This window comes from Phacochoerus africanus, chromosome 2 (genome assembly GCF_016906955.1).
Source record: "Phacochoerus africanus isolate WHEZ1 chromosome 2, ROS_Pafr_v1, whole genome shotgun sequence".
Classification (NCBI taxonomy): domain Eukaryota; kingdom Metazoa; phylum Chordata; class Mammalia; order Artiodactyla; family Suidae; genus Phacochoerus; species Phacochoerus africanus.
The window spans coordinates 108,775,634-108,919,812 of NC_062545.1; the positions used below are offsets into that span (position 1 = coordinate 108,775,634).

The 144,179-nt window shown below is 43.4% G+C and overlaps 1 protein-coding gene across 1 annotated transcript; it reads left to right on the forward strand.

Moving 5' to 3' along the window:
• Nucleotides 1-42,902: 42,902 nt before the first annotated feature.
• Nucleotides 42,903-93,572, forward strand: ONECUT2 (one cut homeobox 2). Its single transcript, XM_047769434.1, has 2 exons — nt 42,903-44,127; nt 92,524-93,572. The coding sequence occupies exons 1-2, from the start codon at nt 42,903-42,905 to the stop codon at nt 92,808-92,810; spliced, it is 1,512 nt and encodes a 503-aa protein (XP_047625390.1). The 3' UTR covers nt 92,811-93,572.
• Nucleotides 93,573-144,179: the final 50,607 nt, after the last annotated feature.

Sequence of the window (144,179 nt, forward strand, 5' to 3'; positions counted from 1 at the left end):
CACTTCCTTGTCCTGACATGGGATCTAGTCTCCCTCCTATGATGTCCTAAACTGCCAACCACCAACAGCATTCCTTACTTACTGCTTGCTGCTTCTTTGACCTTTAGCTCTTTCTGCTTTGTATTTTGTGCTTTGCACCTTGTAACCCAACTAATGTAAGCTCCATGAGAACAAGGACCACATCCTATATCTCCTCATGACCTTTACTCTGACTCCTTCATAGGAGGCCCTTGGTAAATGCTTGCTAATTGTACAACTGCTCAGACTTCTCTGTGGCTCTTCTTAGAGTTGTGTCTGTAAAGCCCCTGCAGCAGCTGGTCCCAACTCCTTGGCTGTATTATTTCAATCAGCGGAAATGGCTCATTTGGTTTCAGAGACAGGAAGACGGTGCAGCTCAGTGCATGGTCTTGGCACACAACAGCCTCACGTCAGAAAATTTACTATTCTGTGGTCGGCCTGTCCTATCCAGCAAGAATATTCTGTTGTGGTTATTAATGCTTTTCTTCTAAAGTAAACAGCTCTGGGGAGTCAGCATATACTACTTAATTTCAGCATGTAGTTCTCGTGATAGTAGAGACAGTTTTCATAAATAGATATATTCAGGAGTTCCCGTCGTGGCGCAGTGGTTAACAAATCCGACTGGGAACCATGAGGTTGCGGGTTCAGTCCCTGCCCTTGCTCAGTGGGTTAAGGATCCGGCGTTGCCGTGAGCTGTGGTGTAGGTTGCAGACGTGGCTCGGATCCCGCGTTGCTGTGGTTCTGGCGTAGGCCGGTGGCTACAGCTCCGATTCGACCCCTAGCCTGGGAACCTCCATAGGCCGAGGGAGCGGCCCAAGAAATAGCAACAACAACAACAAAAAAAAAAAAAAGACAAAAAGACAAAAAAAAATAGATATATTCAGAAATCCCATCAGATATTTGATTATGGCATTTCCCTCATTAACAATGGCTGTCCCTGAATGGTGAAATATTGGTGCCTTTCTATAATTTTCTAAATCTTTTCCAATGAACACTTATTTCTGTGATGAGAAAAAAAATGTTCATTTTATTTCTTTTCCTTCCCACCCAGAAAACCCCATGATTCCATTCTGAACACAATCTAAAATGTCCTCCAGGGATACTGAGGCATGGCCTATGGCTCAGCCCTCCCCATAAGTGACCATCGTGATGAGTGAGGCACTAGGACCCTGAAGTAAGGCGTCTTCAACCATCAGCTAAACTGTTCACCCAAACAATAGAAGCTAAACAGGAAAAACCAATAGGACCACACACTTTAATAGCCATACACAGGAATATCAATCTCCACTGAGAGGTGTCCCAAATAACTCACTCCACTGGAAGCCAGGGATGCCCCATTAATACTCCACAGTGTTCCTTGTTGGGGACCTGCAGAGCAGAAACCAGAAGCTCCATGAACCATGACTAATGGCATTTTGAGATCTGGTTCAAAGTGAGGAGTGAGAAGGAAAATGTCTTGGTCAAAGCAACCCCAGCTTCCTTCCTTCCCTCCATCCAGAAACAGGACGTCAAGGGTTGATATGCTCCAGATGAATGGCTTATTAGATTGACAATCAGAGGATATTAACACTGGAAGGAACTTCAGAGGCTCAGAGGAGTGGACTGACAGCTAAGTCACACAGCTGGTAAATGACAGATGCAAGACTAAAATCTAAGTCGCATGACTCTTTACTCTTGGCCCTTGGGCATGACTGTGTTGAGAAAAGGACAAGGACATCAGAAACAAAGTGCATCTTCACCTTCCTGCATCCCTGTTGGCATCTACCTCCTCTACCCTGGGCTACAGTGGCCTATGTGGCTTTTCTGTTCCCACCCCTTGGCTTCCAGACAACTCTAACCAAAAGGCAACTGCTCAGATTTGAAGCAATCATTGTTATGCTTTAATTAGTGATTAACTTTTCAGCATTCCAACAGAAACAGTAAAAACACAATGGGGTCTACTAAAAAATTTAAAAAAAAAAAAAGGTTTTTTAGCTTGGATTTAGTAGATGCAAACTATTACATTTAGAATGGATAAGCAATGAGGTCCTACTGTATAGCACAGGGAACTATGTCCAGTCTCTTGGGATAGACCATGATGGAAGATAAAATAAGAAAAGGAATATATATATATATATATATATATACACACAACTGGGTCACTTTGCTGACAGCAGAAATAGGTACAGCATTGTAAGTCAACTACACTTTAATAAAAAATTTTTTAATTTTTAAGTTTTTTTAAAAATTAAAGCAAAGTATATTTAAAGGAACTATATCACTTGGTAAGTCTGGTCATTGAAGTTCATTCTAATTCCTCCTGATAGATGAAAATGTAATAGTGGGATAATATCTTACCTTTGAGAAGGAAATTTGCATTTTACTGTGGAGTTCCCAGAGCCTAAACTGGGGTCCACTAAGTGACCAACTGCCTGGTTTGCATGGGAGCATCCCGATTTTAGCACTGAAAAGTTCTAGGTCCTAGGAAATAGTAGCTCTCCCTAAACAGAACTTAAGCGGTCCATGAATCTGCATGAAAAATAAATTACATCTTTATTTTGACTAACCTCTATGAAATTAACAAATTGCTTTCAACTATGAAAATAGGCAACAGGAGTTCCCGTCGTAGCACAGTGGAAACAGATCCAACTAGGAACCATGAGGTTGCAGGTTCGATCCCTTGCCTCACTCAGTGGGTTAAAGATCTGGAATTGCCGTGTGCTGTGGTGCAGGTCTCAGACACGCCTCAGATCAGGTGTTGCTGTGGCTGTGGCGTAGGCTGGAGGCTACAGCTATGATTAGACCTCTAGCCTGGGAACCTCCATATGCCTCGGGTGCGGCCCTATAAAGACAAAAAGACAAAAAAGAAAGAAAGAGAAAGAAAGAAAGAAAGAAAGAAAGAAAGAAAGAAAGAAAGAAAGAAAGAAAGAAAGAAAGAAAGAAAGAAAGAAAGAAAGAAATCATAGTGGTATTAGCAATAATCAGCAAATATGTGATTTTGTGACCAACAGAAATCCAGATATTTTCATGTATTAAATTGCAATAAATATCTTAAAATATCATGTTAATCATTACTTTGAAATAAATAGGTATTAAAGCCGCCACTACATCTCATTTAACTCATTAAAGAAAAATATATTACTATATCAAAATTTTTATTTTTACTATTTTGATAATAATATACAATATAATTATTGCATTTTTTTAATGGCCATACCTGTGGCATATGGAAGTTCCCAAGCCAGGGATTGAATCCAAGTCACCAGCTGTGGCCTATGCGGCAACTGCAGCAACACAGGATCCTTTAACCCAATGCTCCTGGCTAGGGATCAAACCTGTGACCCGAGCAGCTGCAGTTGGATTCTTAACCCCTGCACCACTGCACAAACACCAATTGCATTTTTTTAAATTATTAAACATGGCCTACAGGCTTCACTATACTGCCAAAGAGATTCAACAGCACAGAAAAGGTTAAGAACTACAGAGGTGCCATGAAGAATCCAAGAATCTTAGGTTTGCAGTACTGGGATTTATAGAACAATGTACCAGAGAGAACACTGATGGATTTTAAGACATTATCTCATTACCTCTCTACTATCTTCTCAAGTGGTTACTAACCTCCAAAGGTCATACTGAGGAAGATTATGCACTTAACCACCAAGGGATCTGATCTTCCCAGCACAGACCTGGAACCAGAATTCCACACCCTTCCCAAGACCTTAAGGAGGCTCGCTAACCTTGGGTAGCATTTCCCAGTCACCTTCAGGATATCTGCTACTCTCTATCACTCTTATATACAAATACATGGTCCCCATTGAATTCTCTCTAGGAATGGATTCTAGTAAATTGAATTCCACCAACATGACATTATTTTTCAGAATGGCCAGAATCCTAGTCTCTTAGAACATTCTTGCCAGTCCCTTCAAAACTTTGGCAGCACAAAAGTGACTCTAATAGCTTACAATCTCTATGAGTTTCATAAATACAGGTTAATCAGTTGCCTCCAAAGATCAAAAAGAAAGGGTGACTGTTGTAAAGGAGACCCATTATTTTCATATTATTAGAGCAAGGGAGGGCAGGATCCATTTTTCATCCCACTGAGAATTAGCTTCATTTCTACAATAGTTTTTAACCTAGAAATGTCAATGTCTTTCTACTAGAAAGTCTTTATTATTCTGCAGGCATGGAAGGCAACAGCCCACTGACTGGAAGACTTGGAGACCTTTCTAAATAGAAACTCCTCTCACTGACCTACATGCAGCTGTGCTGACAGACCCAGATACATCATGAGATCACACAAAAACCCGACACCTAGATCTGGATTGCTGCTGATACCAAGGCTGTCACCTTGCATGGTCTTTGACATTTTAGAGACCCTTACTGATAGGACAGTTATTCATCCCCATTTGCCCAGGATAGGAGCAGTCTATGAATTTTCTCCTGGCTTCATTAGTAAGAGAGATTCCCCTCCCTCTAAAGAACACCATGGTGTGGAGTTCCCGTTGTGGCTCAGTGGTTAACAAATCCGACTAGGAACCATGAGGTTGCAGGTTCGATCCCTGGCCTCACTCAGTGGGTTAAGGATCCAGCATTGCCGTGAGCTGTGGTGTAGGTTGCAGATGCGGCTCCAATCCCGCGTTGCTGTGGCTCTGGCGTAGGCTGGAGGCTACAGCTCCGATTAGACCCCTAGCCTGGGAACCTCCATATGCCGTGAGAATGGTCCAAGAAATGGCAAAAAGACAAAAAAAAAAAAATACCATGGTGTGGACAATACATAAGATCATCCTACTTACTGATTACCTGTCCTAGCCACTTCTTTTCATAGAGGAGGAAACTAAAACCCAGGCAAGTGAAGTGACTGACATACGCTCACAAAATGACTTGTTGGCACGAACCTCCCTCTCCCACATTATTCACCTAGGCTTGTGCCAGTATCTCCATTTTTATCAGTATCTTTATGATTACAGATACTTTGCTAACACCACTGTGTTTTTCTTTTTTTCTTTTATGGCCACACTGCGGCATTTGGAAACTCCCAGGCTAGACATCAAATTGGAGCTGCAGCTGCTGGCCTACACCACAACAACAGCAATACCGGATCTGAGCTGCATCTGCAACCTATGCCACAGCTTTCAGCAACACCAGATCCCTAACCCACGGAGCAAAGCCAGGGATCAAACCCACATCCTCAAGGACACTATGTTGGGTTCTTAAAACAATGGGAATTCCGTTTCATGGATATGTTTTTCCACATCTACAGGCTGGATTTCCAATTTTTCCCTATTGAAATATAAACACAATAAAGTACACAAATATTAAGTGTGCAGTTCCATGATTTTGATACCCAAAACAACATATAAAATATTTCGATCGAAAGAAAATTCAACTAACCTTGAAATTTCCACTTATCACCTTTCAGTCAATTATCACAGCCTAAGTCTTAGTCAATGTTACTCTTCACACTAAAGGCCTAATTACCTCAGTTCCTAGTATCCAAAACAATACGTCTGGATTTCAAGAAAAAATTACAAGGAAACCAAAGTGAAAGAAGAACCAAAGTCCAAATAAACAATTATCAGAACCGGATTCAGATGTGACACAGATGTTGAAGTATCAGACAGGAAGTTTTCAATAACTATGATTATGTTAAGGACTGTAATGGTAAAGAAGACAATATGCAGGAACAAACGGGTGATGGGTAGAGATGGAAACTCTAAGAATTAAAAGGAAATGCTAGAAATCAAAACACTGTAACAGAAATGAAGAATGCTTTGATGGATTCATCAATAGACTGGTCACAGCCAAGGAAAGAATCAGTGAGCTTGAAGATAGGTCAATAGAAACTTCCCAAACTGAAATACAAAGACCAAAAAAAAAAAAAAAAAAATCCAAGAACTGTGGGACAACATCAAAAGGTACAACATGTGCATAATTAGAACCAGGAGAAGAAACAAAATGAAGAAGAAATGTTGGAAGTAATAAGGACCAAGAACTTTCCAAAATTTATGATGCAAACCACAGATTCAGGAAGCTCAGAGTTACTGATTTTTTTTTTTGGTTTCTTTTTTTTGTCAGTTTCTGAGAGGGCACAAAATCACAAATTATAATTGTAGTTTTGTCTATTTCTTTTAGAAAGACCAATTTTGTGTCATAATATTGACGTTCTCTTTTCAGATATGTGCAGACTTAGGAATATTAAATTTTCTTAACATTTGAACTGACCCCTTCATTATTATAATATATCCTTCTTCATATATATATTACACATATACATAGAGAAAATAGTAAAATAGACTTCTTGTTAGAAGTAGTGGATTATAGAAAACCGTGAAAGAGTAACTTTATAGAACTGAAAGATAAAACAAAAACTGTACAATTAGAATCCTTTACTTAGTGACAATATTCTCTAGAAATTAAGGTAAAGACATTTTCAGACAGTCCAAAGTTGAGAGGACTAATCTTGAGCAGATCTGCCCTATAAGAAATGCTAAAGAAATGCTCAATACTTCCTTAAGACTCTTGCCTTGAAGTCACTTTCCTGGTATTACGTCACACTGACTTTCTCATGCTTAGAATGTGAATGGTATATGTTTTCCCACCCTTCTACTTTTGATCCATTTGTGTCTTTATATTTAAAGTGTGTTTCATCTCATGGACTTGGAGAACAGACTTGTGGTTGCCAAGGAGGAGGGGAAGGAAGTGGGATGGACTGGGAGCCTGGGGTTAATAGATGCAAAATATTGCATTTGGAGTAGATAAGCAATGAGATCCTGCTATATAGCACAGGGATCTACATCTATTCACTTATGATGGAACATATGGAGGATAATGGTGAGAAAAAAATGTATATATACGTGTAATAGGGTCACTATGCTGTACAGTAGAAATGGACAGAATACTGTAAACCAAATATAATGGAAAAATAAAAATCATTTAAAAGTCTTTAAAAATAATAAATTGTGTTCCATGTAAATAGTACACAGACTGTGTGTATGTGTGTGCGTGTTTTATCCAATCTGATAACCATCACCTTTTATGTAAGGTATTCAGATAATTTACATTTAATGTAATCATATATGCATCTATTTAATACTTTCATCTTAGTATTTGTTCTCTGTCTCTTCCATTCTTTGTTTCTGTTCCTCCTATCTGGGTTTCATGTTAATCAAGAATATTTAGTAATACATTTTATATCCCCTACTGTCTTTTTATTTTATTTTATTTTGTCTTTTTGTCTTTTCTAGGGCCGCATCTGTGGCATATGGAGGTTCCCAGGCTAGGGGTCTAATCGGAGCTGTAGCTGCCAGCCTACACCACAGCCACAGCAACTCAGGGGATGCTAGCCGTGTCTGCGACCTACACCACAGCTCACGGCAATGCCAGATCCTTAACTCACTGAGCGAGGCCAGCAATCGAACCTGCAACCTCATGGTTCCTAGTTGGATTCGTTAACCACTGAGCCACGACAGGAACTCCCCCTATTATCTTTTTAGATGTACTCCTTGGTACTGTCTTTTTAGTTGTCACCCCAGAAATTATAGTATGTATCTCTAACTTATCAAAGTCTAATTTCAAAGCCCCTACTAACATTGTAAGAAACTTAAAACAGCATAATACAGTTTTTATCTCTCCTAACCCTTGTGCGCTAATTCTCATGTATTTTACTTCGACTTGTTATACCCCCAGAATAGCTTGTTATCCTTGTTTATGCTTTAAGCAGTCTGTATTCTTTTAAAGAAATGTAAATATACACACAGACACACACACAGAGTTGTGTCTACCTAGCTAATAATTTGTTTAATAAATTTTATTGGCATATAGTTTATTATAACTTTTAAAAAGCATTTTACATTTATCCAGATAATCATCTCTTCTGGTGCTCTTCAATCTTGAAGATCCAGGATTCCATTTGTTATCCTTTCCCTTTAGCCTGAAGAACTTCCTTTAGCATTTCTTGTAGTGTAGATCTCTCAGCTTTGGTCAGTCTAAAATGTCTTTACCTCATTTTTGGAGAATACTGTCACTAAAAAAAATACTCTAGTTGTATAGCTTATGTTTTATCTTTCATTTCTGTAAGGTTATTCTTTCATTGTTTTCTGCAATCCACTATTTCTGACGAGTAGTCTATTTTCCTATTGTTTTTCGCCTGTATGTAATATATTCTTTTTTCTGAGTACTTTTAAGATTATTTTATCTTTGTTTTCCAATAGCTTGATTAACATGTACCTAGGGATGATTTGACTTGGAATTCTTGATGATTCTTGGATCTGTGCATTAATGTTTTTATCAATTTTGGAAAATTCTTGGCCATTATTTCTTCACATATTTCATCTGTCCCATTCTCTCTCTTCTTTCCTTCTGTTATTGCACTGCTCTACGATCCTCTCTGTTTTCTATTCTGTTGTTTAAGCCACTCGGTGGCACTCTGTTATGGTAGCCCTAGGAAACCAATACAGAGTGCTACCTGCATGTACTCAGTGAAGCCATTATAAAGCACTTATGTATGGATGCAGACCTGATCTGTGGCAGCAGCTCCTTAAGATACTAATTAGTCACACCAACCCACATATGGCCACTAAAAGTTCATTGAGGGTAAAAGATTTGAATACACACCTCAACAAAGAAGACATACAGATGGCAAATAAGCACTTGAAAGATTGCTCAACATCACTAGTCATTAGAGAAATAAAAATTAAAACACAATAAAATGCCACTACATACTCATGTATTAAATGGCTAAAATTAAGAAGACTGACTATACCAAGCGTTGATGAAGACATAGAGAAAGTGGTACCCTATACACTGCTGGTGGGACTGTAAAGTGGTACAACTACATTGGGAGATGGTTTGGCAATTTCTTAGAAAGTCAACCACATACTTGCTCTACAATTCAGCCATTTCACTCCTTAGCACTTACCCAAGAAAGAAAGCATATGTCCATACAAAGACTTGTGCACAAATACTCATAGAGTTCTACTTGTGGCAGGCAAATACTGGAAACAATTAAAATGTCCGCCAGCCAATGACATAAAAAATGGATAAAAAAGAATGGATAAAAAAACCATGGTGTAGCCAGTGTGATACTACCCCGCAATAAAAAGAAATGGACTACTGACACACTTAACAATATAAGTAAACCTCAAAATAATTAAAATTAAATCTAAAAGAGTTCAACTGCTTAGTCCCATTTTTACAAAATTTTTGAAAATACAAACTAATCTCATAGTTACATTAAATCAGATCACTGGTTGCCTTGGGATAGAAGTAGAGTGAAGGGAGAGGGTTGAGAAGGAAAGCGACACAAAGAAACTTCTGGAGAAACTGTGTTCATTATTTTCATTGTGGTGAAAGTTTCATGGTATATAATAATGTCAGAACATACCAAATTTTACCCTTCAAGTATTTGAAATGCACTGTATGTCAATTGTAGATCAATAAAACACTTAATTTTTTTAAGTTATCTGAAGCTAAGCTGGCTTCTTATCCCTGCCTCTAGTGTGCTTATCTCCCTCCCACTGCCCTGCTCTTCCCTCCTAGAAACAGATTATTACTTCTGAACTGTATTTCCTTTAAGTTTCTTTCTGGTGGCAGTAAGTACATTCGTGTGGTGGTGCAACTATCACCATCATCCATCTCCAGAACTTTTTCATCTTCCCAAAATGAAACTCCATTTCCATTAAGCAACTTCCCATTCTCCTTCACCCTAGCCCCTGAAAATCACCATTCTACTTTCCGACTCTATGAGTCTGACTACTCTAGATAATTCATATAAGAAGAATTATTCATACATATCCTCTTGTGACTAGCCTGTTTCACTTGGCATAATGTCCTCAAAGTACATCCAAGTTGCAGCCTACATCAACATGTATCAGAATTTCCTTCTTTTTTAAGGCTGAATAATATTTCATTGTATGTGAATATCACATTTTGTCAGTCTATGGACATTTGGGTTGCTATTGTGTCTAATGAGTTTGTTTTTTCTATTGATGTATAATTGATTACAATATTAGTTTCAGTTGTACAACACAGTGATTCAATATTTTTATAGATTACACTCCATTTAAAGTTATTGTCAAATATTGGCTATATTTCCTGTGCTGTACAATATATTTTTGTAACTTATTTATTTTATATATAGTAGTTTGTGCCTCTTAATCCCCTATTCCTATCATGTCCCTTCCTCCTTCCCTTTCCCCACCAGTAACCACTAGTTTGTTCTCTATATATGGGAGTCTGTTTCTGTTTTGTTTATATTCATCTGTCTGTTTCATTTTTTAGATTCCTCATGTAAGTGATAACATACACTATTTGTCTTTCTCTATCTGACTTGTTCCACTTTATAATATTCTCCAGGTCCATCCATGTTGTTGCAAATAGCAAAATTTCATTATTTTTTATGGATAAGTAATATTCCATCATATATACATATATATATATGATATATATGTGTGTGTGTGTGTTATATCACTTCTTTATCCATTCCTCTGTTGGTGGGCACTTAAGTTGCTTCCATCACTTGGCTATTATAGATAAATAGCTGTTATGAACATTAGGGGGATATATCTTTTCAAATCAGTGTTTTCATTTTCTTCAGATATACACCCAGGATTAGAATTGTTGGATCATATGATAGTTCTAGTTTTAGCTTTTTGAGGAAACTTCATGTTATTTTCCATAATCACAGTTTATGTGTTCCAGTTTACCATTTTACGTTCCCACCAACAGTGTTCATAGGATTCCCCTTTTTCCATATCCTCGCTAACATTTGCTATCATAGACTTTTTGATGATAGACATTCTGATGGGTGTGAGGTGATATTTCATTGTGGTTCTGATTTGTATATCCCTGATGATTAGCAATGTTGAGCATCTTTTCATGTGCCTGTTGGCCATCTGTGTATCTTCTTCATAAAAACATCTATTCAGGCTTTCTGTCCATTTTTTAATTGGGTTGTTTGGTTTTTTGATATTGATTATATAAGCTGTTTGTATATTTTGGATATTAACCCCTTATGAGTCCTATCATTTGCCAATATTTTCTCCCATTCAGTAGGCTGTCTTTTTGTTTTGTCAATGGTTTCTTTGCTGTGTAAAGCTTTTAAGTTTAATTACTCCCATTTGTTGGTTTTTGCTTTTGTTTCCTTTTCCTAAGGCGACTGATCCAAAAAATATTACTATGAATTAATGTCAAAGAATGTTCTGCCTGGAGTTCCCTGGTGGCACAGTTGATTAAGTATCTGGTGTTGGCACGGCTTTGGCTCAGGGTGCATGATATCGCCAAGCTTTGTTCTTTTTTCTCAAGATTTCTTTGGCTGTTTGAAGTCTTTTGTGGTTCCAAATAAATTTTAGGATTATTTTTTCTAGTTACATGAAAAATGTCATGGGAATTTTGATAGGGATTGCATTAAATCTGTAGATTGCTTTGGGTGATAGGAATATTTTTTAATTACTTTTTCCTATTTTATTTTTTTGGCCTCCCAAAGGCATATGGAGTTCCAGGGTCACTGAGTAGATCTGAGCCACAGACATGACCTAAGCTGCAGCTGCAGCAATGCCAGATCCTTAATCCACTGTGTCAGGCCTGGGATCGAACCTGCATCCTAGTGCTCCCAAGACACTGCTGATCTCACTGCACCGCAGCAGGAACTCCAGCAATATTTTAACAATATTCTTCCAATCCATGAACATGGGATATCTTTCCATTTCTCTGTATAATCTTCAATTTTCTTCATCAGTGTTTTATAGTTTTCAGAGTATAGATCTTTCATCTCCTTGGTTAAATTTATTAAGTATTTTTTAATGTGATTTTAAACGGAGTTATTTTCTTGCTTTCTCTTTCATTATTAGTATATAGAAAAGGAACAGATATCTGTATAATAATCTTATATCCTGCAATTTCACTGAATTCATTTATTACTTCTAATAGTTTCTGGTTGGAGACTTGTGTCTGATGAGTTTTTACAGTTATGATTTTATAGCTTATCTTGTTCAGTTACCTTTCTGAAGTAGAAGCAGTAATCTCTTATAAATTCCTACTCCTTAATCAGAACTAAAAGAGCCCTCTATGTGTTGAACTATAATCTCATTTTTTATTGACACAAAATCCTAGAATTGAGGAAAGCGTACCTAAATTTTATCAAACAATGTATAATATACCATTAAAAACCTTATAAGTAATAAAACCTCAGATATGTAAAGGTATTCATGTTTTTCCACAGCTGGAATGAGAAAGCTGTGGCATAAACGGGCACAGAGTTAAAACTGGGCAGACACTAGACCTCACCTGCCTTGACTCTTAGTCTGGTTGTTTCCCTGCTATATTCTGGATTGTTGCCTCTGTAGAGGGAGATACACAAACTGAGAGATACAACATCATAAATCAGTCAATTTTCACACAAATTAGTATATAAATTTAACACAGTTGCAATAAGAGTTCCAACTAGATTTGGGGAATAGAAGGCAGAGAGCAAGGAAAATCAACCAAACTTGACAAAATGACTATTAAGTTCAGCCTAAAGCATAGCTATGCAAAAAAATAACAAAAAATTATTTAAAGACAATTAGGGATGAATGACTAGCTGTGGCTGATATTAAAACATAGAAATTATCATAATTAAACATGTATTATTAGTGAATGAATAGACAAAAAAATCAACATATTCTGTTCTAGAACAGAAATTCTGAGAGCAGATCCAAGAACTCAGTATATGATTATAACAACATTTTAAATCAGTGATTAAATAAATGGTATTGTAAAAAAGGCCCAGTATTTGGGAAAGAATAGTTAAGAAAGTCAAAGTTATAGTCATTCAGGTTCCCACAGATGGAAAGGTATGGTGGAAGTTGTTTTTAACAAAATCTTTCAAGTTATCCTTCCATTATATTTATCTTTTGTTTCCAGATCATTCAAATGTTTGGATTAACCAATCACCTTGCATAGTCACTTACTCAAAGCAAGCAACATTTTTTACTGGCAAATTTTTAATAATTGGGATTTCTTTCATGTTACTATAGTGGAGAAGCCTGGGGATTAGTCTTCAGATAGTTCCAAGGCTAGACTATTACTTACAAATATTCAATGAGCAGGAATTCCTTCCATGGGCCAAGCTTTGTGCTAGGTGCTGAGGATACAAAAATGAGTAAAGGCTAGCCCTACCTTCAAAATGCTGTTAGCCTATTAGAAAGTCAAGAGACTGTCTACAATATAAGTTATCTCTTTGCTCATTGACTGGTAATGATTTGGGCATAGTAATAGGAGCATTTGGTGTAAAAATAAGAAATACCAGGTAAAAATCTGAAACACCCAAAAAAGCATTCGATACAGCTTTTAAAGCTTATTAGATCTTTGCAGAGAGATTAGGCAGGACTGGGAGATTCTGAAGCCCATGTCTGAGGATGGCCATTCCAGCAGATTTGCTGAACAAGATGGATCCTTCCAGGTTCTCTCCCTCACACCACAAAGCAGTCACAGCTGGATGCTTTATCATGGCTCTACCCTCTCCAGGAACAAATCTGACAAACTGATGGCATCAGGCCGTGACATACAAAATATGGCATAATTGTAGACTGTAATCATCATGATGATAGCTGACTTAATAAGAGAGGTCAAATCCCATTTTTATATCCTGAATTTCTAAAATATTGTTTAGTCAAAAAAAATCAATTTCTCATTTTTCTAGCGTTAACTTGAAAAGGGTATAATTGATCAAGCCTAAATCCCTTACATCACCCAGGACTGTGTGAAAGGCTCATACCCAACAAGCCACTTGAGTTAGGGCCAGGCAAACAGCAGTTGTCCTCGGCATCTAACACCCATGGGCCTGAACAGCTTCAAAGCAAGAACACGTTTTACGTCCTTTGGTTAAGACTGTAGGGAAAACACAGGCTCATGGAATACAGATGCTCAGCTGGCTCATTTGGGTTTTGTGGTCCAATTTGTGGATGAGATATTTATAAAATCCGGTGATTACAATGCCATCTCATTAACATTCGTTAAGTGAAAACCACAAAGTGCAGGATGGGAACTCCAGTCTGAGAGGAGAGGGAGGAAGAAGATGAAAGAGAAATGGGTTTTCCTGCCTCAGTGCAGGAAAAAGAAAGACCCGGAAGCAGAGGACCCCCTCCCACCTCCTTTAAGTCAGACTTCTCCTAACTAAAGGAAAAATGGAGAGGAGAGGAAGGAGGGTAGCTTTTCCATTAATCAGGTGCATTTGATCCCTAAGCAAACCAAAGCCAAGACAAGCCCAAGCTGATTTCCCTGTGAATTTGAATTCTCATTTCCTTGTATGATTTAGCCAAGGAGACCCCTCTTCCAGGATGTCTGCTTAGACTAAACTTACTCTATGAGATGTGTGCAAGCTCAGTGAGGCTGAACTCAGTGTTTTCAGCACAAGAAGTGCTATTGCTGCCTTGTGACCAGTTTCTGCTCCTGTTCGTTTGGGGACATGCTGTGGCTTCATGGAGAGAACCAAGGCTATGTGTCAGAAAAGGCTGGACTCCAGTCCCAAGTCTGGCACAAACTGGTCTTAGAGCCTCTGATAATATCCACTTTGCAAGGATGTTACAGTGAGGAATGCTGAATTGGGGGTTATGTGGATTATACAGTATCTGTCTAATGAGTAGGCACTCACTGAATGACCTAAAATTATTATGATTTTACTGATATCACTGACTTTCTCTCTTAGTTAACCTCAAACTCACAGGTGGCTTAGATAATTCATTCCATGTAGAACCAGTAATAGGACTGTCCATTCAGTGAACATTCAATAAATACCAATTAAACATATAAATGATGCTGTGTCCAGCGAGAGAACATTTGAAAGTTGGACTCTATCTTCAATGATTAATGAAATTTAGTGACCATAGCTATGGTATGTGCAATGACTTTACACGAGGACTTTGCAAAAACTTCAGAAAGGAAACTTCGTCAGTTATAGAATCATCTAGGTGTCTGGCACTCTTCCTTCCTAACACTTCCCCCACACTACCCCTCAACACACACACACACACACACACACACACACACACACACACACACAGCAGGGATTATTTCCATAGTGCTTAGAGTCACTGAACATAGAGCCAGAAACTTCAAATGAAGATGCAGAGGCTCAGAGGCAGAGACTCTGTCCCAGAGGCAACAGAAAAACTATGATCCACATTTGTTTATGTCACCCACATTTATGTGTTTGGGGATGTGGGTCAAAGGACCATCATCTAGAAACTACTGTTTTGGTACTGCCTTTTGGGTTTTTCTTCTGAAGTGCAGGCTGAGTAAGGAGCGCTGTGCTTCGCAGAGGCAGAGGACTGAGCCCGTTCTCCTCCCCAGGGCCAAACAGACTAAGGGGTGTAAGTCAAAAGCAAGAAGAGCCTGGTGTTTCTGCCATGGCTCAGCAGTTAATGAACCCGACTAGCACCCATGAGGATGCAGGTTCAATCCCTGGCCTCGCTCAGTGGGTTAAGGATCCAGCATTGCCTTGAGCTGTGGTGTAGGTGGCAGATGAAGCTCAGATCCTGAGTTGCTGTGGCTGTGGCTGTGGCTGTGGCTGTGGCTGTGGTGTAGGCCAGCAGCTACAGCTCCTATTCAACCCCTAGCCTGGGAACCTCCATTTGCCTCGGATACGGCCCTAAAAAGACAAAAAGGAAAAAAAAAAAAAAAAGGCAGGGAAAGCCTGAAAGCAATTGAATGGGCTGCCTGGGAGATTTTCAAGATGATGCCAGAAACTATTAGAGAGATTCTTGCCCCCGAGGAAAACAGCAATGACCAGATTCTACACTTTTCAGCTCCTGGGGCTGGTCTTCAGTAAATAGATACTCCTGGGGGGCTGGACAGTAGGGCAAAGTGAGCACCATTGGTGCAGTGGTTTTGGAACCTTTAAGTTAGAGGTCAAAACTGCACCTAAACTTCCCTGTTAATGATGGATAGGTCCTTATAACAGTATAGATTGTTATATACAGAGCCACATTGTCTTAAAGGGCTAGGAAAACAAAATTCCCTTTCTATTCAATAAATTCTTTAAGGGAAGAAGTTGGGAGAAGAGAATTTGTTCTCATTCTTCAGCAGTGGAAACTTAAACGTCTCGGTCTGCCAGCTGATGGCTCCTTCACAGATGGAATACTCTACGTCCCCTGTTCCATCCCCTAAACATACACTCTCCTTGCACATCAGCTTCCCTCTCAATTCTACTTCATTCAGCAGAAGTAGAATAAGCAGCAGATGGTATAGGATGATCTGAAAGACATTCGAATTCTCTCCCACCCAAAGTCTAGCTCCTCTACCTAACTGCGACTGTCCCTGAAACAACTGCGACCAGAGCTATAGCTTCACGTAAAAGCAATTCTTCCAGAAGGTAAGCACATACTGAGCACCATAAACATTGAGGCACACATTACTTTTCCAACTTCCTAGAAAAGGTCCTAAAGAGAAGAGGAACAAGACCAGAAGGTATAGACAGGTGGGGAGCTGAGGATGCAAGGTGAAAATGGCCCAGAGTGTTATGAGAATGACAGACCACCTTGAGCACCAAAGTCAGGGAGGAGAGCTAAGCAGCCAAACATTTCCAGGGTAGAGTGGAAAAGGAGGCATCAAAATGGAACTCACAAAGCAATGAAAACAAGCCTGGTCACTATTCATTCATTCACTCAGGGAAAATGCCCCAGTGTAGTTGTGGGCACTGCACAGTACAGTGAAAAAATCATGGCCTTTGATGTCAATAAGGTCTGTGCTGAGTCACTAGCTCCATGTGTTCACTGGCAGCCATTTAAATCAAGGAGCACTGGTTTTCTCCTTTGTTTTGCCAGGGGATTAAATGAGAAAATTGTGCACAACGCAATATTCATCATTCTTCCCACATCTCCTTGCTTTTGTTCTAAATTCAACTAAGACTGACCCTTGTTTCTACCCTAGATGTTCTAGCTCTTCCAGACAACCACCCTACCCCAAACACTCGATTTCAGAGAGGAATTCAATTCTTCTAGCCCTGCGCCTCAAGCAAGCATTCATCTATGGAGTTGCTTTAGCTCAAGAATCTCAGCAGAGCAAGATCTGCAACCATGCTCAATGGCGAACACTATTTTTCTTGGAAAATAATGAAGCACTGTAGATGGAGCAAACCACAAATGAGCTGACAATCTAGTAGGAGACCATGTAAACCAGACAGTGTATGAGACAACAAGTAGGAGACGGAAAGGTATCAACAGGGTTCACTAATTGGTGGTTCCAGACTTGGTTTGAAAGGAAGAGAAGACTGGTCCAAAGAACTCACAAACTGAAACAAATCCTCTTCATAGGGCTAGAGCTGCCAACACATATAGTTCCTAAAGCTGGGGCTTTAAGAAGCCACTGCACTAACACAAAGTCAAAAGGAACAACATGTCAGACACATTGCCTAGGTGCTAAAAGTGCTGTGGGACTTCTTGCCTTGGGACTTTCATGCAACAAGGAAGCCCATTTACTCAGACAACTTAAGTGTAGTCCTAGATGAAATATGGAATGAACTCTTCTAGTGGTAAGGAGTCTGGCTACTAACAGTCCAAATATAATTGGATTGATCCAGTTTATGGACCTCATTCATTCGCTGAATAAATATTTACAGAGCACCTACTGTGCACTTACTAGATGCTGGGCATACAGTTGTGAATAAGACGGCTCTGACCTCCTGCAGCACACATTTTAGTGAGGAGAGACAGACAATAAACAAACAAGAAGGAAAGAAAGAAGGAACGATGTGGAGAAGGACTGAGGAAGGCAATTCTTCCTTGCCTTATCATTATCTAAAATTAAAAGCTGGGGAGTTCCCGTCGTGGCGCAGTGGTTAACGAATCCGACTAGGAGCCATGAGGTTGCGGGTTCGATCCCTGCCCTTGCTCAGTGGGTTAAGGATCCGGCGTGGCCGTGAGCTGTGGTGTAGGTCGCAGACGCGGCTCGGATCCCGCGTTGCTGTGGCTCTGGTGTAGGCTGGCAGCTACAGCTCCGATTAGACCCCTAGCCTGGGAAACTCCATATGCCACGGGAGAGGCCCAAGAAATGGCAAAAAGACAAAAAAAAAGTTTAAAATTAAAAGCTGGGGTCATATGTTAGAATAACTAGGTGACATGAATGACAAGAAGCCAGCCATGCAAATATCTGACATCATATGAGTTATTGCTTCGTATTTCACAGAATCATGTGCTTTTCTTACTGAAAAGGACCTTGGTGTTCATACCCAACACTCTCAATTTATGAAACTGAGGCTCAGGGAAGTAACATGTGTCTCCAAAGACACTCTGAAAATGAATCAGTATCCTCTACTCAGGGCTTCCCTGTTAATCTAAATAGACAAATGATAATTATCCAATAAATATGTGTTGAGCCAGTACTTTTTTTTTTTTTTTTTTTTGAGCAGTGTGATGGCCGTTCTCCAGAAACTCTATACGGAGAAATGAGAAATACACAAATAAGGTAAGCAGAGACCCATCCTGTGCTAACTGGTCGCCTGACTATTTGGTACAAAGTAAGAAGGAGAAGGGTTCACATGAACTGGATTCATCCCAGAAGGCTGGATGAAGAAGATGGAATAAGAAGGACTCTGATGAGCACAAAAGAAAGGAAGACAATCCAAATAGAGGAAACATATCGGAAAAGGTGCAGAAAAGGGGGGGAGTGAAGAGGAAAAGAGCTTGAGCAAACCAGGGAGCAGGCTGAGGAGACGATGGAACATCATGTTGACAAAGTCTAGATGGTGGGACCTCAAATGCAAGATAGAATTTGGGAAAAGAGGAGTTTCAAGGAATATAAATGTGTCACAAGATCACCCCTTAAATGGTGATCTTCTCACCCTCACTGCACAAGCCTCCAGGTCTCCCTATAATTCCTCAGTGAATTCAGGGTGGTGGTTCTAGATGGCTCCAAGATCCAAAACATTCTCAGTACCTGCTGCCTCTCAGCTTGCAGAGACTCTGACATTCAAGGCAACTCCAGCTCATCTTAATCCTCTTTCTTCTTCCCCCTGACCTTTCCTCCACAACAGGTATGCAGTGAGTACCTACACATATCAGCTCAAAATAACAATCATTTCTCCCATCATTTATTCAGCATTTAAAGGGTATTTCCTATAAGCCAGGCATGATTCTAAACACTTTAAAAAGAATATCTGGGAGTTCCTGTCGTGGCGCAATGGTTAGCAAATCCGACGAGGAACCATGAGGTTGCGGGTTCGGTCCCTGCCCTTGCTCAGTGGGTTGATGATCTGGCATTGCCGTGAGCTGTGGTGTAGGTTGCAGACGCGGCTCGGATCCCGCGTTGCTGTGGCTCTGGCGCAGGCCGGGGGCTACAGCTCCGATTCGACCCCTAGCCTGGGAACCTCCATATGCAGCGGGGGCGGCCCAAAGAAATAGCAAAAAAAGACAATAAATAAATAAATAAATAAAGGAACATCCTTTCAAAAAAAAAGAATATCTGGAGTTGCCGTCGTGGCGCAGTGGTTAACGAACCCGACTAGGAACCATGAGATTGCAGGTTCCATCCCTGCCCTTGCTCAGTGGGTTGAAGATCCGGCATTGCTGTGAGCTGTGGTGTAGGTTGCAGATGTGGCTCAGATCCCGCGTTGCTGTGGCTCTGGCATAGGCCGGCAGCTACAGCTCCAATTTGACCCCTAGCCTGGGACCCTCCACATGCCGTGGGAGCGGCCCTAGAAAAGGCAAAAAGACAAAAAAAAAAAAAAAGAATATCTCATTTAATCCTGACCCTGTGAAATATGTACTACTAATTACAATTAGTAATTGAGCCTCAGACAGGTTAAATAATTTTCCTGAGGTCACACTTGTGGAAGGCACTGGCACTAAGGTTTTAATTCAAGTCTTCTGAACACAAAAACCAAGTACTTTCCAATTTTTACTATGAAAACACTCAAGTACAAAATTACATTTTAAAAAAAGTTGCCTCCAAAAACAGCCCTACCTGTTTGGACACCAGAAGTATTTTCAATTTATCTGAAATTCTCTTTCTAGTGCATGGCAAAATTTCCTAAATACAGCTGAATTATAAGCAACTGGTACCAACATTTATTCTTATAAGCCATTACTTAAGCTTAACGCAGGAAATACGGAATTTATGAGGTCTTTGAACTTTTCCAGATGGCATGGTATCATCATATCATTTTGAGACAAAAAGGAACAGGCGTAGGGAGGGAGAGGGATAGGGAAAGAGTGAAAGGGAGGGAGGAAGGAAGGAAGAAAGAAAGGGACTTGTTAAAAGATGGAATTGGTCCACCAAGAATCAGGTATGAGCGGGTTCAGAGAGCACATGCGGGCTGTGTGAGCAAGTGACACAGACCCAAACGTCCTCCAGGACTATTGCAACAGCACCTCTCCCACAGCTGCATGAGGGAGTCTCTCAGGACCTAGTGCTGTGGAAGAGAAAAGGCAATGCTGCTGCCGTATGACAGCCCACCCCAGGGTGGCCCAGAAGACAGTAATCTCCCAAGAGAGAAGAGCTTCAAGTGATACACAGGTTTTCCACTTTGTGCAGAGACAAGTGATCAGAGGCTAGAATATACATTAGCTCATGGACCTAGGTGGCTAGTCAGGGGCCTGGCAGGAGAAAATTTGGAAGCTCAGGGAGAAAGAGGTTTGGGAAGAGGCATATGGATGACCTATGGGAGAGGGCGTGAAAGATGAAGACCTTTGTATTACAGGTTAACTCTCACAGAGGGCAGACATGAAACAACCAGGTGGACAAAGTGAACTGACACACCTTTGTCATCAGCCACCCCAGTGCTGGGACAACGCATAAATAAATCTAGCAGCCATGACTGGATGGGCTGCAACCTAAGCATGAAATCAACAGCACAGGCTCCTGCCTACCAAGAGCCAGCACAAATTATCACCAATATCCAACATACGGCACCATCCCTCAAAGAAATCAGCCAGCCATTCAGGGGCAAGTCTACCTCTGCACTGGATCTCTTCTACCCTAGGGAAGGCTGTGACCCCTCTTGGCTAGAAGAGACACCCACTCCAGGCACATTTGCCATTCCTGTCCAAAGGCCCAGACAGTATCACTATATAAAGACCTACAAGAGTGTTTGATCCACCAGCATGGGATTCTACAAAACATTACCTCAACCAAGGGACCCACGTAGAGCAGAGGTGTCGTGGCAGGGGGAACATGATCATGGGAATCACTGCTCCTATCACAAACTGTTCTAGTGAGAGGTCTCTGTCCTGAAAGAGCAGTGGAATGTCTTAGTGACCTGGCTGAGGGGCCGTATTGGAGGTGCTGTTCTGAGGAGGACACCAGATCCTCCAGGACTCCAGACGTGCTCTAAATGACCAGTATGTGGTTCTGTGTCCCCATTACATTGAATACAGGGGCCCAGGAACCAAGAGGTTCTGTGGGTCTAGCTCCTAATTCTCAAAGAAGGGAAACTCTTACCTGGGGACACAGTAGGAGTCCCTCTGAACTTTAAGCTACACCTGCCACCCAATTACTTTGGGATCCTCAGGCCAAGAGACCAGTAAGCAAGCAAAGGAATCAACCACACAGGCAAGGGTAAGTGGAACAGTGGAAATAGAGAAGAACGTGTCCGGCAATCAGGTGGTATACATTTATCCTGACACCAAGAAGTCTTGATGGCCCCATTTAATGGTAAATGGGTAAGAACGGCAGCCATAGCCCAAGAAGGGCATAGTAAGCAGGGGTTCAGAACCCTCCGGGAGGTGAGCCACCTTGCTCAGCAGAGGGGTTAGCCAGAGTTGAGAGAAGTCTAGAATGAAAGGTAAAAAAGGATCATTACAAGTATCAGCTCAGCCTTGAGACCAACTATAGCTGCAAGAGGTATAGTATTTCCTACTAAACCTTATTTGTGAGTTTCCAGGAAACAAGACCAGCCAAATTCTGATTAAAAAAAAAAAAAAAAAAAGGTTCCCAGATAGGATAAATGTATTATAAAAAGCAAGTGGACCTGCATGGCACAAGCACACTAAGATGCTCTACCCACACCCCCTCTTCAGGACAAACACACTCATACCCCAGCTGCTCAGAAGACTGGGTGCTGTAACTCACAGCTGCATTCCTCACCAGAAACTGTCCTCAGCTGCAGGGATCTGCCTCATCCAGGATGATGGCTCCTCCAAGGGGATGACCTATGGCCAATGACTGACTTATGAAGGGAATCAAAGGTCTGGTGCCCATGTCTCAATATAGGACAATGCTGAAGGGCCAGCCTGGCTCCAGAGCTCCCTGCAGAAATCATCTGGGGTCCCACTGCCATAGAAGTACAGGTCTTCTGCATAGTATCCTGCTTCTACCAACATAAAATGTTGGGCTTAGATATAAAGATATAAACAAAGTGTTGGTGTAAAGACAGTACACTAAGGACATTTGGAGTCAGAAAGTTTACATGCTGGTATTACTGCAGACTAGACTATGAGAAACAGTTAAGAAAACTAAGTCATTAAGGTCAAATAACCCTACGTCATTTAACCTCCATGAGCCCATCTCTTAAACTTTTTTTTTTTTTTTGGTCTTTTGTCTTTTTAGGGCTGCCCCCACAACATATGGAGGTTTCCAGGCTAAGAGTTGAATCAGAGCTGTTGCTGCCAGCCTGAGCCACAGTCACAATAATGCAGGATCTGAGCCGCATCTGCAACCTACACCACAGCTCACAGCAACACCGGATCCTTAACCCACTGAGCAAGGCCAGGGATCGAAAACAAAACCTTGTGGTTTCCTAGTTGGATTCGTTATGACAGGAACTTCTTAAACTATTTTAAAAGCCTGTTGGGACTACTACCAGAACTGCCACAAGGATCATATCTGTAAAGATAATAGTACACACCTATTTCTTAGAATGAGGATTCTTAGAAAGACTAAATGAGATAATATTTTATGATATCTGGCACACAGTAAACACTCCATATCTAGCTAGTATCAAATGAAAAGAAGCTTGCAAAATTACTTTGAAACTGTAACATGGTACAAAAATGTCAGCAATTATTATTACAACACAATAGATTTAATATGTAATATTTTACATTTTTTCAGAGGCTTGGCCTTGTCTTCTTAACAAGAACAGGCTCCTTCTCTTCCATTTCATTTAACTTCAGAGCAATAAGGGCAGTGTGTGCCACTTGGTAGATGCTTAAAATCTTTTCCCTGACTTTCAAGATACGGACCAGTAATATCAGGCCTTGGCACCCTACAAATATCAGCAATTATAAATGCTTCTATAATATTCTGTCAAAGAGAGTTTTTTGGTTTGGGTTTTTTTTTTTTTTTTTGCATCAGCATTAAAAATGAGAGGGGGGAACTACATTTCTCCAAAGATTTCAAATGTATTTCTATTTATATGAATGTATTCCAATCAAGTTATTTGTAATCATCTGTTACTTCAGGGTGCTGGTGTATGTGTGTATGTGCACCCATTTACCTTTATATTTTATTAAATGGGGAATCAAGGATTACATCTATCCTGTACTCAAAATTTTTAATGGAACCCAAATCCTTTGAGGATTATCTTAAATCCGGGTAATATTCTTAAGTGGGACCTGAATGTAGCCAAATAGCTACAACGTTAGAAATCCATCTATCTGTCTCCTTGAAGGGATTCCATGAATTTGGATCCATGGGTCACTGAACCACTTCAATGTTGGCATATAGTATAAGGAAACACATAGATCAAAATTCAAAAAACACTCCTACAAAAGCCAGATCAGGATGATCAATCCAACTCCATCAATCCAATAATTCCACTTAATCTCACCTTTAAACAGCCCTAAACTCTGTAACACCTTGCTGTAAGTAAGGCTAACTTTTGTCCTTACCCCTCATCTCCTTCTCTTTCCTATGTTAGTACCCCCAGCTTTCCTTCCTAGAGTCACCTCCAATCTTACTTCCTATCTATGCCTTCTTAATACACATCAATTTCTAGAAACCATCCCTCTTTGTGAAACTTGGAATCCCCCCACCCCAGGTAAATGATCCCTCAGAGGCCAGACCACGAATTTTGTTCAGCATCAGTTCCTGCCACAGGACTGAACCCGAGGCATGAGCAACCACTGGCTATTCTGGAAATACTGTAACAGTTCTATAAGAATTACCTAAAGTGGCATTCAGTGTTTGAATGACCAGTCTCCATTTCACAGAGGAAATATACTGCAGAATTTAAAAAATCATCCCCATTATAAAATGCTGTTTCTTCACATTAATGATCTACATTGATATCACACTGAAGGACCTGTATGATTCACTAAGTTGGGACACCGATTCCCATAAATCCCAGCAGCCACACCTGACCCCAGCTTTTGTGAAGTACCTGGAAACACCCTTGGTGGTCTCTGTTCGCTCAGGTGCCACTGCACACTGGAAAAATATAACCATCAATCATAGAAGCACTAGGGCTGAAGTCTCCATTGTGGATGATATGTGCCTTTTTAGTGTGACATCACTTTTATTTACAAGGTCTTCACTGGCTGAAACTAAGGAAGTAAAAAGAGATGGAAATTTCAGATGCCATGGCAAGCCAAGAAAAGAGTAATTGTTGAGCAAAAAGTTCAGAAACCATCAATCAATCCATGAGACCATACCACTTCAATAGTCACTTTTCAGTCAAACATTTTCTGTGTTGATTTTTAAATGTTTAGATGTTGAACACTCAGAAATAGTGTTCTATGAGCTATCTCGTCACCCCTTAGCCCAGACAATTTTACAAATAAAACTAATCATCACAATGACCAAATGGTGTTTATTCTGGGGATGCAGGGCAAGTTCAGTATTAGGAAATCAATCAATGTAACCTACCACACTCACAAGCAAAAGAAAAAAATTACATGATCATATCAATGCATAAAAATTATTTACAAAGTCAATACCCATTCATGATAAAATTCATAAAATTAGGCAAAGTTCCTCAACTTTATAAAAAACATCTATGACTAACATTATACAACTTTATAAAAAGCATCTATGACTAACATTATACTAAATGGTGAATGACTGAATGTATTCCCCTAATGATCAGCAACAAGGCAAGGATGTCCACTCTTATTACCACTCTTACTCAACACAGTACTAGAAATCTTCTACCCAGTGCCATAATACAAGAAGGGAAATAAAATTTACACAGATAATAAAGGAATACATAAAACTATTCTTATTTGAAAATGACAATAAGGAATGCCTGCATAGAAAATCCCAAGAACTTCACCAAAAAAATCAAAAACCAATAAATGAGTTCAGCAAGGTTGCCAAAGACAAGACAACATATAAAAATTAATTATATTTATATATATAGCAATAAACACATGGATACCAAAATTTTAAATACAATATGAATTAAATGATACACAAATGAAACTCTTGAGGAAAATACAACAAAATGTGTATAGGATTTGTATGCTGAAAACCACACATCAGGGTGAAATAAAGAAGATGAAAATAAATTGAGTAACATACCGTGTTCCTGGACTGGAAAGCTCAACATAGTAAAAATGTCAATTATTCCCAAATGTATATACAAGTTTAACACAATTCCTATCAAAAACCCAGTAAGTTTTTTTTTTGTACATAGAGATAAAATTATCTTAAAATGTATACGAAAAAGAAAAGGAGCCAAAATACTTTAAAAGAAAAATAAAGGAACTAATCTGATTTCCAGACTTGTAAAGCTACAATAATCAAAACTATGTGAGGAGTTCCTGTCGTGGCTCAGCAGAAATGAATCCAACTAGGAACCATGAGGTATGGGTTCAATCCCTGGCCTTGCTCAGTGGGTTAAGGATCCGGTGTTGCGAGCTGTGGTGTAGGTTCAGACTGCTGCTTGGATCTGGCATTGCTGTGGCTGTGGTTAGGCTGGCAGTTGTAGCTCTGAATAGACCCCTAACCTGGGAACCACCATAGGCTGCAGATGTGGCCCTAAAAAGCAAAAAAAAAAAAAAAAAAAGACTATGTGATATCACTGGAGAGACAGACACATAGCTCAGTGGAATAGAACAAAGAACTCAGAAGTAGACCCACATATTTACATCCAACTAATTTTTTACAAAGGTGCAGGCATAATTCAATGAAGGAAAATAGCCTTTTCAATGAATGAAGTTGATGCAACTGGATATCCACAGGCCAAAAAAAAAAAAAAAAATTTACATTTAAATAGGAGTGGGTTAAGGATCCGTTGCTGTCCCTGCAATGGCTCAGGTTGCTGCTGAGGCATGGGTTTGATCCACAGCCTGGCACAGTGGGTTAAGGATCCAGCACTGCTGCAGCTGTGGCACAGGTCACAGCTACAGCTCAGATTCAATCCCTGGCCTAGAAACTTCCAAATGCCACAAGTGCAAAGTAAATAAAATAAAATAAAAATAAAAAGAACTTTGTTCTAAACTTCACACTTTTGCAAAAAATAATGCAAAATGGACCTTGGATTTCAATGTTAAATGTAAAAACACAAAACTTTAGAAAAAAGAAGTATGTGGGAAAATAGATCTAGGGCTAGGCAAAGCAAACTTTGCCTTGAAATCAAAAGCATGGTCTACAAAAAGAAAAATTCATAAAATGGACTTCATCAAAATTACTATCTGTTCTGCGAAAGGTCCTATTTAAGAGAGTGAAAAAGCAAACTCTAGACTGGGAGAAAATATTTGCAAGCCACCTATCTGACAAAGGACTACTATCTAGAATACAATAAAAAAGAACTCAATACTCAATAGTAAAAGACAAATAGTCCAATTAGAAAATGGGCAAAGGGCAGAGCCTCCTTGCCTGCCCTCTTGCATTTCTCAGAAGCATCCTATCTTAATAAACCTATTTCTTGCCTATCAAAAAAAAAAGAAGAAGAAGAAGAAAATGGGCAAAGGATGTGAACACACATTTCATTGAAATCATTGAAATGTATATATACAGATAGCAAATGAGCACATGAAAAGATCTTCTACATCATTAGCCACTAAAGAAATGCAAATTAAAACTATAATAAAACATTACTACATAAATTTTGATGATATAATACACGTTTGCAGATGGCATAATAATATACAGAAGACCCTAAAGAAGCTACCAGAAAACCACTAGGGCTCATCAATAAATTTAGTAAAGTAGCAGGATAAAAAATTAATACACAGAAATTTCTTGCATTCTAATACACTAACAACAAAAGATCAGAAAGAGAAATTAAGGAAACAATCTCATTTACCATCATATCAAAAAGAATAAAATACCTAAGAATAAATTGACCTAAGGAGGCAAAAGACCTGAACTCTGAAAACTATAAGAGCTGATGAAGGATATCAGAGATGACACAAACAGAAAAATATACTATGTTCTTAAACTGGAAGAATTAATATCATCAAAATGACTATGCTACCCAAGGCAATCAACAGATTCACTGCAAGATTGCTAAAGCAATCTTGAAAAAGAAAAACGGAGCTAGAGGGATCAGGCTCCCTGATTTCAGACTATACTTCAAAGCTACAGTCAGGTCAGCAAAACAGATGAAACTGGCACAAAAACAGACAAACAGATCAGTGTAACAGGATAGAGAGCCCAGAAATAAACCCATACACATGTGGTCAACTAATCTACGACAAAGGAGGCAAGAATGTACAATGGAGAAAAGACAGTCTCTTCAATAAGTGGTGCTGGGAAAACTTGACAGCTACACGTAAATGAATGAAATTAGAACACTCTTTAACACCATACACAAAAATAAACTCAAAATGGATTAAAGACCTAAATGTTTGGCCAGGCACTATAAAATTACTAGAGAAAAACATAGGCAGAACACTCTTTGACAATATGTGTCCTACATCTTTTTTGGTCCACCTCCTGCTATAATGAAAATAAAAACAAAAATAAATAAATAGGACCTTATTAAACTTAAAAGTCTTTACACAACAAAGGAAACCATTAACAAAATTAAAAGATGATCCATAGACTGAGAAAAAATGTTTGCAAATGAAGCAACCAACAAGGGATTAATCTCCAAAATTTACCAACATTTCATACAGCTTTATATCAAAAAATAAGCAACTCAATTTAAAAAATGGTCAGAAGATCTAAACAGACATTTCTCCAAAGAAAGATAAAGAGATGGCCTTAAGCACATGAAAAGATGCTCAACATCGCTAATTAGAGAAATGCAAATCAAACTACATTGAAGTATCACCCCACACCAGTCATAACCACCATCATCAAAAACTCTAGGAGTTCCCATCATGGCTCAGCATCCATGAAGACACAGATTCATCCCTGGCCTTGCTCAGTGGGTTAAGGATCTGGCATTGCCGTGAGCTGTGGTGTAGGTTGCAGATGTGGCTCGGATCCCCAGTTTCTGTGGCTCTGCTGTAGGCCAATGGCTACAGCTCCAAATTGGACCCCTAGCCTGGGAACTTCCATATGCCATGGGTGTGGCCCTAGAAAAGACAAAAAAGACAAAAAAAAAGTCTACAAATAAAAAATGCTGGAAAGGGTGTGAAAGGGAACCCTCCTACACTGTTGGTGGGAACATAAGCTGGAGAACATTATGGAGAACAGTATGAAGGTTCCTTAAAAAACTAAATATAGAACTACCATATGGCCCAGCAATCCTGCTTCTGGGCACATATCTGGAGAAAACCATAATTCAAAAAGATACATGTGTCCCAATGTCCACTGCAGCACTATCTATAATAAGCCAAGACATGGAAACAATCAAAATGTTCATCAACAGAGGACTGTATAAAGAAGACATGGTGTGGGTGTGTGGGTGTGGGGGGGTGTGATGGAATATTACTCAGTCATAAAAAAGCATGAGATAATGCCATTCACAACAACATGGATGTACCTAGAGATTATCATGCTAAGTCAGACAAAGACAAATATCATGTGAGATCACTAACACGTGGAATCTAACAGAAATGATACAATAAAACTTACAAAACAGAAATAGACTCAAATTTTTTAAACCAAATTTATGTTTACCAAAGGGGAAAGGGGGGCATAAATTACAGGGTTAGGATTGATATATACAGAATAGAAGGGTAAGGGAGACCTACTGTATAGCACAGGGAAATTTACTCAGTATGTGTGGTAGCTATTTGGGGAAAGAACCTGAAAAGGAATGGATAAATGTATAACTGATTTACTTTGCTGTACACCTGAGATTAACACAACTTTGTGAGTCATCTATATTCCAATAAAATTTTTAAAAATAAATTAAAAATAAAATTATAAACAAAAATAAAATTCAAATAAATTATAATGAGACATTACTACACAAATATCGACAATGCTTAAGCTAGCGAAGATGCAAAGAAATCCAATCATTCATACATTGCTAGTGGGAAAGCAAAATGGTACAGACACTATGGGAAATCCTCCCTTCTCAAAGTCGCTATATTTTTCATAAATAAGGGATTGGTTTTATAGAGCTTTGAGACAGAAAATGCTCTATCGTCTATACTTAAGGCTCCTATAAGTTTGAGTATTAATATTAATCTACCTCTTAAAATCATCTATATAAAATTACAATATTTTTAAATAATTCAAATTCTGGAATTCAACCCGAAAGATCATCTATTTCAACCTGCTGCCTGACTCAGCTGATCCCTACTAATAGCTTCCTGACCAGATAGTCACTCAGCCTTTGCAGAATCCTCCTATGGACAAAGAATTCACTTTTCATGTGGCAAGATGCTGTGCCCTTGAACAACTTTAATTATTACTATCAAAGTCAGCTCTTCTGTCGCTTTTACCCTTTGGTCCTAACTCTGCCCTGGGGATCGGGAAAAACTACTCTGCCCTCTTTACCACATGACAGCTAGGCAAATATTTGAAATGGCAAGCATGGACCACACCATTTGCCTCTTCTCCAGCCTAAACATTGCTCTAACTCTCCCCCATACAGCATAGGTTGTTCTTCTCTCACACCCTGAGATCCTATACTAATCTCTAGCTTATCAATATCTATATTAAAATGAGGTAGCTAGAGCTAGATAAACCTCTAGCCCAGAATACAGGGAACCACATTTCTATTAGTGTGCCTAAGATTACATTAGCTTTTTTGTTGTTGTTCTTCTTTTCAGGGCCACACCTGTGGTGTATGGAAGTTTCCAGGTTAGGGGACAAATCGGAGCTACAGCTGCCAGCCTACACCACAACCACAGAAATGTGGGATCCAAGCCGCGTCTGCAACCTGCACCACAACTCACTGGCAATGCCGGATCCCTGACACTGAGCAAGGCCAGGAATCAAACCCGCATCCTCACGGATACTAGTCGGATTCGCTTCCGCTGCACCACAATGGGAACTCCTACATTAGCTTTTTTTATGCAACATGATACTATTGTATCATGTTGCATTTCTAGTAATTATCCCCATCTTTGCACATGCGTTGTTGTGGCAATCTAGGAAATTCCCTTGACTTCTATTTTCAGTTTTTGTTCAATTACATCACGTTGATTTTCATTCCAATATTCATATTTTATTTTGAATCTTGAGTTTGTCTTTCAACATATGAGCTATGACCACCAGATCTGTGTCACCTACAAATCTGATGAGCAGCCCTTTTATCCTTCAGAAAGACTTTAATAAAAAATATTGAACAAGATAGGATCAAAAGCCCTATGGTCTACCACTAGAAACTTCCCTCCAAGAACACATCCTCAAGTGCTGACTATAGCTAATAACCTCATAAATAAACAACAATACCAAGCTTTAGATGGCATGTACTGAATGAGCAGGAAGAAAAACAAATGCTAGGCAGAGAAAAAAATAACACAGATCAAAATCATCAGAAAAGGCTTTATACTTTAGTAATCAATCTCAAATACAAGTCTGACTACAAAAGGGTATTTTAAAAGATACCTTTTCTGGAGTTCCCACTGTGGAGCAGTGGGTTAAGAATCTGACTGTAGCAGCTCCAGTCACTGTGAAGGCACAGGTTCAATCCCCAGCCAGTGCAGTGGGTTAAAGTATCTAGTATTGCCGCAGTTGTGGAGGCATAAGTCCCAACTGAAGCTGGGATTCAGTCTCTGATGGGGGACTTCCATATGCAAGGGGTATGGCCATATAAATACATACATACATACATACATATCTTTCCTTCCTGAAATATGTGTGTGTGTGTGTGTGTATATATATATATATATATATATATATATATATATATATATATAGGGTTGCAATATAAACTCCATTTCCCAATGTGGCCATCACTCAGAAAGTTTACAAACTCAATATTAAAGGATGGTAGGATCTGAAGTATCATAGAGAAGGGAAGAATAAACTAAGAAAAAAAATCTTACCCCATTATGGATAAATGAACTCCTATAGATATAACTTCTTTCACTGCTTGCTTCACTTCATCCACTCCACCCTAACCACTCACTACTATAAGCAATCCCAACAAGCAGAAATCAATGTTTATTTATTTATTTATTTAATGATTAATTGGTTTTCCAAGGGATTATTCGCTTTTAAAATGGGTCCTTAACAGAGGTTTCATTTACAAAGCAAGCAACCCTTGTATAATGTGTTTTATTTCGATTGACACCCAATTTTTTCTCAGAATACCAAGAATACAAAATATCTAGGGTTGCTGCTGTTTGCTTATATTGTGTAACAAACCTAACATTAAACATGACCCTTGAAACTCTTCCCACATCTCTCCAGTCAGGACACTTTGATGATATAGTAAATACTGCTATGGTTCCAGTTTGAAAAAAACAAGGTTGAAACAAGGATTGAGCGCTGTCAAGTAATTTTTTCACATAAAACTTAAAATCTCCTTCAGAATATATATATACATATATATATACACACACACAACCAAATCACTTTGCTGTACACCTGAAACTAACACAATATTGTGAATCAACTATACTTCAATTAAAAAAAAAAAGAAATAGCTTTTTAAGACTACAAGCCCCTCCCGGGTTCCCCCCCTCCAAAAAAAAGACTACAAGCCCCATAACTACTTGGATTCTGATTTATGATATCTACAAAAAAAAAAAAACTCAGAAAATTAACCCAGTCTTTGTAATAACCCCATTGATAAAAATGGGGTTCCAAATTAAATTAGACTTGAAGTATAGGAAAGCCCTTGGAGAGCATCTACAGGAGGAGGGAACTCAGCGTCACATAGGATAATAGGATTGGGACTGGCAAATAGGGCTCTTCTTCCAGCCTCCAGATCCAGAGCTTGTTTCCACCACATTCTTGACCTTAAGATTGAGGGTGGTGGACTAACACAGCACCTCCTTACTTGGTAATTTCTAACTTCCTCTGTCCAACATCCAACTATATCCCAAAGAGAACAAGGAAAAAATAGGGGGAAACTTGAGCTCCTTACTTTAAGACGGGGTCTGAATAATTCTTTGGTGTTTTCTTTTCCTCATTCATACAAAAAAAAAAAAAAAACAGTGATCGCCATCACTTCACTAAAATATAAGATTCATAAAAGCAAGGAACACATCTAACTTATTCTTTGTGCTATCTCCAGCACCTAGATGGCAACATATTTCTGGGTGCTTTTGTTTGTTTTCCGTGTGTGTGTGTGTGTGTGTGTTTGCTTTTTTGTTTGTCTGGTTTTCCTGCTACCCACTATTCAAATCCACTTCCTATTTTGAAATGCCTCCCTAAAATGTGCAGTATAGGTGGAATGCAGTGCCCGCCTCTCACTCTGGGAGCTAGGATCCTGGAGAGGATGCCCCCCAGAGTCAAAATGAAAACACAGGGATAAGCTTAGAAGTTACTTTTGGCAGAAGGAACAGAGGCTTCCTAGCCAGTCTACTGCCTGGCATGGCCCTGACTCTGCTCCTGTCCCTGCTCCTACCCTCCCTCAGTTACTGCTTGCATTCCAAGCTTAAATCTCCTGCATTCTTATTGCTTCTGTGAACTATACCTGGTTTCTTCTTTGGAAGTTCTTTTCTACTTTAGTTTAAAGCAGCTTCTCTTGCTTGCAACCAAAACCATTATCCAATAGGTACACAGTAAGTATTTGATTAATATTTTTTAAATGAACAAATAAATTACTGAACCAATTGGCTATCATCCTAATTTTCTGTATAACACTTTACAGTTTCCAAGAACTCTCCCAATTCTGAGTATTGTACCCCATTGAAGTTCCAATATTTAAATTACAATATTTAACAAATATTTTTTACTTGATCCAAGAGTCAAGTAAAAAAAATTAACTAAATTAGGGTTCCACGTCATTTCCCAAAGCATGTCATGATATGTCACAGTATTAGTCACCACTGGAGTGGTATCACTTAAGTGTGATGAGTAATATAATTAAGTCATAACTCTCAAAAGAGAAGTTGAGAGAGCTGGAGAGAAAAACTGAAGTATGAGAATAAAGGGAAGTTAAAAATTTTCCAAAGGAAGTCCAAATTTCCAAATATGCAAATAATTTCAAAAGGGAAGTATAAAAAAGGCAACTGAAACCAGATATGAGCTAACATTCACCTAATGCACTGAGGATGGAAAGGGTTCATCATTGAGGGAACAGCATCTGCAAAGGCAAAAACTACATCCTTCCAAATACAAAAAGAATTGCTTTAATAATATGAATCTAGGTAATTTTAGTTGGTTTGTAAGTCCTTAAAATGTTTCCACTCACTTCATCTCTATTTAACTGATGGCTGACATTCACCGTAATTCACTCCTTCCCTGTGCAAAATCTCCTACTTAAAATTGGGGGGGGGGCTGTCAAGTTTGGGGGAGACTAATACTAAAAACCACAACCAGAGCAAATATCAGAGTTTTGTAGCAGATATATTTAGAATATTATTTAAAGGATTTTCAGAACTTTCACCAAGCCCAGGATCAACTACACGGAAAATTTTAAAGACTTTCCACACATTTAAACATGTTTCAAAACTGTCCTAAGAAAGTTCCATTACTTTGTCAACAATTTATGTTGATAAGGTATAGAATTTGACATAGTATACTGCATTTGGCTTATGTGAACACAATGCCCTCAAACCAGGTCCAGTCTGATAGCTGGAAAACCATTACAAAATCCATTAAACCATCTCAGTAAGCAAGAGAGGTAAGGCCATTTTGTGTTCAGTGACCTATACTCAGCCCATGGATTATGAAGCAGGCAATGTAGTGAGAGATCCCTTTCTGACTTAATATCGGATCTCCAGGGAGCCAGCGCTCAACTCTTTCCAGGATGAAGTCTGAAGAATACATTCCTCCAACAAAGGAAGACAGCAAATACTTAAAAGAGTTTAGGTTTAGAAAGAAAGAGAAAAATGAAGCATTGGGAAGAAGGAGCCTTACACCGTTTATAACACTTTTGCTCTACATAGCCTACAATTTTCCTATATGATTTGTGATTCCTATAAAATGTCGCATGAAAAATAATTTCAAATTGTAATGGAAAGCCACATTGCTTGAAGATGTCCAAAGAAGTCAACATAAAATGTGTAGGTCTCTGGCTGCCAGCACTTCCCTGATACGGGGCGGCGGGGGTGGGGGGGGACATTATCTGAGCACATCAAGGCTCTACATATTTGTGTCAGAACCATAAAGGCTTCTTTAGCATATATTCTCCATGCCATAGTGGCAGCTCCTTGTTCTGAAGGCACACAGACACTGCTCCTCAGGACACACATTCTGACTAGGTTTAGGACAAAGAGGAGGGAAATGGCAACTACCGCCTGCCCTTGGGGTGCTCCTGCCTCGACGCCTCTAGGACTTGTTGCTCTGGCGGCAGCGGCGACGGGAACTCACCATTGTCCACCGAAGGTGGCTCGCCCTGCCTGTCCCGGGATCCGGCATCCCGGGGCCCGGCCAGCCGTCGCGCGGCGCAGCACGGAGTACGGCGCGGCCCTGCGAGACTGGGATTCTAGCCGGGCGGGGCCTGGAGCCGGGAAGCGGCCGCACTAAGCCCCCGGCCCGGGCGTGCGGGAACCGGAAACGTCCCCAGTGCGCCCTTCCGCCTCCAGGATGCCTGCGTGGGCCGGGGAGCCGCTCTGGGCCTGGAGGAGTCCCCCAGGGGCTTGGGGACTTACCCCGGGCCATCCCCCAAGGGCCCTGGTGTAGCGCCCACTCCCAGGTCCTGCCCTTTGTCCTCAGTTCTCCTCCGCAGGAGGCCAGTGCAGGCCCGAGAAGGGGGACCAGGTCTGGCGGCCCCACGCGCACCGGACCCCTCCGGGCCTAGCGAGAGGAGGGGAGCCTGAGCTCTTGGAGACCCGACCGATTCGCGTGCTTGGCAGGAGTCCGGGGCCGGGCGAGGCCGCCGGATCGAGGGCACCCGGGGGCCAGAGCCGACTCCCTGCCCTTCCCCCGCGCCCCACGGCCTCCCCACCCCCTACTCGTTCCGGGAATCAATAGTGGCCGCTGATTTTTCACGACAATTGCAGCTGTCTAATTTATCAGTGAATAATTAAATCAGAAGCAGCCAGGCCGGCCGGAGCATGGCCAGGTTTGGCGTAGGAGACTAGGGGTGTCCCCTTCCGTCAAACTGGGGACCCTATTGGGAGCTAGGAGGGCGGACAGGGGACCGGCCTCGCCGGGTGCCATGGCGGGGAGGGCGTCCAAGGCCTGGGCGCCATTCGGGGTGTACGAGGGAAGCAGAAGCTCGGGTGCAGGGAACTAGGGGAGGCAGCCTGGAGGGAAAATGAGGACGAGGAGGGACGAGCAGACTCCGCCGAGGCCAGGCCCACAGGTTCGCAGTTTTCCTCCGGGTTGTTGTTTATTCCAGATTCCCCCCCGCCTCTCGGGGGCCTCGTGTGGGGCTTCGGTTTCGGTTTCTTGCGGACACTCTCCCCTTGCTGACTTTGCGAAGGGAGAAGAAATTCACCCTCAGGAGGCGATCTGCCTTTGAGGAAGATGGAGAGGAGCAGAGAGAAGCGCCTAGAAACGGCATTGATTTAGACATCAATCCTGGCCGGCTCCCTCCGCCTCCGGAGCCGCGGGGCCGCGCAGCCCCCTCCTTGGGAAGCGGCTGTGCGCGGGCCCCGGGGTCGCCGGGCTTCTCCGGGCCTAGAGAACAGGCCCGGGGCAGCTTGAGGGCGCGGGGCCGCCAAGGGAGCCTCTCACCGCCTCCCGCGCAGCTACCCCGCGCCCGGGGCCTCGACGCCAGGCTCTGCGCCGCACGGGCGGGTCCGCGCTAGCCTGGCTTCCTCGAGGCCAACAGGTCTCCCCCGAGTCAGGATCGCCGCCGGCATCGCTTCTCAACCCCGGCGGCAGGACATCCTCGGAGTCCAGCATCCTTAGAAGCAGCCAAACCACCTGTGCCCGCCCAGGCCAGGCCCGGCGCTGGATCTAGTGGCCCGCGGGGACCCTGCCCTGCTCCTCGAATGACCACGGCCGCCCCTGAATTCTGAGGTCGGCCAGAGTCGCTTTTTCTTACACATTTGGAAGCAAAACAAAATTTCTCGAAATTGGCATCGAAGCAATTTTCCAAAGATAAAAGATTCCTAAAATAACCCGAGCGTGCTTTCTGTTATACATCTGTTCCTATCACCTTGAAAGAGCAGCTCAGAGTCACTTGGCTATTTAACGTCTTTGGAAGCTGATTTTTGATGAATCGAAAAATACGTATCATGTGATTTAAAAAAAAAAGAAATGGTCTGATTCGCATAAATATTTTAAACCCCTCGGTTGGTTTTCTTAGTTTTCCAGTAGAAATGCTATCTTCTGAAATCGGAAGTAATATTTCTCAAGTTTAAAGTCTGGCCAACTCTTCATCTTTTTTTTTTAATATTCTGTATTTTTTAATTCAATGGTAGCTAGACGATTGAAATTACACAAAAAGATTTTTAAACTCCATTTTCATACAAAGGGGAAGTGCTAGGTATTTAATGAGTAAACAATATTGAATCCTCAATCAAAAGTAGTTACGTCCAGAGCAAATAAATGACTGTTTTAAGAAGGTAATAAATAAAAAGCGACGCCCGTGCTTAGTGTCTCAGAGCAACTTGAAAACAGCTCCATTTTCAGAGTTAAATTTGTCCTTTTAAAAATCAACTGCAACTTTTGCCTTCCTTTTTGAAGGACAACAAAAAGATTTCACGCCCAAGTTGACCTGAACAAAAGGACCTCACGCCAGTTTTTCTTTTGTGGGGTGACAATTGGAGGAGAGGAAAACTTTAAGTACTTTTGGAAACCCACTGTAAAAAGAAAATGGGACTGCTGATCCTTAAAACCAAGGCTTCAGGGCTTTGGAGGGGAGAGAAATCATGGGACAGGAACTGAAGGCCGGTAAGGAGAAAATTCGTCTTCGTTCTCAGGCTAACAAGTTGCTTGATTAAAGCTCAATATTCTTTTGGGGAAAAAAAAAAAAAAAAAAAAGATGTGTAATTGGGAGAGCCACTCTCGCCACTCTCCCAGCTCCCCCGTACCCTCCCAGTACCCCCGTACTCCCACCAAAAAAAAAAAAAAAATCCTTTTGCTCTAAACAGATTCCTGAAATTACCCTTCACTTTTCTGAGTTTCATTCTCCTCAAGAGTCAAACTATTTCTCTCACCATCTTCCGCTAAGGTAGCAGTCTCGGTAACAGAACAGGAAGTGGGGGGCCGAATTCGGAGAAAGGAAAGTACCCTGACAGGAGCCGCAGTCCCGGCATCCAGTTTCAGCGACATTCACCTCTGGTCCGGATCAGAGGCCGGGGCACCCACACAAACTCCTCCCGCGAGGGGGGCTGGGGAACCCCGAGAGGGGAGGGAAGGAGAAAGAAACGTGTGCGTGTGTGTCCCTGAGGACACAAAACTGTGGGGAGTGGACGGCGGCGATCAAGGTCGGATGACCTCGTCCCAGACTTTCGTTAAAATTAGGCAGTTGAACGCGCCAGAAGCTTTGCTGCTCGTAGCTCAGGTTCGGGCCACCACTGCTTCTGCAGAGTCGCCGCCCTTTGGCACCAGCAGTTGCCAACTCCCTATGAGGTGGGGGTCTCCTCCACCGCTCCCTTCCCCCAAGCCCACCCACTCCCCGCGCCCGAACTACTGAGGCTGGGTGGGTCTGGCCCAGGCTCCGCCACGTCGCTGCGTTCACGCCGCAGCCTTACTCCTCTCCTTCGAATCCAGGCACCGGTCTTGGGGTTCTCAAAGAACGCCCCCAACCCCGCGGCCGGGAGGGTTCTGGTGGCTACGTTTTTCTCTTCCTAAGAGGCTGGCTGAGGGTGGGAAGAACGCTAACAAGCTCCAACTCTGCCCCAACCCCGGCGTAAAATGTCCTTTGCACACCTAAAAGTTCAGGGCAGTCCCCTGCCAGCTCTCCTAACTAGGCGTTTTCGCTTTTAACAACTTCCACGCAGAGCCAGAGAGGACCAAAAAAAAAGTCCTCATCATCTAGAAAACTTTTTTAAAAACTTGACTAGATTCACCTGGAATCTGAGAAGTGTCAATGAATTTCTGAGCTAAAAGGCCGAAGGGAGTTAGTGCGGCTAGGCTTCTGTTTTAGTTTTCTTCTCCCTGCGCTCAACCACAGGCACACCTTTCAGGCAGAAGAAAACTGCGGCTAATGGAGATATCAAACAGAGCCACAATTCCGGAGACTCCTGCCACCAGCACCCACCGTCCATCTGCAAGTGTAATCACAGACTGGCGGTGTCTTCATCACCAGGGACTCGGAGAAAAGGGGAGAAAATTCTCCGTCATTAAAAAGAACCCTCTATTATCACTATTATTGTTGGTGTTTAGCAACATAAGAATTTCCCCCTCCTCTTAAAATTCCCCCACAATATTGAATCAGTATTTGTTGTCCGATCTCTACGAACGCTTGAGGCCTTTCTGGGAAACCATTACCAATTCAAAGGCTAGAAAATTGCTCTCTTTCCTTAAAAAAAAAAAAAGAAAAAAAAAAAGGCTGGCGCAGCAGCAGCTACAACAGACAACAAAAACTTTCTCCAGCGTAATCCCCGCTCATGGAATGACAAAGAAATGATATTGACTTACCCCTGAACGGATGATGTGTTTGATGGGGGGGGCACTTTTTTGAAGATTTCTGTTCCGGAGCTACACAGACAGCTGCAATTCATGGGCGACGCTGATTGCCAGAAACGCTATGGATTGGCATGGGGTCTGCAGCTCACAGATCCTGATCAATACCCCTACACTCACACGCCAGATGGTTTGGGGAAGGACAAAAATAAAATAGTCCAAATCAACCCACCATTATGTCTTTTTGTATTGCTCTATAAACCTAGATGTAGCACAAATGTGTTCCATCCAACACAAAACCTTCTTCAGGATTTTGAACATTTGGGTGAAAATAAGCAGCACTCTTCCCCCCCCCCCCCAGGGTTTGAGCTGTGGTTACTGTTGTTTTGTAAAAACAGAGCTGTTGGGCCCCTTATCCAGATTGGGTTTACTTGTGGTCTGTTTATTTTTTGTGTGTGAATAATTTATAGGTCTCTCTTTTAATTGAATGTTCACGACACTCCCCCACAGAGCCAAAAAAAAAAAAAAAAACATACACACACACCTTAATGTGAAAAACACATGTGAAAAACTCCAATAGTAAAATTTTCCAGTCTTTTTCTGCATTTGCTAACTCTAATTTGGAATTTTTTTTTTCCTTTTACAGTACAACAGCTTACATTTGTTGTCAAAGCTGCATTTTATTTTACAGGCTTCTTTTGACCCATTTAAGTGTTTGATCTTGAAGAAAATCAGCCCTGTAGATGGGGTATTCTAAGAAATGGATATCCTGCTCCTGATATAATGGCTGGTGCAACTGTTTGTACATATTCTAATAGTCATGAACTAGCACTCCTGCTGCCACATTTCTATATGGTTGAGGAGAACAGAAGAGTAACTTAAAAGAAGAAATTCTGAGGCAGAACTTCTGAAGGCTAGAGCATGTGTGCTAAAGAAGGAGAAGTTAGCAACTCTTGCTTTTCATTTTCTCAAGGAACTATCGAGAAAAAAAATCAGATATTTCAAAATATATTTTGAAATCTTATTTATACTGATATGCTTAAACTTATCTTCAAATAGATACTAAATATTTTTTTCTGTTTAGAAAGAATGGGGGGGAGGACATGAAAGCCAAATTCAATAAAAATTAGGATGCTCACTAAACAAGCACATTAATTCTTATGTTAAATGGGTTTGGGATTGAAATATAAAGCCTCAAACCACTATTAGAAAAACAACATGAAAAATCTGCTTTAATCTAGCCCAATGAAATTATACACAAAGAAGCCAATACGATTTCATGATTTCCCCGAGATCGCCAATATTGATCGAGGGAAGGGGGGAGGGAGGAGGGAGAAGGGAGGGAGTGAGGCAGAGAGAATATGCAACTCACCTTTCAACTCCCCAGCACGTGACTGCTCCCAGGCACTCTGAGATCCAATATCCAGGAGCAGATTTATCTTGTTACCCTGGTAAATGAGTTTATCATTTTCAAAAATTATTTAAATGGAAATTTATATGCTTAGGTTTCTGAACGGAGGCAGTGACTATTCAGCGTCTCACCCTGTGGTCACTGGCCACTCTTTGAGACTGAAGCCTGGCAGAGGGGTCTGCCTTCAGCACTGGGCACATCAAACAGATTCCTCCCCTGCCTTGCTCTTCTCCTGCCCTATTCTAGTCTCTGAGCACTCCTGGACCAACAGGAGATTGCACTTTTGTGAACTTTTGTTCAACTCCATGTGTATTTCAAACAACTGTTTCCCAAATGTCCAGCCACCATGTATAAAGTAGAGAGTAGGAAGAGAGATAATAGCAGAGAGTCAGAGAAATAGGAAAGTCAGAGTAACAGAAAACTGGGTGATTTTACCTGTCTAGTGCAGTGACATTAAAGGCATGAATAGCTAGAAAAGTATGTCTGGTAAAGCAGGGGATCGTCCACCTTCTTACCCAGGCTTCGAAATCACAGAGAGAAGCTTTTTGAAAGAAGAATTGGCAAGATATTGGCCAGAGCTCAATGAAGTTGATCTATAAATAGTGTCACTATTGAACTATAAATAGTATATTCATGTGACAGGATGATGTGGGAGGGGGGTGGAATTTTTTGCTCGGCAACTAGAAGAGAGGGGAGGGCAGGCGTAAAAGGTCACCTAGACTAAGAACTGTTTTACAAATGAATTAAACCTTTCTCTAGCGCCAGGAAGGCTTATACAGTATTCCAGATTGTGTCCCTGTTTTCTTATCAAGTTTTCTCTAGCAGCTGGAAGTGGTTGGAGGGGTCTGTCTTAAGGATACCCCCTGCTCTTCTTTTGACAGCTGATCAAAAGAAAATAGGTCACGCTTCTCAAACTTATGTCCACCCTGTCCTTAATTACTGTCTCTTTAAACAAAGGCAACATCTGCGCAACCTCAGCCAGCTTGAATCTTCGGAGGCAGACCGAGCTCAACCTGCTTTGGAAGAATCTGTTACTTTTAAGGCTTTCGAAACCGAGCCGCTCTCTGTCGTCAATCACCCCAACCCCGGCCGCACAAATGTCCATACTCAGCGCCACTCGCTGACCGAGGGTTACCAAACAACGGAAATCCCGGGTAGACGAAGGCGCACTTTTCAAAGCCTCGGCTTGCGAGCGTTCTAAGAACTCGCCAGAGCTCTGGTCTTTTAAGAAGCAGGGTTTGAATATGCAGATATCACCTCTAAGTCATCTACCCAGTGCCGAAATCCCCGGCGTTCCTCTCCCGGGATTCTAGAGAAGATTGTGAGTGTGTGCGTGTGTGTGTGTGGAAAGATCCGCATGTAATGGGTAAGGTCCTGGGTGGTTTACATACTCCCTGCCCCAAGGAGAAGTTTGCTCACTACAGGCAACGGCAACAACCCTGCGGTACACTGCCCCCACTCCTCACTCGCACATACTTCTTTCCAACTCGCTCGCGCGGCAAGCATTTGGTCACCTTGAAACCTCAGCTCCTGGAGTTCTAGTTTTGTTTTGCAATCTAGCAGCGCCCTTCTGAAGGCTCATAACTGAGAGATTTATGGGCTCGCTAGGTAATTAAATGATGTTATTGTGTTAACTTTGCATGCATTACGGCGGTCCGAGCCGAGGGTGGGCTTGCGTCTGCCGGCCGCAGCTCGCAGGCGGCTAGGGCGCTGGAGTTCCCTTCGCCTTGTAGATTATGCACTCCCCAGTCTCGGGAATTTACCCTGAACTAGAATACATTTGCGCCTGAATTTTAAAAGGCTAAAGTACCGGCTCCCAGTTAGAGACGCTTGGGAAGCGGCTTGTTTGGAGACGTGGGTTTGTTTTTACACCAGCACGTAGCTGGAGTCTTTTAAGACTCGCTTCGAGAAAAGCTGTGGGGTGAAGCGAAGGGAACTGAAGCAAAAGCCCCTTAGCCCAGATTGCTGCAGCTCTGAAGACACACACAGTACCATCTTTAACGTAATTTCTCGCCCTCACTCACACTCTCGCCTCCCTCTCCCCATTACCCCCTCTCCCCCTCCCTCTCTCTCCTTGACGTTTGATTCCTATGGCAAAAGAGGGGGAAAAAAAAGGCACAGAGCCGTCAGCCAAACATGAAACGTGTGGCCCCGCCTCCTCCTCAGCTATTGGCAATTTAGCGTAGGAGACCCGCCCTCCAGGGAAGCCGCACCCGCGGAGTGGCTGCTCGCGGCGCCCATCGGACACTGCCCCGCCCCGGGTCCGGGAGGGTAGGTTGGCTGCCCCGGCGAGCGGCAGAGCCCTTCTGGACAGCTCCCGCTCACCCAAACAGAAGACGTCGGCGCCAGAGCGGGCTCGGACATGGCCAGGCAGCGCGCCGGCCCAAGCGGCGGGGCCCGGTGATCCCTCCCTCCTTCCCTGCCCCCTCCCCTCTCCTGCACGCACGCCCCGTCCGCCCCCACCCCACCCCCACCCCGGGCGCGCCCGCCCGCCCTCAGCCCGGGGCGCACACCCTCACGCACGCTCCCCCTCCACACACTCACGCACTCCTGCACCCTCCCTCGTTCCCGCGGCCGAGCTCCGCCACGCGCGCTTTGCCAGCCCGCCGGCCGCCCCCGCCGCCCCCGCCGCCCCCGGGCCCCGATGGACTGAATGAAGGCTGCCTACACCGCCTATCGATGCCTCACCAAAGACCTAGAAGGCTGCGCCATGAACCCGGAGCTGACAATGGAAAGTCTGGGCACTTTGCACGGGCCGGCCGGCGGCGGCAGCGGCGGGGGCGGCGGCGGGGGCGGCGGGGGCGGCGGCGGGGGCCCGGGCCATGATCAAGAACTGCTGGCCAGCCCCAGCCCCCACCACGCGGGCCGCGGCGCCGCTGGCTCGCTGCGGGGCCCGCCGCCGCCAACGGCACACCAAGAACTGGGCACGGCGGCGGCGGCAGCAGCGGCGGCGTCGCGCTCGGCCATGGTCACTAGCATGGCCTCGATACTGGACGGCGGCGACTACCGGCCCGAGCTCTCCATCCCGCTCCATCACGCCATGAGCATGTCCTGCGACTCGTCCCCGCCCGGCATGGGCATGAGCAACACCTACACCACGCTGACGCCGCTCCAGCCGCTGCCTCCCATCTCCACCGTGTCGGACAAGTTCCACCACCCGCACCCACACCACCACCCACACCACCACCACCACCACCACCACCAGCGCCTGTCGGGCAACGTCAGCGGCAGCTTCACCCTCATGCGCGACGAGCGCGGGCTCCCGGCCATGAACAACCTCTACAGCCCCTACAAGGAGATGCCCGGCATGAGCCAGAGCCTGTCCCCGCTGACCGCCACACCGCTGGGCAACGGGCTGGGCGGCCTCCACAACGCGCAGCAGAGCCTGCCCAACTACGGGCCCCCGGGCCACGACAAAATGCTCAGCCCCAACTTCGAGGCGCACCACACTGCCATGCTTACCCGCGGTGAGCAACACCTGTCCCGCGGCCTGGGCACCCCGCCCGCAGCCATGATGTCGCACCTCAACGGGCTGCACCACCCGGGCCACGCTCAGTCCCACGGGCCGGTGCTGGCGCCGAGCCGCGAGAGGCCACCCTCATCCTCTTCAGGATCGCAGGTGGCCACGTCAGGCCAGCTGGAGGAAATCAACACCAAAGAGGTGGCCCAGCGCATCACCGCGGAGCTGAAGCGCTACAGCATCCCACAGGCGATCTTCGCGCAGAGGGTGTTGTGCCGGTCTCAGGGGACTCTCTCCGACCTGCTCCGGAACCCAAAACCGTGGAGTAAACTCAAATCTGGCAGGGAGACCTTCCGCAGGATGTGGAAGTGGCTGCAGGAGCCCGAGTTCCAGCGCATGTCCGCCTTACGCCTGGCAGGTAAGCCCAGAGGATTGCCCGGAGTCGGGCTGCTGAATGAGGGTTCCCGGGTGCCTGTGGCTGCGGCTGAGGGCGCCTAGCCACTCCTCTACCCTTCCACACTTCCTATTTCTTCTCTACTATAGTTCTTCTTCCGTTTTTTCTTTCTCTTCTCTTCTTTCTATTCTCCGTTTCTCTTTCTTCTTTTTCCATACTTCTCTTCCTTCTTACCTCCATGTCTCCCCAGCTTCCTTGCCCGACCTTCAGCCTCTTTTCATTCACACTCTGCTCAGTATGCCAACTCTGCCCTCCCTTTCTGACCTTACCTAGTTGTGGGAAGCGTGTGTGCGCTGTCTGCTAGGAGCCCTCTCTTTCTGAGACTCACAGAGACCGGGGATTGCCTTTATTGAAACCTCGTGCACTTGAACTCCTGCTTATACAATACATTTCAGTTTTCCAAGCTGCCTAGTATCCCTATATGGAGGCAGTTGGACGGGAGGAGGGCAGGGGCTTCACTCTTCAGAAGGGAAAAAGGTCTCTTTGCTCTCCTCCTACCTACCTATCAGGCAAACTTATTTGGTCACTGACAGGAGTCACAGCCTTGCCCAGAGGATAACGGGTGGCCAGAATACAACAGCACTTCCCGAGCCCACCTCTGGCCTTGACACTGGCGCAGGGACTTTTATGATCGAAAGAAAGGGCTTGAGCCAGCTCTCGTGTCACTGCCCACAGTGAGAGGGTACAAGGATGAAGGTTGGGACTGCTACATTCACCTCTTTGGAGGACCGGAGAGGAGAAACTACGAGTGGAGAGTGTCCTGCCGGTCCTTCTCCCAGCGTTTGCCGGGATTTACCGAGGTTTGGCTGGCCTCCGGGAGAGGCCCAAGCTAGAGGGAAGAGGTGCTGAGAAATTAAAATGCAGGTTAGTTAAAGGCATCTTGGCTATGGGCTACAGGCTCCGCCTTTGCATTAAGCGGACGCTGATTGTGCGCCTAGCTCCGCTGCGGGGAGGGCTGGCGACCGGCGAGAGGGGACGGGTCGACGCGCTGGGTTACATTGTTCTGGAGCGAGCTTAGCTCTTTGTGCCTCCTCTAGCGGCGGAGCCGCGAGGTACAGCCCTCTATTGTTCTAGGAGCGCAGAAACCTCCTGTGTGGGTGGCGGGAGCCAGAAAGAAAGACGCAGCCGCGGCTGCGACTGGCACACAGTTGCGCGCTTTTGTGCGCACAGACCCAGAGCGATGACGGTGGCAATGGCGCTGCCCAGGACCCTGCAGCGAACCGAGAGGGGTAAAGTGTCCAGGTACCCCACTGGGAAGGACACATGGTACCCGACTACAGGCCGCCGAGATGGGCAGCTTCTTTTGGACTGAGGCTGCCTCTCGGGAACGCTAGGTTATCTGGGGGACAATTCGTGGTGGCAGTGATTTACGTAGGCGCGAGTAGTGGGTCGCCCGTGGATCTGAACTGGCTGCACACAGCGCGCTTCCGGGGCTGAGAACTCAGGCTTCCTCTCTGGCTCCTCGGTCTTTCCTCACACCGCCGAGCGCGGCTTATGGGGGTGCACTCTGCCGACGCCAGACAGGGCTGGGGAATGTGACAGGCATCTTGTTCGCCCAGGCTTAGGGAAGGGGCGTTTCCACTCTGAAAGCCTCCGCCTTAGCCTCCTGTTGGAGGGGTCCCACCTCCAGTTAGTAATCTCCCCTCAGTGTTCATCTGAAAAGCCAAAGAAAATTAGTTTTCCTCCCAAAGAGCATCCCCAAATCGCTGGACTCCAAATAGTTTTGCGTAGATTTAGAAACCTACTTTACCTTTCTTCTAATTGAGCTTACTCTTCATCCACTCCTGCAATTTTCTCTGATTGCTCTTGGTTTCTAGGAAAGCTTGAACAGAGAGTAAAAAACTGGAAGCTTACTGACAGTTGCCAACAGTGTAGTGCCCCTTTGTCTTAGGCCCATCAAAATGCCCTCAGTCCCTCTTGGGTAAGTCGTAGCAAGAGGTGGCTATCTGGGCACAGGCAGCCTGTAGAAACTTGGCAGCTGGTCTTGGGGAAGGAGAGCCAGGGGTTCAGCTAATGGCAGGATGACAGCTATTCCACTCCAGGCCATTTCAGAGCGCTGCCGCCCCCTCACGCCTGTCCTGCAAAGGACAGAGCTTTTTAAAAACATGTGCCTTCTGCTTACCTACCTCTGAAAGTGATGTGGAAAGTAATATGTTGCCTGTTGGCAGGTTTCAAGCATTCTGACAACAGCCTTAAGCTGTTCCTGGGATGAGGGAGCGTGTGGTATCCCCCCACCACCGGCCATTGGGGCCACTCCTCAGGGACTGGCTTTAGGCATCAGAGTTTTCGGAGTAGGAGCCTGGAAAGCCTCCTCAGCGGGACACCCAAAGCCTCCTTCAGCGAGTGGGAATTTCCTGCCAAGGACCCCACTTTGCTCAAGCATTCAAATATGTGTCTGTTTTATTACCCCCGAGCTGAAAAGGCACAAGAGCTTTAGCCTTTTTATCTGGCCATTTTATCAGCAACTACAAGTGTGTTGAGTGGTTATTACATAGGAGGCTTTTCAGTTTGGAGTCAGTAGATCAGTCTCTTCAGACACTGACACAGAAGCTGGGACTGGTGAGTAGGTATTATGTGCTCAGGAGTGTGAGGGGACAGGAGCAGATGGAAAAGAAAAGCTGAGGCCTTCTCCTTCTCATTCCATTGATTGGAATGGCGCTGGGAGGCTGCTGAGGGCCCACACCACAACAAGCCCAGTTACTCCAAAGGGAGGCTGCGCCTGACTCCCAGGCCTGAACCTTGCTCCAGGTCCCCCATCTCACCAAGATCAGGACACTCCCTATCTATCTATCTATATTTCCTTTTTAGTTCCCTTTCTATTTCTCAGGTTTTGCCAGAGGCCTAAGCAGACAGGGGTTTAAGGGACTGTAGAATTAAGATGTCTGATTTGGGCCAGCACCCACAACCTCACTGTTAGGTGAGGTACACCCCATCAGGACAGAAATGGTCCTTCCTCTCCTCTCCCAGCCATGTCCCACAGCTCTCCTTGCCCACTGCCTCTGTGTATTCCCCAGACTGGGGTAGCATTTCAAAGGGGAAGAGAGAAGATGTCTGGGAAACTCAGATTGCCTCAACATTAGATTTCAGAGAAATTGTTTCCAAATGCATGACTTCGTTCATAAAGTGTGGCGGAGGCAGAAACTGCAACCTTGCAGGATTGGGCCTCTTCTCTGGTCCCCAGGGCTGGCTCCCCCAGGGCAGTTTTTATTGACCTGGCAAGCAGCAAGTTCAAGTACAAACCCTCTCTGGCTTTGAGCCCAAAAGGCCTGTGAACCAAGCACTAATGAGAAGCAGGACGGACCTCAGAGAACCCGGGCAAGAAAATGGATGGACGGCTCTCAGAGGAAGATTGAGGCCCTGGTGGTGGGAGTGGTCTCCTCCAACGCCCGGAAGACAGGGCAGAGCCCCCTGGCAAAACACCTTTTGGAAATTTGCGCCTCCTGTGAGCCAGACTACCGCGGTGGCCGGTCCCAAGCCTGCCTTCAGTACTTTGCCGCAGAGAGAGACGGATGTCTGGCTCCCTCTAGGCAGCAGCTCCAACTGGCCAACCTGGAGCCAACTCTGTTCAGATAGCACAGGGCCCTAAACCAACCTGGAGAAGTGTTGCCTGGGCTCCCTGATGCCCACAGCAGCAGAGTGTGGCCATGGCAGCAAGCCGTGACATCTGCCAGGGGCACCACTTGCGTCTTTGCGACTCTCTCTTTGGTGCCAGGACGTCCTCAAGCAGTATTAAGCCTAGGGTCAGGGTGGGGACCTCGTCCACAGAGACACCCCCACCCCCACCCTTCCCTTGGGTCTGGCAGCTCCCCGACCAGGCTCATCCCATTTCTCACAGCGGTTTAGTTCGGGACCCAAGCCGAAGAGGCCGAATGCAGACATTTTGGTAGGGAATACATGAGGTTTTCTCCTGCTGGCTGGTTGGATTAATAATTGAAAAGCTCGCTTCCTTCCTTGCTTGGTCAAGTCCCGGTGTCTTGAGAACACCTTCCTAATTCGCATAGGGTGGGCTGGAGCGGGGCGAGCCGGTAGGACACGAGGCAGGCTAGTGAACCCGCGCACAAGAAGTGACACAGGCCGCCGGGCGCCCTCGATGCAAGAGGCTGCGCATTTATTTTTATTCCAGGTTTTCCACCGTGTGGTTATGTCACTTTCTCAAACAAATGTGTATATGAAGGGAGATCGATGCTGATAATGTTTAGAAGATTAAAAGAGCATTAATGCTGGCAACAATAACGTAAACGTGTGGACCCAGATTTCATTGATCTGGAACCTGATCCGGCGCGTTTCCAGTAAGCCCGACGGCGCCCTCTTCCCAGCAGAGCGCTCGCCAGCGGCCCGGCTCCCCGGCGCTCGGCGCTCTCGCCGCACCGCTTCCCCAGATCCAGGCGGGTTCTCGGGTCTGACCGCTGCTCAGCCCGCGCTAGGCCCCCGCCCGCCGCTTCCTACCCGAGGATTTCTTCCTTTGCTGGGCTGCCTCCCCTCGCCCCCAGTCCCCACGTGCCGCTTTCTGTGCTCCCAGCCACGAGCCAACGGCTCTCCAGGGGGTTAGTATTTGGAAGGCGTCTCACGGCACGGCGCCCAAGTTCTCGGGTCCTGCCGTTTTCCTCCACCCCGCGCGGCCCGCATCTGGTCCAGCAGGGCCCGGTGCAATTTCTTTCCTCCATAGAAACCATCTAGGAAACTTGGTCCCTCTCAATATGCGGGAACGACCAAGCTGAACTTTAGAAACGATGTCCCTAATGCTGCCTACTAACCTCGCAGCTTTCTAGTCTGAGGATCCCCTACATTAATTGTTTTGATTTAAAAAGACCATTCCTGTTAAATGTTCCCATTCGCAGACTTTTTATACCGATGCATTAGTTGGACAATTAAATGAGGCCCCAGTAACAATGACCTGGGTTTCATCCCTCAGAATGGTCTGCTCTGCTCTGGGCTAATTGGGTCAACCAGGGAAGAATCTAGTTTTTCACCCTGGCTGGGGCAGGAATATAAGAAAACCAAACTGGAGGAAGCCACCTCCACTTCCCCTTCCCACCAGCTGGAGAAGTGGGACTCATGCCTGGCCCAGGTGGAGAGCTTTTCTGAGACACCTGCATTGATTGGGAAAGCAAGAACCTCAAAGCTCTTCCTTTCTACTGGCCGGGGAGACAGTACACCCCGCCAGCCAACCGTTCTTTTTGCCAAATGGCTTATTCTTCCAGAAGGAACACTAAGGTGAATGAATGAAAGAATGAATGAGCTGGGATGGTGGATCATGTGGGTGAGTTGAAAACCATATTGTTTGGGTATTTTGAAATTGTAAATTCTCCAATTTGAGAAAACATAGCTTTTCCTTCAAGAGAAGTTTTCAACTCGGAAGGAAAGGAGTGTTGTCCTTCTTTCTCTAAGAATGGAATAAGAAAAAGGAGAGAGAGAGAGAGAGGAAAAAAAAATCTCATGTTCTGCTTTGAGATGTGGCAAAGAGTAAGCGGTTCTTCCTTTCTGTCCTCCCCAGAGATCAAAGTCATCTCCCCACCAGAGGATTTCCTTGAAGAAAAGAGCTTTGATACAGCTCCTTGATTCCTAGTCAGAACAAGTCCTACCCCCTCCTGAAGACCTGCAGAAAACTAGGTCAGGTGATCAGATACAGAAACCAAAGAGGGTGGGGGTTTCCTTCTATTGTGGAAGACAGCTGGCCCCTCCCCAGCTAAAGGGACCTTAGTTTCTGGGAGAGATGAGTGGGCTTTGGAAGAGTGGATCTTAGACTCTCCCCCAACCCCATTTTAGAACCCCAGACAGGGCTGGGTTCCTGGGGAATGGTGAGGGTAGGGCAGGGGGAACTGAGCCCCCCAGAGTCTCTGTGTCTCTAGCAGCAGAATGGCCCCACTTCTCTCCAGAGAACCAGGTCTGCCCAGAGGTAATGGGGGCCTCAGGCTGGATTTACCTTCTGGAGCTCCAGGCCTGAACCCTGAAGGAAAAAGAGACCGCCTCTCCTGATGTCTTCAACCCCTAGCTTCACTTTGGGGTCACCTCTCAGTCCTCTGGCCTTTAAACCCTGTTTCTAACAGAAACTCAGAGGGAAGGATTTGAGTTCTCAGGAAGGAAGTACTGCACCCCACCACACTATCTGGTTGCTGCTGCTGGCAGCAACTGTCTTGAGAAAAAGTGGTATCATGTCGGGTGCCCCTGGAGGAATGAAAACCTCAGAGGAGAAGCAGAGAGATTTCATTTCTGGGTTCTTGCCAAAGGATGGGAAATGAGGAGGGAATAAATAGAAATAATTGTCTGGATAAAGGGCCCTGGGGGAAAGGGTGAATATTGAGGAAGCCTGGGCCTTAAACTTCACCTACAGATGCTGGATTGCCCTCATCCCCAACACTCTCAGAGATCCTTGTTTTTGCTGACCCAAGAAAAGTTGCTTCCTCCCAGGGAACACTCTTCTTGGTGGGGGAGACCATTATGAGGAAGCCCACAGGGTCACTTATGCTGGCAAGGACAAAGTCTACTCAAGGTGGGCCCATCAGCAACCCTCATCATCCAGCCCACCCCTCTAATGCACTTCAGTGCCTTTGGGAAAGACTTTGATTCCAGGTCTCACTCCAGGCAAAGACTGAGGAATGCACACAGGTTTCTGTAGAGGCAGGGCTAGGGGAGCTAGTAAGGTTGATTGGGTAACTCAGCCCATCTGATGACAAGGTGCAGATGGGCAAGGCGTGGAGGAAGACTGTGGGCTGTACAGACAGGGATAGTCTCACTGGGGGAGCAGGTTTCCTAGAAGCTGTGGGCATTTATTATGAAAAACTGTCCCCCACAAATTGTCCCAGAGGGAAGGGAGGCACTGAATTCCACCTTGGCGCCTCTCTCTCCATTTGAAGATCCATTACTCTTCTGTAGAAAGCAGACTTTGTTTGGGTTGGAAGCACACCTCCAACGTAATTTAATCAGCATTGGACTTTGGCTCATGTAATCAAATATACATATACTTTCTCCTGCAGGAAGAAAAATAATTTCTCTGTAACTGGTATTGACTTGAAATCATGTATTCTCTGGAAAGCATCACATTTTTAAAGGGAAAGGTAAAATTAAGGGGAAAAGAAGCCACGTTTCAGTGGTTTGCCTTATAAATAGCTAAGAGAGCCAGTTACCACCTAAGAAAGGGCAGAGGGAGCCTTCTAGAGCTCAAATATTGGGCTGCTCCAACTGTGGGTATCCTATTCCAGCTTCCTCTGTGTAGTCACCCTCCCAAATCTGTGTTGTAGGAGACAAGGTTAACTGGCTCACCAGATCATAGGAATCTGGGCTTTATATTTATTTTGGGTTGAAACATCTTTGGGGAGACCTATTTGGTGCTCCGTTTTTTTCTATCCTTTTTGGAAAGACCACAGGCAGCAGCAGCAGGATCCCAGTGGGCAGCAAGCCTACTCCACCCCCCAGGACCTTGAGCACGAAGTTCTGCTCTAGAGCATTTCTCTAGAGCAAGCTTGGTCTCCCCACCTGCAGGGCAAGGCTCTGGGCTTTACCCAAGTTGGGTCTGTTAGGGAATCTGTTGTAAACACAGATCCATTGATTTGCATTTGTCAGAGAGTAAAGTTAAACCAGTGAAAAGAGAAGCCCTTACCCTTTTATGCAGGGCCAGGGAAACCTTTCATATTGATCCTATTGATCCAACCTTTCCCTTTAAGGAAACCACATAGTTAAAGACCCTTGTTCAATAGATTTACCCTTCGTGCTTGTGATATTCCTTTAAGTGTTCTCATCTAGGATAGCTGGGCATTAAGCCCACACTCCAAACCAAACAAAAATGAAAAGGGGGTTGAAAGAGAGGAGTCAGGAGGCAGAATTGTGGAAAGTGAAATTGAATCAAACTGAAATGTGTAATGACTCGGTTGAGGATGTTTTTCTCATTCTTCTAAGATGACATGCAGGGATAAAGACAAAATAGATGCATTTAGCATCTCTTCCCCCCACTTCTCCCTCCCTCTCTCTCCCCCCGAAACAAAATCTGTTTATATGCTAGAATAGCAACATCAGAGACACATCATTTTCTACTGTAAAATTATTTCAATCAAGCCACTAGCTTGATTCATTTAAACTGGTTCACTTAAAAGCGGTAATATCACCACAAAGTTATTTTGGTCCATTTGTAGCAAATTGGGAATTAGATTGTCCCCAGAAAAGCAAATTTGGGGGCTCTGTATATGAGCATGGACACTGAAGTCACTTTAAAAGAGAAGGGTCTTAGAGTTGGAAGTGTGTAGAAACTAGACTAGGAGTAAGGTACTTTTTTTTTTAGTAAGGCAATGTAGATGGAACGGGAGTTATTAAATATTGCCCAGTATCCCTCATGTTTGCAGATATGAAAATGAAAGTCCTCTTTGTTTCCAGGACTGTTGGCATGATCGTTTTATTTCTTCCTTGACCCCTTTTGTTCTGTAAATAAAATCCATTTGTGATTTTTTTTCAACATGTTCCATGCACTATTCCTAATTGGCTATCTCTTGGGTTGTGTTCAGACATTCATGTTTGTTTTATGTGATTGAAAAATATTAATGATTCCTTAGGTGAGCTAATGTATTTATCTACTGAGTGAGTTCAAAGGGCAGAGTTCAGCTATGGTTCAGGTTAATTGAACAGGAACCAGTGAGCTCTCCAGGCTGTGTTGAACAAGGGACCAGTCCCTTAAAATATCACACTCAACAAACACACGATTTCACTGTCCTCATCCTGGAGCATGATGTAAGAGCCTCACATCTTGGAGGCTTGTTTAAAAACCCAAAGCAAAGCGCAGCAACTGCAACAAAACCCCTGAGTCCCCCTCAGGGAAGAAGAGTTTTCTCATTGGCTAATTGCTTTATTGGTAGCACTGACCTGCAGAGCAGCTGCAGGGGCCTCGATGAAGGCTTAGGCCTCAGAATAATGTGCTCCATTAGAACAGGGCAAGGCATTTTTTGTTTACTCAATTGCAGCTCCTTGCAAAGTGCCATTAACCCCAGCCCAACCGCATGCGTGTTGCAAAAGCCAAAGGTCACACCAGTCGGGCTGTAGGCGCAGCCAGCTCTACCCAAGTAATAGGGAAGAGGCATCCTGCTGGCATCACCCTCCCTGAGCTTGGCCCGATCCCCAGGGGCCCGGGGCTTTGACCAAAGCAAGCATTTGCACAACTTGTTTACATTTCCCAATTGCTGAATCATGTTATTGATGATTACACAGTTTTGATCTGAGCACCATCAATCACAACATGAAAAAAATTCCTCCCACTGACCCTCTCTTTTCTATTTTAGTTCCCTCCATCATTGTGTATTACAGTAAATAGAATTGTGCAGACGTTGCTTTTTAGCAGGAATAAAATCTGGATAAGTGCTTGGATCAAGAGGAAGACAGACCTCCAAACAGGGCTGAGGGGGTTGTTCAGCAGAAAGAAGCCTTGAGGTGGAGCGAGAAGCACAGTCGAGGCTTCTACCAAAAACACCTTGAGCTAGACTGCCACCTGCTGGGAGTCTTCTAACTGCAGTAAGCCTTGCGCCCCCAAGGCCCAAGCACCTTCCTTCACTTTGTTCTTAGTATTTGTGTCTCCATTCTCCACCCTCCTGACCACCACTCTTTTTTTCCTTGAAATTTCTGCCTCTTTTCATTTGTTGCCAAGGAGAAATCAGCAGTTTTGCTGTGATGGATAAGGTGATTCACCCACCCTGTGCATTGTATAGTTTCCTGCTTAGTTAGAAAGTGGGGAGAGGAGGGGCAGAGAAAGCAAGAAATATCTGTGGGAGAGAAGAGGAACAGACATGCGTGTAAGAGAAATGGCTCAGTTGATGGTGCCAGTGAGGGCTGTACCGACAGTAAGGTGCCCTGCAAAGACAAAATTTTGTACAAAGGAGAGAAGGTGAAAAAATTAGTATGGGCAGGGAGGACATCAGGAAAGATGCCAAATCAGGGAGCCAGAGGTAGGCTCTGTGAAACCCCAGGGAAGAGAAAAAGTGAACTAGCTGTTTTGCAGTTGCAGAGAAGTAAGCCGGTGAGCCCCACTCAGAGCCAAACTGTGGAGCTGACTGTAGCTCTGTGGGCGGCAGCTGTTTTCGGAGCCCCTGGCAGCCCAGCGCACCTGTGGGTGGGTTGCTGCCTTCCTGCCCCAGTGCAGGCTTCAGCACCACGAACAGCGCCATGGAACGGCTCAAGAGCCTGAGCGCCCAAGCTGCAGCCTGAGCGAGTTTGCATCTCAACCCAAAAAAGGGAGATGGGTCCTCTACCAGATTAAATGTGGGCAAGACCATAATCAGTAGCTCCAGCTCTCTAGATCTCAGAGCCCCAAACAGAACAGAGCCTCAGATTTTCCTTTAGCAGTCCATGGCTTTGATTATCTGTGTGTGATTATCAGCAATAATAAAGCAAGAGGAGGCTGTGGCAGTAAGAGGACAAAAGATGCTAAAGAACCCTTTCCTTTTAAAGAGAAAAAACATTACTGGGGGTGGGGGGAGGGTTGAACTGTTTTTCTCCATGTTCCTGACTTCTGAAGGCACTGATTGCAGCTCTCAACAGTACTTCACATTTAGGATTTACTTTCAAGGTTTATGGTCTGGGTGCCCCGCACACAGAGATACAAAAATGGATTTTTTTTCCCCACCATATACCTAGTCATGATTTTTGAAAATGAGCTTTTCTTTAACAGATTCTCACATTATATCAGCCATCATGTTGCCAGGAGAGCCAACAATGGAACATCACTACCTCCAATAAATCTAGAAAGTGGGTTTGATTTCTTGAGAGTTTTCCTTGGTAGGATTCTATTTAAGAGAAACCTCTCCACTGCTTCTGTGGGCCAAGGATTGAGTCACTTCCTTGAGACCACGCAATGGAGTTATATGTCCCTGGCCAGGGTAACATTAGGTGCTAACCCCTTATTCTGGACATTTTTAGTCAGTTGCTCTGCTTTATTCGTGTTTTTATTCCCGAGAAAGGAGGCATGTAGGTCCTTTTGGGTCTGTGATTGGGCACAATTCCCATCTCTTTAGGTTTCTAGTAAAATGGCCCTTGACTTTCCAAAGCTAATTAAAATGTAAAACCTTTGGTTTATGTGAGAGAACTTCATTTCAAGCCTAATTTATTGTCAGAGTGGTTCTCAGGGAGGTGGAGCATAGGAACAAGTGTATCCACTTTAAGAGAAAGTCAAGAGTATAATGAATGAAATTTTCTCCCTGTGACAATGCATCTTTAAATTCCAAGTGGCTCTTGGATGAAGGGAAGAAAATCCAGCCCCAGACATTTTTCAGTATTGAAAAAAAAATCATTTTCTGTGTCCAAGTACCTAAATGTTTTTCCTATAAGTGAACAGGAATATTGTTTGAATCAGACCTTAGAATTGGTTTTGTATCCATTTGATAAGCACTGATTAAAGCAGTTTCTTCAAGTCATATGATATTCAAATTCAATGTAACTAGTTGCTGGGTTACATTATCAAAAACCTTTTCCAGTAAAACATGGATTTGACAGTAAGCAAAGCCTTTTTTTTCAGTCTGTTTTATATGCATCACTGCATCTTATTAAAATAAGTCAGTCCACTCTCCAGGAGCTTATGTAACTAAATGCATTTCCTTTCTAGTGAGCTCTGTTTGGTTTTTGAAAGATATTTTTTTTTTGTCTTTTGTCTTTTTTGTTGTTGTTGTTATTGTTGTTGCTATTTCTTGGGCCGCTCCCACGGCATATGGAGGTTCCCAGGCTAGGGGTTGAATCGGAGCTGTAGCCACCGGCCTACGCCAGAGCCACAGCAACGCAGGATCTGAGCCCTGTCTGCAACCTACACCACAGCTCACGGCAACGCCGGATCGTTAACCCACTGAGCAAGGGACTGAACCCGCAACCTCATGGTTCCTAGTCGGACTTGTTAACCACTGCGCCACGATGGGAACTCCTGAAAGATATTTTTGAGAAGACTACAATGTAAGCAGGACCTCTCCTGTAATCTTCTTTGACTCCAAATACATACATATGTATATATACATATGTATGTGTGTGTGTATATATATACATATATAGAGAGAGAGAAAAAAAACTTTTTGCTTTCCTGAAACAGAACAACAGATTTCCAAATCTAAAAGCTTTTTTTAAAGTCTTGGGTTCAGAAGCTTCCTGTTGTATTCCAGAGTCTACATCAGTTCATGTTCAAGGCATGAGAGTGAATTCTTTTTTTTTTTTTTTTTCATTTGAAAAGGAAGAGACATTCTTCCTGTTGAAAACCAATTACTCAACTTTATTCTGGGTCCCTGCCTCTCCTGCCTTCTCAGTACACCCATCCTTTTCTGTGCTTAAACTGTAGCACCAGGACACAGCTTCGATCCTTGGCCCAGCACAGTGAGTAAAATGGATCCAGTGTTGCTGTAGCTGCAGTATAGATTGCACCTGCGGCTGAAATCAGATCCCTGGCCCCAGACCTCCATGTACCACAGGGCAGCCGAAAAAGAAAAAACAAAACAAAAAACCCAAACCCAAAAAAACTCTCCTTCATTAGCTTTTTCCCATTTGAATTTTTGTGCTCCAAACTCTATTTTTTTTTAAAATGCTCTCCCAACACCTGCTTTAGCTCTAGCTCTTTCTTCACTTTACACCTAGAAAGAGTTTCTATAACTCAGTGTCTGTGTCTTACCTCCCCCTCAGTCCCAGCCCTTTGCTGTCTGGTTCCAGCCACTCCTGTTTACTAAACCTGCTCTTAACAAAGCCACTGTTGAGGATTTGTCACCAAATCCAATAAATGCCTCTCAGGTCTTATTCTAACTTGGCCTCTCTGTGGCATGCGACACGCTGCTCACCACCCTCTCCTCTCCCTTCTTCCTCTGACTTCTGAAATAGTGTACTCTCTTATTTTCCTCTTTGGCATTCTGGGTATTCCTTCTCAGTCTCCTTTCTGGGCTCCTCTTACTCTGTCCATCTAGCTCAGCATTCAGGCCTAAGCTATTTTATTTAGTCACTCAATATACTCCCCTTGGAAGACTGCATCCATTAGGTTGTGATCTCTCTATGCTGAGGACAGCCCTGATATCTCTTCTGCGTTCCAGGTCCCTATTTCTTTCTGCATCTGATCATCTTTGCCTGGATATCTTCAAATTCAGCCTATCTCAAAGTGAACTCATTTTTCTTATCCTCCCTCCCTCATCACCATCACCACCACTAAACATGAGTCTCCTCTTTTATTCTCTCTCTCTTTCAATAATCTCCTTGTAATAATCTCAAGCCAGACACCAGGAAGTCACCTCAGACTCTCTCCTTTCCCTTTTTAACCCCATGTGTCAACCATCCTAGCCATGTGGATTATACCTCCTAAATATCTATCTCCATCCTTTCCTTTGCCGCCTCATTGGGGGCAGCACCAGTTTCCTGATTGATCAGCCTCTCTTGTCTTGCCTTTTCTCATCCATTTCCAACCTTGAGCCAGCGTGGTTTTTCTGGAACCCAAATCTGACCACAGTACACCATTGTTTAAAACTCTTTGTTAGCTCCCTTTGACCATTTGTGAAGGTCCAGATCCCTGAACAGAGTGGACTAACCCCTGCTCACCTCCGGCTTTATCTCCCATCATTCAGCCCATTGGCTCTGTGCTCCAGACATGCTGTACTTCTTCCAGCTCCTCTAACACACCAGGCCATTCCTTTAGCCTAGAACACTTTTTTTCTCACTAAGCTATCTTCAGCTCAATTTCATATCTTGGCTTAGAGGTCTTTGTCTCTAGGAAGTTTTCTCTGGTCTCCTAAATTGGGATCTCCTTGGACTATCCCTCCCATTTCACATAGAATACAAATAGGCATCACTTGCTTACTTGTCAGTGTTCCCCCGCACCCCACATTGTAAATTTTATGAAAGCGAAGATTGGGTATAGCATATGATAGACAGCCAATATATCTATTAATAAATTAATGAATACTTTTATATGACATTGTTTCTGCTCATTTTACTCTCCCCAAGTTAGTAAATGGTATTTGAAGAAGAATCATCAGTATTGGTGCATCATTTGGGAACAATATTTCGTGTTTAATGATACCAAGTTCTCATTAATGTCATTTTCTTCCTAAGCTAAGATACTCCAAGTATGTATGAATTTCAGAAGGAATGTTGAAGTGGGGTTAAATCCTATCTAAAGTTTCCAGTTATCACCAATGACGCGAGGGATGTGAAATGATATGGATAAACACTAGAGTAGGGACTCATTTTACCAGTTGACTCTAGTCTGCCAAGGTAACCTGCTTGAATCAGGTCATTTTCCTTGCTGTTCTGCTCATACATTGCCCTCTTCGCTAAGTCCATGTCTCTGTACACTCTCTTCCTCCTACCCGGACTGTCTTACCTGTTCCTCTCCAGATCCTCACTATCCTTCCTGGCCACCTCAGGTCCTCCATCTCTGAGTGTTCCCAGCAAATTCTAGCCCATCCTTTTTTTTCTCCCTTTCCTCAACTCTGGTTGCAGTCATCTGTTCCAGATGACATAACAGCTTCTTAAGCTGGGGTCTTACATCACTCTCTAGGTCTCTTCTGTATCCCTTCCCTCTAGCTCTGGAGGGGAGATGCCATATTCTTGTGCCTCCCACAGCTGCTGGTCCATGGCTGAATCCATGGTATTCATTTTTTTTCAACTGAATCATTTGATGCATTCCTTCCTGTCTTTATGGATAGTCCTAATTTCAGTCACTCGAGGCATGGGGCGGGGGGGGGGGTTGTGTATGTTTTCTCATATCTGGCATTCTTTTCTAGCCTCTGATCTTTTAAAAGGGGAATTCTTTTGATCATTGACAGAAATACCTGCTTACACAGCCAAAAATGGATTCCTGTGTTAATCTGAAATGACACATTAGCTTAATATGGAGAAAACAATGCTCACAATGGCTTTGTAAATAACAAAGGTTGTTCTACTTCCACACAAAGCTGAAAATGTTGCCTATTCTAGACTATTAGAGCCTGCAAACACATCAGCAAATCAGAGGAACTGTCTTCTCCTTTTGAGTCATTATAATCATTAGTAAACCAAATTTGCATTTAAATAGCAATTACTTGATGTATGCAAATCCTTAGATTGTTATTGACTTAAATTTACCTGTAAAGAAAAAAGAGGTAAACATTTTTTTAAGTTTAACCTTTTTCTTTCTCATTTCCTTATCTCTTGGCAAATGAGAACCTAAAGTTATTTGATATATTTGAAACCCTGTAGTTGAAAATTTCTCAGAGATAGGAGTTCCCCTCATGGCGCAGCAGAAACAAATCCAACTAGGAACCATGAGGTTTCGGGTTCAATCCCTGGTCTCACTCAGTGGGTTAAGGATCTGACGTTGCTGTGAGCTGTGGTGTAGGTCGCAGACAGGGCTCAGATATGGTGTTGCTGTAGCTGTGATGTAGGCCGGCAGCTACAGCTCTGATTAGACCCCTAGCCTGGGAACCTCTATATGCCATGGGTTCAACCCCCAAAATACAAAAAGACAGAAAAAAGAAAAATTTTCAGTGATATACACAGTTCTGCCTACACAGTACTGAACTAAGTAATTAATGCATGGAAGTAAATTAACTAGCTTTTTTCACCTTTGATTTTACTGGAATTTTAAGATTTGAGTGGATAAATCCTCTCATCTTTACAATATCCGTATAGGATTGAGTCAAAAGAGGTTTTTCTATTATCTCAACTTTAGTGAGGAACTAAACTAAGATAATCTGCTATATGTCATGTGAAAATTATATACTGCATGGAGATTTTTTTTTACAGTTATGTTTTGACATTCATATTACAGGAGTAACAAACTATGAAGACCATGCATATATGAACAGTGTTAAAATTAAAACATTCCAGACCTTTTTTTTTAATGTCTTTAATTGACTGCATTGCTGTGCTGCATTATAATTAGGTATGCTTGATAAGCAGTTGACCTAAGTGACTACCCTTTGTGTGCCTTGCATAGCCAAACTAAGTTTCCATTTGACACAGAGGCAGGGATTTGCAGGGTTGGGCAGAGTAAGAGGCAGCTCTGAGACCCCTCTGAAGAGCATTAGACCCTAGTCAGAGGTCATCTTCTTCTCCGGCTGGGGTACCATGACCTGGACATGACTGGCACCAAAGACCGCCCCATTCCTTTTTTCCCTTCTTCCTGGTCCCTCGTCTTCCTCCTCTGCCATCCTCCAGGGGAACTAGTTGGGACCTGGAGGAATCAGAACTACTGAGTTCACCTCCCTGACTCTGCAGGTAGAGCCTTAGATTCAGGCTTCCATAGACAGACTCTGGAAAGTCAGTTAAAATGGCAGAGTTGGAGTTCCTGTTGTGGCTCAGCGAGTTAAGAACCCAGCTAGTACCCATGAGGGTTTGATCCTTGGCCAGTGGGTTAAGGATCCACCCTTGCCGTGAGCTGTGGTATAGGTCAGAGTTGTGACTCAGATACCACATTGCTGTGGCTGTGGTATAGACCAGCAGGTACAGTTCTGATTGAGCCCCTAGCCTGGGAACTCCCATATGCCATGGGTGCAGCCCTAAAATGAAAAAACAAACAACAACAACAACAAAATGGCAGAGTGGGGAGTAGGTAGGTGATTGGACTGGAGGGGGAAGAGAGGAAAATCTACAATAGAATAGATGGGTTTTTCTCCCATAAGCCACATGGACTCAGGAGCCCCTGTTCTGCCTCCGGAGAGCTTGGGAGGTCCCTAGGGTATGAGCATCCCTATCAGAGAAGAAGGCAGGGATGGCAAGCTAAGGAGAGAGGGCATCTGTGACAGGTCCTGGGAACGGTATCACCCAGGTCCTCCTCTCCTAGGCTGTTGGGAAGGGACTGGAGACACCAAGCCTTCCTTTCTCCCCACCTGTCTCCGAGCTGATCTTACACAAGTAGCAGTAGGGTACCAGAGCAGAACAAATGACCTTTGGCTTTGGAGTCAGACAGGCTCAGGCATTAATTATAACCCCGCTACTTACTAGCTCTCATTTAACCTCTCTGCATCTCAGCTTCCTCCTTTATAAAGTGGGAATATGTCCATCTTGGAGAATGATACGAGAGATGATCTGTATAAAGTAAATGTCAGGTGACAGGCCGATGAACTGTCTTTAGGACTTCTCCACAGAATCCCTTGCCTAGAGTGATGACCTGAGGGACAAGATGGCCTTGGATGTTGGGGGGAGGAGAGAAAGGAAATTAAGTACAGATTTTATTGAACTTTATTATGTGCTGTGTATCAGTTATCTATTGCCATAGAATGCTAAGTAATAAACCACTCCAAAACTTAGGATGTTCAGCAAAAAACACTTTTTGGTTGCATATCTCAGAATTCAGCTGATCTAGGCTGGTCCCAGCTCGGGTTGCACACGTACCTGTGGTCTGACTGCCTTGATCATATGTCTATGGGTAGCTCTGCTCCATGTTTCCCATCCTCTTCTGGGACCACTGGGATGGCTGGTTATGTCCTCATTGTGATGGAAAAGGGGGATACACAAGCAATAACATACTCTGTAACATCTCATTGGTAAAAGCAAACCACATAGCTGAGCCTGGGGACAGAGCGGGAGGCACTGCCAGGTTCCATGGCAAGAAGCCTGGGTATAGGAGAGGGTGAATTGGAGCTTTTTGAGTTCTGGGTTTTTTTGTTGTTGTTGTTGTTCTTTTTGCTATCTACCTCCTACCACATGTTTTAGCTCACTTCCATTCTTGCGGAAACCAAGAGTCATTCCTATGGTGGGGATGGGATAAGGACAACAAATTTGTCAACAAATAGAAAAAAAATGTGGAAATATTTCAAAATCGCTTATTATTTTATACTTTAAGTAAGTTAACAAACCATGCCCAGCTTGTTAGAAGCCATGTTTCTTTGTACTGGGATGACCTGTGGACCTGTCTAGATGGTAGCAGGCAGGGACTCGAAAGTACTCTCCTTCACGTTCCCTCTAGTGCTGGCACGGTGCCTGACACACAGTAGGCACTCAGTAAATGCAGGTGATCCCCAGGGTCTCAGAGCTCTGGTGTCCTAACAGGAGGTGCCTTCCAGCCTCACCAGATGACCACATGTAGCTCTATATGTTTTTATTTATTTATTTATTTATTTATTTTTATTTTTTTGGTCTTTTTAGGGCCACACCCATGGCATATGGAGGTTCCCAGGCTAGGGGTCTAATCAGAGCTGTAGCCACAGGCCTACACCACAGCCACAGCAATGCGGGATCCGAGCCACGTCTGCGACCTACACCACAGCTCACAGCAACACTGGATCCTTAACCCACTGAGCGAAGCCAGGGATCCAACCTGTGTCCTCATGGATACTAGTCAAATTCGTTTCCACTGAGCCATGATGGGAACTCCTGTACATGTATTTTAAAATAAGATTTCATTTTTAAACTTTTCTATTTTTTTCCCACTGAAACAATTATCAAACATCTGAGGAACATAAGTCCAAATCAGTTGCCTGCGAAAGTTAAGCCATCCAATCCAGATCTCTGTTATTCTGTGCCCCAACAAAATGCAAACAATGCGAGCATTTTATTCATTTTTCCGGTGAATAGAGAAGCTGTTTGTAGGTGCTATTAAAAAGATCAAGAGACTTACTCATTTGTGACTCTAACAATGTCTAAGGTTTGTTGAGGGTGTTTGTATGTTTGTTTTTAACCTTAGGTTCTGCATTTGGCACGCTTATATTATTTTTTTTCATCATAAGCAGTGTTAAAAATACTTGAGGGGTTTTGTCTTGGTTCTTAATGTGGGTGTTAAGAGATGCCTTCCATTAGTGAGTATGCCTCTGATAATGTGTTTATTTGCATCTTCCTTCTCCTGCCTGTCCCCTAATGGTCTGGTACACAGAGGGCTACTTGAGCTGATTTATATGGATCTCAGTTGCTCTCATTTGCGCATACTTAATTCAGAGAGGTGATCACATTGATTTCCCAGGCCCACTTTTCAAGGCATTGTACTAACATAGATATCTCAGCAGCTCTAACTACATTGTCTGAAAAGGAAAACATTTTAAACCTTTGGAAGCAATTTTGATGGACATTTCATTGTGTTCTATATTACTTACCTAATTAAATTTCCTTCACGTAGAGGTCTGTTTAAAATTAAATTGAGAAATATTTTTGAGTTCCATCAGGCAGATAACTTTGTTTAGCTGGGTTTGTTCTGCGTACATATGAAATGGCATCCTGTGAATCAATACCCAGTGCTTATGCTTCCCAGGGATGTGAAGAAATGATGCCCTTAGTAGGCAAATGTAGTCTCCTGTTTTTCATGACAAGCTGTCCCTAGTTACTGAGCTCGTTCACCCTGTAATTCCAAAATGTCCCTGTGTTTCTGTGCCTGGGGTTTGGCAGGCTGATTTATTTGAATTCTGAGCTTTGTGAAAAGAATCTGTAACTTCTTTCACGGATTAGCTGGAGTCCTGGGACTCCTATTTACAAATTCACAGTCCAGCTCAAGGCCGCTTGCTTCCTTTAGGGCAAACAGAAATCTTATTTGCATAGCAGAGGGGGTTAGAATTCCAGATCCAGTTTGAAAGCAAATAGGGTGAGTGGTCTGAGGATTCAGCCCCAGTGGAAACTGTGTTTTGTATATTTGGAAGCAAAACCCAGGAGAAAGGCCTCATCTCAGCGCCACCCACCCTGCCTCTGAAACAGGAAGAACAGACCCTCATCTTTTATCTGGGTTGTCCTTGAGATGGCCATCCCATTCAATTCCATGGCCATGGAACCTGTGGTAGTAGAGCTGTTATTGGAAAATTGACATTCCATAAGCTCTGCTTTAATATTTTAAAAAAAATTTCCAAAGAAGAACTTTTTGTTGCATTGTTAATTAGCCTTTAAACATTTCAGAATTCATTAGAATCTTCAAGGTCTTCAAAGTTTATCTTGTTTATCTCTGTCTTAGTCTATTATAACAAAACGCCACAGACTGGGTAGCTTCTAAACAACAGAAATGTGATGCTCACAGTTGGTTCTGGAGGCTGGAAGACCAATATCGGGGTGCCAGCATGGTCAGGTGAGGGCTCTTTTCCAGGTTGCAGACTTCTCATTGTATCCTCACCTGGTGGAAAGAGTTAGGGAGCTCTTTGGAGCCTCTTTTATAAGGGCACTAATCCTATTCATAAGGATTCCACTGTCATGACTGAAATACCTTCCAAAGCCCCACCTACTCTCCCATCATCTTTGGAAGTTAGAGTTTCAACATATGACTTTGGGGGGACACAAACTTTCAGCCTGTAGCAATCTCTGTGCCTCAAATAAGAGCAGGTATATTATAAGGTAATTGTGAGCCTTAATTGAGCTAATGCATGTAGATGCTTAGAACAACGGGTCCACAGTGAATGCTTGCTAATTTAGTTGCTGTCATTTCTATTATTATTAATTGATTAACATTGCCTTTGTTAACTTTTATGTACATAACCCCAGTTTGTCCTGAGTTACCACTGACTCTTCCATAGTTTTTACGTATCAAGAGTATTGCTTGGCATTGTCATTGAGAACATGAGTTTTGGGGTTAGACAGATCGGGTTTGGTTCCCAGCTACCACTTACTAGCTGTGTGAACTCACACAAGTCATTAACTACAGAGAGTCTCAGTTGCCTTCTCTATAGAATGAGGATAAGGTTGGACCCAACATCGTCTAGTTGGTATGCAGATCAAATGAGATACCACACTATTTAGCCCTGCACTTGGCACTTTTACCTTTTATTTCCTTCATACCCAGGATAACCCCCTATTTCACATGGACACGGCTATTCTTCAGTATAATTGATGTCATTTTCACTGATGGAATTTATGTTGAAAGAGGTGGCCTGACACTACATTGGTCTTTGGGTACTCTCCTTGCAAACGGGTTAAATATATAGCAGCACTGTTTTACTCCTGCCACTCTCCTCTCTCACCACCCCCTTGTCCTTTTAAAACTCTCTTAACAATTATGAGCATTTTGCTAAGCTCATGCTTAGAACACAGGAGTGTGCTGGGCATGCAGTAGGTTCTGACAGAATCTTTACTGACTCATGCTGGGACAAGGTCCATTTTGTAAGTGTTGGTATGTGTTGAGCACAAACTCTAGATCAAATTGTACAATTCTACATATAAAAATTGCAGTTCAGCCAACAGTTCATTTCATGGCTCCATCACAATCGAAGGTTTGGGACAAATTTCTGAGCACTCTTTTCTCAGACATCTAGGTCATCAGGAGGCTAAAAGTGCTCAGTACTGTTTCCTCTTTTCTGGCTTCAATATGCCTGGACCCTGCCTCTTCCTCACATTCCCCAGATCCACTCACTGTGCGTTCATTTCATTCTCATCCAACTCCCCGAAGGGCTCCTGTTTTGGTTCACAGCATCATCATTCCCAAAGCCAGGAGCCTTAGCAAGGAAAGAAAGGAAGAAAACCCACAGACACTCTGCTGCTGCTTTTCCTGAAATAGCAACTTATCTACTAATATAAGATTTTGAAGCCTCTAAATTCTCCACACACAAATCTATTTAAACAGTCTCTAGAATCCTTTCCTGACCCCAAATTACTCCAAAGCATTAATTGTCCTAGTGGTTTCATGGCCACATTATTTCATATTCATTAGTGTTTTCATGAAAAATTATAACACTAATTAGAGTGGCTTCCAGTTAATTCACTTGGTGATTCATTACTCTCTCCCCTCTTGGTGTTCTGCATGTGGTCATCTCGGAGAAAGCATCCATGGGGTAATTGCAGCTCTATTCCCCGAGTGATCGCCTAATGCCATTAGTTCTGATCCACAGGCGCATCTCCGGCGGCTCTGATAGGGGTCTGGTTACAGCTGCACCCTCACCCCTGCCCTCTGGATGCGGGGAGAGAGGGAAGCCTGTACTGAGGACTAGTCCTCTGGAGAGGGTCCAGGGCAGCAGAGAGGGCAGAGTTCCCAGTGGGAGGCAAGCATCACTTTAGCCTCTTCTGGAACCTGAGGTAAGGACAGGATAATGCTAAGAGAAGTCCACCCTGAGAACCTGTACGTGGGAAGGAACAAGGAAAACACATTTTCTTGGGTTTTAGCAGATGTGTGGCTGGGCACTGGCTAGCCTCTGGAAGTTGGGTTCTCCCTCAGGCCTCTGCCTGCCAGCTCTTTTTATTAAAAGCTTATTTGTCTTCACACCCTTTGGGATGGCAGCTATCAAAAAACCCCAGAAAAACAGAGTTCCTGTTGTGGCTCAGCATGTTAAGAACCTGACATCGTGTCCATGAGGATGCAGGTTTGATCCCTGACCTTTCTCAGGGGGTTAAGGATCTGGCATTGCCACTGCAACATTTGTCACAGGTGTGGCTCAGATTTGGTGTTGCTGTGGCTGCGGTGTAGACCGCCAGCTGCAGCTCTGATTCAACCCCTAGCCTGGGAACTTCCATATGATGCAGGTCCGGCCGTAAAAAGAAGAAAAAGGGGGGAGAAAAAACAAAAACAGAAAATAAGAAGTGTTAGATGTGGGGAAATTGGAAACATTGTACACTATTGATGGAAATATAAAATGGTGCAGCTGATATGAAAAGAATATGCAATCTCTTGATAAATTAAAAATAGAATTACCATATGATCCAGCATTCCTACTTCTGGGTATATATCCCAAAGGATTGAAAGCAAGGTCTCAAAGAGATATTTGTACCCCCACGTTCATAGCAATGTTATTCGCAAAAGCCAAGAGGTGGAAGCAACCCAAGCATTCATCGATGGATAAATACATAAAGTGTGATATATGCATAGAACAGGATATTATTCAGCCTTATGAAGGAGGGAAGTTCTAGCACATGCCACAACATGAATGAACCTTGAGGACATTATGCTAAGTGAAATAAGCCAGTCACAAAAAGACAAATACTGTATGATTCCATGTATATGGGGAATAGAGTCGTCAGATTCATAGAAACAGAATTATTGGTGGTTGCCAGGGGTTTGGGGGTGAGGGGGAATGGGAATTGTTTGGTGGATATACATTTTCCCATTTTACAAGATGAAAGTTCTAGAGACTGGTTGCACAACAATGTGAATATAGTCAACACTACTGAACTGCATACTTAAAATGGTTAAAATAGTAATTTTAGTTAATGTTTATTTTATCAGGTTTTTTTTTTTAAATTGTCATTTATGTTATAATGCTTGCTTAATTTTTTTTCTTTATGGGGCGCATGTGTGGCATATGGAAGGTCCCAGGCTAGATGCTGAATCAGAGCTATAGCTACTGGCCCACACCGCCACAGCCACAGCAATGCAGGATCTGAGGCACATCCGTAAACTACACCACAGCTCACAGCAACGCCGGATCCTTAACCCACTGAGTGAGACCAGGGATTGAACCTGCATCCTCATGGATACTAGTAGGGCTTGTTTCCACTGAGCCGCAATAGGAACTCCCAATTTTTTAAATTTTTTTAAATATAGGAAAATAGAGAAAAAGTTCAGCCACTCAAAGAGAACCACATTCATATTTTGCTTTTATTAAAATTATCTTTTAATTACTTAAGTAATGCATTAAAACCTTCTCCTTGTAAAAAATTCAGAATGTTAATGATCGAGGTAAAGTCCCTTTTGCCCACCTTCTGTGATTCCAGTCTCCTCCATTACTTCCCAGCACTAACACTCTTATGGCTATGATGGCGTTGGCCAACCCAGGCATTTCCAATGCAGTTATTTATCTACGTATATACTCAGAGAAATGAATTCTGTCTCATAGGTTTGTGCATTATTTTGCCGTAACACAAGTTGAGTCAGGGAGTTCCTGTTGAGGCTCAGCAGTATCAAACCCCACTAGTAACCATGAGGATGCAGTTTCGATCCCTGGTCTTGCTTAGTGGGTTAAGGATCTGGCATGGCCATGAGTTGTGGTGCAGATTGCAGATGCAGCTCGGATCTGGCGTTGCTGTGGCTGAGGCGTAGGCTGGCAGCTGCAGTTCCAATTCAGCACCTAGCCTGGGAACTTCCACATGCCGAAAGCACAGCCCTAGGAAGAAGAAGAAATAAGGAGTTGAGTCACTCAGCATGCATCTTCTGAAGCTTGCTTCTTTCATTCAATACTATGACTACCCAGTTTCTACAGGAAATTGAGGTTCCCCCGACCCAAGTTAGCTGCATGGAATCCCATAGCATGAGCATTTTCATTATACTTTCGCCATTCCTGTGTGGATGGGCGATTAGTTTCTCCCATTTTGCTGTTTGCCTTATTTTCTAAGCGGTGTGAGTGAACACCGTTGTATGTGCCTCTAGACACTGAGATGTAGGCTGCTGGGTCATGAAGAAGCACATGCTTTAATTTTGATAGATATTACCAAACTGTTCTCCAAACTGGCTCCCCATCAGCAGTGTGGGGAGGCACCTAATTTCCCCACACTTAGCCAACAGTTTATATATAGGTATATGTGTGTAGACATATATACTCATGCACACATATTTACTTTTTGCATAATAGATGTTAAAGTAGCATTTTGTGGTTAATTTATATTTTCATGATTTCTGGTGGGCCTAAATATATTCATGTACCTGCCAGTCATATGTGTTTCCTATTCTGAGAATGTCCTCTTCATATCTTTTGCCCCTTCCCCCCACTGATTTTTCTTTTTCCTTCCTTCCTCCCTCCTCCGTCCTTCCTTCCTTTCTTTCTTTCAGATGCTAGTAATTCTTTGTTTTACATACTGCAAACATTTTCTCCCACGCTTTTTTGAAATTTAACAAAGTTTAACTTTCAGTCAGATTAATCTTTTTGTTTTGCTTTATGTATTTTGCTTCTTGGGTTATTTTTAAGCATTTTTATATTTTCTTTTTTTTTAAGATTTCATTTTTTACAGAGCTATTTTAGGTGTACAACATAATTAAGAGGGAGGTACAGAGGCTTCCCATATACCCCCTGCCCCCACACATACATGGCCTCCCCATTATCAACATTACTCACCAGAATGGTACATTTTTTTACCAAGGATGACCCTCCACTGACACATCATCATCACCCAAAGTCCATAGTTTACCTGTGTTCACTCCTGGTACTGTACCTTCTCTGGGTTTCGACAAGTGTACGGTGGCATGTATTCACCATTACAGTCTCCTACAGAGTATTTTCACTGTTCTGAAGAATCTCTGTGCTCCACCTATTCATCTCCTCCCGCAACTTCCGCAGGGCAACCTTTGTACCATCTCCATAGTTTTGCCTTTTCCAGCATGTCCTATAGTTGGAATCAAACAGTATGTAGCCTTTTCAGATTGGCTTCTTTCACTTAATAATATACCCATAAGGTTCCTCCCTGTCTTTTCATGGCTTGACGGTTCATTTCTTTCTAGTGCTGAATGATAAATATCCTGTTGTCTGGATGTACCACAGTTTGTTTATCCATTCACCTGCAGAAGGACATCTTGATTGCTTCTAGGTTTGGGCAGTTATGAACAAAGCTGTCCTAAATATCCGTGTGTAACTTTTTGTGTAGACATAACTATTGAATTCCTATGGGTAAATACCAAGAAGCATAATTTCCGGATTGAATGGTAAGAATATGTTTAATTTTGTTTGAAACTGCCAAACTGTCTTCCAAAGTAGCTGCACCATTTTGCATTCATACCATGAACAATGTATGAGAGTTCCTGTTGTTCCACATCTTCATTAGCATTTGATGCTGTCAGTGATCTGGGCTGACAGAGTTTCGATCATTCCAATGGGCATGTAGTAGTATCAGATTAATGTTTTAATCTGCATAGTTCCCTGATGACATAGGATATATAGCATCTTTTCATATGCTTATTCACCATCTGTATATCTTTTTTGGTGAAGTGCCTGCTAAGGTCTTTGGCTCACTTTTTAATTGTGCTGCTTTCTCATTTTTAATTTTACTTATTGAAGTATAGTTGATTTGCAATGTTGCAGGTATACAGCAAAGTGATTATATATGGGAGGGGAGATGGGGGAGAGGGAGGGAAAGAGATTCTTTTTCACCTTCTTTTCCATTATAAGTTACGATACAATATTAAGTAGAGTTCCCTGTGCTGTACAGTAGGTCCTTGTTGGTTATCTTTTTTTTTTACTTCTTTAAAAATTATATCGGAGTTCCCGTCGTGGCGCAGTGGTTAACGTATCCGACTAGGAACCATGAGGTTGCAGTTCAGTCCCTGCCCTTGCTCAGTGGGTTAATGATCCGGCATTGCCATGAGCTGTGGTGTAGGTCTCAGACGCAGCTCGGATCCCACATTGCTGTGGCTCTGGTGTAGGCTGGCAGCAACAGCTCCGATTAGACCCCTAGCCTGGGAACCTCCATATGCCACGGGAGCGGCCCAAGAAATGGCAAAAAAACCAAAAATAAATAAATAAATAAATAAATAAATAAATAAAATAAAAATTATAGCTGATTTACAATGTTGTGTCAACTTCTGCTGTACAGTAAAAGTGACCCAGTCATATGTAGAGAGAGTCCCTTTCTATATTACCTTCCATTGTGTTCTCTCTCAAGAGACTGGATATAGTTCCCTGTGCTGTAAGACCTCATTGGCCATCCTATTCTAAATGTAATAGTTTGCATCTACTAACCACACACTCCCAGTCTGTCCTACTCCCTCCAGGTTGTTTTCCTATTGTTGAGTTTTAAGAGTTCATTGCTCATTTTGGATAACAGTCCTTTATCAGATAGGTCTTTTGCAGATATTGTCTCCCAGTCTATGGATTTTCTTCTTTGTCTCTTGATATTGTCTTTCACAGAGGAGAAATTTTTAATTTTAATGAAGTCCAGCTTATCATTTATTTCTTTCATACATCATGTCTTTGGTGTTGTATCTAAAAAGGTATCACTGTACCCAAGGTCATTTTGGTTTTCTCCTATATTATCTTCTAGTAGTTAAATAGTTTTGCATTTTAAATTTATGTCTAGATTCCATTTTGAGTTAATTTTTGAGGAGAGTGGAAGGTCTGTGTCTAGATTTCCTTTTTTTTGCATATGGAAATCCAGTTGTTCCAGCACATTTGTTGAAGAGAATGTCTTTGCTCCATTTTATTGCCTTTACGTCCTTGTCAAAAATTGATTGACTGTATTTATGGACATCTATTTATGGGCTCTATTCTGTTCCACTGATCTATTTGTCTATTCTTTCACCAGTCTTGATTATTTTAGCTTTTTGGTCGGTCTTGAAAGTGTAATGTCAGTCCTCCAACTTTGTTCTTCTCCTTTGACATTGTATTGACTATTCTTGGTCTTATGTCTCTCCATACAAACTTTAGAATCAGTTTGTCAATATCCATAAAATAATTTGTTGGCATATTGATTAGGATTGCATTGAATCTATAGATCAAGTTGAGATGAATTGAAATCTTTTTAATTTTTTTGTCTTTTTGTCTTTTGAGGGCCGCACCCACAGCATATGGAGGTTCCCAGGCTAGGGGTCTAGTTGGAGCTATAGCTGCCAGCCTATGCCAGAGCCAGACAACGCCAGATCCAAGCCATGTCTGTGACCTACACCATAGCTCACGGCAATGCTGAATCCTTAACCCACTGAGCAAGGCCAGGAATGGAATCCACAACCTCGTGGTTCCTAGTTGGATTCGTTTCCACTGTGCCATGACAGGAACTCCAAGATGAATTGAAAGCTTGACAGTACTGAATCTTCTTATCCATGGGCGTGGAATATCTCTCCAATTATTTATTTTTTCTTTGATTTTATTCATCAGAGTTTTGTAACTTTCCTCTTATAGATCTTGCATATATTTTGTTACATTTATACCTAAGTATTTCATTTTTTGGGTGCTTATGTAAGTGGTATTGTATTCCTAATCTCCAGTTATACTTATTTGTTGTTGGTATTTAGGAAAGCATATACTTTTGTATATTAATGAGTATCCTGCAACCTTGCTATAATCACTTTTTAGTTCCATGAGGTTTTGTGGGTGTTTTTGTCAGACCTTTTGGATTTCCAATATAGGTGATAATGTTATCTGAGAACAAAGTTTTATGTCTTCCTTCTCAATCTATATCCCTTTTCCTTTTCTTGCCTTATTGCGTTAGCAAGGACTTCCAATATGATACTGAAAAGTAGTGGTGAAATGGGACATGCTTGCCTTGTACCTGATCTTAGTAGGAAAGCTTCAGGTTTCTCACCATTAAATGTGATGTTACCTTCAATCTAGTTTTTCATTTGTCAGGAATTTATTTTTTTAAGTCACATGAGGTTTATTTTTCTTAAGTGGATAGTCACTTATTCCAACATTAGTTTCTGAAAAATTCATCCCTTTTTTAAAGTTAGAAATACAGTACTTTATTTTATATATATATATATTTTTTTTTTGGTCTTTTATCTTTTTTTTAGGGCTGCACTCACAGCATATGGAGGTTCCCAGGCTAGGGGTCCAATCGGAGCTGTGGCCGCTGGCCTACACCACAGCCACAGCAACACCAGATCTGAGCCGTGTCTGTGACCTACACCACAGCTCACGGCAACACTGAATCCTTAACCCACTGAGTGAGGCCAGGGGTCGAACCCGCAACCTCATGGTTCCTAGTTGGATTCGTTTCCACTGTGCCATGATGGGAAATCCCACTTTATTATATATTAAATTCACTTATATACTTGGGTCTGTTTCTGAACTTCACTCTGTTTTATTGAGCTTTTACTTACCATTTCAACATTATACCACTAAAAATTTTTTTTCTTCATGATAGGTCTTGAGATCTGGTAGGGCATATTTTCTCTCTTCATTTTTTTGTTTCTATAGTTTTTTAGCCTTTCTTGCACTTTCGTTCTTCCACATTTTCTTTATGTTGTTACATGTTGCTGCATATAGAGGCAGTAGTTCTTTCTTTTTCATAGCTATGTAGTATTCCATTGAATTAATATGCCATAACCTATCCATTTCTCCTGTTGGGGCACTTGGGTTGTTTCCAATTTTGTTACAAACACAGATCCTCTGAAAATTCTTGAACATGTATCTGTTTCTGTAGTATTTTCTTAGGTTGGGATCCCCAGAAGTAGACTTTGAAACAAAGATTCAAGTGCAGGTAGTTTACATGAAAGGTGATCACAGAAAGCACTAGTGGGATTGAAGAAGACAGAAGGGAAGAAACACAAATAAGAGTCACTTTATAATAAGTTTATAATATAATTAGAGTTGCTTTCCCATTGTGGGCAACTGGAGCTTAATCCTCCCAGTATCTCTGAGAGTGTACATGAAAAGTGTGCCTCAAAGTTCTCCACCTAGAAAATGAGAATGTTGGAGTATTTATCTGGCATTTCTCATCATTCACTGGTTGGGAGACGATCACTGATTGGGGTAAGCTTCTGGATAAGGGCATTAATTCCCCAGCTCTTCTAGCCTGCCCGATATAACAAACATAGCAGGGTGGGGCATCCAGAGAAGGCCCTTAGACAAAGAGATGAAGTTTCTGGCAGTTGGAAGTAAGGCTGGTATACACTACAATAGTGGCGGCCAAGAGAGTGTGCCATGTAAAATGTTGTTTTAAGTTTATAATTCCTGGATTACTAGTAATTTTGAGTGTCTTTTAATATAATTGTTGAGAGTTTGGATTTGTCCTTCTGTGAAGTGCTCATTCAATTCTTTGCCTGTTTTCCTGCTGGGATGTCTGACTTTTTCTTGATTCCCAAGAGATTTTATATATTCTGGATTCAGACCTTTTATCAATCATATGTGCTGCAAACATCCCTGATATTTCACTCCCTCCCCCACCCCTACCTCATTTGTGTGCCTTGATATACAGAAGTTCCTTTTTTTTTTTTTTTTTTAAGGCCACACTTAAGATATATGGAGGTTCCCAGGCTAGGGGTCCAATGGGAGCTGCAGCTGCCAGCCTACACCACAGCCACAGCAATGTGGGGTCCTTAACCCACTGAGCAAGTCCAGGGATCAAATCCACATCCTCATGGATACCAGTCAGTTTCATAACTCACTGAGCCACAACAGGAACTCCAATATATAGAAGTTCTTAATTTTAATGTGCTCTAAGATATCAGTCTTTTCCTTTGAGTTAGTGTTTTTTGAGTCTTCTTTTAAAAATCTTTCTTGAGATTATAAAGATATTACCCTTTATTATTTTCAAAAAGCTTCGCTGTTTTTCTGTTTACACTAAGGTCTGTGATCCATATAGAACTAATTTGTGTGTATGACATGAAGTAGGGGGTCAAGAATTAAGCCCTGCCCCAATGCCTACCTAGCTACCCTAGCTCCATTTTTAGAAGGAATATTTTCATGTTCTGCAGTGCCAGTCTTTTCATTAAATCCCATGTCCAATGTGTATAGATCTGTCTGTAGGCTTTCTGTTCTGTTACACAGGTCTTGTTGTATATCCTTGCCCCAGTACCTCACCATTAGCATCTTAGTTGATACAGGAAGTCCTCCCATCTGTTCTTTTTCATCAAGAACGGCTTGACTATTCTTTGATTTTTTTTTCATTCTCATATAGATTTTAGAATCAGTTGGTCAAATTCCAAAAACTGAAAGGAAAGAAGAAAGGGAGGGAAGGAGAGAAATCTTCTAGGATTTTTATTAAAGATTTGGTTGGTTCTCTAGATCAATATGGAGAGAATTAAACTCTTTACAGTATTGAGTCTTCCAATCCATTTATTTCGTACTCTTTAATTTCTCTAAAAAAGTTTATAGTTTTCTGTGTCAAAGTCTTGCATACCTATTGTTAGATTTATTTCTTTGTACTTGATTTTTAATCCTATTATAAATGGTATTTTGTGTTATGTAGAAATACAGTTGATTTTTTTTTCTATGTATATTGAGTCTAGGAACCTTGCTAAATTCTTATATTAATTCTGATAGTTTATGTATTATCTTGGATTGTCTATGGATATATGATCAATATTGATGTTTGTGCGTTCATCTTATAACTGACCATCTTACAGAACTTTCTCATTAGTTCTAATAATTTGAATATTGAGTCTCTTGGGTTCTCTAGGTTAAAAAAATCATTTTAACTTATTATAAGGGTTCTGTTTCTGCCTAGAGAAGCTGTATAGGGTATCTGTTGGGTACAAGGATTCTGGAATCTGATGACACAGATTTGAATCCCAGTTCCATTACTTTCTTTGGAACCTTAAGTACTTTCCTTAATCCTCTGTGACTCAGGATCATTAACTGTAAACCACCTCATGGGTTGATTATAAAAATTAAAGGAGTTAGTACAACTTCAAAAGTGCCTATCAAATTATGAGTACGTAGCTTATGTTGGTTTTTGTGATTTTATCAATTAGCTTCATTCTTTTCTAAATTTCTACTTCTCATTTTTTTTTTATATTTTATTGCATTGGCTACTGAATGATAGTAGTGCTTTCAGACCTCACCTGAAACTTAACACTTTGAAATATTCTTTCTAGGTTTTTTTTTAGGCGTAATTGTTTTATTTTTCATCAGTTGATATATATGTAACCATCTTTAACTGGACTTAAGAATCTGGTGTTAAATTCTGCAAGAGGGAGATACTCTTCCAGAGGAATTTCCCTTTTTCAGATGATGCTGTTTAAATAATGATGAAAACCATTAATAATGGAATTATTTCTTTTTTAAACATCATTGAGATCCTGTTGCAAAAGGACTCACTGACCCTTCTACCTTCCTGCAGGTTCATAGGTATAGCCTTTCCAAAGAGATGCTGTTTGTTAATGTAATGCTACTCCTTTGGATATTTGGGATGATTTTAGGAGTATTCACAGGCACAAAGGGCTGTTGGCCAGTCTCTTTTTAGGAAAATATCACATTCTTGAGCTTATTATTTTGATGATATTCCAAGGAAGCTGGATGACATCTTCAGTTTTCTTTTCATAAAGACTGTAGAGGTATACTTTTTGAGTCACTAGATAACTAAGAATGCTTCCCTGGAGGAAATACCACCTGAACAGCATACATTCTAACATTACAACTGTTGTATCAATTTTGTTCTTAATTTTGCTCCATGCTATGTTTTTCTCATTTTTCTGCAAGTTTTTTTAATCTTTCTCATCTGATTTCTTACTGTTATTTTATTCCATATTACTACTTATAGAGTTCTGTCTTGTTTTCTTCTTAATCAGTTTCTGTTCCTGTTTCATAGAAGCCATCTCTTTTTTGCAACATCTTGAGATAGCAAGTGATTCTCTAAAATGTTCTTTAAGTTTCTACAATGTATTTTCAGATAGATTTTCTCTGATTTCAGATAGTGGTCTGTTTTTCTGTTTTCCAGTATTTTTCCTCTTTCCTTTTGTCCTACTTATTCATTCTCAAATGAAAAAGACCCAGTCAGGCCTGATGTGGTTAGTAGGAAGGGTTTGTGTTTTCCTCATGACCTCCTTTCTGGATATTGGTCTACCTACCCTTGTAAACCTACACTAAATTGCCAATTGAAGTATCTAACCCAGTTCCTACCATCTAATTAGCCTTCTTATAATCTGGCTCTGCTGGACTGACATGGATTCATCTCCTGCATCCACTCCTAGGTTGCTGACAAGCTAGTTAAATGGTGTAGTGCATCAATCCCCAATATAACACACACTAAAACCTTCTCTTGTCCTTACGCTCACCTAGGGCACTCTTTGGAAACTACACCTCCCAGAATATGATCTACTACCACTGGTGTCCTTCGTCTACCCACCCCACCCTCAAATTTTTGCCCAATTGTTTTCTGATAATTGCAGTCCTCAATTCATAGGTAAAAGAGAGCTGACATCACTCTGACTGTTTCTTCCTTCCTCCTTTCCTCCCTCCCTCCCTTCCCTTCCCTCCTTTCCTTCCCTTCCCTCCCTTCCTTCCTTCCTCCCCCGCCCTGCGGCACATGGAGTTCCCAGGCCAAGGATCAGATTTGAGCCACAGTTGCTACCTAAGCTGCAGCTGCAGTGATGCTGGATCCTTAACCCACTGTGCTGGACTGGGGATCAAACCTGTGTCCTAGTGCCCCCCAAGATGCTGCCAATCCCATTGCACCACAGCAGGAACTCCAACTCCAGCTGTTTCAAAAGGCATCACCTGTCAAGTTGAGTGACTGGCTGCTTAATTTGAATTTCTAAACAGTTGGAGGACTCAGGTGTTATTTTTTTTTTTCTATCCAGATGTTATTTTTCAACCCTGTTCTGTTAGCCTTGTGTCTAGGTGAAAATTCCTCAGAAATGCCCCCATGCAGGTTGACTACAGTCCTAGTGTTCAGTTTGGTGAGTTTTATCTTTTATTCTAGGTCCTTGAGATGATTTTAGTGGGAAATTAGGAGAGGCTATACTGGGTTCTCCGAACCATTTTAAGCAAGATAGTTCTATCCAGAATTAAATATTTGTTTTAGCAACTCACAGCTTCCTGAATAGCTTGCAGGAATACAGCTATGCAGCAGAACTAAGGAGCTTTCTTTGTCAGACTTCTTCACAGGCAGAATAGATGACCAGAAACTGGGATTCTAATGGCTGAGTGCCCTCTAAAGATTTATTCTACTAGCCAAGGGGGAGATAAAAGCCCCACGGACTAGAAGTGATATGAGTTCCTCTGCATCCACTGGAATCTAGGTCCTCAGGGGTCGGTCACTGACTCTCTGTGGTCAGTGCTGAGCAAGTCATGACACCTCTAAGAACCCCAGACTTCTTATAGCTAAAATAAAGGATAAGACCAAATGGGCTCTAAAGTCCTGCCGTTCTAGGTCTCAGTGGTTTCACCAGCTGGCCTGGAATATCTGCTGCTAGAAGCCTGTTTCTTGGGCTCCACTTCTACTCTCAGTTTCTAGGAAGGGGAAGTAGAGAAGGAGAGATTGCTGGAGGAGTGGGGCAGTACCCTCCTCTGGGGATTAGCCCTCAGGCCACACTGGGCCTTTGTCAGGCCCTGCCTCTTCAAAAACAAGTTGTCAGACATTCAAGGACCCATTTGCAGAGTCCCTTTTGGTGACTTTGTATGGAAGGAGAAAGTAGGAATAAGAAATAAAGTTTGTCTTCTTCAGAGAATGTGTTTGAGGCTCAGGAACTGGGCATGGTGGCTGTCTGGCTGCCTTTCATGTGACACTAAATAGACCTGGGAGAGTTGCTGTCACATTTGTCATGACCAACCTGCTTATAACCTTCCCAGCACCCAAATGAAGGCAGGGATGGGGTGCAGAGGAAGCGCTGAGAGTTATCGCTTATAACCCACATTTTCCAAATGGGAGGAAGAGGGTACCACAGGGATACCCCGATGGACAGGAATGTGTCCCAGGTCAAGATGACGTCTGAGGTGGGGCTTGAGCATCCTGAGCAACACCAAGCTCCCTGGGACTGCCAGCTTCTCTCAACTTTGAATGTGACTCTTCCAGAGTCTCCAGGACGAAGGGTATAGCTCATGCATACATGGTCCCCTGCTCTCTTTTTTAATCTCTCCTCCCTCTTTCCTCTCTCTCCTCTTTCCCTCCTACTCCAGCATGTTCCATCCGTAATATTTGCTCTACTAAGCCGGGTAGCAGCTATCTCCCTGGCATCTTGGTTGTTCAGCCCAGAGTGCCTTGGCTGTCCAGGATAATTTGCCAAGTGGTTTAGAGGTTTTTCTCACCAGATCTTTGCACTCACAGTTAGAAGGAAGTGAAAGGAGGGATAAAACCCAGCAACTGAGACAGACTCCAAGTCCATTTGCTCAATGCGACCTCCCTCTCTCCGCTCTTGGCCTAAATGGATGTGGGTCTGGATGTCACTGGCTCTGCTGCCTGAGTGGATTGGCATCTGGTCTGTGATGCAAGCCAGCTCCCAAACTGGAGACATAGCCATTAAGTTTCCTGACTCAGGCCAGAGACATTTGGAGAAACTAGAGGGAAGCTGAGCTCTCAGGGGTTAAGTTCACCCTTCTGGATCCAGGGTCATCTGGACCAAGCTGGCACTCAGTAATGTCTGGAATCACAGAAAAGCAGAAAAAAACTGCAAAGCATCTAATTGCAAAGTTTCCAGGAGTTCCTTTTGTAGCTCAATGGGTTACAAACCCAACATAATGTCCATGAGGATACAGGCTCGATCACTGGCCTCTCTCAGTGGGTTAAGGATCCAACAATGCCATGAGCTGTGGTGTAGGCTGCAGATGTGCCTTGGATCCAGCATTGCTGTGGCTGTGGTGTAGGCCGGCAGCTACAGCTCTGATTTGACCCCTAGCCTGGAAACCTCCATATGTCACAAATGCAGCTGTAAAAAGAAAGAAGAAAATGTAACTGCAAAGTTTCCAAATTTTAGAAAGCAAAAGATAATCAAATGATGAAAATGTCTTGTCCCTTGCAGCTCCCCCTCCTTCATCAAGCTCTCCTGCCTCCCATATGGGTGATCAGTGCCCCTGCCACCCTCTGGCCCTTAGTGGCCAATGCTTAGAGCCTGTGCCCAAGTCTTGTGTGTCGGACCCTTCCTCTCAGTGTCCCTGCAGCAATATGCCAGTAGCTATCCCTTTGCTGGCCCAAAAAGCATGCATTGTAAGACTTATCAGTGTTGATGGCTTCCTGAACATTAGATACATATTATCAGAGTTTGTAACTCTTCTATTCTTGCTCCCCTATTTAAATGCAAGGGATGCAATTATTATTTTAAAAGCTCTTGGATATGCAAATTAGTTCTGGAGGAAGGGGGCCCTCCAGACACCTTCGCTTCTCCCATGGGCTTGTCATCTTGGCAGTAACAAAGGGCCATCTCTTCAAACCAGGGAAATAAAGGGAGTTGATTTCCCCTCTTACCTCAAAACCCCCAGGTTTCTTGGAACAAGACAGGAGGTAAAATAAGAACTTACTTTTGTGATTGATTTTTTCCCACACAGCCCAGTTGATTGCCTCAGTTGATCTTTCCATCCGACTCCAGCCCCTGTGTGTGCCCTTCTTGCTGGAGAGGGTCACTCTCCCCGTTTGCACAAGCCCTTGGAAGAGGGCCACTTCAGGCTCTCCAGCTGAAAGAGCGGGATAATTCTCCTTAGGCATCATTTTCAAGCCCATTTACTTGGAGGTTAAGTGATGGCACTGACAAATGCACACCCCGATGATTTCCTTCCCTGCTCCCGCCCAGTGCCCTGGCAAGATCACATTGGACTATTCAGGGAAAGTATTTACTGAATGCAGGGAGAATAGAGCACATCTGCATTATTTATTAGGGGCTAACAATACCCATCATATGTAGAATGTATTTGGACATAAATTAGTGATGTTAGGAAACACCAGTGGTCCAAACCTATTAGGATCTCTGACACGCATGTAAAAACGCATCACAGCCTCACCTTTGCTCTGAGGCTGGCAATTGGCTCTGAGACAACTTCACAAGGAAAACAAAAATCTTTAACCTTTTGTTTGCCGTAAGCCCTCTGGATGGCTCATGTACTATTGAGTAAACCTTGGCAGATATTTCAGGCTATGAATTCTTAACCTCACCTTCTTGCGCCTCCTTCTTCTTTCTTCTTTCTCTATGAAGAATACTTCATAGAGAAATCTATGTAATGTAATACTTCATAGTATTACAAATGTATGTATGTATGAAATACTTCATAAAGAAATGTAAATGCTTACATTTACTGAGAGCCTGCTATGCACTGAGCCTTTCAGCTAGCTCCTTGATGTCCAGAAGGGTTTGCATTCATATTCTCATTTGACAGATCAGGAAATTGAGGCTTAGGATCATACGAATGATAAGTGGCCAACTTGGAATTTGAAACCAGGTCTTGACTTCAAGCTGAGACTCTTACCCTCCATCTGACTCACCACCTGGGCAGGAAGGCAGTGGTTGTCCTTTGCTTCTTTATCAGCTCTCTATCGCCACAGGAATGCCGCCTGACACAGAACTGCAAAACCCATGGCATAAAGCCATCAACGTTCATTTTTGCCTAGGAGTCTGTGGGTCCGCTGGGCAGTTCTGCTGATCCAGGCTTCACTGCAGGGGTCTCAGCTGCAGACCGACTTCACTGCAGTCAGCACCAAGATGGCCAGGGTGGGTTACCCAGGCTGGCCTGGGCTTGGCCTCTGGTGGCCAGGCAGAGCTCCGAGAGAATGAACAAAGCACACAGCTTCTTGAGGCCTGAGCTGCCCCTTCTGCCACATTCAGTTGGTCAAGGCAAACCCCCAGACCAGCCCAGATCCAGAAAGGCACCCAGACTCCACTTCATGCTGGGAGAGGCTGCAGAGTGGCATTGCTGGGGGTTGGGAAGGTGGGAGGGGAAGAACTGGGGCCAGTGTTGCAGCAATCAGTCTGTCTCAGGTCGCCTCTGTGGAGCTGCCTTGCTTTCTGGGGGCACCTGCTTCCTGTAAGCCTCAGTACCCTCTGCTCCCTGCTCTACATGCTTGCTCTCTGGCTCTCATTTGTATTGAGGAGCAGTGTGGCCACAGAGGAGGATTTAAATGGCCCTCTTCCCAAGGGGGAGAGGGGCAGGTCGGTCTGGCGGGAGTTAAGCCTTCAGCTGACCTGATTAAGCCAAGGCAGGTGGCCTTCAGCATCAGGCAGCACAGGAGGGGAGCCTGGGGGAAGGACAGCCAGCCTGGGGGAGAGAGTAGTCTCAGAAACCATACCAAGAAAAACCCTTCTCTTCCTGCACCAGAGACTCGTGCTCCTTCCGGATACATCTTCAGGCTTGGCTCCCCATTGCCCCGCCTCAAGCATTTTCAGACATCAGGTTGTACTGGTAGAGCCAGGATCCCCCTCACCCTCCCACAGGCCTCTGCAAGGACCTCTTTTTGGCCCACGTACTTGTGGTTTCCAGGGAGGAGGGCCGTAAGGAAAAGCCCATTTTCGCAGGACTCTGGGGCTAACTGGTTGACCTGGGAGATGGTGCTGGACTGTAGGGGAGGTGTGTCATGGGAGCTGGAGGGGAAGGACGAGGATGGGGAGCGGAGGGGGCAAAGTGGAACTGCCAGATGCCTGGAGGACTGGGACAGGTCAGAAAGGTCATGAGAAAGAGGCACAAGTGGAGAGGAAATGGGAGAGATGGAAGTTTAAAAATCAAATCTGAAAGGTCGGAGATGAGAAGACAAGCCAAAGGAGGCGGATGCTTCCAGACCCAGGAGACCAGATCGTACCACACATGCCCTGCTGCCAACTTGCACTCAGCACCTGCTCAGACCGTTTTCACCAACAGATAATTCACGACCCCTGCCAGGTGGTCCCGGCAGTTAAAGACCCTACTCCCAAACCCTGAAGCGTCCCGTCTGGAAGGGAAGAGAAGCCCCGGTTCCATTTCCCATTAGGCTCATGGGTAAATTATGTCCCAGAGAGGCGCCAGCTCCATGTGGGACTGAGAGGCAGATGGAGTCACAATAGCAGCTTCAACTGCTAGCCACTGACAACTTCCACAGTTCTTCTGACCATCGAGGAAATGTCACTGAGAAAGACAGCATTTGCCTTTCATTTGGGAAAATAAGTCACATGGTTCGGGGCAGAGGGAGAGGATGGTCCAGTAGAAGGCGGATCGTCAGAGGATGGAAAGGCCCCAGGCGTCAGCTTCTGTTTGGTTTCCTCAAGGGAGAGGAAGGCAGCACGGGGATCACACCCAGGTCACACGGCTGGTGACAGCCGGAGCTGGGTTTGACCTTAGCTTGGATGGGAACTGCCCTGCCTATTTTGCTCTTCCCCCTCTAGTTGCCTCAAGAAAAATAAAACTACAGAGTCTTTTCTTTCAAGTCTTAGGCCTGTAATTCGTTTCCAGGAGATATTTTCCCTTCTTGTTAATTGAGGCAGCTGTGCGGGAACCAGAAGAACCCTCCAGTGCTCATAATTCTGCAGCAAATCATGAGATGGGGCCGGATTCCCCCAAAGCAGGTGAGAGCACTTCAGCCCTATACAGTCAAGGTTGCTCAGCAGGGGCCTGAGTCCATGGGGCAGAATCCCAGCAGCGAGGGAGCTTCAGCTCTAGAGCAGGGAGGCCAGAGTTGGACCCAGTGTTGGGTGCCTCTTACTTCTCGACTCCTCAGGATGAGGGAGGCTGGGAGGGGGTTTCCAGGCCTGCTTCTCAGCCCCAGCACTAGTCATGTCACCCTAAACAAGTCCGTGATCCTTCACTGATGATAAAATGGGAATCCACGGAGTTCCCTGGTGGCTCAGTGCGGTAATGATCTGGCGTTTTCACTGCTGTGGTTTGGGTTGCTGCTGTCATGCAGGTTGCATCCCTGGCCTGAATACTTCCACATACCCAGGGCACAGCCAAAAAAAAGGACTCCACACCTCTGCCCTGCATTCCTGTCAAAGTTGTGGTAGAAAGAAAGTGGCGATGGGGGCCCAGATGTGGGTGCAGCTTAGGCTCACCCAGGTGGCCTCCTGCTACCCACGTGTGAAAACCAGCAGCCCCAGATGCTGACAGGAGCCTTGGCGTTTTGTGACTCAGAGTTGAGGAGCGAGTTATGGGAGGAAGAAGATGCGAAGGTTTCTTAAAGAGCTGAAGCCACTGTACCTGTGGAAAGGGGCACCGGGTCAAGTGTAGTCCCAACTTGTAACTGTCCCCCCATGCCCTGTAGACACAGCTGAGGCCACTCTACCCGTGTCCAGACACAGACCCTCCCAGGGAAGACCAAGGGGAAATGCGGGTAGCAGACAGGGGACAGGGGTGGCACTCTGCCTGCCCCCACCACCACCCTGCCTTTCCCCTGCCTGCCTTCCCCTCCCCCATGCTTCCCACAGTTCCCTACCCCCTAGCTTGCAAATACCAAAGACCTTTATCTCAAAGAGGAAAATTAGTCGTGGGTAAAGATGAGCCTTTTCTGTCAGAGAAACCACACAAGCACTGATCTTTGTGGTCGGCACCAGGGCCCACCCTGGCTGTGGGCCGTTCGTGAAAGGAAAGCCCAGCATGATGCATCACTTTTCGTGGCTTCCTTAATATTTTTCTCGAGTCTCTGGTATGGTTCCTTACCCTGTCTCACTGCCCTCCTGATGGGAAGGACTTCTGGCTCTTGAGCCTGCCACCTGCCCGACTGCATGGCTTTGTAGTGCCTGTGCACCGGCGCTGGACAGAGCTGTGGCCTGTCCTCCCAGGCACCCGAGGACAGCTGGGCTCCTGAGGACACCCAGGAGCACCCTGACCATGGGGGGAGCAGGGAGGGAAGACCAGTGGTAGAGAGAAGTGCTTCCCTCCTTTCATGTTTAGAAAGTTCAGCCCCAGGGAAGTGGCACGTCCTTGGAGATGCTCTTTCTTTGTCCTATTTCTGACCCTCTGAGAGAGAAAAATCACAAAGGCCACCAGGGAAAAGATGAGCTGGCATCTCAAGATCTTGGGGTGGGCTGATGCTTTGAACCTGAGCTGCCCTTATTATTATTTCATCCTGGGAACCCAATGGTTTGAAAAATGTGTCCACCTAAGACCCTGCTTGTCTTGGGTAGTGGTTGTCACCTCTGTGTACACCTGCCAGTTCTAGGTGTGTACACCTCTCCTGGTCCACAGGAGACAGCCAGTGTTCTCCCTCTGAGTTGATATTGTTTCTGCCCCCCAAAAGGAGGAGAGGCACCAGAGCCTCAGTAGGTAGCCTCATTGTAGGTAGACAAAGATTTCTCCCAGTCTTTGAAATAGAAATGCTCTCAAAGCTGCACAGCTCACACAAGGGCCACTTTCCCATGAGAGGAAGAAAGGTCAAGAATGGCTAGGGCTTTCCACATCCTTATCCTCACCTCCCATCAGGCCACACAACCCCCCATGGCATCCCCTCCCTGCTCCCATCCTAGAAGAGGGAGCAGAAGAGGCAGCTCCCAGGGCCCAAAGAGCCTAGACTAACCTCGCACCCTCCAGGGCCAGAATTTACTTTGAGTGGCAAGGTCTCAGCCAAGGCTTACTCCACCCACACCGCTATGAACACTACCTGCTAGGTTTCTAACATGTGTTCCTGGGCTGTAGGGAGCTAACGGGCATTTCCCTTGCTGTTTTGAAATGAGTGTTTGCCGCTATCGTGTAACGTTTTAACACCAAAACCATTTCCACTCTGACTGTGCCTCTGGGAATACCGGGCTTCACACCTTGTCTAAGAGATTCAGAGGTTCCCACTTTCATAGCAGCCTCAGATCACTCGATCTGTCTTACTTTTTTTAAAGACTTTCCTTTTTTTTTTCCTCTCTCTCTCTTTTTTAGGGCCAAACTGGAGGCATATGAAAGTTCCCAGGCTAGGGGCCAAACAGAGCTACAGCTGCCAGCCTACACCACAGCCACAGCAACACAGGATCCGAGCTGCGTCTGTGACCTACACCACAGCTCATGGCAACGCCGGATATTTAACCCACTGAGCGAGGCCAGGGATTGAACCCAAGTCCTAGGAGAGGACAAGATGGCGGAGGAGTAGGGGGACACGCTCGCCCTCTCCCACAAACACAACAAAAAAAAAAAAGCACATCTACAGAATAAATGACTCGCACAGAACAGCAACCAATCGCTGGCAGAAGAACCTAAACTCCAATAATGGCAAGAAGTTCGTGACATTCGGGGCAGAATGGGAGAAAAGAGGAGAGTGAGAGAAGGTGAATCCCAGCGGGACGGATGCTCCCGAAAGGGAACTGTGGAGGAGAAAGGGATCCCGCACCCTGGAAAGTCACCTACACGGGGGAAAGATCAAACGAACCGGAGGAATCTCCAGATGCAGAGAAGAGTGTAGCAGTAAGTTGGAGTACAGAAAAGCCGATCAAGAACCGAACGGACCATCTGAACTACAGGCACAGTCACCAAAAATTGAGACGCCTGGGTGGGGGCTGGGCACCGAGACCTCGCCTCCGAAGGTTAGTCCCCGAGAAAGGGCCTGGGGGACGCCTGGGTGGGGGCTGGGCACCGAGACCTCGGCTCCAGAGGTTAGTCCCCGGGGTGGGGGGGCGGGGCGGAGCGGAAACTGCTTGGGAGGTCTAGAAACCATTTGACGGGGCAGAGACTGCCTGGGAGACTAGAAAACAAAGCTGTCGCAGAGGAAGGGAGCAATACTCTGGGGGCGGGGAAGTGGAAAGCCTCATCAGAGGGAACCTGGGAAAAGAGCCTGGTCTGCGCCCATGCTGAGGAGGGGAGAGAGGAAGGGGTGGGTCCCCATAGAATACCCCCCATGCCACAGTAAGCTTACAGGCCCGCTAGCTAGCTGAAAGCTGTGCTTCCCAGTGCATCCCCTCCCCCCACCCCCACCACCCCCTACGCTCTCACCGGACCTGGGGCTGCCTGCTGTCCAGGAGGGCTGGCCTCAACAATTGCCTGAAGCCTACCACCACAGGGGCTGTCCCTGCACAGGCCTGCTTGCCCTTTGGAGGGGCTACACTTCCGCAGAGTAGCACCAAACACCACCAGCCCCCGAGAAAAGGTCTGCAGCCCAGAAAAGCTAGAACAAGCCTAGCCAGGCAGTGAATAGATCTGCCTAATTCCCGGATGGTTTTTCTGAGTTGGGCTGCCCTGGGGAGGAGCCTCTTCGGTTTCCAGTGGCCCTGCTACCCACCCAAGCCCCTAGGGGGTGCCCCACTCCCGCAGAATAGCTGCTCAGCACCACCAGCCCCCTGGAGGACCCCCTGCAGCCCATAAAAGCTGCAACAAGCTTGGCCAGACTGTGAAAAGATCTGCCTACATTCTCAGGCCATCCTTCTGAGTTGGGCTGCCCTAGGGAAGAGCCTCTTAGGTTCTCAGTGACCCAGATAGCTGCTCCAGCCCCCAGGGGATGCTGCACTCCTGAGGAACAGCTGCTCAACACCGCCAACCCCCTGCAAGAATCCCACAGCCTAAAAACGCCAGAGCAAGCTCTGCATGACCAAGTGAAATCTGCTACCATCGTGGTGTGGACCTCCCAGTCCTGTCTGCCCTCAGGAAGCCCTCCTTTGCTTCAAAGAAACACTGTTAGCCCCATCAACACTCCAGAAAAGCCACACTGCCTCAAAAAAGATTGACCAACAACGCCAGCCCTCAGGAAATATTCCACGGCAGTGACAAGGCAAACACTGCCCCATAACGGAGAGTACAACTCCCTCAGGAGAAAGAAAACAACAAGCAAGATGAAGAAGCTGAGAAACCACCCCCAGTCAAACCAACAGGAGAACTCACCTAAAACAGTCAACAATGAAACAGATCTCTGCAGTCTGACAGACCTGGAGTTCAAAAGAGAAATAGTGAAAATACTGAAGGAATTAAGAGAAGATATGAACAGGAATGCAGATACCCTCAGAAAGGAACTAGAAAATATAAGGAGGAGCCAAGAAAAACTAGAACATTCATTTGCAGAGATGCAAACTGAACTAAGGGCAGTAAAAACCAGAATGAATAATGCAGAAGAACGAATCAGTGATATGGAAGATAGAATAATGGAAATCACTCAATCCGGTCAACAGACAGAAAACCGAATCAAAAAACTGGAAAGCAATATAAGAGACCTATGGGATAATATAAAGCGGGCCAATCTACGCATAATAGGAATTCCAGAAGGAGTAGAAAAAGATAAGGGGATGGAAAATATATTTGAAGAAATTATCGCTGGAAACTTCCCAAATCTAAAGGATGCTGGGTTCAAGATACAAGAAGCACAGAGGGCCCCAAACAAACTGAACCCAAATAGACCCACAGCAAGACACATCATAATAAAAATGGCAAAAGTTAGTGATAAAGAGAGGATCCTAAAGGCAGCAAGAGAAAAACAGAATGTTACCTACAAGGGAACCCCCATAAGAATATCAGCTGACTTCTCTACAGAAACACTACAGGCCAGGAGGGAATGGCAAGAGATATTTAAAGTGCTAAAAGGAAAAAATATGCAACCTAGAATACTCTATCCAGCAAGAATATCATTTAAAATAGAAGGGGAAATAAAAATGTTTTCCAACAAACAAAAACTTAAAGAATACTGCAACACAAAACCCAGGTTAAAGGAAATACTGAAAGGGCTTCTCTAAACCAAAAAGAAAGGAAGGAAAGGGAAGAGAAAAGAAAAGAAAAGAAAAAGAAGAAGAAGAGGAAGAACTAGGACTGAGGAAACCGCAATCAGAGAGCAGTCACTCAAATAAGCCAGCATACACATTTAATCATGAACAGGCCTCAAACAAAATAAAATTAAAAAGAAAAAAATAAAAAAGAGTCATCAAAACCATAAAATGTGGGCAAAGGATGTTAGGAAGTAAATAACCCTTTTTGTTTGTTTGTATGTTTCTCTTCTTAATTTTAATATAGTAATGAAGTGTTTGAACTTACAGGACCATCAGGCTAAAACACACAATTATGGGAAGTGGTTAGCATACTTAAAAAACAGGGCAACCACAAGCCAAAACCAAATATTGCATTTGCAAAAAATGGAAAAAAAAATACACTCAAGCAGATAATAACAGGAGACCATCCAACCAAAAAAAAAAAAAAGAAAGGAAGTATGGAGAACCATAGAATCAACTGGAACACGAGGTTCAAACGGCAATAAATAACCATCTATCAGTTATCACCTTAAATGTCAGTGGACTGAACGCCCCAATCAAAAGACACAGAGTGGCTGAGTGGATAAAAAGGCAAAAACCTTCAATATGCTGCCTACAAGAAACTCACCTTAGGACAAAAGATACATATAGATTGAAAGTGAAAGGGTGGGGAAAAATATTTCACGCCAATAGATGTGACAGAAAAGCAGGAGTCGCAACACTCATATCAGACAAAATGGACTTTAAAACAAAAGACATAAAGAAAGACAAAGAAGGACACTACTTAATGATTAAGGGATCCATCCAAGGAGAGGATGTTACTATCATCAACATATATGCCCCAAATACAGGAGCACCCAGATACATACAACAAATATTAACAGACATAAAGGGAGATATTGATGAGAATACAATCATAGTAGGAGACCTTAATACCCCCCTCACATCAATGGACAGATCCTCTAGACAGAACCCGAGTCCTCATGATAGGTACTAGTTGGATTGGTTACCGCAGAGGCACAATGGGAACTCCTTTCTTAGACTTTCAGAGCAGGCCTTTGCCCTCTTGTTTTTTCGTTCCTTCAGCTCCTGACCAGCTGCTTTTGTGTGTAAGGATCATGGCGTTGTCACTGCCAATTGTCAGGACTCTTGGCAGGTTATGTACGTGCTGCTTCGTTATTTTGGGCTTTTGGGCTTGAGGTACATTGACAGACCACAGGCTGTACACAGCTTTGATTTTGTTGGAGTGGAATCTGGTGGCTTTGCAAAGCTGTTGGGAATCCACAGGGTCTGTAGACCTGTTCTTTCTCTTCAGGTGGCTGAACATTAAACCATTAACATTTGTCTCATAAATTAGATGTGTGTGTGTGTATATGATATGTGTACTATTTTATATATATATATAGCATACTATATATTACTATATGTAATATATAGTGATAAAAATACTCCAACAGGCCAACATGGACTTGTATCAGTATTGTCTAAACACTCTTTTAAAAGCAGAAATAAAGCATCTGAAGAATAATCAATATCAGTATGAAAACTTAGGGCTGAATATTAATCCAAAGAGCATGAATTGACAGAGGATCTCAGCCAATCTTGGTAGAAGATATTTGCCCAGATCTTGTTATCAGGAGATTTCCACACACCCCTGTTTATTCAGAAGCCTCCAGATGAAGGCGTGGCACTGGTGTCCTGGGAGGTGGGGAGAGGGAACCACAGTCCCGGTATCTGAAGTAGCTGCATGGAGAAGCCCACTGGCTCTCGTGTCTCAGAAGCACCCTTGGAGGTTTGTAAAAGCACAGATTCCAGAACCCTGACCCACAAAGTGAAAGTCAGAGTTTCCAAGGGTAGAGCCCCAGAGGCTGCCCGACAGACAGATTCCCTCTAAGGCACCAATGGTCATGGGTGCTGTTTCTGCAGAGGAGAAGGATAGAGAGAGCCAAGGGCTGGATTCTTGCCCAAGGTCTGCAGCCAACTTGAAATGTGACCTCAAGTCAATCACTTACACCCTCAGGTTTCTACTTATTTCGTTTTTAAATGAGAATGCTTCTGCCTGTTTATCTACCTCAGGATTTCTGAGGTAATCCAGCCAGAGGGAAGGTGGGAAGGGAGCATTCACACACGTAAGCCTGTACACAGGTGAGCACCTTTTTTTCATTATGCAGATGAGGAAGATGGGGACTGAGAGGTTAAGTCATTTGCTGAGGTCTCAAATCCTGTAGCTGAAGGAGCCCAGATTAGAATCCAGGCATGTCTGGTTCCAGAGCATTCCATTCCATCCAGGTACTCCTCTGAGATTTGAGAAACCAGGTGGTTCCTTGCTAATTGAACCATAAGGACCAGCAGCAGCAGCAGCAGCTGGGAGCTCATTATAAATGGAGATTCTAGGGCCCTGCCCAGGCTGACTGCCTCAGAGTCTGCATTTGAATGAAACAAGTTCTCCAGATGATTCCTGTGCACTTTGAAGCTTAGAAGGACTGTTGTAGAAGGTTGCACTACAGAGAGGAAGTCTCCAGACAAGCTTTGGAAGAAATCTTACCTGGGAAATTCCTGTGGGAGGGTAACTATAAGTCATCTCAGCCCTTTCTGTCTAGGTTCCCATTGCACAGGAAGTGTCCCTAACTGAGAAAGTCCAGATCTCCCAAGAGAAATGGGGTTTAGGATGAAAACAGATTGTTTTTATAGGTGTGTGTGTGTGTGTTTTGTGTGTTTCATTTTCAAAGGTAATAAGATTACTTTTATTTTTTAAAGTGAGAGAAGGAAGGAGTTCCCGTCATGGCTCAGTGGCTAACGAATCTGACTAGGAACCATGAAGTTACAGGTTCAATCCCTGGCCTCTCTCAGTGGGTTAAGGATTCGGCGTTGCTGTGAGCTGTGGTGTAGGTTGCAGACACGGCTTAGATCCCATGTTGCTGTGGCTCTGGTGTAGGCCAGCAGCTACAGCTCCGATTAGACCCCTAGCCTGGGAACCTCCACATACCGCAGGAGAAGCCCTAGAAAAAGGCAAAAAGACAAATAAAAATTAAAAAAAAATAAAATGAGAGAAGGAAAAATCAGGAAGAGTTTAGCAAAGCCTATTTAGTCCAACAGTTTTCCTTTTTGAGGGATCTCCTGCTCTAGCCCTTTGAAAGTATTGTGCTTTCTCAGTTATTTCAGGCGTGATTTCTTTATGGCAGATAGCATTCATCAGGGAGGATGGCCATTTGGGTAGGGGGAAGTTCAGCTCCCAGAATAGCTTTTTTGTGAGTGTTGGTCCTCAGGTTAAATCCTAAGACCTGTCAGTTTGAAGGATGTTCCCCTGATTCTCAAACTGTAGTGGCCCCACCACACCCGATGCTCCCTGCAGAGTGCGAAGTCGAAAATGGCCAGGCCCAAAGCTCAGAAGCAAAGTTCACAAACCAGGGCTTTGGGAAGATGAGAAGGCTCCCAGACTGCTAGCCTTAGAGCAAGGTCAGTACAAGAGATTCTCACCCTGGGGTCAGAATGTCCAGCAGAATTTGACTCAGGAAAGGATGCTCAAAGCTGGGCCTCTGCTTCTGCCTTGCCTTTCCTGGGTTAGCTTTGTTGAGGCTGTGCAACACCCCTGGATGAGCTGAGGTTTCTGTTCAGTGACTTAACACCTGTTCTCCTGTTTAAATTTGTATGCACTGTGTTGTATAACCCTTCCAAGTCACTTTGCTGAGACCCAATCTGTCTACAAAGTATACAAATTCCTGAAGGAGTCAAGATACCACTTGTCGTCAGCGTCCCAAACATTCAGTTATGTCCGTGGCTCCAAAAGAGCCAGTCAAAAGTATCACACAGACCTGATCCCTGCCTTCTAGCAACTTGTAGGGTCGGCAGAGGTAGGGGCCCATACGTTAATGTCCTGGCTGCGTGTGACCCCAGATGTAGTACTGCGTCAGGGACTCTGCATCTACCACTTGACGTGTCCAGGGCCTGAGGACTCTGTCTTGGTAAATCTGGGTTCTTCTGCCACCCTCAGTCCTGATCTCCTTGTAGTGGCTTCATTTCAGACCAACTAAGTTAGAACTAGTTAAGCCAATTGTTTTCATAGTCTTTTCCCTCCCTGTTTGATTTATTTTTTTTTGTTTTTCAAAAGCCTGAAAGAAGAGGATTTGAGTTGGGATGACACCATCCCTCTGTCACTTCTAATTTCATTCTCTTAACCATTTTTTTCAGTTCTGTGAGTGGAAGCTTTGATTTCGAAAAATTATGTGCTTTCAAGTTTTGACTCCAGAAAGTAATTTCAGCTCAGCTGTAAACAATTCTAGAGGGTGACTCTGAAAGAGGAACTGCCTAACCAGGCTTCCCCCCGGGGAAGTCATCGTTCTTTCACAGCACCTGATTTCCCAGATGAAGTGTTTGAGGGGGGTGGGGGTGGGGGTGGGGGTGGGTAGCAGGTGAAAGAAAGCAACAGCACTGGGTCAGCACTAGACTGTGTGAGACAGAGCTGCTTTCTCTTTTCTCCCTTCCCCCACCAAGCGATGCCTTCCATCATGAGAGATGAACGTGGGGAGGCTGGTTATTGACAGCTGGGCAATTTGCATGATAGCGTTTAACAGTTTACATCCCCTCTACGACTTGGTCAATGTTCTCAATGGATCACCTTCTCTGGTGCCAGTTCTCATGCTCCCACTGACTCTATCCTTCTTCTCTTTCCCTTCAAGCGTGCAAACGCAAAGAACAAGAACCAAACAAAGACAGGAACAATTCTCAGAAGAAATCCCGCCTGGTGTTCACTGACCTCCAACGCCGAACGCTCTTCGCCATTTTCAAGGAGAACAAACGCCCGTCCAAAGAGATGCAGATCACCATTTCCCAGCAGCTGGGCCTGGAGCTCACAACCGTCAGCAACTTCTTCATGAACGCCCGGCGCCGCAGCCTGGAGAAGTGGCAGGACGATCTGAGCACAGGGGGCTCCTCGTCCACCTCCAGCACGTGTACCAAAGCGTGATGGAAGGACTCCCAGTTGGGCACAAGTCGCCTCCAAATGAGGACCACAGATACCAAAAGAAAAGGCAAAGGAAAAAGACACCGGATTCTTAGCTGGGGCCCTTCACTGGTGATTTGAAAGCACAATTCTCTTGAAAAGAAACTTCTATTCTAGCTGTAATCATAGGCCAGGTGTTCTTTTTGTTTATTTGTTTTTAATGGCTATGGAGTCCAAGTGCAAGCTGAACATTAATCTCTTCGAACCGGACATTGTCCTCTGAGCGAGCGTGCTAATAAGCACCCCGGAAACCCCATTGGGGCCTTCCTGGAGCAAGTCAGTTTCAATGTGGTGTCAGCCAAGCTCAGGATTGCTTAGAATGTCAACAGTCCGACTTTGGGTCCTCTCAGCCTCTTGCAGTCAGAGTTTCCTTGAGTAATAGTGGGACTTTGGCCTGTGTAGGGACTCTGAGTTTGAGCTCCCAAGATGCTATAGTAAGAGAAGAATCTAGCAACAAGAATGACCTCGTTTGCTTTCTAAGTGCTTAGCCTCATCCTACCATAGTACACTAACGTTCACAGCCATGACATAAAAACCATCAGAATGACAATTACTGAGCACAAGTTTTAAATAAGGAAGTTAAAAAAAAAAAAAAACCCGAGGACCTGTTTTTCCAACTCAGGCATCTTTTTCATTGAATGGTTTAGAAAACTTTACATTGATCCAGTTTATGTTTTCCTTTTCCTTACCTCCTGGAAACCTCATGTGGTCTTGGATCCATCAAAGAAAAAAAAAAAATCAGTTCACTTGAGCTCAAAATATCAAGCACAACGAAGATAAAGAGAGAATTAAGGAAGGTTCTAAATTCGCCGCATCTGGATTTTCAAGACGCCAATTGTGAAGTCATTAGGGAATCATTGGGAATTATGGCTTCAAGCACATTTTGCAGTTTGCTACAAATTCTGTTTGTACATAATGCAGATGCACACTCAGGAGGCCAGTTTAACTATTACGGTACGTGGAGCAAATGCAGCATTTTAAAAGATCTAGATTTTTTTAGATCATTAATGTATCCTTCTTGGTTATCCATCCATCACCTGGTTCTTCCTGTTGTCCATTATGATCACCACATAATACATTCTCACTCTTTCAGATTTGGGTTGTCCCCTCATCCATCCCATTGGTTAGGGACGTTTTCAGTGTTTCCTAGCAAGGAAAAAAGAAATCATTCAAACCACCACATGTGTTCCTCATAAGCGTCATCTAGTCTGGAATCTCTTCCATTGTTGAATCATCCTCACAAAACAGCTGAATAAATCTGGGGAAAACACAGCACACCAAAGAAGCAGAATACTGCAAACCAAAGACATTTATTACTTGCCATTTTCTAGCCTAAAAAATACTGTGATTACTTTTAGAAGTCAGAAAACCTCTGCAACTCCAAATGGCATTCAGCTCTTGCATTTTGGCTCACCATCAGGCCGAGCGGACCGGCTACACCAAGGACATTAGCCAAGCCACCCAGCGAGTGGCTTTCTGGTTCCTGGCTGTCACCTTCCCACAACAAGCAGGAGAGCGCCCACAGAACCCTGGGAGATTGCAAAGGTCACCATGTGCATACTTACCAGTGAATGGCCCCAGGTGGGCACCACGGGGGTGTTCAAAGCAAGCCAAACGCTGCAGTGATTCTTTACAGACACTTGAGACTGACTTTTTTTTATGAATTACTTAATCGAAACCAAAGAAACTTTTTCTGCACCTACTTCTGCAACAAACGAAACTGTCCCATTAAAATGAATAAAGGAATAAAGACGTAAATCAATGAAAATCACCACCAACAAGAAGGAAGCACGCCAGAAAAAAAAGAAAAGAAACAGAAAAACAGCGAGACACACTGTGTTCAAACAGACCTCTTGGGACATTTTTTGGAAGCAGATTTTAAAGAAAGGGTTGAGACAGGAATAGAAATAAGGAAAAGCGTCCGTGGCTGCTGCTTCACTTGACAACTCACACGGTAATCTTAAAGTTGAAGATTGTCTTTAATTTGTGCCTATGCAGTTTTTCAAAAGAACACGGAACAGAGCAACAGAAACCTCAACAGCTACAATACCAAAGATGAGGATTTCTCACACCTTTTGTTTCAGTTCATTATCTCCTCTTGCCTGGCTTAAATACTAATAGCGCCATTGATCTGTGTAAAGGTAATCAATTTTGTTTCTGAGCAACAAAAGGAAAGGGTCATTTATTTGATTTTATTGTTTCCCTTTAACTTTGTTTTACGGCTTTCTACCCAACATGGAATCTCTCAAGAGCTTCCATGGACTCTAAGTTTAGGATGTTGGGATACTGAACACTTCTCTCTGCTCTGCAGAGGGTGGGGAATACTGTTGTCACTTGAATGTCCTTTTGCTTAACCCTTAGTCTTGGTTCCTTCTATGTTCAGAGTCTCATCATCAGGGGAGGAGAGGGGAGTAGGGGTCAGGGGTAGGGGTCTTGGTGACACATCCTCTCCCGAGCCACAGAACCAAAGAATTTATAGAGGAAATGACGAGCCTCGTCTTCATGTTATTGCTACATCCTAACAGGGCTTCATTTGGGGGTGGGGGGAAACATGTAAAAATAATTGTCAGTTTCTACTTTTCTATTAGCTTTTTAAAAATCAGCTGTAAAGTTGCATTTCTAAAGAAAGATATATATATAATATATGAATACATATATAGATTCAACTTGACATTGGTAATAACCCCAAATTATTGCTGTCCAAATTCATGTCTTGTTTTTATCAAGTGCTTCATTTCTTAAGTATTCAATTCAGAATTTTGCTCATTTCTCCTACCATCCCAGAGCACATTTGCTGCTGTGGATGATTTGGAGTATTCGGATTTCTGTAAGAATTCCTGGGAAAGGTTGAAAGTCCAGTTCAAGCATTTCACTATTCAACCTGTTGATGAAGGAATCCATGGTAGAAGTGAGTTTTATTTGTGTTTTGAGTCATCTCTGTTCTATGCCTCAACCATGATCAAGGTGGTGAGTGAGGTCCATCAAACAGACCTGGGCCATGGCCAGTGGGGTGCTCGTCTTCTGTAAGTGCTGGGAAAGCTTGGTGGTCCATTCCCACCAGTTACAGAGATGAGACCAGCCCAGAAATCTGTTCTCCAGGAACTTGCCTGCATGTCCCATCAGGGTGTTCCAGATCCCCCTCAGTGAGTAGATCCACCAAAGAGACTTCTCATATGGGAAGTCCAACTCCTGCTGCAGTGGGTTGATCAGGTTTCCTCAGGGTGGTAATTACCAATTCGTTTAGACAAGCCTGTGTGCAACCACAGCTGGCACTGGGGTGAGGCAGTGGTGTTGGGGGGTGGAGTGGGGTCTCAGTCCTGGAGAGAAAACACAAAGCAGGGTTTGGGGAGAATCATGGAGTCCTGCCCTTGGGAGCCCCATTGTCCATTGTGCCACCTCCTTGCTCCCACCATGCATGTCTCCCTTTGCAAGGGCAGTAGCCATGGAGCCATGACAGAGACTTTCCATGGCTTTTATAATTCTTCCTACCTGGGGATGTTCCTTTGACTTTGCCCTGTGTCTTTTTGTCTCTTGTTCATACTCCATGTCTCCTTTGTCAAATGACCAAGAAAAGAGCATATTTCAGCATGGGAACATTCCTATGGGTTGGTAAAAATGAATTTCACCTTGGGTATTTCTAAATGAATGCTTGTGACTCGTGGCCAGTGGAAATGGTTGTTCTTCTCGAGATTGGATTGAGGAACCAAACCTGCTTGGTGTGGTTAGTGATTCTTTGGCATGCTAATTTCAGCATTTGGGTCTCTGGCATCCTCTGAAGATGTCTGAGCCAAAAGCGGCTGCCTCTGTGGCCTGAGACTTCAACCCTGGTCAAATCAGGTATAGACACATACTCTCTCAGTGTTCCTGGTGACCAGAGGAAGGTGTCAAATGTAAAAAAGGCAAGAACTTCCTTCCAAGGACTTTTGATGAATGTCTCATACCAGGTAATGCCATACAGAGAAAAGTGCTTGCTTCTAAAAAAAAATATATACATACATATATAAATACCTGCATGTATCTATATATTTATGTAGCAAAAAGTTAACTCCTACAGAATTCAATTTGTTAAAAATCTAAAAGAAGGAGTTCCCTTGTGGCTCAGCAGGTTAAGGATCCAGCATTGTCACTGCTATAGCTCTGGTCACTGCTGTGGTGCAGGTTCCATCCCTGGCCCAGGAACTTCCACATGCTGCAGGCATGACTGAAAAAAAAATAATGAAAGAAAAAACCCCTAAAAACTGGAAGGTAATGGAATTTGACCAAGTAAGTGTCCTCCAGCATTTAAAAACTTATTTTAAGTTAATAATTTCAGGAAAAAAAATTTCTCTTTGGAGTTGGTTATAGTTTACAATCCATTTCCTCAATCCAAGAAAAATTCCCAGTGTGTCTCAGCCATCAGTAATGAAAAGGGCGGTGAGAAGGGACAGTTCTGAACCAAAATTCACATTCTCGAGGCAACAGAAATCCAAAGGTTATTGAGTGGAAAGTACTTTTATTTCTTTAGGGAAATAGATTTGCTTTACTTTTGTTTTCAAAGTGATTCTGGTACTGTGGTTATAATCTTTCATTCCAGGAAATTTTTATTAAAGAAAGAGCCAATATATTTCTTTTCTAAAAGAAAACAGCAACAACAATAAAAACTCATCCACAATATTTAAAGGCTTTTCCAAAATGTGAAATAGCATGTAGGTTGTACAGGTGAGAATGAGGCATGAAGGAACCAGCGTGACACTTTGGAGAAATCAAAGCATTGCCTCTGCAGTCTCTTTTCCTGCAGGCTCTTGGCAATCGTGGGCTTTGGAAGTTCAAGCTGATTTTTATTTCTAGCTAAAGTAAAACCAAAATTAGGAAGATCAATTTGGTACACACACACACACAATTTTTCTCAGTCAAACAACATATTTCAAAGCCAATCAAATACCTTTTAGATGATTGACCATTTTACTTTATCTATGCTAGGTGCCCACCTATTCGTGCCAATAAGTTAAAGTTGAACAGATTTTTTTAAAAAATTATCACTACCACCCGGGTGCAGAGGGGACAGTTTCCCACTGTTGAAAATGCTGGTGGAATTACACAAGTGTCTATTTGACTATCGTTACTAAAGTGTCATGACAGTATACCTTTGTGGTGAACTCTGAAATCAGGAGGTTGTATAGTAGAGATTTTAAAAAAGAGAAAAATAACAGGCTGGGTTCCAATGTTGTTGAAGAATAATGGAGTATATGGAAAAAACAGAAAACAAAAATCAGAGAAAAAGAGACAGATACGTGTGATCAAGGTTGACCCCAAAGCCCAGACACACATACTGTGACAATAACTGTCATGGTTCCTAACAGATCAGAGTTGATTTTTTGTTGTTGTGGCTGATGCCTTGGGATTCAGACTTGTTAGGAAGAGAGAGTGGAAGATGGCAGACAGAGAAGGGGTAGAGCTGGTATCCCTACAACATTCTGATGTTTACCTGTAAGACTGGAGAGATTAATAATTTTGTATGTTTAGCTAAGAGCAAGTCACCTCTAAAACAGCAGGAAATTCTAGCTTTCAAATAAGGCCAAGAAACCTTCTCTAAAGGAAGAAGGTGCACCCAGATTGCTGTATAAATCTCCTAAGTTAATGACCTTGACTTTAAATATGGATGTCCTAATGCGTATTTTCTACCTATGATTTGTTTCTTTCCAAAGGCAGGGGAAAGGCAGACTGTATTTGTTTTAGAAAGTCTCAGAATGGGTTATAAAATATAAAAATAATTATTAAAATAACATAGGGCCTTACATAAGTAGATACAGATCTAACAGTTGAGACTGCCAGGCTAGTGCATAAAGCCCATGGGGACCAGAAGTGGTCATTGTTCTGTTACCAAAAAGGCTCTGTTGAGACTGAGGCAGGTTAGGGCTAAAGCCTAAGCTTTCCTTACAGGTTTTTTAGTTTGGTTACCTGGAATTAACCAGCTAATTCTTTTTTAGTGGGGCACAGGTGTATAGGGGGAAAAAGATATTGCCACAGGTCTGTCTGTTCATTCCCTAGAAGTCTTCCACTCTGTTCCATTAGCAGCAGGCATTTCCCACAGCATAAACTCTGGTAGGTAAGTTTGCCTAAACCTTATAGAGTCTGTCAGCTTGGATGTATACAGGTTTAGATACATCTTTCGAACATATCTTCTCATATATGTCCCTACAGCAACACACATTGCCTATGAGTGTGTAAATTGCAGACACATGTGCACAGGCACCTGCATCCATCCATCCACCCACACTGTCCTCTGTTACAATAAACACATTTTAAATGATCATTTAACATGTATGTGGTACTTCTGCAATGTCCATTGTTTTTATTATTTATTGTAACATGGAAAACTAAAGTGCAGGAAAGAAAAAAAAGTATCCCAGCATCTTCCTTCTGTGCACTTGGAATTACTTTCTTTTGGGCACATCCAAGATAAACTCAACTTTCAAGAAAACTTGGATATTATTTAATCATCTTTGCAAGAATGACACATGTGCTTGATTACTTCGGTTGAATAGCTTTATTCTGGATCTCTCATAACTAAAGCTAAATCCAAAGACCTGAAAAAGGACACACACCAAAAAAAAAAAAAAGAGAGAGAGGAAAAAGAAGGAAAAAATAGCAAAATAAAATGCAAACTAATAAGGAAAAAGTGGGCTCTGGTTTCCAGGGTTGAGACGATAGTGAAGTGGTCTTGTGGTTACACCAGCTAGAGGAGGGAAATGGTGATTTTTTTTTTTTCATGCTTGTCAATTAAAATGGTCTTTATGAACATGAGACAGTTTAGAGGTTATAATTTCCTACTTTATTTTTATTTAGGCTATTGAAAGAGGCTATACATTTTGTCCATCAAAAAATGAAGACAGTCAAAAGAAACTTTTTTTTCTTTTATTTCTTTGGGTTATGACCCAACAAGCTAAGTACAATTAATGTAATTAACTTATTTAAATTAGCTCTTAGCACATAAATGTATAGGATTTTGGTAATTATTTAATCATCTTTTTTTACTTTGATTTTGTTATTTGTGGTTATTTATCAAAATCTAAACCATTGGTGCATCAGAGATGCAAAATCCCTTTTAGAATTCCCTTGAAAGTTAGTTTGCTTTATAAAGCAGTGAAATTCTGTTACAGACAGGGAAGAAATACAGGTTACAAAAAAAAAAAAAGTATTTTTCCTTCTTGAATTAACTTTGAAAATAGTTTAAATAACAGTTATTAAATTATTTAATTTAAGTTCGCAGCCCCACTTGGTACCAGGCGAACTACATCTTTTAATTATTGGGCCTCAGAGCCTTCATATTGTAACTTATTTATTTAACTTATTCAGCATCTGCAAAAGATGTACTATATAGTTTATATTTTTTATTTAAAACAACAGCATTGCAGTTTGTTTGCTGTCAGGACAACAGAGCAAAGTTTGTGGACAAGCAATGACTATTCAACCTGAACCTGTGCATTCAGAAAACATAAGCCGAGAGACCCTGCTCCACCACCTTGGATTTCGGGGCTTCTATACAGAAACTGGAAAAATAAATTTTAAAAAATCAGAACAGCAAAAAGAGAAACCCTTACACTAGCTGCTTCCAAGAATGAACTCTGTGTGTGTAAAACAACAAAACAAAAAAGGAAAAAAAAAAAGCAGAAAAAAGAAAAAAAAAAAGGAAAAACTTTCTATTTCTAGTGAGAACCAAAGAAGGCTACCTCACTGACTTTTTCCATTTGTAATTTTAATCGTGTTGATGACACCAAAGATACCAAAGATTTCTTTCTCTGTGCGGTCTGCATTTTGCTTGTGCTCTTTTTTAATTTTAACTATTATCTCTGATATATGGTATGTACAGCCACAGCTCAGATACCCCAAAGAAATAGTTATCTATGCGACGGTGGCTGCTAATTTGGAAAGGGATATTTTCTGTGTTTCTCTCATTTGTTCACTGTCCCCTCTACGTATTCAGGACATGAGTTCAGATGCTGCTGTAATTCCTTAAATTCCAATTCCAAATTGGTGAAGAAATTGGTTGAAAGTGGCCTTCAGTCCCAGCCACGACCTCTGTCCCCACTTTGGAGCTATCACAGTCAAGTTTTCCAGTGATTGGGCCATAGAAATTCTACTCATTAAAGAGTACAGCCAGAAGGGGCCTTAGGACTCTTTTATCCAGCCCTGAGCCTTGGAGGAGTGAAGTAGTTATCGAAGGTAAATAACTATCCAGGGGCGAAGCCCAGACATGCCTCCTGCCTCCTGCTCCATTGCTGTGGCCTTTGCTCAATGCTGCCTCTGCAGGTGGTGGGCCGTGTGTTGGCAAAGAGGAAGGTGGCAATCCTTTAGCAGTGAGGAGGACCGTGGGCTTGTCATGTATTTTCACTCTATATAAATATTCACAGGCATTTTGGTGTCTGTCTAGTTAGAATCTCAACATAAAGTCACATAGGTTGAGTTGCATGTAAAAGTGGCCAGCCTTGACTTACTAGAGGTCATGGAAGGGTTTTCATCCTGGAAGTACACATTGATCCAGTGTGATCACTGTTGAACCTCCCCTTTCCAAAGTGGTATCTATATAATCTTCTAACTCAGTGAGAAGATAAAGTTCATTCTTGGTCTCTTGGGTTGAATTATTCTGAGTATTTTAGGTCAGTATTTGTCAGAGAGAGAGAATTTGATCACCCTTTACACACGTGGCATTTAAGCTGTTCAGCTTTTTTCTTCTTCTCTTGACTTTTACACATTGATAGATTATTTCTAGGACAACACTGTATGAGAGAAGTTTAAGCCTTTTATCATTGGATGATGAGAAATTATTCATTGTAAACAAAAGATGACTCCAAAATTTCAGAGGGATAGGCCAGTTTAAGAAATGGATTCTTTGAGTTGCTTCTCTCTTCCCTTCTTACTTACAAAATTAGTCTTAAATTTATTTTTATTCCGTTAAATGATGAAATCACTATTAAGATTCATTCATCAGAGTGATTTGCCTATTAGCCAGTGAGTCATTCTCAGCTTTTGACCAAATGGGTTCCAGACATACGCAAAGATCAGCCTCTAGCCTGTATAGTTCTTTATTGAGTCTAGTATTTTGCGTTTCATACACTGCAGTTCTCTTTGAGCTTTTAAAGGACCATTTAGACAAAGAAGCTAAGAAGGGAAGAGACCAGGCAACTCATCCGGTCCATGCATCCACGGAGTGTAGTTAGCAGAGGAATTCAGAAGATAGGTTGACAGGCCTTAAGAAACACTCACGTATCCCCTTTCTCTAGTTTCCAAGCACTATACTGACACATGTGAGAGTTCTCTCCGTCCAAACAAGCTCAGAGTTCCATCTTCCCCCGACTCCTCATGCCAAGCAGATGTGTAAGGCCCACCTTCCAAACAGATTTGGTTTTCTTCCCAAATTCCTATTGGAAGCAGAATTCTCCACATACCTGGGAGACACAACAAAGAAGATCTGGTCGCTGAGCAGCAGAGCGCTTCTTTGTAAGCAAATACCACCCTCCCCAGCCTTCCGACCATCATGCACCTAGAAGAGGGAACCTAGAGAGACCAATGGCAGCCTGAACACAGAAAACATCCCCAATTGGCAGACCCCTCCTCAGTATTCCCCCCTCAGCCTCATGCTTCACTTGCAAAGTGTGATGTAACCACGGGACGAGTGCCTTGCTTGAACCAAAGCAACGATTTAGCCAGTCTGGACCTCTCTGTGCTTTTTTTAATCCTTCCTGTGAATACCTCAGCTTCCACTGGGCCTCCATACAGTAAATTGGTGGGCTTATTGTACTGTGGTGCTTTGCAATGCAACCCTGCAAAGAACAAGGTTTGTACTAATACCAAAGGTCCTTTCTCTCTGTCTCCTTCTGCCTCCCCTGTTCTCCCTTTTCTAGTTCTTCATGGTTCCAAAGCTTTAATATGAACCTGGGCATGTTGGCAATGCAGACCGCGCAATTCCTTACCGAATTTTCTCAGATATACCTCATAGATAATAGTGTTTAGAGTAATGTTATTATAGCGTATGTAATAAATTATTCACTGTTTCTTTTGGTAACTGTGATTTAAAAAAAGAAAAAAGAAAAAAAAAGCTTTATACGTTTTAGGTTGTGCTTTTGTAATAGATGAAAAGGTGCGCTTAAAAAAAATGTATGTTCTTTTTTTTCCCCCTTTGGATTTTATTTATTCTGGATTGGGGAAAGTTGCAGAATGAGCCCAAAGTTTACAGTTTCATATTTTGCTGAAGAAACAATCTGTGTTCATTTGCTCTGTTGAGAAAAAATTATTATTTTCTACATTTGTGCTACTTGGTCTGAACAATTGTTCTGTGTTAACAGTGTAGTATTATAATTAGCAACTGCCAATCAGTGCTATAATTTTATGCATGAGGCTAAAAATTTAGCAGTGTGATGCATTGTGGTCTTAATAGCAACATTTTTCATTTTGAACTAGATCTCCCCCTTTGGTTCAATGGACTTTATTTATGCATGAGCGCCGATTGTTCGTTAGCGGTTGTGAACAGTTGTGTATACATTAAACTGTGAAAATGTGCACAGTTCAGCCTCAGACAGTGGTAATACTGGTTTTACTGGGAGATGTCTCACCTCGAAAATACTTTGACCTCTGTTGGGATTTCAAGATGAGTCAAATTTTATGAGAAGGGTCATTCCAAGTTTGAATTTGCCAACTCAAGTTGTATCACTCCATTCGAGAGGGGTTTGGAAACAAGCATTGAAAAACAATGCTGCATTTTTAATTTCCACTAAAAAGAGTCGGTTTGGCTTTATGTTCATGACCTGAGACCTACCTGGCCATGTGTATGGAGATGTAAATTCATCTGGTTCTCGCCTCTCCTAGATCATTGCTTGGGAATGGCCACCTTGATTGTGCTTGGTTTCCGGGAAGGATACAAGAGTATTTTGTTGTCAGGTAGACACTCAAACAGCATCAAACGGCCCTCACGTGCAGTAGACTGGGCAAACTCGTTCTTTCTATATTTGGGTTCTGAGACCCATTCTCAAGTTTCATACCTATTCCCCAAATCAATTTGCTTGACATAAAGCCAAATCAACTGCCACACATACTTTATTTTGCATAGGAGTGCAGCTTGGGAAACAGCGATGGGAAACCAGCAGTCTGCTATGCACAATATTGGATATCACCATGAGTAAAGCATTCCTATCATCTGTCAATGAGGATATATTGGGAATGGGCTTTCATTAATAATACAAAGAAACATTTTTATTTGGCCTTATAGATTGTGATAATGAAAGCTTTGTAATATATAGTCTTTTTTTTTTTATTTCTCCCTTTACTAATCTGCCAAAGATGGGAATGGATATAAGAATTCTAAGTTTTGTAAGACAGTTAATGATTGTAATAGTGTTTAATCTTCCAGAAAGCTTTACATGTTCTTCCGCAATAAACCAAATCGATGTTTGATTCAGTCAAGTTCTCCTCACATTCACAAATCCACACACTCTTCCTCTTAATGCTGATACTGTAGAATCTACAAAGTTCAAATGTATTTTCGATCCAAAGTAAACAGAGGAGTGTCTGAGACACGAGTGTGCCCAAAGCTTTTTATTACGAGAGATGCATGGGTCTGGCTCACTAGGATTTGCCAAGAAGACTTGTCTTATGAAACTCGAGGTATATTTTGTTATGCCATTTTATGTCCTTTTTTTTTAATTTTGTGGAAAGTGATATGTTGAATCAAGTGTAAGCTGAGTTTTCCAGACAACTGAAGTAGCTACATCGTGAATGTTATTTTGTTATTAAAGGGTTTTTACTCAATGCTTTGTGCCAGTGGATGTCCTTTTCCTTGGAGACACAGAACTATGGAATTACCTCAGCTGGGCCTGGATTTCACTTCTTTTCTCATGTGAGAATGTGGGCCTGGCCTGGGAAATGAAATCTCATGGGCTAGAAATTTTTGGCTCTAGGAAGAGATCTCCATAACTATCAGCTTTGAAGAGAGCTGGGTCCAAACTTTCTGACCTCACTTCCTCTTGCCCCCAACACTTCTCTGACATCCTTGGGCCTTAAGCACATGCCAGCATGAAGGCAGAGCCCATTCTGACAGGAAAGGTGAGGAAGAGAAAACAGCAATCCTCAATCTTCTGTTGCCTGCCCACCAGGCACTCTCCTGTCCTCAAGCTGGGCTCCACTGGCCAAGGTTGTGGTGGCCTATCTGCTTGCTTTACCTGGGCCATCGCCTTGACTGCTGCAGAGGCTCCAGGTTCCCATGATCTCTCTGGTGGGGCTGTTTCAAACCAGAATCACCCTTATTCCTCTTCCTCTGCATCCCAGTTTAGCTAGTCTATAACTTTTGCAGACAATTATTTGGAAAACAAATGTATGAATGGATTTTTCTGTTTTGTTTTTTTTTTTTTTTCTAGTTTATATTTCGGCTATTCCCAGTTCTTTGATCTGGAAAACAGAGAGAAAAGGAGACTCCTGTTCCTCTCTCAGAGGGCCATGCACAGTGTCTTCCTTAGAGGACAGGCTGAACCACAGCTATTAAGCCAAACAAGACAATGGCCCAGCAATGCCTACTTTACCTCTGCTTGAAAGTCCTCTTCAAAAAGCTGTTCAAATGGGGGGTTTCCTCCCATCTCCCTTGCTTTAACCCAGTGTGGCACCTAGCTTAAGAGTTGGGTTACTATCTAGGAAAGTTTTTTGTTTTTGTTTTTGTTTTTTTTTTGGGGGGGGTCGAATTATGGTAAACTTGCCTGGGAAGCATGGTTAAGTCTTCGAAGACCATCTAGCTGTTCAATCTAGTCATAACATTAACAGATACTTCCTTGAAGCCAAATATTATTTCCTTTCTTTACTATGTCCTTTTGTGTTACACAAGTCTAAATGGGGCCAGCAATCTTCTTACCATGAAAGACATCTGGCAAATTGGAATTCTGAAAATAAGAATACAACCTTCATGTTCACAAAATGATAACATCTGAATTTGGCAGGCAGGGACTTAGATGATACAGGTATACTCTTGGTGCTGGTTTCTCTTTAATCCATATCTCTAATCACCACCAACTCTTGCTTTTTTTCCCCCCTCAATCCTTGAGCAGTTCAGTCCCTTTTCCCCTGATCTCAGATGCCAAAGAATGTCATGGGCAAAGATGATTAGGGATTGACCAACATTTCAGTTAGTTCTCCTCTTCATCCTTTGCTTTTCTCCAAGAAAATGTTTTACTGGACTGCAGAGAAAGAGCCTGGCCAGTTTCTTTGATCCTTCCTATTCTTATATTTCTACCCCAATTAACGTTGATTGGAACAGGTGCTGCATGTTCTTTCTTGGTCAATGAATTTTTACTAGAAGAAATATCCTCCCACCAAAGCGAGTGAGAACAAATTCCCATATCTTCTCTTTCATTATTTTTTGTTCTTAGGATTGAGATAGTTTAGGCTGTTTTCTCACTTTTGGCCCTCACTTCACAGTTGTTCATTTCAGGTATTAAAAAACACCTTTTAATTTCACATGCTGGCCTGTAGGCTTGAATCCTTTTGTCCAACCTCTTGGTTGCTTTATGGTTTTAAAGCCAACTATAAAATGATGGAAGAAAGAAGAGGGAAAGAGAGAAGAATTTGCCCCAGTTCTATTTAAAGTTTTAAGATGGAAAGAAAAGACTCACTAAGCCATGGGAAAATGGCTATACCATGGTTAACCCTCCCTGTCAGAGCCTATACTCTACCAAGTGGCTTCTAGGTCAACTTTTCCAGACACTCAGCCCTTTATTAGAAATCCAGGTACCTTGCATAGGTCTCTATCTAGACTCCAAGATGACAGGTGATCACAAAGAGCTACATACATTCTTCTTGTTCTGTTTCCTTGCTTTTACAGATATTATCTCCAAGAAAATCATAGGGGAAAACTTTAAACTTTTATCTTTAGTCAGTCTCCTTGACATCACCTCTCATAATTAAAAATCAGGAAAACACACTCCTAAATTTGCACTCCCTTCTATTTTGAGAAAGAAAATGCCCACACTAGTAATCCACATTCTTATTTTCTTTTCACCCTTAGCTATATTTCCAAAGCATATTCTAACCCAGACTTTGCCCTATCTCAGACATGTTAAGTCAGACTGTGCTGAAAGATTTCCCAGGGATGGTCAACAGGGTATGTGTTCACAGTCTGCCCTGAAATCCTGGTGAGGATGAGGACTACACAAAATTATCAGGGGACTGCTCACCCTTGATGAGCTCCCAGTCCTTTGGAAGATTTCTTTGAATGTTAACTGCCTTTTCAATTTTGCTCATTTCCCACCCTGATGTTTTGTCTGCAACATTGCTTACACTGGATTCTTTCTATTTTTATTCCTATCATTAAATGGTAGTGCTGTAAATTCTGCAATTAATGTCAAATAAACTGCTTTCATTCATTGACCATGTCTCAGTTGGTTTCTTTCTCTTTTCATAGAAAGGATTCAGCATTCTTCTCCTTATGGCATCCCACTGTGGTTTCATAAAGAATAGTAGAGTTGCTCTGCTTACTAAGACCGCAACTTCTTACCTCTGAAAGGATGCAAGGCACATTTTATAATCATCAAATCTGTCATCCATGCTATTAGTCACAGAAGGTTAGGTATGCCCCTGTAAAGACTGCCTATTTCTAGGAGTTCTTGCGTGACTCAGAGGTTAACGAACCAGACTAGTATCCATGAGGACTCAGGTTTGATCCCTGGCCTTGCTCAGTGGGTTAGGGATCTGGTGTTGCCGTGAGCTGTGGTGTAGATTGCTGATGCGCCTCTAAAAAGCAAAAAAAAAAAAAAAAAAAAAGACTGCCTTATTAACCCTAATCTCTTAAAACTTTAGAGATAAACTGTCCTAACCTTATCCTTATATAGAGTCCATATGAAGTCATAAGTGCTTTTAAAAAGAGGATCACATTATTGTCACAATAGAAGAATCTAGAAAAACAAACTGGAGCCAAAGCCCCCATACGGAATCTACACTCTGCCACAAATTAGTTATATGGCTTTGAGCAAGCCATTTAAACACTCTGCATTAGAATTAGGATGGTTTATTACAAAGTTCCTTATCTTTTGTCAAAAAATTTTGAAGATATTTATATTTATAGTATAGGTCATATCTTAGCTTATTAGGTTTCTGTAACTTAGAGAGTTAAAGAGTTATTTTTGTCATTTTAAACTTAAATATTAAAAAAAAACCTTTCATTGTATAACTACAGGTGTGATAAATTCATTGAGTAATAAATAAATAAATAAATAAATTCTGCCTGGTATACAATGATGACTATAGTTAATAATATTGTATCTTACATTTGAAAGTTGTTCAGAAAGTAAATATTGAGCATTATTATCATAAGAAAAGGGAATTTTTAAATTGTAAATATGTGGATGATGGATGTTAATTAGACTTATTGTTGTGATATTTTACCAAAATAATTACTTTGTACAAAAATTATTATATAGTTATATGTCAATTATATCTCAGTTTGAAAAATGCTCTCAACTTGTAAAAAGAACTAAATATATGCAAAATTTGGGTATTATATAATGCTAAAGTCTCATTTAAATTGAATTTATATTTATATAAGAAAATGAGGATCCAGCATTTCTGTGAGCAGTGGTGTAGGTCGCAGACATGGCTCGGATCCCGCCTTGCTATGGCTCTGGCTACAGCTCCGATTTGACCCCTAGCCTGGGAACGTCCATATGCCTTGGGAGCGGCCCTAGAAAAGGCAAAAAGACAAAAAAGAAAGAAAAGAAAATGTCACTAGTGCTAGGTCAGTATTTTTTTCCAAATAATAACTTTTTTCATTTTTTAGAGCTTCACCTTCAGTACACGGAAGTTCCCAAGCTAGGGGTCAAATCAGAGTTACAGCTGCCAGACTACGCCACAGCCACAGCAACATGAGATCCTAGCCTGGCCTGTGACTTACACCGCAGCTCATGGCAATGTCAGATCCTTAACCTACTGAGCGAGACAAGGTAATGAACCTGTGTCCTCATGGATACTAGTCGGATACTTTTTTACAGTGCCACAATGGGAACTCCCTCAAATAATAATTTTTAATCACTAATAATGCTCAAAAATAGAAATTCACATTACTAAGAAAATATTATAATGAAAACTAAATGATTGTTTCTTAAAGATTACTTTGAAAAAGAATCTATTATTTAATTATCTAAACTTCTATTTCATTTTTAGTGACAGTTTTATTCAGTTTTGTTCAGCTATGTAATTAAACACTATAGAAGCTGTCAAAAAAAAAAAACCTTAAATATCCCTGAGCTTCAAAGGAGTTCCATTAGGTAAAGTTTTGGTCTAAGTGAAAACATGCTTACGACCCAGAGTCCATGAAGCACTAAGTGCCTTTATCTAGGCTATACAGTAGAATTACCCAGAAAGCTTCGAAAATATACAGATACTTAGGTCCATCCCAGACTAATCAGATTCAGCAGAGATAAACCCCAAGTATCTATGTATCAGATTTTGCCATATAACAAACCACTCTACAACAGAGTGACTAAAACATAAAAACAACCATATTATAGCTCCTTGTTCTGTTGGTTGTCAGTTTGGACTGGTCTCAGCTGGGTTGTTCTGGTCTCAGTTAGGATCACTCATGCTTCACAGCACTCATGTCTGGGGACAGGCTGATCTAGGATGGCCTTTGTTTGGACTACCCTTGAGGCCTAAGCATGGAACTGGTATAATTACTTTGCTGTATCCTACTGATCGAAGAAAAGCATAACAACGGCTCCAGCCCAGATCCATAGAGAAAGGAGTGGAAAGAGATGGGAAGCACAGCCTGATTGTATTGCCAAAGTAGCAGTGAAAGGCTATAGCCATGTTTTCAATCTACTACCATATCTATTTTTTAAAGCTCTCCTAGAGATTCTAATATCCTGCTAAGATGTGCAAGTCACTTACATTCTCTGAATGTGTGTTTGCTTAAGTAGAGAATAAGAATGTAACAATGTGTTACTGTCCTGCTTAGGTCACAAAGTTATTGTATCAGTCATATGGATGTAAGCTATTGAAGATAGCTACCATTTTATGAAAAGAAGTCTGAGGCTCAGAGAGGGTGGGTAACTTGGTCTAAATTACAAAGTATCAGAGCCAGGATTTGAGCCCAGAACTATCAGTTTGAAAGCCTTTCTGAAAACACATGAAATTCCCTCTTAAACATGGATTCCCCAAATGAAAGGAGAGACCATATCATGGCCCTTGTGGCAATGTGTACCTATGAATACCAAGGCATAAGTCTTTACTTAACAATTAGCCTTGACAATAGAAGTTTAACTAGTAGAAGAATATACTTACCTGTTCGGCCTTGAAAACACTATTTATACAAATTGTCAAGGACTGACTAAGCCAATTTGATCATGCACAACATTTAGGTTCTTTCCGGTAGCTAATGGTAGCCATCTGAAGGTTTGAGATCAGCTTTTGAGATTTGGGTTACCTATTTTCCCCAAAACTCCCTGCCAGATTTTTAAAGAAACCGATTCCAAGGCCAAAACTGTCACAGATGTTTGTTTCACAAATTCTATTTAGCAAATCAGGCACAACATTATGCAGAATTCCTGCTGCATAAGCACAACGAAGCCTGAGTGCTCTGTTCTGTTGGGAGTTCCAACCACACTCCAGAGAGAGCCAGCAATATTCCAGAGGCAGGCTTTTGTAAGACCTTGCCCATCAGACAACAGGCAACCTCCTAAACCAAAGATGGATCATAGGATCCTTCAGGGATCAGGCCTCCCTTGCATTCCCCAAGGGTTCAGACAAAATGTTTCACTGCATCCTTACATTCTGTGCAGGCATGGGAGGGCAGGAGAGGTTCTCCAACCCACCTATCTTAATGCCTTTAATCTTACCTGTCACCAAAGTCCCATTGTCACATTGCTCATGCAAATTGATAGGCTACTATTTTCACCTTTAAAATGCCACTTCTGGCATCCAATGTGCTAATTATCAGAGCTTAGCCTTGATGGAAAGGTGGACGGTTGAAGCACTGCTGTGAGTGGTGGCTGCCCTGGAGGGACACCCTTCAGAAACAATGTTCTGGGACCACCAGAGCTGCATGTCCTTGATAAGGACAACTTACTGCCCCCAGATTGAAGTTTGAACAAACCAACACATACATTACACCACACTATCTATGCTTAGGTCTGTTATACTAAGTTACAGTAGTTACAACCACAGGTCAGGTTTTATCCACATTCTATGTTAGAAAATATTGGAGAGCATCTGTTAATTTCAATATAAATAATGATGGAGTTCCCGTCGTGGCGCAGTGGTTAACGAATCCGACTAGGAACCATGAGGTTGCGGGTTTGGTCCCTGCCCTTGCTCAGTGGGTTAAGGATCCGGCATTGCCGTGAGCTGTGGTGTAGGTTGCAGACGCGGCTCGGATCCCGCGTTGCTGTGGCTCTGGCGTAGGCCAGCGGCTACAGCTCCGATTGGACCCCTAGCCTGGGAACCTCCATATGCCGCGGGAGCGGCCCAAAGAAATAGCAAAAAGACAAAAAAAAAAAAGTATAATGATACTTTATGCTGGCATTTTTTATGACCCTGCCCATGGCATATGGAAGTTCTCATGCCAGGGATTGAATCTGTGCCAAAGTTGCAGCAATGCCGCATCCTTTAACCCACTGGGCCAGGTGGGAACTCCTACACTGGCATTATTAAAATACTTTTCTAGTCCTTTATTTATTCATCTCATTTTTTTCTTGCAACCAATAGTGCAGGTATCATTATTTTCATGGAATAATTAAATGTGCAGAGTTTCATACACATCTAATTTTTTTTAAGTATAGTTGATTTACAGTGTTGTGTTAATCATACTCATCTAATAATAGCAGCTTACATGGATGGATATTTACTATGTGCTAGACATTGTTCTAAACACTTTACATGGTTTATCTCATCTTGTTCTCCCAACCACCTTATGAGGCGAGTACTATAATTATCTCCACATTACAGATGATTGAACAGGTGTTAAGAGTTCAGGTAGCTTGCTACAGGTCACACACCGAGGCAGCCTGACTCCTAAGGCTAATCTCTTATTTGTGTAGCATTTCCTTGGGTTAATAGCAGGATGTAGACTGGTACAGTCACAGCTTGGAGCTCCTACTCCTAGGTCCTTTCAACAGGAAATCCTGATCGCTAAGCAGCAGAAGTGGGTAAAGTTCAAATGTCCTTCCAGTGTCTCCACAGGATGTGACCGCAGCCATGATGCTGTAGGTTATGGCTCAGAATTTCCTCACAGCTCTGAGTTCCAGGACATATGCATGGAACCCCACAGAGCTGACAAGCAATGATTTGGGACTTCCCAGACCCAGAAGAAGGTAAGATTCATTCCTGGCTGTGGGTACTTAAAGTGCCCTCAAAAATTAATTTTTAAAGGATACTTAAAGCTGCAGAATTGAAACCACAAAGAAAAAGTAGTTGGTATTGGTACAAACCAGTGGATACAAATACATCTAACAGAATTATTTTTGAGTAACCTAATTTGCCCTTTATGTGGCCCTCAATATAATCATCATCATCATTATTGTCATTTTTACCTTCACCTTCAGCACTCTGGCTGGATTTTCAGGAAACCAATAAATAACTCTCCTGTTTTCTCCTCGAGTTCAGAACTAATTAAGAAATAAGACACAAAAATCAAACTTAAATTTTTTAAGTCTATTGGTAGAGCTGAATTGGAGAACATGGATTGGATTTGTGTCCAAAGGTGAAAACGACACACCTGAGACTCAAACCAGATGGGAACTTAAATCCACAGGGTTTTTTTAGAATTAGAATCAGTTGCCTGGTGTCTGCACTTACTGAGGCTCACGTTCTTTGTGTCTCAGCACAGTAGGAATTCAGCAAGGAGCAAAGTGATAGGCAAGAAATAGATTTTTCAAGATAGGACACCATGAGGGATGCAAGTGGGCAGGCAGGGGCTCTGCCCTGAGGATTAGGTGGGCTACGATTTTATAATCCAAGGAAAGTGGGGAGGGGGAAAAGACCGCCTCCTTCCTTATTCTTCAGGTAGACATCAGGCTTACATCATTATTAGCTCCTCCTTCATATAGGGTAAGAGGGCATTTGACCCTATGAGATCAAACTAGGACTGTCACTGTACTTATTCAAATCAGCAGAAGAGTGGTAACCTATGCAAAAATATGATGAATCACCTCAGGTTTCCATATAATGAGGTTCTCCTACTTTGGAATGTCATCTTTCCCTTGAATTTCTGTCTTGGGTCCCAAGGATCATTATCTTGCTGAACTTGAATGCAGGCCTCATTTTCTTTCATATAATGACCTGAGCCATATCTCGTGCTTTTATTTGCGGTTTTTTAGTTAAGCAAGACTTGCTTCATTCCATGACTTTCTGATGGCTTTCTTGAGCAATTATTAACTTACAGGGTCTCCCAAAGTTCCCTAGGTTTCCCTCTCTATCTATGGTCCCCTCCTGGGACTTCTACAACTACCTGTGTAACTATCCTCCTCCATCCCTATCAAAGGGGCTTCCTAATATAATCCCCCCAAGTGGAACTCACCCCCCAAACTGCCAGCCAGTGTTTCCCTTGGTTTAGTCCTGCTTTCCTCCCCTGTCACAGGGGTCGCTCCCAAAGTACTTTCCACTAAACCTCCTGCATGTGGATCTTGGGGTCTAAGTCTGCCTTCCGAGGAACCTACCCTAAGACATCTACTTACGGGGTTCCTCCATGCCCCTGTCCCCTTCTATAAAAATGCCAGACACTCATTTGGGGGAGGAGGAAGAAAAGGGGAAGAAATCTAAAAGACTCAGCTGTTTCCTAAAACAGATTATTTAAATAGCAAGAGACTGAGGTATTCCATGGTAAGATTCGGTTTCTACCCTGTGCCCCAAAACAGCTGGATAGGACTCTTGAAGATCAGAAATAGAACACTAAGAGGCTCTATTCTCTTTAAATATCAAAGGTGTGACTGGCCTGCATCTGGGAGGCAGAGCTGTGCTGGAGGCTAGCCTGTGCGGGGGATGGGGACAGAGTATGAACACTGTGTGCAGAGTACAGGCTGATGGTCCAGAGAAAGCTGGGAAATAGTTGCTGAGCACTTCTTTCCAACAATTTTTTTAAGGTAATATATGATCATGACGGTTAAGACTACGATGAATACACCTAAAAGGAGCAGTGTGAGAGCGAATTATGATACCCTAGACAAGATCATCAAAGGAGGTAGGCCACTTTCTTACACACTCATGCTCCCAGTTATCAGCAGTGCAGGCCCGTCAGCCCTGCTCCTTCCCCCAATTTCCTGTTGGACTATGACTGGTCATCTAGAGAAGGACTCAGGGTGTGTGTGTGGGGGTGCAAATGAATATTCTATTGTTTCATAACAAAGTAGGGCAAACTTGACATTTTAAAATAACATACATTTATTATGTCACTCTTCTGGAGGCCAGAAATGCAAAGATGTTGGCAGAGCCAGGCTCCCTCCGAAGGCACCAGGGCATGTTTGGTCCCAAGCTTCTGGGGGTTTGCTGGCAACGTTTTGCATTCCTTGGCTTGTTCTGCATATGGGGGTGGGGGTGAGTCCAAAATGCCCCTTTTTACAAGGACATCAGTCATATTGCTTCTTTTCACAGGGACGTTAATTTTTTTAAGTTTATTTTTTAGCATAGTTGTAGATTTACAGAAAATTTGTGAATACTGAGAACTCCTGTATACCCAGTAACCAGTTTCTGCTACTATTAACATCTTACATTAATGTAGTACATTCTTTACATTTAGTGAATCAATAACACACATTATTAAAGTCCATATTTTATTCAGGTTTCCTCAGTTTTTACCTAATATCCTTTTCGTGCTTCAGGATTCCACATTACATTTGGGCACATCTCCTGAAGACCCTCTAGACTAAGCAGTTAGACTTTCCTTACTTTTGATGAACTTGACAGGTTTTTTTCCCTTTTATTCTATTTTATTTTATTTTATTTTAGTCTTTTTGCCTTTTCTAGGGCTGCTCCTGCAGCATATGGAGGTTCCCAGGCTAGGGGTCTAATCAGAGCTATAGCTGCCAGCCTACACCAGAGCCACAGCAATGCAGGATCTGAGCTGCATCTGCAATCTACACCACAGTTCATGGCAACACCAGATCCTTAACCCACTGAGCAAGGCCAGGGATCAAACCTGCAACCTCATGGTTCCTAGTCAGATTCGTTAACCACTGCGCCACGACAGGAACTCCCCTTTTATTTTAAATTGAGGTATAATTTGGAGTTCCTGCCATGGCTCAGTGATTAACAAGTCTGACCAGCATCCATGAGGAGGCAGGTTTAATCCCTGGCATTGCTCAGTGAGTTAAGGATCTGGCATTGCCATGAGCTGTGGTGTAGACTGCAGACATGGCTCAGATTCCTCAGATTCCACAGACTGGTGTGGCTGTGGCGTAGTCTGGCAGCTATAGCTCCAATTGGACCCCTAGCCTGGGAAGCTCCATTGGCCGCGGGTGTGGTCCTAAAAAAAAGAAAAAGAAATTGAAGTATAATTGACATATAACATTGTATTTGTTTCAGGTATACGGTATGATTTGATATTTGCATATATTGCAGAATGATCACCACTGTAAGTCTACTTAACATCTAACACCATAGTTACAAAATTATTTTTCTTATGATAAGAACTTTGAAGATTTACTCTTAGTAACTTTCAAATATGCAATACAGATTTATTAACTGTAGTCACCATGCTGTGCATTACACCCCCACGACATTTATTTCATAAGGGAAAGTTTGTACTTTTTAACCCCTTTCACCATTTGGCCCACCCCACCTACCCCTGCCTCTCGTAATCACCAATTAGCTCTCTGTATCTATGAGCTCAGCTTGTTTATTTACTTTTATTTTAGATTCAACATATAAGTGAGATCATATCGTATTTGTCTTTGACTTATTTCATTTAGCATAATGCCATCAATGTTGTGATAAATAGCAAGTTTTCCTTCTTCATGGTTGAATAATATTTCATTACAATATTGTCTTTTTAATCTTTTTAGGGCTGCACCAGCAGGGACGGCATATAGAGGTTCCCAGGCTTGGGGTCCAATCAGAGCTGTAGCTGCTGGCCTACACCAGAGCCATAGCAATGCAGGATCCAAGCCAAGTCTGCAACCTATAGCACAGCTCACAGCAACGCCAGATCATTAACCCACTGAGCAAGGCCAGGGATCAAACCCGCATCCTCATGGATACTAGTCAGATTCATTTCCGCTGAGCCACAAGGGGAACTCCTCTGTTATAATGTTAATAAATTTTTTCTTTTTTTTTTGGTCAAGGTATATAGTGGGCTTGATGTGGCATCTCAGTTCCCAGACCAGGGATTGAATCCAGGCCACTATGGTGAAAGTGCCAAGACCTGATCACTAGACTACTAGGGACCTCCCTAATAACTATCAATATTATAATATTCTACCATGTTTTCTTTATTAGTTTTTTTAATCACAAAAAATTTATGCACTCAAAGAAAATCTGTTTCATATCAGGAGAAATGAAACTCATTGTTAAAAGCCCATTATTTTATTTTATTTTATTTTTGGTCATGCCTACAGTATGTGGAAATTCCTGGGCCAGGGATGGAACTCACCAAGAACTGTGCCACAGTGATGAAACCAGATCCTTAACCTGCTGCACCACAAGAGAATTCCACATTTTCTTTATTCATTCATTCATCAAGGGACATTTAAGTTGTTTCCATAGCTTGGCTGTTGTAAATAATGCTATGATGAACATGGGGTACAGATATCTTCTCAAATTAATGTTTTTGTTTTCTTCAGATAAATACCCAGAGATGGAATTCCTGGATCTGACCTTGACAGTTTTGAGGGGCACTAGTCAGGTATTTTGTAAATGATCCCTCTATTGAGATTCATCTGATGTTTTTCTCCTGATTAGACCAAGGTTACGGGTTTGGGGGAAGAAGCCCACAGAGGTAAAGTGCTGTTCTCATCACGTCAAATCAAGGGTTCATACCGTCAATGTGACTCCCACTGTGAATGTTGACCTTGGTCACCTGGCTGAGGAGAGTGTCTGTCAGTTTTGTTCACTGTCAAGTGATTTTTTTGTCCTCTTCTCCATGCCATACCCTCTGGAAGGAAATCGCTGCGTGCAGCCCACACGTGGGCTGTGGGGAATGGGGTCCCTTTCCTGTCCCCACCCCCTCCCCGCCCACCAGTTTCCCATCTTTTCCGAATCTCCAGCTCAGTGCAATTCTAGACAGAGGGCTGAGAGCTTGCCTGCAGTGACCCAGAGCCGCAGATCTGCTTTCCTCCCGCCTTTGGGCCCTTCTAAGCTCGGCCAAGCTTGAAGGAGTAGCCCTATGTTTGTGAGAATTTACCTGCCTATTCATCTCCCGATATAACAGTCCCAGAGTTCCCCCAAAAGTTCCAATCTCAGCAATTTGGTACAACTTCCCCCAAATATACTTTAATCCTCAACACGATAGGAAGAAAAAAAAAAAAAGCAATCATCAGATCAATAATACACACATGCGCGCAGTGTGTATGTGGAGCAGGCCCTCAGCAAAATTCTGAAGCAGATGGCATTTACCTTTGATGCCCTTTCTCTTGTGGTTTCAGGCCCTCTCCAGACGTGCCCCTGCCCTCCCCACATGCTGAGCTCCCCACCCTGGCCTGCTCTCCACCAGCCCTACATCTCTTCACCTTGCCCACTCCTAAGTCAAGATATAATCATTAGCTCATTAGTGCCTGTGCTTGCAAAACTGTATCCAGAACCAGGCAGATGTAAAGAAAAAGCCAGGGAGGGTGGGTTGGCAACAGCCATGATTTTTTAATCCACGGACCTGTCATTTCCTGAGACCTTTGCAGGTGAGCTACCTCTGTGCTTTCAACCTATAGATAATGCAGTCGTCATCTAACAGTAAAATTGATTCTGCCTCTAGGAGTTTCTGTCCAGCCAGGGGATCTGGCACGGGCTTTAGATTTGCATTTCTATCACTCCCTCTGAGCCTGATGAAGGCAACCCGTGCTTCCCATTTGCCTCATTATTTTTCACAACCACCTTCAGCTTCTCAACATTCCTAATCAAACTTCATTTTGGAAATACCAGTTATTTCTCAGACACTTGGGAAACTCTCTGCTTTCTCCCTGTGTGAAGTTTTAGGAAAAAAAAGTTTATTTTCCCCCTCTAGGCTTATTTTTACTTAGTTGAAGTCATTGGAGGCAGCATAAACTTTGCATATTGATCAGACCTCTTTTGAATGTGCTGGCACCACAGCTGAATTTCAATGATCATGTTCAATAATCTGCAATAGTGAGGATCAAAAACACCCACTCCCAGCGCATCCCTGTTCAGGTAAAAGTCCAGACAGCCCAGCATTTACTGCGTTTTTATTCTCAGGTATGTCTTCTTATTCCTTTCACAAATAATCATGAGCACTCTCTTCAGGGCCTGGCATCTATGTTAGCCAACAAAACCACACAAAAAGTTTTAAATTATCCACTTTCCTTCAGGAGCTCATAACCCAATTAGAGGTCAAGGTGCATACCTAATATGCTTAAATAACATTAGAAAGTAATGTGAGGGAGTTCTGTCATGGCACAGTGGTTAACGAATCCAACTAGGAACCATGAGGTTGCGGGTTTGATCCCTGGCCTTGCTCAGTGGGTTAAGGATCCGGCATTGCTGTGAGCTGTGGTGTAGGTTGCAGACGCGGCTCAGATCTTGCGTTGCTGTGGCTCTGGTGTAGGCCGGCAGCTACAGCTCCGATTAGACCCCTAGCCTGGGAACCTCCATATGTTGTGGGAGCGGCCCAAGAAATGGCAAAAAGACAAAAAAAAAGAAAACGAAAAAAAAAGTAATGTGAATGTTTTTAAACAAGCACTCTAAGACATGCAAATGGGGTTCTACACCCAAATTCCAGTGTTGCGGAGGGTGGTTCCCCACACATCCAAGAAGTAAGCAATTCTCAGGACCAGCTGGATGTCCTACAATTAACACAGTTCTGACACTATTTACTTAGTGATAGCACCAGACTCCCAAGGCAAGGGCTCAGTCCTACAAAAATGCCCCCCTTCAGAGTCAGTTACCACCTATTCTGATCAACTAGTTGTCAATTTCACATTCTGAAGACCCCCCCCCTCCTCCTTGGGTTTGATTAATGTGCCAGAGGGGCTCACAGAATTCAGAGAAACATTGTACTTACTGGACTCAGGAAGAGCCAGACAGAAAAGATGCACATGGCAAGGTACGGGGAAAGGGGACGGAGCTCCCTTGCTCTAAGAATCTCTACATGTTCACCAACCAGAAGGCTCTCCAAAACACTCTCCTTTTGTGATTTTATGGGGGCTTCATTACTTAGGCATGATTGCTTAAACCACTGACCACTGGTGACTGAACTCAATCTCCAGCCCTCTCCCCTCCCAGGAGGTCTTGGGGTAGGAATGAATGTTCCAACCCTCTAATCACTTGGTTGGCTCTCCTGTCAACTAACTCCCACTCAGGAGCATTTCAAAAGTCACCTTATTAACATAAGAGACAACTTTAAGCTGTCTTCACTTAGGAAATTCCAAAGGATTTAGGAGCTCTGTGCCAGAATTGGGACAGAGACACATACATATTTTTTATTATAAATCATAATAGCACACATACACACACAAAGTGATCAGTGTGAGGGTCAAAACTCCCATACCTATGCTGGTGCCATGGTTCACACATGTTTGGAGGGTGTTTTTGGTGTGTGTGTGTGTGTCTTTTTAGGGCCACACCTGAGACATAAGAAGGTTCCCAGGCTAGGGGTTGAATAGGAGATGCAGCTGCCGGTGTACACCACAGCCACAGCAACTTGGGATCTGAGCTGCGTCTATGACCTACACCACAGCTCATGGCAATGCTGGAGCCTTAACCTACTGAGCAAGGCCAGGGATCGAACCTGCATCCTCATGGACACTAGTCAGGTTCATTACTGCTGAGCCACAGCAGGAACTCCTGTGTTTGGAGTTTTGAAGGACTCACTCCAGTGCTACTTTAATAATCACAAAAGAAAACCAGCTTCTCTACTTCAACATTAGAGCTTGTTTTTTGTTGTTGTTTTTAATCTGACAGCTTCCTCTTTGATTAGCCACCTTCTTCAGCAGATTTGACTAGAGAATGAGTTTAAACAATAATCACAAACACTATTCTCAAAGGAGGTTTTCCCAACCTGTTCTCTTCTCTCCATCTAGCAGCCTCCTGCCATCTTAATTTCCTTTCCTATCCAGTCTAGAGCACTGAACTTACTCTCTAGCAATACTCTCTCCAAGCTCTGAAACCCCTCTGCCTCTCCTGGCTTCCATTCCACATATCATGAAATACTCCATCCTGGAACTCACCCCACTCTCTGCTGCCTGTACTCCTACTTGGGTCCTTGGGCCCAAGAAAAAAATCACAGAGCAGTGCATTTGGTGCCACCACGGATGTGGGGCTTTCAATATTAGTAATCCCCTTCTGCACCATGGCCCAGGCTTTACAGGTGGTTTTCATTCTTCTCAAGTCTCCTGTACTTCCCCACTGACCCCCTACTCTCAGTTTTACCCATACTCTCTAAGAACTCTCTCAACAAATTTGCAACCTCTAAACTTATCTGTGTTTGCCTCCATTCTTCCACGATTTCATCTCAGGAAAGAACTGCCTAATCTGTCTAAGCCTAAACCATCCCCTTGAGATCTGGATACCCCTTCTTCCTTCTCTAAGTCCTGCCTCTATCACCTTGGCCCTGTCTTCTGCCTTGTCTTCTGCATGTCTGCCTCCACTCTCCTTTCCTAAGAAATAAACAAAACTTTTAAAACCGAACTATCCATTCTGTATCTCCCTCTATCACCCTCTTCCTCTCCATCTCTACATTATCAAGACATTGGAAACAAGAGTTCACAACCACTCTTGCCTCAAGGCTCATTCACTTCTTAACCCATCGCAATCTGATGTCCATCTGGACTCCCCTTCTGAAAAAAAAATGCCCAGCCAAGAAATTTAAAGACTTCCTGCTTGGTAAACCCAATGGACCCTTTCAATTCTCATCTTACTCATCCTTTATGTGGCATCTGGCACTGTTAGCCAAGCCCTCCTTTTTGAAACATTCATGGTCCTTCTGGGCCATCTTACATCCCTGACCACTTCTGCTTGATCTCTTCCCTGGGCTCACCTTCCTCAGACCAACCATTTAAATTCCCTAGTGTTCTTTAAAGAGTCTTAAAAAAGTTGGGGGGGGGGAGTTCCCATCGTTGCTCAGCAATAGTAAACCTGACTAGTATCCATGAGGATGTGGGTTCTATCCCTGGCCTCCCTCAGTGGGTTACGGATACCACATTGCTGTGGCTGTGGTGTAGACCAGCAGCTGCAGCTCTGATTTGACCCCTAGCCTGGGAACTTCCATATGCTGCGGGTGTGGCCCTAAAAATACAAAAAATACAAAAATAAAGTCTTCCTGGCTGATATCACTGGCTGATGACTCTCAAAACTTTATTGACAGCCCAAATCTTTCTCCTGTGCCTCATATAAACCTAATGGTGTATTAGATATTCCATAGATATCTGAAACTCAGAAAACCTACTTAAAACTCAACTCTTTGTTGTTCCTCCAACATCAGCCCTAATTGTGTTTTCCATCCTAGAGAATGGCACCGTGCCACTCTGTGGCCCAATCTGGAAACTGGGACTCAACTTAGGACCCATTTTCTTCTTTCCCTAGTTGGTGAAAATTCCATTTGTTCCAACTCTCTTGGATATGCCCCCTTTCTCTGTCTCACTGCCTGGGTTCAAGCCCTCACACCATTTCATTATTGGATCTTTTAAAAACGTCTTGATTGGAATTCCCATAGTGGTTCAGTGGAAATGAATCCGACTAGGATCCACAAGGACACAGATTCGATCCCTGGCTTCACTCAGTGGGTTAAGGATCTGGTGTTGCCATGAGCTGTGGTGTATAGGTCGCATATGCAGCTCAGATCTGGCATTGCTGTGGCTGTGAAGTAGGATGGCAGCAACAGCTCCAATTTGACCCCTAGCCTGGGAACCTCCATATGCTGCTGGTATGGCTCTAAAAAGCAAAAAACAAAAAAACAAACAAAAAAGTGTCTTGATAGAACATTTTGGGGGATGATATGAGAAAAAGAATATATATATGTATATATGTATGATTGGCTCTCTGCTGTACAGCAGAAATTAGCACATTATAAATTTTATTTTAATTTTAAAAAAAAGAATTAAGTGAGGGGAAAGTTAAGTGATTGGTCTTGACCAATCTTGCCTCCAGGACGGCCTCCTTCCAATTCACTGTTCCCATTGCAAACAGATCACTTTTTCTAAATCATGAATCTGATTTTGTCCCTTCCTTGCTTACACAATTTCAGTGGTTCCAATCTTCCGGGGGTAAAGTCCAAAATACTTAGCGTGTTTTTCAAGGCTTTTCTCAATCGGAAATCTGCCCACGCTTCCAGCCTCACCTGTTACTGAAACCATGGGTAATTAGTCAAAGCCATTTCACCTGCCTTCCCTAATCGAGCTCGTTTGAAGACACATGTCTTCCAAGCTGCACCTAACCTTACCAATAAGACTTGTGTTCCAGGTACTTGTGTTCCTGTGTCTAGTTGGAGCTCAGCTGGTTGAGATTGGATAGGACCCCCGAAATCCTTCAGCTGGGCATGCGCCAGGGTCTGCTCGGTGATCTTTCGAACATGCAGAGGCCTGTAGCTTAGCTACACCTGCACCTGATGATGATTATCATACCTCTTCCCAAATCACCTTTCCCTCACAGCCCCCACGCCTCACACCACCCCGCCCTGAGTCTTTATCCGTTATCCTATAAATAACCCCAGCCCCCTTCCCCCTTGTCTTGGGGATGCAGACTGGGGGCTTATTCTTCTGTCTTTCGTCTGTCTCTTTGCTTGGCTACCTTGCATATTAAACCCTGTCTTTGCTGCCAACCTCGGTGGTGCCTCAGCATTTTGGCTCTGCTGTCCGTTGGGCAAAGTGAACCTGGTTTGGTGGCATTACCATTCAGCCTCCACCCTAGAGGCTGATCTTAGAGTGCCTGTCCCAGGTACCTGAAAGGTTCCATTTACTCTTTTGCCCATTCCCTCTCTTTCCTTTCTCTGAAATACCTTTTGCTTTTTTTTGGGGGGGGGGAGTGGGGTTGGATGATGAACTCCTATTTACTTCTTTAAGACCTATGTCTGGGTTAGGGGTCTTGTACCCTGTGTTCCTACGAGCCTGACAACTCCTTCTCGCTGCCCTGTGAGCTGCATGGAAGCAGGGCTGAATCTTATTTTTGCAACATCAGTCTCTTCTCGTCCTCTTACCTGTCTTGTCATGGTGGCGGGTGGAGACTTAGAGGCAAGTAGGAAATAAAGAAAATAGGAAGGGTCAGACCTGGGCAGGGTTGGGAGGAAGTGGAGCTAGCAGCCACCCAAAAAATCAAGAGAAATGAGGTCAGGAACTAGACAAGCGTCAGCAGGCATTTCCTCAGCAGAGAACAGAACTGATACAAGTAGGGCGAAGGGTGAGGAGGTGGGCAGTGCTCTGTGGGGGAGAGGGGCCCTGAGCCCCACATTGGAGCCACAGAGAGTGAAAGTGCAGAGACTTCACTTCCCCCTGGGAAGGCTCTGAGAAGCGCCCAGATGCCTTGGCTTCGGGGTGGCCATGCAACCAAGAACATGCAGGGGCTGCAAATAAAAGGGAAGAGACAAATTAAGGCAGATTTACTTGGGACCAGGAGGATGTGCCCTGAGTCTCAAAAGCCCTTGGCTTTTCTCCCATTCCCGAGGAAATGTATAAGGACACTGTAAATTTCTCTATTCAGTTTTCCAAAGTCTCAGTGAAAACTTGTTTCCTTTTCGTGTGCATCTCTTTGACAAATACACACACAATGGCCCCGAAAAGAAAAATCCCTGTCTCACGAGCCCCCGTCTCTTCATACTGTCTCCTGCAAATGTTGATACAATATTTATTAAGGCTTAAATAGCACTGTTAAGTGCACATGTTGATTTAGAATGATGGAGTGTCAACACAAAGAACAGAAACTCAGCCGCAGAGTAGGGACCCCCCCAAAGGACAAGTAGATGATGCATCATTAGCTGAAGACCCAAGCTAGCAAATGTCACCAGCAGGGAAGAACTCCTCTTTAATTAGGGCTTTCTTTATACCTATTAACACCAATTATAAGTATCTTTTCAAAAACGTGCAGTTTCAAAATTCAAACAGCACAAACTCCGTATCACCTCCCCCAACACTCACACACTCAGAGGAAACCTTCTTTAACCTTTTGTTTTTAATTCTTATAAATTATCACCATCATTCTAAACAATATGCTTAAGACCTCGATTTCTTAACTTATCAGCTGTAGAAAATATCAAGTAATTCCCTTTCTCTGATGGAAAAGGAATTTTTTTTTTTTTGTCTTTTTAGGGCTGCACCCACGGCATATGGATGTTCCCAGGCTAGGGCTCGAACCGGAGGTGTAGCCACCGGCCTACACCACAGCTCACAGCAACGCCAGATCCTCAAACCTCTGAGCGAGGCTAGGGATCAAACTCACAACCTCATGGTTCCTAGTCGGATTTGTTAACCACTGAGCCATGACAGGAACTCCTGTAAAAGGAATTTAGCTCGAAACATCGTCACTCATCTCTTCTGAGTTTTGCTGGTTATGTTAACATGTGCAGTTTTTCTATTAGTTGCTTTTATACTTTTAAACGATGTTCATGATCCTCTATTTTTGTTCTATCTTCTTTCCAAGATGTCTCTCGTCTCATCCCAAAGAAAAATGAGGGAAGCCACACTCCTGCCCTCACCCTTCCTTTCTCCTGCTCTCAACTTGAATTCTGCCAGCTGAACCATCAGCTTTACAGACACTTATTACATGCACATTCTATTCAAAAATTAAAATTAGGTCTTCTTTTTGGTGGGGAGGGGGGAGGTGTTGGCTGTGCCTGCAGCATGCAAAAATTCCCAGGCCAGGAGTCAAACCTGTACCACAGCAGTGACAAGGCTGGATCCTTAACCCACTTGGCCATTAGGGAATTCCTAGGTCTTCTCCTTTGATTATAAAAATTGAAACTAGTAACCCTCTAATTATAATTATGTAAATGTGATTATGCAACTACCACTGCAGCAGTAGAGTGATTAGATCCATGGAAAATGAAATACCATTTGTCACTGAATCTTTCATAGGGGAATATCCTAAGGGTTAAGGTCAAAAGGACACATATGTTCCATCAAGTACTCAGGCCACAGTTTTGCTGGTTTTGTATTTGAACCAAAACTTTCTTCTGTAATTTTTTAATTGTTTTCTCATCATTTCTAACTGGGCTTGCTTTTTTCCCAGTGAGAGAAAAAAATTGTCTTCTTCCCCACTGGGCTAAGAGCTCCCGGCTTCTTTTTCTTTTTTTGCTTTTTAGGGCCACACCCACAGCATATCTAAGTTCACGGGCTAGGGGTCAAATTGGAGCTGCAGCTGACAGCCTGCACCACAGCTCAGGGCAACACCAGATTCCCAACCCATTTAGCAAGGCCATGGATTAGTTGGATTCATTTCCGCTATACCACAACGGGAACTCCCTCCAGCTTCTTAATTGTTTTGCCTCTTTCTATTCTTGGAGAAATTCCTCTTAGGGTTTTTGACTTGGTGTTTTAAATTTGAACTGTGTTTTTCCAGCTATTGCAGAGGTGTCTTCCCAAGATTCCTTTCTGTTCTTGAATTCCACCACTGTCTCTTAAACCATGAGCTGCATTTCTCTCTCCTATACTTTTTTTTCTTTTGGCCACAGCCACAGTATGCGGAAGTTCCTGGACCAGGGATTAAACCCATGCCACAGCTTGCACCACAGCAGTGACAACACCTGATCCCTAACTGCTAGGCCACCAGGGAACTTCTTCTCTTCTTACTCTTGATAGAGAACATGCTCAAATTTTTTTTTTTTTTTAAGGAAGATTGCTTAGTAGATTCTGAATTCATCCTGAATCCAGCAAGATTGGAAAAGTATTCTACCTTCATACTTAATTGATAAATTTGACTGGATATTAAATTCTAGATTTAATATCTTCTCATCGTCTCAGAAATTTAAAGACCATTATTTCTGTCCCACAGTGTTTATAGAAGAGGTCTTAGGCCCAATAGATTAAGGACCCAGCATTGTCATTGCAGCTGGTTTGATCCCTGGCCCCGGGAACTTCCATATGGAAGCAGGCAAAGCCAAAAAAATTTCTCTAGCAGCCACTTTAAAAAGTAAAAAGAAGGAGTTCCCGTCGTGGCGCAGTGGTTAACGAATCCGACTAGGAACCATGAGGTTGCAGGTTCGGTCCCTGCCCTTGCTCAGTGGGTTAACAATCCGGCGTTGCCGTGAGCTGTGGTGTAGGTTGCAGATGCAGTTCGGATCCCGAGTTGCTGTGGCTCTGGCGTAGGCCGGTGGCTACAGCTCCGATTCAACCCCTAGCCTGGGAACCTCCATATGCCGTGGGAGCGGCCCAAGAAATAGCAACAACAACAACAACAAAAGACAAAAAAAATAAATAAAATAAATAAAATAAAAAGTAAAAAGAAACACGTAAAATTAATTTTGTAGAATATTTTTTATTTAATCCAGTATATCCAAATTAGAATTTGAACATGTAGTATTTTACAAGTTGTTTTTTTTTAGATATTTCATATTTTTCTCATACTAAATCTTTGAAATCCAGTATATATTTTACCCTTGCAGTACATCTCAATTTGGACTGGCTACATTTCAATGGCTCAGTAGCCACATGTGACAGCTGGCTACTCTACTGGACAGTTCAGGCCTATAATCTTTATTTCTGTGGTGTATTGCTTCACCTAAAGATATGAGTCTTTTTTTTTTTTTTTTTTGCTTTCCTGCTCAAAAATTGATGGGCCTTTTGAATTTTAAAATTTGTTTTTCTTGTTAGACAAATGGTACTACAATTTATGTTGTCATTTTCTCCCCCTTATGTTCCTTCTTTCTGGACCTCTTATAACTTGACTGATATATCCTTTGGACTGATGATTTTTGTTTCTTAATTCTCCTATTTTTCCTCTTTTCATCATTTTACTCTGTGCTCTGAGATTTCATCAAATTCATCTTCAGCCATTTTATTACATTTTTTTATGTTAGCAGTCATAATTTTAATTTCCATTGATTCTTTTTGGTTTTCTGGTGATTTTTTTATACCAGCCTATTCCTGTTTTATGGGTATACAAGCTTGAATTTCTCTGAGGATTTTAGTAAGATTTTTAAAAATTCTCTCTGTTCCTGAGGTACCCTTTTTATGTTGGGTTTTCCTTATGTTAATCTTCTCCTGTGTGCTGCTTGTTTTCTTTCTTTCTTTGCCTTTGGCCATGCCCAAAGCATATGAAATTTTCAGTAGAACCCAATATTCTTCTTCAAAGATCTTAAGTGGACACATTTTGTTTTGTTTTATTTTTTGTTTTTTTTTCTTTTTCTTTTTTATTAAAGTATGGTTGATTTACAATGTTGTGCTAATTTCTGCTGTACAATAACATGATCCAATCATACATGTATATGCATTTCCTTTCTTATATTGTCTTCCATCATGGTCTATCCCAGGAGATTGGATATAGTTCCCTATGCTAGAGTAAGACCTTGTTGTTGATCTATCCTAAATGTAATAGTTTGCAGCTACTAACCCCAAACTCCCAGTGAATCCCCTGACCTCTCCCGTAAGTGGACACATTTTTAAGGGGTACGTGGAGACACTGCCAACCCTTTCCCCTCCCTCTGTCCCCTTACAGAGTGCTTAGGTGGAATCGAGGGATATGAGTTGTCTGTGCTTTGTCATTTGCAGTGTAGGGGAAAACCCCGGCCTCAGAGTGAAGAGACATGGATTCTAGCCTCTTTGTTGCTGCCCTCAGTTCTGGCGATGGTTCCTAACACTCTTTCTGCATTTCTCACAGGGCCAAAGAAGGAGGAAAAGAGCCAATGTACTGGTTGACCCATGCACTCAGATTTTGTTGATTCAGTAGCAGGTTTAAGGCACCTGTCTCATTTTAAGGGCCTGATGGATCTGTGGCTAAAGGCCAAAAGAGCTGACCTACCTCCCGGCCAGCCTCCAGCTTGGCAGGCAGAATGGACCAGGCTCTGCCATCTCTCCTAGAGAACTTTCCAGAATGACCTTGACAATCACCGCAAAAGCAAAGGAAGCACAGATAGCTCTGGTCTGGGCCTTCCCTGGGTGCCTGGGCTTCTCAAGCCAATGGCTTCTCATGAGATGGAAGAGGAACCACAGCCTATATGGAAGATACTCACTGAGCACCGGGGAGCCTGGGGAAAGAGCAGGGGGTGTCTACAGGAAAGGGCTGGGAATTCTGACAGGGCCCTTGGTCATTTAGTCTCTTGGTCATTAGCCCTTTTAGCAATGAGGGCCCCAGTGGCCCTTAGAGAGAAAGGGACTTTCCCAGTTAGTGACAGAGTCAAGACCAGAGGTCCTCATGCTTACGTGTCATTGTCACTTGCTACACCCCCCAAACCATGAACGTCTCACCGTGAAGCTCTTCCTGGAGACGTGCGTCTTTGCGTAACACTGCCAAGCTGGGTTTGGGGACAGCAACTTTGACTTTAATCCAGGAAGGCTATGGACCCCAAATCTGTGCAGGCACCTACTGGAATTCAAAGCTTGCCTGAGAGTTCTTGGGACATTTCCACTCACCCAGTCACCCGGGGTGGGCCACCTCCCTTCCCGGTGCCCTCCGAGTCCCCACCCAGCAGGAGCATGTATGCTCACACTGCACCAAAGCCCCAAAGTGCCTGGCACATGGCAGGTTCCCACTGTCTCCAAGGGGCCCTAGGGCCCTGCCAGAGGAGGGTAATGGCAGGAAGCCATAATGTATTAAAACAGTAGATTAAAACAAACAAGAGCATTTTGGATCACATTACACATCACTTTCCTCATGTCTGACAAGAGAAAAAAAATCAGAGGCGGTAAAAGACAATCGTAGACCATAATGGTCTAATAACTTGGTGATAAAAGTGCTTGTGGGAGCAGCGTGGGAGTCGTCTGCTCCTGGTGCAGGAGTCAAAGCTCTCCTCCAGATCCACAGCGGTGTACTCAGAGACATTACTGCTTAAGTGCTCGTTTAAGACTTCCTCCAAAATGCAGCGCACTCACTGGAGAATCATAATTAGGCCTCAGTTGTGGGTCATATTCACACATTGTGCATCATCCTTAAAGATGACAGAAAAAAAAATTACCCAAGGCCATGTGCAGTGGATGTTAGATCTTTCACTATTGTCCTCCACTGGGGGGCGGGGGGGAAAGACGATTAATATTCCCCTGTTTAGACTCACAGATTTCTGAATACCGAACAATATGATTTTGTCTTATTTTTAAATCAAATAAGAAAAGCTGGGAATGTGGGACAGCTGTTAGCACTAGAACCCTGGGATTTGCAGGATGGGATGGCCATAGCCAAAGCCATAGGAAAGTAGGAGTGAAAGCCTTTTTCCATTCATGGGGCGCTGTCAAAACCCAGTGAGACGAAAGTTCCAGAAAAATCACAGATCGAGTTTACCAGCAGTGCACCTGCCCACAGCAGATTAAACACATGGAGCATGTAATTTTTGGAAAACCACTTTCATCTAATAGTTAGCACAATGAAATAAAACACCACAAAAATGTCCAGCTGTTTCTCTGATGCCCCATTCCTCCTACCCCCAACCTTCCCCTCTCAGAGCTATTCCCATCCCTAAGTTTCTGTTTGAGGGAACTAGCTTTCTAGGATCAGACAAGCAACTCTGACCAGCGCTCATCAGTCTCTGGCTGGTTGCTGCTTCTCCCCGATGGTCCCTACATTCCTTTGGAGGAAGAACTCCAGGTCGGCTCCCCAATGGAGCAGACCTAAACTTGATTTCAGATCATCTTCGTTGGTATTCTGAACTTGCCTATTGTTGTCAAAGCATTTATAGACTATTTCAGACTTTGAGAAACCATTCCGCATAGGTTTATGCCATTCTATTATCATGACAACTCTGCGTGCTGAGTAACAGATGATTATTTCCACTTTACAGATTCTAAGATCTGCACTTTGATAAGTGCCTCGTGGCTAATAAGTCAGTGAAAAAAAGGAATGAATTATTCAAATGTGATTTTAGAAAAATTGGTTTTCTTGGTGGAAACATCTACATCCTCATTTCACATCATAAAATGAATGGCAGATGCGTTAAAATTATATTACCTTCCATTATTTAAAAAGAGAGAAGATGTAGGTAAATACTTATCTGATCCCTGAACTGGAAGAATTCTTGAATCATAAATCAATGTGGGGAATCACAAAGAACAAGACTGAGAGATTATATACCACACAAAGATTTTCAATGTCTAGTCTAAAAAGAGCAAAGCAAACAATAAACTGGAAAAATATGAGTGATATACATGACAGGCAAAAGGTTAATATTCTTAGTATATGAGGCATCCATACAAATCAATAAGGAAAACAACTAGAAAAACGGGTAAAGGTTATGAACAGTCTACAAAAGAGAAAATACATATGTCTGCCGAATACACACAAGAAAAGCTGTTCAAATAACTGAAACACGAAGTCACCAGGTACAGCTTTTTGTTTATCAAATTAGTAAAATATGGAAAGATTGGTAGTAGCAGACACTACAGAGGTGAGGTGAGAGGAATATAAATTAAATGACCTTTCTGAAAGGCAGTTTGACAATGTATATCAAGAACCTTGAAAATAATTATGTTCTCTGACCTAGTAATTCCTCTTTAAGGAAAGACTCGCTCCTAAAAAGTGATCAGAAATGTGGGTGGAGATGTGTATAAAATAAATACCTGGAGTTCCCTTCGTGGCTCAGCAGTTAACGAACCTGACTAGGATCCATGAGGATGTGGGTTCGATCCCTGGCCTTGCTCAGTGGTTTAAGAATCCAGTGTTGCCCTGAGCTGTGGTGCAGGTCACAGATGCGGCTCGGATCTGGCATTGCTGTGGCTGTGGTGTAAGCTGGCAGCTGTAGCTCCAATTCAACCCCTAGCCTAGGAACTTCCATATGCCACAGGGTGCAGCACCCCCGCCCTCCCCAAAAAAAGAAAAAAAAATCCTTAAAAAGTGATTTATACCAGTAAAATATGGAAATGATATCCCCCAATAGGAGAATTGTCTAAATTGCAGCACATCCATAGAATGGAATATTGTAAAGACATTAACGTTTTAGAATCATTTTAGTGGCAAGGGAAAATATTTATGAGATAGCATTAAGTGAAAAAAGGCTGGCTGGAAAATGGGCTATAGTGTAAGATCTCAAATATATAAAGAAGCCTAGAAAAAAAGACTGGAAAGCCATGTCTGCTGTGGTTACCAGTGAGTTGAAAAATGATACAAACTTTTTTTTTTTTTTTGCCTTTTTAGGACCACACCTACCAGAATATGGAGGTTCTCAGGCTAGGGGTAGAATTGGAGCTGTAACCGCCAGCCTACACCACAGCATTGCTGGATCCTTAATTCATTGAGCAAGGGCAGGGATCGAACCCGAATACTCATGGATACTAGTCAGGTTCCTTAACCACTGAGCCACAAGGGGAACTCCTGATTACAAACTTTTAAAAGTGTATCTCTAATTTTCTACAATGAGTGGCATTTATTTTCTAGACAGAAAAAAAAATGAGAAAAGCATCTGTGATTTTCATGAAAAAGTCTCTAAAAGGTAAACAGCATAGTGGAATTCAACTTCCGGTCACATGATTCTACATCCCCCCCCCGCCCCCGTTCTTTCTACTACATCATGTTTTTCATGCTGCAGGAGAGAAAAAGACCCCAAACAGCTAAAAAGCTCACAGTGCTCTAAAATCACTTCTGAGTTGGTGAATATACATAGTTGCAATTATATACTTATTAGTAATTAGTCCTAAATGGTGCTTCTGTGTTCTGCTTTTCCTGTTTAATATTATTTAATATTTAAATTCCCATGTGTCAGCATAGTCAACATGCACATCATTTTAATGAGTAGCAGTCATTGCTGTGTTCACCAAACCGTGTTGCTCTTCCACCCTGGGCGTGTAGTGATATATTTCCCAGCCTTCCTTGCAATTAGGGGGTAGCCGGATGACTGAATTATGGCCACTAGAATGTGCGTAGAAGTAAAACCTCCAGATGTGGTCCATGAAATCTCCCCTTCTATCCTCTGTTACCCTCATCCCTTCATCCATCTATGAGATGCAGAGAGGAAATGGTGGAGCCACTAAATGGCAAGAACCTGAGTCTCTGAGTGATTTTATGGAGTAGAGAAACTCCTTCCCTCAACCAACCCAAGTAGGATTGTGATGTGGGCAAGAAATAAACTTCTGTGATAAGCCATCAAGGCTTGGTACTCTTTGTTAGAGCAACTATCCTACCCTGAAGACATAGCTACTATCCCATTATCTTAACAGAGCATCATCTGCTTTCCTGGATTGTTTTCATTGTTGGTAAATAATGCCATGGCCATCCTGGAACAAACTATGCTTTTTCATTTGTATCTTTTGGCTTCTACTCCCTGAGTATATTCCCCAGATGGGATGACCAGGGGCAATATCAATGCATTACCAGAGTTTAACTATTTCACGGCTCTTGTTCGTTACTATCGCCAGACTGCTCTCTAGAAATCCTGGCACAAAGGAGTGCAGTGTCAGCAATGCATTGTGTTTCCCTATGTCCCCAGCAACACTGGGTTTTACTATTTTAAGTTATGTTTGTTAATTCCTAGGCATCCATTAGAAAGTGCTTTAAAGAGATTTTACTGAGCTCATTGCAACACTTCGTAGGCGTTCCTCCACTATAGAGTATGTGGCAGATAATATTTTGCTCAACTACCTGCCTTATTCCTTACCCTTTGGCCTGCCCTCTGATAGAGGTGGCCACAGGGACATTCACCAGTCCTGCATTAGGAAAGTGATGACATTGCAAAATGCAGTTAAAGGAATCAAGCTTTTGCTTCTGCGTTACAAAATAGGCTTTTGGAAACTCACAGCAGAAACGAGAGTTTTTAGGGGGGAAGAAAGCTTTATGTGTTTCAAAGCTTGGCTTTTGAGCCTAAGAAGCCTCAGGCCTGAAGGACTCAGGGCATACGGTTGAGGCATAAATAATAGATTTGGAAGAATATGTGATCAGTCAGAGCCAGACAGCTCTGCCCCAGGCTAGATAAAGTTTCTCTGGGCTGAGGGAGCCCAGGAAGAGAGGGCTTAGAAGGCGGGTCCCCAAGGCAGAGGTCGGTGACAGAAGGCCTGAGGGGCAGGTTGAAGCCCAGTCCCCTGCGCTCCACACCTGTACAAGTGGAGTGAGGGCGAGGGTGGGGGTTTTGCAGATTTGCCCATTCATTCAGGAAGGCACCAAGCATACAAACAGACGGAGTCCTTGCTCTCATGGGGCTGACATCCTAACGGGGGAAGGAGACAAAGAAACAGCAACAGTAGGTATATATGTAGATATATATGTTGGTGATGAGGGCTCTGCAAACCATAGAAAACAGGAACTGAGCATGATGGATGGTGGTGTTATTTTATTTTTTATTTTTTTATTATTTTTTTTGTCTTTTTGCTATTTCTTGGGCCGCTACCGCGGCATATGGAGGTTCCCAGGCTAGGGGTCCAGTCAGAGCTGTAGCCACCGGCCTACTCCAGAGCCACAGCAACGCGGGATCCGAGCCGCATCTGCAACCTACACCACAGCTCACGGCAACGCCGGATTGTTAACCCACTGAGCAAGGGCAGGGACCGAACCCGCAACCTCATGGTTCCTAGTCGGATTCGTTAACCACTGCGCCACCACGGGAACTCCTGGTGGTGTTATTTTAAATGAGGTATCAGGGAAGACCTCTCTGTGACATTTAAATGGCAATGTGGGAAGAGAACCAGGAGTATATCTGGGCACAGATCGTTCTAGGATGTGAGATCAGCAAGTGCAAAGGCCCTGAGACAGCAGCGTGTCTGGACATGGACAGATCTATAAGGAGGCCAGTGTGGCCAGAGCAGAGAGAGACAGGGGTGGGGTTGCGGGGGAGATGGTGAAAAGAGGAAATCAGAGAGGTTGAGGGGAGGAGAGGTGCGGTTGGGCTCTCTGGGCAGACAGGATGGAGGCAGCCCTACTCAGACACGGCCTCCCTCCTCCTTTCCCAGTGTTGTTCTGAGTTCTAGGACATCAAGGGCCAAGGTGTTGAGCATGGAACATCACAAGGGGGGGAATGACTGGGCTGTAATCACATCAGATGTGGCCAAGGTCCCCAAGGTCTCCATAGCACACTTTGGCCTCCCACTGTCCTCTCCCCAGCCCTGGCCTCTCATAGATGAGTTGGTTTCCACTGTACCTTGTGGAGGAGTGCCTGCAAGATGTAAGCTAAATCCAAAGGGGAAACTGGTCTTTGGGCCCTGGTGTCCCCTTGTCCCCTGCTATTCACAATGCCATGGGCCTCGCCCATCAAGCACAGGCACTGCTGAATTCCCATTGTGGTTCAGCAGGTCAAGAACTCAACTAGTATCCATGGGGATGCGGGTTCAATTCCTGGCCTCATTCAGTGGGTTAAGGATTCTGGCATTGCCACAAGCTGCAGCATAAGTCATAGACGTGGCTTAGATCTGGCGTTGCTGTGGCTGTGGTTAGTCTTGCAGCTGTAGTTCCAATATGACTCCTAGCCCAGGAACTTCCATATACTGTAAGAGCGGCCCTAAAAAGAAACAAAACAAAACAAAACAAAAGGCACAGGCACTGCTTTCAAAATCCCCACCCCTTCCTTGAGCTCAGGAATTCAGACTAAAACAATCAGGTTATATGAAGAAAATACCATAAACATCAAAATATGAATTAACTTTCCATGGAAATTAGTTGCTAACTATTGTAAATAAATCTCTAATTAGGTGAACATGATGGAAGAATTTTTTTTGTTTGGGATTTCTGTAGCAGTTTCTTACCTATTTTTCCACTTGGGCAGGAGAAACACACACACACACACACCTGCATGTGCTAGAAAAACAGGGATCAGGAATCCAGCACCAGCTATTGACAGATTGCCACTCCTGTTCTAAATGAACTGCCGGCCTGGGCCTCCTTTTCATCTCAAAGGCCATTTGGCATAACCCCATTCATCTGCACAAACTGTCAAATTCTCTCTCCTGGACTTCTCCTGTGACCTTCATTTTATTCTCTGCCTATGCCTGAGTGTGGTGGCTGAACTGGATTGATTAAAGTTTTAGCCCTGTCTTATTTTAATTCATGAGCTAAATGGGGCATTTAAATGAACTTGTAGCAGGACTGACTCTCAGGATCCTAAAATCTGGTTCCCATTTCTCCTTGGTGACTCCACCCCCCATTATCAGTGCTCTGGCTCCAGGTTGGTTACTGGGTGATGTTCAGGGCTGGTTAAAAATGACATCATCGGAAAGAGTGAGAGTAGATTAATGTTCATTTCCATCCATCCATCCATCACTGGAAGTCCTGGGTTCATTAACCGTGCTCCAGTCACGATTGCCCTCCACTTCCCATAACTCATCGGGGGCTCTAATGAACCAGGATCAAGTCTGTCAGGTTCCCCAGATTTGACCAGAAGGAAAACAGTTCTTTGGTGCTAACTGCCTTTTATCCTGGAGAGAGAGAATGTGAGCAGAAGGGGACAGAAAGGCTGGCACTGTGACATAAATGTCAGAATATGCTCATTCGTCATTTCTATTTACAAACACAGAGAAGGGCTCCTACAAGATCACGGACAATGAACTCACCTTTTCTTCTGGGTCTTCAATCTGATTGCTATTTTTCAAGGAGTCACCTGTCCTGCAATTCTGTTTTTCCACTGTGATTACTTACAGTTCTTCTTATAACAGAGGAAAGAGCCCAGCAGAAGAGGTGTAGGCATCCATCATCCAGGCCACATCAGGCATAGGATATCACACCCATGCCCCCACTGAATTCTCAAAGATCTCCTCATTCATCCATATATCCATCCAACCCAATTCATTCAATTCAATAAATATTAGTCATTCCCCTTCTGACAGGTCTTGTGCCAGGTGCTGGTTTTTTGGTTTTTGGTTTTGGTTTTTAATATACTAAGGAGTTTTGTTTTAATTCAGGTTCAGGGAGGCCAAAAGATCGGGAGATGGCTCCCCTGAAAAGACAGTTTCTGATACCCCTCAGCTAGTCCTATAGATTCCATCTTGATACAACGGAATACTACACAGAAATAAAAAAGAACAAGCTATGAATACACACAACAACATGGATTAATCTTAGAGATATCATGATGATGTATAGGAAGCCAGATGCAGAAGAGTTCCACCTATATGAGGTTCAATGACATCTAAAGCTTACAGAAGTCAGAATAGGGATTACCTCTGGGTAGGCAGGTATTGACTTTGAAGAGGTACAAAGGAACTTTCTGGGATACTAAAAGTGTGACATAAGATGCTCCGCATGGTTGTTATATGGGGCGAATACAAATATAAAAGGAAAAGATAGGTTGTTACTTAAAATTCCCAAGATGGGGATACCCACCACACTACACCATGCCATGCTATGCAGGGCCACACAGGGAAACACAGGGTCAGTCAGTGGGCAGAAGGAATGAGGGGAAAACAAGGGCAAGTGTCTTTGGTCTTCATGGGAAGGAATGGATGAGGCAAGGTAGACAGCTGAGCAGGCTTACGATTAGTCTGAAGACTAGACCAAAGAACTTCCTCAAGCTCTGGGCTATTGAGGTGGTCCCCGGTGGGTCCCCAGTTGCCAGGTACCCAGCCCTGGGGTAATTTAGGGCAGGAAGATAATGTCCTCGACTGCCTGCTGGAGCCTGATGAAAGGAAGCAGATGGGGTATATGGACTTGGGATTGGTTGGTTTGCATATCAAAGGCATGCTTGCAGACAGTTGTTCCCTAGCTCTAGGAATTAGCTAACCCAGGGAGGGGCAGTTTCTCCTGGTCTGCAAGTCCCCAAGATGTCAAAGCATCATACAATATAAAAAAATTTTAAAAAAAGAAAGAAAGATCAGCACATGAGGTTTCCCAAAATGACAGTCTCTGCCTTTGAAAAGCTTACAGACCTCAAAACAACTGCAGGAGAGTTTGATACCATACTGGCACAGGGACTTGCACAGGTCATCTCCTGGGATGTCTGCCCAGCTCACAATCTTTCACTCTTGGGAAATAAACTCCAAAATTAAAGAAGCAGCAATGGCCAGGTTGGTGAGTCATGACTTCACCACCACCGTCATGGCTACTGGGACCAAAATGAAAACCCCTGATCCCAAGCTCAGCCAATCAAATGTCTGCTCCCACTACTTGGATTGAGATTCAGAGACTGCAAACTTGTGTGGGTACAAACAGGTGCCAGAAGACAGTCTTACTTCACCATTCTAACCAGCGATCCCAAGACTGACTGCATGTTAGAGCCATCTGGGGAGCTGGTAGGAAACACTTATCCCAGGGTTGCAACTCAGACCCCTTTCATCAGAATCTCTGAGAGGGTGTCCAGGTATCAGAGCCCTTGTTTCCAGCCTGATTCACCCTATACACCTACCACAACGGAACTCTCTCATGCCCTAGGCTCTCCTAGAGCACCACTATGTGGAAGTGACATGGGACTGTGCTGTCACTTGCGTGGACATTGTACATGTCTTCTGACTCCTGGAGCTTTGCAGTCAGGCAATTGGGGTGAATCTGTAATCATCTTCCCCCTGATAAGCTTCTAACACAACGAATGTCCATCAAAGGAAGATGTGTCTGCATCCAAGAGGTCAATAAATGAATTAACCAAGGAATATTTTTAGAGAGGGGGATGAATGAGAGGAAAGACGGATGTCCTGCTCTGGAGGAGCCTTTAATTAAGCTGCAGAAAGGGTTTAGATGCAGATAAATATACATAGAAATACATATGTCCATGGGCAGTCCTATTTAATTGATAGTAGGAAACCAAGCATAATGCATGCTGAATGAACAGTACTTCACGTGATCAAAAATGAACGATCACTCTGGGCTGGCTGGTCCAGGAAGACTTCCTGGAGGTGAGGGGATCCAACCAGGTCTTTTGAGGAAAGGTGGGTTTTAAAGAGTGGAGAAGGCAGGGGGCACATCACAGACCCGCAGGTCAAGGTAACCTGCTGTGTGGGTGCTTAAAGATGCATCTTCCCCACCCTACAGTGAAAAACGTTCCCAGCCCCCCCACCTGCTCCAGCAGCTCTCCTCAGTCTGAATCATTCTCCCTCCATTTCTCTCCTACAGCCTTGAAACTTAGCACCTTCCTCCACCAGGTGGTTTCCTTCTCTATCAGGCAACCAGGGAAGTCTAGGGGCTTAAACTGCCACTGGTCCAAATGAAAGAAAGCACAAGGACCCAGGTGGAGCCCTATGATCTCTCAGAGAGCAGATGTCAGATCAGAGAAGAGAGGAGACCAGGTCTCACCCCTGGGTGGACGCCGCCTTTTGAAGACACTGGTGCGTCAAACACTAAACAGTCAGTTCACAGTAGAACCAGCCGGGCCCCACCTTTCAAATAGCTGCTCCAAGAGGTAGAGACAGATAAGAGTTTTTCTCAGCAGCTCAGCTCTTCCCAGGAGCTAATTCCTAAGTGACCAGGGCCTTGAGTAAGTAAATACAAACCCTGGTCCCTCCACGGAAAAGGTACTTCCTGCACTCTGTCTCCACATTTGCAAATCCCTCCCAAGCTTGAAAAAAACTCACTATTCTAATAAGAGTCATCTTCCCTCAGGCTCTTCTTGTGCCCTCTGGCTGCACCCAGGCCCCCCATTCTCCTCTCCCAAGTCTTCCCAGACCCCTCATTTCTTAGCTGAAGCTGACTCACAAGAACTTAGCATAAAATTCTCAAATATCAGCCCGGCCCTCTAAGGCCTTCAAACGCATAGTCCCTGTCAGAATTTTAGGCCAGGAGTATCCCTTTCTGTGCCCTTGAAGGGAGAGCTCAGCTTTCCACATATCTCTGCTCCTTTAAAAACATCCCTTCCCAGAGTTCCCTGGTGGCACAGTGAGTTAAGGATCTGGTGTTGTCACTGCAGTGGCTCAGTTTCCATCCCTGGCCCAGGAACTACCACACACTGTGGGCACACCCAGTAAAACAAAAGCAAAAACAATCCATCCCTTCTCTTCACTTGGTTCAGGCATAAGAACCACACCTGGGGATGGATGTCTCTGGTCACCTTTGTCATGGGGCTCAATGTCCCACTCTGTGCAACCCAGACCTCTTCCCAAGGACGTCCCCCACCCTGCCCCTGCCACTTCTGATTCCATTTCTGGGCTTTTTGCCACCAGGGCACAGCTTATTTGCCGCTGTGGGTTTTGAGCCTGGTTCTGCCCTGCTCCTTTCTACTGCTGTGGAACATTTCCCATGCCACTGTGCACAGTAAATGCTCCTCACATGCATTTTTGAAAGATCTTGGAAACCTCTGCATAAATCAGTAGAAGCCTATTTATGGTTTTAGAATATTCTAGATAATTTATTTGGTGTCAAGGAGACTGAGCTCTCACTTTCAACCTGGGCCCTGCAGGGCTCCACTGCGTTTCCCTTGCTTGTTTGTTTTGGTTTGCCCTGAAATGCTAGCTAGCCACAAGGAGACCTTTATCATTATTCCAAATAGATTTTTCCCCTTTCTAATGACAGATTCGGGAGGTTTGATGCTGAGCCAGTGCTGCTTCTCCCTTTAAAAAAAATACAAAATACAAAACAGCAGGTAATATAGAACTCTTTCTTCCAGGCCATGCTGGCTGCTGCTTCAAATTTCAGCCTCTCTTTGCGGTCCTTCCTAAAAGTTCACCAAGGCCAGAATGCAGACCCTCTCCCAATAACTTCCTGCGGCCTTCATGCTGGTCAAGGCAGGTGACCACAGAGAAGTGAGCCTGACTAAGGTGAAGCAATTAAAAAATAAATCTTGGAGTTCCCTGGTGGTCTAGTGGTTAAGGACTCAGCATTGTCATTGCTGTGATCCCTGGCCTGGGAACTTCCTCATGCCACTGGCACATCTAAAAAAAAAAATTAAAAATTTAAAAAGTGGAGTTCCCATTGTGGTGCAGAGGAAAAAAATCCGAATAGTATCCATGAGGATGTGAGTTCGATCCCTGCTCAGTGGGTCTGGGATCTGGCATTGCCACGAACTGTGGTGTAGGTTGCAGACCCAGTTCAGATCTAGCATTGCAATGGTGTAGGCTGGCAGCTACAGCTCTGATTCAACCCCTAGCCTAGGAACTGCCATATGCTGTGAGTAAGGCCCTAAAAAGCAAAAAAAAAAAAAAAATTAAAAGTAACATCTTACACCCAGCAGGCTGCCAGTTTGGCATGCTGTGCTGTCTTGGGCTGTCCTTCCAGAAAAGGCTGAGAAAGATGCGGCTGACATTTTTAGCAATTTGGGTATTGTCCATCCCCCAAGGCTCTTTCACTTCCTTCCTAGCTGTGGATCCAGATTCAGATGTGCGGTGTTCCCTGCTTTTTTGCTCTCTCAGTACTTCCTCCACCCGGAATCATGTGGTTCAGCCCTGAACTCCTGTCCTCAGGGGACAATCAGAATGACACCTTTAGTATCTGTGCCTGATTTTATGGCCTCGTGCTCTTGTGCCCTTTGGAGTTCAAAGGTCACATCAGGCAGCAGGCAGGGAGGCTTTTGATATGACCTCTGAACCCCAGAAGACAAAAGGACAGAGGCCCACAGAGACAATCCATCTAAAAATGGTCATATGAGGAATGCAACTCAATCAGCCCAGAGCATGCAAATCACCAAACATTTTTATGGAGCAGCCGGCTAAATCCAAACTTCGAGCCAAAAGAAGGGACACAAAACCCATGGTCCCACCACATAAATCAAAGCTTGAGAAGAGCCAAGAAACGAGTTTACAGCTGGTTCTGAATGGAAGGATTTGCAAGATGTGATTTATAAATTGGTTTCCTCCCACACAGAAGCAAGCGTGAGCTCATGCTCCTCAATACTCTTCCACCATTTGAAAATCAAATATTTCTTTTTGCAAGATCTGCCCAGTGGCAAAGCCTGCCATGGACAGATGTGTGAGGCCCATTACAGGCCAAGGGCCTTCTCCTTGGCTGCCAGAACCACCCTCAGGACAGGCTGAGAGGCAGTGGCTCAGACAAACAATAAGAAAGATGAGGACTTGTCAGGTAGGTGAAAGGTTGGCCCCACAAAGCAGGTCACATTCTGCAGAACAGATGTCACCTCCCACACTACACAGATTGTCCCTCAACAGCCCTTAATACCTGACATACCTGCCCGTGGGCAAAGGTCAGACCAATTTCTGAAATTTTTTTTGTCTTTTTAGAGCCACACACACGGTATGTGGAAGTCCCAGGCTAGGGGTCTAATTGGAGCTGTAGCCGCCAGCCTACGCCAGAGCCACAGCAACGCTAGATCTGAGCTGCATCTGCGAACTACACAGCTCATGGCAACCCTGGATCCTTAACCCACTGAGTGAGGCCAGGGCTCTAACCTGCAACCTTATGGTTCCCAGTTGGATTCATTTCCACTGCATCATGACGGGAATTCTCAATTTCTGAATTGATGAGACATATGATTCAAATAGTTACAGAGCCAACAGGAGGTGCTCCCATTGTTCATTACTATAGAGGTTTGATTTCCTTAAAAAATAAACACCCACGTGTGTGTGAGTCTAGCTTAGCCAGCCAAGACGCTAGCTCTGGGAAACAGCTCTTGAGAACTTTGCCCAATAACCTTGTATGAGCCAAAGTTCTGTTCAGAGACCAGACCATGGAGAGAAGAAACTAAAATATGACTTACCTTTTAAATGATGATTTGGTTTGCAAATAAAATGTGTGTCCCTCCTTTTCTATAGTGAAAGTGAAACATTATATAGAATCATCCAGATCTTCATCGCAGACCCTCCAATTGGAAGACTTTTCTCTCTGCTCTAGCTCATCCAGCTCCCTCCCTTCCTTTTAACTTTGCCTCACATTGTCATTTCTCTGGGAGGCGTAACCATGTTTTTAACTACATCTGAACAGGAGCACAACTATGTTGAGTAAACATGTGTCCTGAACAGTGGGACCCCAAAGCAGTTTCAGATGAAATAAGAGCCCTACGAAGAAAGAATTCTGGTCTTGGGTTTGGAAGACCAGGTCTGCGTGACCTTGGCAAGGTCACCTCACCTCTCTGAGCTTGGATTTCTTTTTTGGTTTTTTCTTGTTTGTTTGTTTGTTTTGTCTTTTCTGAGGATGAACCTGCAGCATATGGAGGTTCCCAGGCTAGGTGTCTAATCGGAAGTGTAGCTGCTGGCCTATACCACAGCCACAGCAACACTGGATCCTTAATCCACTGATCAAATCCAGTGATCAAACCTGCAACCTCATGGTTCCTAGTCAGATTCATTAACCACTGAGCCACGATGGGAACTCCTAGCTTGGATTTCTTCATCTGTAAATGCAAATCACACTTGTGCCTTCCTAGAGGTCTGCTCAGCATAGGCTTGGCCCAGGAGCCAGGATAACCTCCAACCTGTCTTAATTCCTTGGTTCCTGGACAATCTTATCTCAACACAGGAGGATGGACTAAATAGTTGATTCTCTATCCCTATTCTTTAACTCAGGTGTCCCACAACCTGTTCCTTTCTCAGGAAAAGTGAAATACAACCCACTGAAACCATTTTCCAAAGGACAGCTGAGCAGCAAACGTTATTTTTAAATGGGCTGCAAAATTCTCCATGCTCTTTCGGAAGTCCAGTCTAAGAGTATATAGGAACTTTACTCAAGCTTGTCAAAACTGAGAGTTGCCAGAGTGCTCCTGGGTGCTTTCTGTAGGGCTGAGGCTTCAAGGTCACTGTGGCTGGAAAAGCTGGGCATCACTTTGTCAGAGCACCACCTCTTTACCTGTTGCTTAGACACTCAGAGGAGGCGGGACCCACCAGAGGTCACATGGCTGGTTGGGACGACTCAGGATGTAAGCCCAGGTCTATCCATTCCCAGCCTGTAATAGTGGCTCCCATGGTGAGGGATCACTCTTGCCCAGAGCATTTGCTTTTTTGGTTCATCTTTACAAGAACTGCTGGTAGCTCTTACTCTCATCCTGGAGATGCGGAACCAGCATCCTGAGAGGTTTGGTTTCTCAGGTCTCATGTCTGGAACACAGGGAGCCAGAGCTGGTTCCAGGTCCTGTTGGATTCCAGGCCTGTGTTTGTAACCACGCACCTCAGCCCTGAGACCCCATTTCTTCTTTTTTTTCCTCCACATCTTTTTTTTTTTTTAATTGAAGTGTGGGACGTTCCGTCGTGGTACAGTGGTTAACAAATCCGACTAGGAACCATGAGGTTGCGGGTTCGATCCCTGCCCTTGCTAAGTGGGTTAACGATCCAGCGTTGCCACGAGCTGTGGTGTAGGTCACAGACATGGCTCAGATCCTGCATTGCTGTGGCTCTGGCGTAGGCTGGCAGCTACAGCTCCAATTCGACCCCTAGCCTGGGAACCTCCATATGCCGCGGGAGCGGCCCAAGAAAAAGCAAAAAGACAAAAAAAAAATTGAAGTGTGGTTGATTTACAATGTTGTGCCAATTTCTGCTGTACAGCAAAATGACTCAGTCACACATATATATACTTTTTTTATGTTCTTTCTATCATGGTCTATCCCAGGAGATTGGATATGTTTCCCTGTGCTGTTCAGTAGGACCTTATTGTGAGACCCCATTTCTATGCTCTGACCATACAATGCCTACTCATGAGAAGATGTGAGCGTGGCAGGTCCTAAGGCATGTGTGGGACTGGTTTCTGGGAAAGTCAAGAAGGGAGGGGTGCAGGGAGTTGATTAGGATCCTCCTTAAAACATATGGGCATGGTCTAACCCCCAGCCCCTGGGATGGGACCTATTTGAGAAAAAGAGTCTCTGCAGATGTGTTAAGGATCTCAAGGTGGGATCACCCAGGATCATCCTGGTGGGCTGAACAACCCATGTTCTTGTCATAGATGCAGACAGAGGAGAACCCCTGGGAAGATGAAGGCAGAGACTGAGGTGATGTGGCCACAAGCCAAGGAACACCGGCGCCATCAGAAGCTGGACAAGGCAAGGAAGGGCTCCCCCTAGAGCCTGTGGAGGGAGCAGAGCCCTGCCAACACCTTGATTTTGGACTTGCTCTCCAAAATGGGGCACAATAAATTTCCAGGGTGTTTAAGCCACCCAGTTTGAGATACTACGTTACAGCAGCCCTTGCAAACTAAGACAAGATGGAATAAGGATTTCCTCTCGGAAGAGTTGTGTGCCTTTTTAGGTGTGGATCCAAAGGGTGCTGACCACATCTGCCTGCTGCAACACAGTCCTTCTCATGAAGCCAGAGCAGTTACTTAGTCTTAAGGCCAAAGCAGCAGGTTCTGTCAAACTGAAACCTGCGTTCTTGTGGGAGGGGTGAGAGCTGAAAT

Coding starts and splice junctions, on each gene's coding strand:
- ONECUT2 (XM_047769434.1), top strand. CDS start 42,903: ATGAAGGCTGCCTACACCGCCTATCGATGCCTCACCAAAGACCTAGAA. Junction 44,128..92,523: donor GTCCGCCTTACGCCTGGCAG/GTAAGCCCAGAG, acceptor TTTCCCTTCAAG/CGTGCAAACGCAAAGAACAA.